Below are 144,179 nucleotides of genomic sequence, written 5' to 3' on the forward strand. Positions count from 1 at the left end.
TCAAATCCGTAACTTCAAAGTTACATGATAGTAATTTTACAGAACAAACTCATTAAGTAATTTAATTAAAGTTTATTAGGGGTTGTATTTTAGATGTGAGTTTATATACGTAGAATCCCGTTAACTTGATCCGTTATTAATGATAAGTTGATAACGGATTCGGTTCCATTGTTATATATATATGGATGTGGATTCCGTAGTTTGAGATCTCCCTGCTACCCATCACCAAAATCCCTACGGAAGATTACCACCTATTGCTTCTCCGCGGGATCACTGGATCAAGAGGATACACAAAGAACAATAACAATTCCGCTGCATTTATAAGTTTATATAATTTCCTTTTCTATTACTAGATCCTGTGCATGTTTTCTTTGCGGATTCATTATGTATAAAATCTTGATTTAGAACTCATGATTCGGCTAGAATCTATCAGAGATCATCAAAACCATTTGAAAGTTTACTAGTTTGCAGTGTACAGATATGATCTCCTGTGTCCACAAAACATGCACACACATATTGCACAACAAGCTGATGAAAATATAACTCTTCAAGGTCTTGACTGCCTCTTGGTGGTCTTCCTCCTTATTAGGCTCCTGATTACCCACCCTCTCCTCCCCTTGGACCCTTCCACCTTGCTGCCGAAGCCTAAATGCGAGCGGATCTTGTCGTTCGCCTTCTTCGGTTGCGTCAGCTGTAGGAGTTGCCTGAGTCTCTTCTTCCACTTGAAAGTGTTGCTCTTCTTAGCTTTTGCCACCACCATGTGCTTGTTTCTGTTTGTTTCACTTCTGATGTTGGTGATAGTAGAAGTTCCAGTTGAATGGGATTCCTTGGTGTCCCACCGAGCACACCCGTTATCGTCAAATTTTACAGAGATAAAGGAGTCTATCAAAGCAAGGGCTAATTTTATCAGAATTTTTAAAGAACTTGATCTCAAAGCATATACATCATGATCATTAAAAGCTAAACATTATCTACTTTTGTCTGACTAATGAAATAGCAAATCATTCAAGTCCTTGTTTTCATTGAAATAAGCAACAGAGTGGCAGATTACCTTCATTACCATCATCTGAACCTTCCTCATCATTCTCAGAATCATCCTTGCTTCTCCGGTACCGCGAATCGAGCCGATACAGGAAGGGTCCGGCCAGAGCGAGGACTTTAGGAATTCTAATGATGTGCTTCCTCCTCATGGCTCTGGAAGAGAATTTGATGGCCTTCTTGGGCACACTAGCAAGTTGGCCTTGCTTTGAGGCCAGCACAAGAAGCCTCTTCTTCAAACAATGAGCACACACCCCTATAACTATTTCCTCCGGATGGAAATCACAGCACACTTTTCCTTCTCCGTGATCATTCATGGCTGCTGAGGAGGAGGTGAGCGAGTTGCCGATAAAATTGGATTCTTATTATGGAAATAAAAAAGCTCGACAGGCTTCTGAAGAGAAGTGAAGCCACACACGACAAGAGGAAGACAGGAGAGGCTTAGAATGCACACAAAGGAAGGACCACCAGGGTGTGCAGTGCAACTGATGTAGCAAAAATGCTGCGCAATCTTGTATTCATCAACAGGGCCCAATTCTCCCCACGGATTGTCCAGTTGTTACTCGTGTGGTAGATTATCATATGAAAGTAGGAGTCGAATTCTCGAGAAAATAATCTTTTGGGAAATAAAATTCCTTCCAATTTCCTTAGGACGGACATAGAGGGACGTTTAGGATGAGCGAATCTATCTTATGCCACAACGACAGGGTCCAATAAAAAAAGGAAAAATACTGATTCTTGTTGGTCATGGTGCCTTAAAGAACTTTTGCTTCTTCTGGTGGTGACATGTGAGTCAAGTTGGTGGAGAAAGGATGTTAAAATACTCGAATCACCAAAGAGAAGTTCTAGCTTGATGCTAACATGTGTGGAGACAGACTGAAGACAGTAGTGCAACACCATGCATAGGAATGATACATGGGTTTCTGAATATAATATTTTACTGTAAAACAACCAAACTAGAATGATAGATCTTAGATGGAAGAAAAAAAGACCCGAGCAAGAGAAAGTAATTTTCAGATTTTTAAAGAAGACATTTTCTATTTTAATTTACTCCTTCTGAGAGAGAACCTCTCTTCATGTATTTATTCACATTATTAATACATATGAATCAATATAAACCAACCAATATATCTTGAAACTTTTAATATGGAATTAAAATCTCATTCACAAAAAAAAAAATTTTATGTGTCTTCCACCTCTTCTCCATTCATTCACATGTATCCAACACTATTTTCCAGACTGTTTTGATTATAGTAGAGATCTCATTGCCACATAACAGCACAATGAGAGGAAAGTTTGTAAAGTTTTAATCAAACCTAATTATGTTGGGCCCATGTATGTTGGGTTGGACCACTGATTTTCACTGTCCATTTCAATTTTGGAAGGTCGAACTTGAGATTCTACGGTGGAGTCAATGCAAAGTTGTCTTCAGCGTGCCAAGAGGTTCACGTGAATCTTTTCTCATATTGCTTTCAATCACTAAATCTTACCATTAGGATCTTTTTTACTTCTTAATAATTCTCAAACTTCCCCTTTCTTGTAAGGGGCAGATAAGCTGAGCTAGAAACTCGCTAGATGACTTAAGCTTTCTAGTTGCCCATCTAATTTGAGATTACTGATATGATGATGATGATAATTTTTTTTCTATAAAAGTATTACCATGCTCATATGTATTTTTTTAATTGGTATTAGATATTCAGCTTACATCAACTAATCTTAGAGTGACTGGTCCAGTTTCATAGAAGTTTCTTAATATATCGAAAATCATAAGTGTACAGTTATCGTCAAGTAATAAAAAAAATCAATTATAAGAACAATAAAATCAAATACCAACTGAATTTACGAAGCATATTATCTGGAAAATCAAAAATTACATGCAAGAGTTGAGTAAAAATGAAATTGAGTCGAGAGCACATATAAGAAGTTGTTGAAGAAATCCAAATTGGGGGAAAACAATTCTAAGACTTTGATTTTGTCATGATGATTGTTAATACCCTAGTTCTATTTATTCTCTTACCTCTATGTTTATTTATATGCAGGTGATTTATCTCGAGGTATCGATATAGACTTTTATAATTAGACCGATGTGTCTATCTAAATTCAACGCCTACTTTCAAAGTGACCTTACTAAAGTGACTGTTTTCTCAGGGAGACTCCTATCACAATGTCTCACGGTCCTTTAGATGTCATCCTTTATTTCATGACGATAAATCGGGATAACCCCATTAAACTCTGTGATAGCTAATAGTATCTTCATGAGGTTTTAGACTACTTTTGTGATCAACTCCTCATATCTTGGTTCTTTATGGATCAGAGATTTGAGTTCACTTTTCAGTCCTTCCCTGTGTCTTGTGAGATACGAAAGTGCATAGTTAGTGTCACAAACGTTTATGCACAATAAAGTCAGATCAAGAAATAAATATATCATGCAGTAGAAAAATGATAAATAGACTTATAAAAAGCATTGTTAACAATACATTAGGCTATTCCCTTGTCCTAGAATCTAGAAAACTACTCTATAGAGATGGAGTTACAATCGAAAGATATGGAATTAAGCATTCTACAACTCCAAATAGAGAAACGGGAGAAGAGAAAAGCTTAGTGAGATGGTGACGGTGTCTTCAGAAGGATCTCCAAGCTCCTAGGGTAGACGGATGACTTTGACGGCTCCTTGGACGACGCTCCTATAGTTCCTTGTCATAGGGAAAACCCTCCTCCTCAATTTAGTGGCCTTCTAGAGCTTTTTATTGCCCTTGGAACCGACCAAAATAGTTGAAAATTTCATAATCGTCAGGGCTAAATTACCATGCCACGACCTTGCTTGAGAGGCACGGCTAGGTCATGCCCCGCCAAAGGTTGCAGTCGAGGGCTAGACACGGTCGTGCAATGGGTCACAACCAGATCGTGTTTAGCCCTATGATGAAGGACACGGTCGTGCCAAGGGAGCACAATCGAACCATGTCAGCCATGGAGCTAAGAGACACGACCATGATAGGGGGTACAACTAGACCATGTCTCTTATTGTGGAGAAAAACACGGCCTTGCCAAAGGGCATGAGCAGACCATGTCAATCAGGTTGTAGTTGTATGGGCACAACTAGCCTTTGTCAAGTGTTGAAAGCCTCGTTTTCACTCGTTCCTAGTCTAACTTCAGTCGGAGGAATATGTTCGTGTCATGGGAGACGACCAAAGCCTATTCCTTGCTTTGAGTCCATGTTCCAAGGTTTTTATGCTCAAATTTTGCTCAAATTGTGTTCTTTGGTCTTTTACAAATATTGCATCACTTTCTTCATAGCTTTCTAGTGCGACGATCCTAGGTTAATTAAGTACTTGCTTAATGTTTCATTATGTATGTTATATAAGAGTGGGTACAAACTTATGCATACATAAAACTTCCTACAACTGAATTGATCTATCTCCTTTATTCCAAGTTCATGTCATAGACACTGCTGCAAACTGAATATGTCACCTCTAGACACAAGTGTGTTATTAAGTGGACAAAATTTGTATTTCATATCGAACAAGCACTTTTTTAATATAGGCCTTCTGTGAAAGTCCAAGAAAGTCTCTTAAATATTCATAACATATTTGTATGTCTAAAACAAAGGATGCTTACCAAGATCTTTCATTTCAAAATTACCAGATAAAATTAACTTGGTTTTATGCAACAAACCTTTATTATTACTTGTAAGTAATTTGTCTTCCATATATAGGATAAATATAACAAATTTGCTCCTACTTGATATATATGCATTTATAAATAAGGTTCTCTTTAAACCCGAATGAGATAACCAAAGGCCATCTTAAGGTTTTGTGAGGTTGTTGGCAAAACATTGTTTTTAGGCCTTTAATATATTTTTTAAAAAAATAAATTTTCTCTCATCATTTTCATTTGGATTTGGGACCCACAATGGCGGGTTTAATTGTTTAAAAAAATTATTAAAATATTAATTTTAAAAAAGGTTTTTTTATAAAATTTAGTTTTCTAGATTTTTGAGATGTAAACTTATTAATTAAATTTTTATAACAAGTATAAGATGGACTTTGAAATAAAAAAGTGATTGTAGGCATGTAAGAAAATAAGAAAAGACAGAAAAATGAAACAAAAAAGTACTAAAAATAGCACAATCAAAGCTAACAATGTGATTAAGACTTCACGAAAATAAAAAAAATAGCATTTTACTTTGCATTGCATGGATAAAAAACCCCTAATTCATGTTCTTATCAACAAATGAGAAGAAAGAACAAGGAAGGAGAAGGGAGACCTCTGAGAGTATTACCAGTAAGGGAGGAGAAAGAAATAAAATCACTGATGAGGAAGAAAAAGAGTATAGAGTATCAACGAAAGACGAAAAAGTTACCTGATCATCGACAGCTTGGAATTTTGAGAGATATTCAAAAAGAAAATTAATTAGGTCTTATAGCATATAATTAAAAATAATAATTATAAAAAATCTATGAAATAATTTAATATTATAAATTAATAGATACCAATAATTGAATAAAAGTGAATGACACCAATATCTTTTTATTAAAAATTTAGATGGTTGTTCTTTTTAAAAATTTAAACAAAACTAAAATTAAAATATTAAAAATATTGGGCCCCCAATAAATTTGGGGCCTTAGGCATAGACCTTAATGACATATGCCTTAAATCGTTCCTAAGATAACCATCTGATCAAATTTTTAGAACTATTGACGAGATTCTTATTTCAAATCGTAAATGAACTTTTTTAATTTACATACTAAGTACTTTGAATTCTCAGACTAAAATTTTTTTATTTGCACCATGTATATTATTTCCTCAATATCTACATTGAAGAATGCAATTTCAATGTCCATTTAATGTAACTCTAAATTAGAATAAACTATAATTGTCATGATTGCCCTAAGGGAGTCTTTCGTTGACAAATGCGAGAAAGTTTCCTTGTAATTCATGTATTCCTTTTGAATGATTTCCTTGCCAAAAAGACAAACTTTATACTTTTCAACATTGCCCCTTAAGTCTCGTTTAATTTTAAATATTCATTTACAACCAACGGGATTTGTATCTTCAAGCAATTTGACATGTTTCCAAATGTTATTTTCTACCATAAACTTCAACTCTTGTTGCACGACGTTAATCCACGTTTAGGGAAAAAGCATTGTTTGACTTCTAGGAAAGAGGTAGGATCACTTTCCAACCCAATGTTAAATTCATGCTTTTGGAAAAAAAATATAATCATGAGAAACCGTGGATCTCCTATCCCTAATGGAAGACACTTATGCTTGAGGTGGTTGAATTACTTGATCATCAATATAAGATAATATCTCAATTTAAGTGGAAGAATCTGTTGGATCAAAATATGCGATAGAGGGGGAGGGTGAAGATTACTCACTTAAACCTTTTCTTTTTGTCTTTGTAAAACTGAGTTAAAGTATAGTAGCAGCAGAATAAAAGAGAAGACAAAAACACGATTGGTTTTACTTTGTTCTAGTCCAACAACTACTACTCTAAGGCTCACGATCTTTTATCGCTTTCGATGAACAATCTAATATAGTTTTTCTCTACGAAAACTATCAGAGAAGAAGTAGATTTGTATAATTATGAATATAATGAAATGTGCAAGTACAATAAAAATACCGATAATAAATATGTGAAGTAAAGCGTAAGTTGTTGGAGGCCTTTTAACATCATACTAGTTGTAGCTTGCACGAGTAGTAGCAGAGACATGGATGAGCTCAGTAAAAGATCAAATGAATTAATGAATGGATACTCGGCTTGGACCTCGAGGTCTTCTTTTATAAACACTATTAGTCGATTAATCTACCGTTTCATTGACTGAACCCCGTGCCTTTCCTTCTTTGCTCTGATATATTCCGTCTGATCCCATAAATCACATTGTTTGGTCGACTGATCCCGCTTATCCGTCGACAAAACTTGAAACTTCCTTTCTTGTGTGATTTGATCTAATCGCCTGCCATTATCATATTTGGATCGGTTGACCGATGAAAGTTATCCGTTGACTGGTAAAACTTTAATACCATGTTTATAAACTCAGATCGGATCTGTACCACACTAGAGGATTGGTCAACTGAACCGCACATTTGGTTAAATGAACCCTCGGTCAATACGAAACTTTATTTATCTATAAAACAAAGTTAGAACATCAATAATATAATAGTAGTCCTGTAAATAGAGTTAGATAGATATTAAATACATAAGTATAACAGTTAGTATTATCTTGATCTCAACTTAGAGACTTCCGTTGATTTCTTCAGTTGGATCAACGCCTAAGGTTTGTGTCTATCAAGATACGATCTCATCACACTCCCTCCAGGAGCTTACCTTAACTCACTTGCCAAATATCGGGTCATTCAGATTTGTTTGAATTTTCTCTGCTCAGTGTCTGATTGACCTGATCCACTAAGACTTTCTTGTACAACTAAGTTAGCACAATAACAATAATAGTCATGCAAAAAGTGTTACCAACATTATACTTAAATTTATCAAAATTTGTCGTTCTGCGCGATCGACGTGAAACCTTTCGGTCACACTTGCTTGGAGTTAACTCCTCCAATATTTATCATTACCTAGAGTTACCTTCCCCTAAGATTTTCCCTTGTCTAACCTTAGCTAAAAACTTTCCACTTGCCTAACTTTAGTTAGGACTTCCTATTTGCTTAACCTTAACTAGGATTTTTCACTTACCTAATCTCAGCTAAAACTTTATATTTGACTAACCTTAGATAGAACTAATCACTCGGTACTCACCCCTACCAAGCCACCAGTCACTTTGACCACTTGGACTTTTCTCTTTGTTAGTCTTCCAGACAACCTTGACCTAACTAGACTTCATTAAATATATTTTTAAATAAACATTAAAACCCTAGAGATCGATTACAACAACAGAACTCTTCAATTATATTAGATATGACATAAGAATGTCTTGATTCACTACTTCTACTGGATGTACAATATCCATAATATAGGGTATGGTAACCATACCGCTACTAAATATATTAGTAGTGATCATAGAAGGATTGTTAATGCTTTTCTCAAAAATACTTTCCTTCCCTTAATGTTATCACTGTCCTCAATGAATTCAATATTTTTCATTTCAAAAAAGGATCGATCATTAAATTTATAGCCTTCAGACTTCTCAGAGTATCTCATAAAATAACAGCCACAATTCTTGAATCCAATTTTTTTTTTCATTAGGCCTATAAGACCTAGCCTCAATTTGATAACCTCATACGTGTAAATACATAATGCTAGGTTACATCTGTCCACATATCATTTGAAGTTTTATACTATCTTACCGGGTACTTTATTAAATAGATAAATTATAATCTTGAATGCTTCAACTCTACAAAGACTTCGATAAAGAGGTAAAAATCATCATATTTTTCACCATATCTTAAATATTGTGCTTCTTACTTACTTTTCATTTGTTTCTATTTATTCTGAGAAGAATCTTATATGATATTTTTTTCATCTCGGAAGAATTTAAGGAGAGAAAATTATAGTGAGAACTGAGAGCTGCTCACTGGAGAGTTATAAACGTAAGTAAGAACCACTAATTCTGAACCATATAAATTACTTTTTTATTAGTGATTCATATTTTTTTTCCCGTTGTATTTAATATGACTTAACTGGCCTTCCTAAAATATTAGTAAAAATAAGAATTATAGTTTATATTTTCAATCATAGTCGGTATTTGGAGTTAAAATCCGATCGATCGAATTGGATCCTAGAAACGTACTATCCTAAAAAAATACTTTTAAAATTAAATTTAATATTTAATAGGATCATCAAACAGATCAATAAAGACTAAATTAATTCTTTGATTAAAATTTTCTTTAAATAAATCAAATTAAATTAATAATAATATTAATCATATTAATGAGATGAAAATATATAGAATAAATAAATAAAATTAATCTATAATTTTTAAAATTTAAAATAAATTTATATATATTTAATGAGATAATTCGAATAGGGTTTGAGTATTTAGCCTCTTCATTCTCATTGCCCGTCGACGAGGATGTTGTCTACTTATTCGTTGTTCCGATCGTGCGTGAAATCATTTGTAACGTGCGTTCTACGATTTCATCGATTCTATATGATTTCAACGATTATATTCCGATTTTACTACAAAATATAATCTCAATCGATCTCAGATTGACTTACTGCTTCTGGATTGTAGGATCGTGCAATCCTGATCTTATGATCTGAATCATAATTTTGCAAACCCACGTGTTCAATGCTATTTATCCTTCTCTATCCATCTGATCAATATCCCTGGGACAATAGTGCAATAACATAATGCCTTTTTAATTTCCTAGGTATCTAAGGACCAAGTTTCAACTTCGACAAATTAATTGATGAATTTCTCTTAATAGAAAATTGACCTAAAAAAGCAGGGTGGATTTACTTTGATCGCGCGCTGCGAGAGCTTCTTGATTTACAGGGTCGTCTTTAGAAAATTGGAGGTCCTAGGCTAATTTTTAGATGACATCCTATATAATTTTTTTTAATTAAATATAAAAATATTACATATGAGCCGATAATTAAATGCACATGATTATCATCAATATTCAATATGCTACGTCAATTTATTAAATTAAAACAATGATATATAAAAACTAAATCTAATAACAAAATATTCATATTTTCCGTGCTTTTTGTCATACAAAATTGTCAACTAAATCATCATAATCAAGCTTAGCTACCATCTTTTTTTTTTCAATAGATAATATGACCAAATCATTCAATCTATCCTGTGACATAGTTGATCGAAGATAGTTCTTTATCAACTTCAACTTTGAGAGAGAATCAAAGAATTGAAAAGGAAAAGTGAATTGGCTTTTTTTTCACTCAAATTGATTTTTAATGGTCGAATATAATGAATTATGGATGCAAAAGGTTTAGTCAAGATGTGTCTCATGGTCCATGGGCAATTGCAAAATAGGTGGAATGTTATAAATAACAAAGTAAGGATAAATATAAAATACGAAGTAAAAAATAATATGTTAAAAAATAGGATAAGTTTGAACAATTTCAAATCGTGAATTGATTAAAATTAACAAAAAGAGATATTAATAATAAAAAAAGGCTTGTTTAAGTTTTTTTTTTTTTGCCAAACCGGTTAAAAATAAAATATTTTTTAGTCTGTCAAAAAAATTGATCGATTATCAAATTTAATAAAACCCTCAAATAGAAATATAAAATCTTAATAATATGGAGACTCCTAGAATAGGGAGGCCCTAGGCAGCTGCCTAGGCTGCCTCCCCCTGAAGTCGGCCCTGTCAATTTACTTTGGTGACTGGTAGAAAACTTCCATAGGACCAGATCGATCAACCTTAGAATTAGTCAACATAAGTTGGATAAGTGCAAATTAAATAAAAAAATTCCTCACCTTTGCTCCTGGGACTACGATGCAGTGGTTAGGCCTGTCAAATAATTAAGTTATTTTAGGTGTGTGCATGTGTATATATATATACACACACACACACGCACGCACACACCTAAAATAACTTACTTTCATAAAAAATCAGTCTTACTAAATATTGGAGAATATAATGATCGACAACTTTATAATACCTATTTAGAACAATGGATAGTCTCAGTGAAAAGAGATTATCAAGTCAAACATGAACTAGATATAAAAATAGGTGAAGTCATGATAAAAGTAGGAGAAAATTACCTAGGCAATGTTGTTAGGGCAACATGGGAAGCCTATAAAACCACTTATCCTAAGGAAGTAACAAGGATTGCTTCACAAGGAAATAACATACTTAATTTTTACTATACAATTCAAAGGTTATTTACTACCAGAGATGTTAATACTAGATTAGATATAAGACAAAGAGAAACTATGAGAGATTTACAACAATTATAACTTTTTAGTTGGAATTGGATTAAGCCTTTTGGTAATGACTTCTTAGCATTAACAATAGTCTCAGGAAATTATTGTAACCCGGAATTAGGAGAAAGACTCTTTAGCAAACTTCTAGGAGATTTAGGAAAAGAAATACATAAAGTCTAGACAGATATGAACGTAGCATCATAATATGATAATATTGGAATAAGAATCTAACACATTATTTACATACTTAAAGAAAAATGTACCTACATCCACATATAGAAGCAACTAAAAAATCAATAATATAGATTTTATAACCAAATATATACTCCTCAACAATATGATCTCACCCGATCTAGACCAAGAATAAATCATAGAGACAGACAGTTCATCCAGAATACCAAAACAATCAGTATCAAAACCCAAAACAATAATGTTAGGGTCGAAATGTGCTAGAGGGGGGGGGGGGGTGAATAGCTCGTTGCGCTCATCGTTGTTTGCTTCTTGGTGATGATATGCAGCGAAAAGAACAAGAAACAAAAATACAACGCTAACACAAAGGATTTACTTGGTATCCACCTCAAGAAGAGGCGACTAATCTAAGGATCCATACACACGAGCACTCTCGACTATGAAAATACTCCTTTACGGTAACTACTGAAGGCAGAGAAAGCCTTATAACACTCTTAGTACAAGAAGGAAGAAAGGGTAGCAAATACAAGTAAGATCTTACAGATTTACAACATAAAACCCTAACCCTAGATTCTTCTTCTTGTGTTGAATGCCTCTTGATCTTGGAAGGATAGCAACCCTTGCTCCAAGAATGCTTCAAGAACTGGTGTGAGTCTCTATGGAGAAATCGTTGTGATCGCGTGAAGAGAGTCCAAGAACACTGCAGAAAATCGCTCACCAACGGTTATAACCTACGCAACGGTAAGATCCCAATCGATTGAATTGCTCTCAATCAATTCAATCGATTGGGGAGGTTTTGAATCGATCGGTTGATCGATTCAGAGTGCCTCTATGCTTTCTGAAAAGAGCTTGAATCGATCGCCCGATCGATTCAAGGCTCTCGTGCAATTTCCAGCCTCTCAATCGATATCCCGATCGATTGGAGGATCCCAATCGATCGGCTGATCGATTGGGAGGACTTCTGTGCGACAGTGTCACCTTCCCAATCGATCAACCGGTCGATTGGGAGGTCTTTTTGTCGCGGCATCTCACCCAATCGATCAACCGATCGATTAGACATGAGTCAATCGATTAGTTGATCGATTTGGCCCATTAGTGACTTGCCAAATCAAGTCCAAAGTTCTTAGAACCAATATCCGGTCAACCATGACCTTTTGGAACATCATGTCTAGCATCCGGTCACTCTCGACCTGCTAGGACTTCCTCACCAAGTGTCCGGTCAATCCCTTTGACCCACTTGGACTCTTTTCTCCTCGTGCCAAGTGTCCGATCAACGTTGACCCACTTGGACTTATCGATACCAGGTGTCCGGTCAACCTTGATCCACCTGGATTTTCACGTGCTTGGCTTCATTTACTAGGACTTCCCTTCTGCCTAGCTTCACTCACTAGGATTTTCTATCTGTCTGGCTTCACTCACCAGGACTTTCACCTAACTTCACTCACTAAGATTTTCTATCTGTCTGGCTTCACTCACCAGGACTTTCACCTAGCTTCACTCACTAAGATTTCCCATCTGTCTAGCTTCATTCACCAGGACTTTCACCTAATTTCACTCACTAGGATTTCCCATCTGTCTGACTTCACTCACCAGGACTTTCACCTAGCTTCACTTACTAGGACTTTCTCAGTCAAGTATCTGATCAACCCTTTGACCTACTTGACTCTTCTTCATTTTTAATTGGTCAACCTTGACCAGAGGGGAATTGCACCAGCAATCTCCCCAAATGGACGATTACATCTGCAATCTCTATGTATTGTTAAACATCAAAACTCAAACATCAAGACTCAAACTTGAGCCAACTCAAGCTTAGTCAACCTGGTCAATCTTAACCTAGGGGATATTGCACCAACAAATAAGACCCCAAAAAACCTACTATGTTAGAAAGAGTAGAGAAAAGAAATCATACCTAAATAAGAAAAAACATGTGCAAAATTCAAACCAAAGAAAACTTATGCTAATACCATTACATATTTTGCTTGTAATGAATTAGGACATCTATCTTCTGCCTGCCCAAATAAAAAACTCTATATACAAGAGAAGCAAAGCTAGTTACCTATACTAATTTTGATTTAGTAGAAGTACAATAAAATATTTATGATACATCCTCAATATACTATATTATTTTGGTATATGATATGAAAAAGTATCTCCTTCTTCTGACTATAGCCTTGTAAACTCATTTTTGCAGCCTTCATATCTGCAGTATAACCTTCATCTTGATATATAAAAGTACATGTCATTAGATAATCTAGATAATCTTGAAGAATTATGGGAAGAGTTTTCAAATACAAATCTAATATTTAAACAACTTATCTCTAAAACTATTGAAGAACATAATTGTCTACATGATTGGATACTAAAAATAGGTACTGATAACATTCCTTATTTTTTTTTTGTAGTTATTATCCATCTCTAGATAGAAGAGGTACTTGTAAGTTATGTAAAAAATAAGCTTATAATATTTGCCTTCAACAACTATTTTCCATTACAATACCCATAAGTCAGCCATCTAAGGAAGTACTCAAAACTTTTTATTACAAACAAGAGTCTCTATATCAGAAACATATATTAATCAACTAGAAATAGAACTAGAAATCTTGGATAAAAAAATGACAGAAAGCTTTCCTTCACTTTCTTCTCAGGCTTCTTCTGATAAAGGTAAAGGCTTACAACTTACACCAACATGTATAAATAAAGATCTAGTCTTTATAAAAGTCTCTAGTATATGCAATATGGGAAAGACTCTAGACATTAGAGTCAACTGTTTAGTAGACATCCATGGTCATGAGTTTACTTTACTTGCCATTCAAGATAGTGGAGCTACTAATTCCACAATAGATGAAAATACACTTCTTTCAGTTTTGCCAAAAACCTTTATAAAAATAGCATCACAACCATTACTCGGTAAATAATTGATAGTCAACAATTAACTTATACACAATTTATCACTAATGTTCATCTCAGGTTTTATGATAATTGTAGAAAATATAGCACACCACTCTTACTCTCTAAGCTTTGGATTAAACTATTATTATATCCTAATATTCACTTAATCTTAGGTTTAAATTTCCTTTTAGCACCATATAAAATTTTCCTTCTAACTAAGGATTATGCGTTTTTTTCCCTCACCGATAGTATAACCTATAGTTTCATACTATCTATCTATTGTCTATTCTTTAACCACCAAACCATAACTAGAAATTATGTCACTTGGTACTATGGATAATAGTTTATCTTGTCAATATTCTCCTAAAAATACCTGTAATTAGGCAAGTAAGCCAACATAATCTAGTATTAGCCAAACTTGTGCCATAGCTCTTTCTGACTATCAAGATTAGGAAAACTAACCTTACTTGCCCGGTCAAGCCCTATATCTGATTTTGATGACACCGGGATTCCACCTAATTTAGTACTCTCAAAACAGTTGCTTCAAATAAGAAATACCCATAAATTAGATTTAGACTCCCTCATTTCTAGATTAGATAAACTAGAAATTATTAGAGACAATCATACTAAATATTGGGACCGAGATAAAGTTTACTGTAAACTATTAATAATTAATCTAGATCTCACAATTAAAATCCAAGACTTAAGATACATAAATTAAGAAACTGAAGAATGTAAAATGTATATCAATCAACTACTAAAGTCTTTAAGAGCCATTCAAAGATCCATATTTTAATATCGAAGTCCAATTTTCATAATTAATAAATCAAAGTCCAATTTTCATAATTAATAAAGAAGTAGAATAGAAACATCAATCAATCTAGAATGATATTTAATCCCTCACCTTTCTAATAAAAGGGGGGTGAATAGATAATGCACTCAAATAATTACAGGAAATAAAATAATTCAGCTACTTAGCATCGCTTGGGGTCAAACTAAGAAATTTTGAAGGACAAATATCGAATTAGAGTTTATATGAGGGGCAGCTCTCTTATTCCATAATAAAATTTATGATTCTTTTTTTGTTTTTCGTTTGAATTAAGATTGCTTATAACCAGGGACTCAGCCCGACTGGACTAAATTCAAATCTTCGTCTTCTGCTTCTCATTTGGGCGTCGACGCTCCTATAAATACCCCGCTAACAGCGCCTGGTGATATACTTTTGGAGGGCATGGACAAGGACGGAGGGGAGCGATCAAGCTTCGTGTTGGGGCTGATCGAGAATCGAGCAAAGGAGGTATTCCTCGACCTATCTCTTCTCGTCTTTCCTCTAGTTCCTGATCTCTCTCATTCGTAGCAGACATCATTATGTCGGTACTTCCCTTGTTGTTGCCTGCATTTTGGAATCTGTAACTGAACGTTCAGTGAGTCGCTATGTCCTCTTCTTCGTCTGTTCTTCTTCGATTATTTCGAGAGGTTTTGAGTGAAGAAAATCAAATCAGTTCGAGTTTATGCGATCTATGCGTTCTAAATTTTTTCTAGGGTTTTTGTTGTACTAAATAGAAGGTTGGCCTTAGGTTCATAGATTCCCGGAGGCAGTCTAAAACTTGGTTGCTGTCATTTTAGGTTTCTATTTTATTTTATTATTATCATTATTTTTTAAGAAACATGGTCGGGTCTTTTTCCGTGATCTGATGCGATCTGTGCTTCTGCTTTTAAGACATCTTCCACCAATGAGTACAACTGTGAGAAAGAATACCTTGGAGAGGATATCATGAATTCACATGAAGCTCATGTCAGGGTACGAAAATATATGATGCCCTCCTCTGTTTAGGAATCGGTCCTTTGTTGATCACGGTTGCCATTAGAGAATAACACATGCATGCTTTCCATTTGTGAATGATCTATCCATCCCTGGCATTTTGAGCATGTGTGCAAATTGTCATTTTGGAGAACGTGATGTTATAACTACTTTCATAAGTAATGGGCATCAGGATTAAGCCTCGCCAGGGAGCTACCACATGTTCTCATATCATACATTTTCCTATGAAGCAATCATTAAGAAAGAAACCTGAAAAATGATATGCAATTCTGTCTTGTTTATTTATGTTGAACTTAGATTGATGTCCAAAGAAAACTTCAGTCATTTTTCTTCAGCATTATTGTTTGTTCCTCCTTTAAGTAATTTAAGCACAAGATCAAATCATATTCTTCATTCACATTTATGTTTGGATACAATTAATTGCAACTTCTCTTTTGGACTCTCTTGTGTGCAGAGAAATATAATAAATAAGTATAAAAGTTGATGCTATGTTTCTCTTTCTTCTTGTTTTTTTCTTTTTCAAGCAATGTAAAGCTTAGACAGAGTTTGTGGAGATTTTCTAAGTCATTGGTTGTTTCTTAGATGTTGTAAGACTAGGATTGGCAGATTTTGGTGTATCTTGATTTCCCCCCATTTTTATTTTCTAGCATCAAGAAACAACACTTAACTAATTATATAGTACAATTGAATCTAGGTTCTTACTCTGGGACCTATGGAATTAAGAACAAAATAATGAAATATCATTTTATCTTCTGTTATCTCCAAATCAATTTGTATAATCATTCTGTTTTTCATTTGTACCCCTGATTTTGAATGTGCATCAGAGACTCGAGGGAATCCAAACACCATAATAGATCTGAGAAATGGACGAATCAATTTGTATAATCATTCTGTTTTTCATTTGTACCCCTGGTTTTGAATGTGCATCAGAGACTCGAGGGAATCCAAACACCATAACAAAGCTGAGAATTGGACGAACATTTTATGGGATACTTTGTAGTGTCTCTTAGTTTTAGAGGAATCGTAATTGAGGTATAGTGCATAGCAAAGAAAGATAGCCATACTAGGTGATCTATTCATTGATTTGCTTGGGCTGGTGAAAGTTGAACTTCTATCTAAAACCATTGATGTTTGAGAGTTGAGTGAACTTTCATGAGTTCTTCTATGGTTCCCAAATTTGAGTTGTCATTCTGTATCTGAGATTATTTTAAGATTGCATATGTCAAGATTGATGACTGAGTAATGGATCTGATATTTTATTGTCTCTGTTAGTATATTTCTTCTGGAAGTTATATTGTGGCTGCATTCACTTCTAAAATATTTAATGTATTAAAGGAAAGCTGACTCAATTATGTATCCACCATGAACCTCCCACTGTCATTTGTAGAATTATAAATATTAGCTACTTAGAGTGGGGTTTAACTATTTATTTGCCTATTATGTTTGGAAAATGATGTTAGAGTTTGGTTACTTAGGTTTATCTATTGTTGTCTACTCATTTCTGTCTCACACAAAAAATCATTAAAATCCTAACCATTTCTGTGCAATTTGTCCATCTTTATGCCATTTTTAACACATCTATTTGATTGCTGGTTTGTGCTGCTTGCTTATACAAATTGCTAATGTTTGTTTAGAAAAATATTGCTATATGTATAATACTCCATGAGTTGGTTTTTTAGTTAAAGGATATTATGACCATTTTTCTGCCACAAACTTATTCTATTTTAGTTAACACAATGTTCATGTAGAGATCAAACTAAGGCATTGGGTAGAGGTGTGAAATAGGTTTGACCACCTGGTACTTGGCCCTACCCAGCACAATCTCTGCTATGCTTGATGCCACTAACCAAAAATTGGGTTTTGCCGGGTCAGGCTTGCTTGGACTCTATGTTGGGCCGAGTAGTAGGAGCTCGACCTATGTGCCAAGTCAAAGTTGGGGTAGAGGCAATTAACATGTAAAAATAGAGAAAAAAGGCCTAAGTAACCTCTATTTTAAATACATAGGCTAGTTTGGAGTATTTTGGTCAATTTTGCCTAAAGTTACCAAATTGGCTAAAAAAATTAGAAAAATTCCAAAATTTTCCCTAAAATTTAAAAAAATCTAATTTTCTTTTCTATAATTTTTCCCTTATTTTTTTTCTTTCTATTTTTTTAAAATTTTTTTTTTTATGTTTTTGATATTTTTATCATTATTTTTATTAATTTCTGATTTAGTGGGCTTTAGCCCAAGTCGATATGGGTATGGATCAACCAAGCTCGAGTTAGGTGAGAGATTGTGACCTCACATGACCTGTGATGAAGCGTGGTGTGCTTTGTCTGAATATGACTCTTTGACATACCACTATTTACATGTCTATGTCAAATCTTAGCTTTCTTGTTTCTACTTGCTTGTGTATATTGTCAAGTTATTTAAAAAATTATGTTTTTATCTTGTTTGTTTGTTCATAATGGCTGTACATCTTATAAATAAGTTCCATCTAACTTTTTGTTAATTTCCTCATACTTCTCTTGATTTTATCCAAATGTTATGCATAAAACATTCACTTTTCTTGAACTCAAGGAAACCAAGTATTAGTTATTGATTACTTTTTCCATAAGGTTATTGTTTCCTTGATGTGGCACACTTCAAAAATTGGGAAGTAATTTTGAAATTTCTTTTAAAATTTTAGAATTAGAAGTTCTGTAAGTTTTTTTCCCAATGTTAGTGGTCATTAAGAATTTGTTATTGTTTGTTTAAAAATTAAACCTCTTTTGTAGGTTGGCGTGGCAGCTTTTGACTTGAGATCAGCCTCCTTACATCTTTCTCAGTACATTGAAACGAGTTGTTCATACCAGAATACTAATACACTTCTTCATTTTTATGATCCGATGGTCATAATTGTACCACCAACCAAACTGGCAGCAGATGGTATGGTTGGAGTCCTAGAATTTGTAGATAAACATTATACATCGAACAAAAAGGTGGTAATTTTGAATTAATTTCATCTTGAATATGCCATATTCATGACATTCTACATGCTGCAGGTCACACTGCCTCGCTGTTGTTTTGATGATACTAAGGTGATACATTGTTTTTCTTGGACATTGTAATTTGCTTGTGTGCTTATAGTATTGCTGTCTGATTTTTGAAGGGAGCTGTGCTTGTTAAAAGATTGGCAGCGAAGGAGCCATCTGCTCTGGGTTTAGGAAGCTACCATAAACAATATTATCTATGCCTAGCTGCTGCAGCTGCTACCATAAAGTGGTACGTTTTCTTGCTGTTTACTTGCTTTTATTTGATATATGCTTAGTTTCTTCTAGAAAATGATTTTAATATACTAAATTATGAAATGGGTCTTTTTCTTTCTTGTACATTTTTTTTTACTTATCCTCTTAAATAAAATATCAGTCATTTTTAAAGTGTCAAAATGTTACTAGATTGTTCTTTTTTTGCGCTATTAATTATAGTTCATTTGGTTGGATTTTAATTTTTTCATGTGAAGTTTTGCTAAGAGCCTACACAATTACCTGACTTTATTATCACAGGATTGAAGCTGAGCAAGGTGTAATAGTTGTAAACCACTCATTACTGGTACACCCTCGTTCTTTTTTGGTAACTACTTGATGACTGATGAATAGAATTTAAGAGGTTAGAATCTTACAGTATCGACTTTCTGATACATTCTGTAAAGATAAATGTGATTGATGGTCTTGTCAGTTTTATGCCTCCCTCCAGTTTGATTAATGTGCTTCCGCATGATCATTCTTTACCATGAATATTGATGCAATAAAATAGACCCTTTAAAAACAAATCAATCAATATATAATCCATATAATCGAGTATAGTCTACAATTTTATATTGGTTGTATTCAAGAATAATTTCATTGTTTCTACTTTAGCTATGTTTCATGGATACTGATACGGGTATCGTATCGAATACGATACGGATATGGCAATATGACAAATTTTGAAAATATAAGATATGATACGGCTAGGATACGATAATCATATATAGTATTGAAAATTAAAAATTATAGAGATGGAAAAGGATTATATTTAAATTTCTAAATCAAATCTTTTTAACAAAATGATTAGGGTTTAAGCACTTTAGAGGAGTAGAGCAGAAATAAGGAACAATAATTTAGGACTTACATGGCGAGAGGTGTCGGCGAAAGGCGAGCATAAAAGGATTAGCGTTTAGGGTTTAAAAACCCATAGCTCAATTAATTTTTATTAATTATTTTCCAATTAGTCCTAGAAAATTTAAAAAATTTTCAATTAACCCCTAAAAATTTTAAATATTTGCAATTTTACCCCAAACGTGTTCGGAAAAAATGTATCCGCATGGTCAAACCTCTAGAAAGTCAACCACACGTTTTTGGCCATATCCGATACGTGTATTTGTGTATCCATATCCGTGTCGTATCTGTGTCTGATACTTCAAAAAAAAAATCGGAGTATCCATGCTACATAGTACTTTAGTCTAATTTCATTGTTTCTACTTTAGTCTACTTTGTATGTGTTGATCGAGCTATTGTAAGTGCAATAATGATACCTCTCATTTTTTTATCATCAAATCTACAATAATTTTGTGTTTTAGAGATCCTCATTTCTCTTGCAAAATTGCCGATTGAGGCACTAGTGCCAAGTCTCTTTTGAGATTGTCGATTAAGGCATAAGCTCTTTCTTATTCTATGTCTAGTGGCATCAATGCTAGACTTATTTGCGAATCTTGAATCTACCTTGCATGCTTCATCGATGTCTTCCTCCACTACAATATTTCTCCTAGTACACTTATCTTTTTCGTCTTCTCTAATGTCTACCATATCCCACTACCATCACCATCATCTGTGCATACCTCCTCTACCTGCTTCTTGAGCAATCACACCATTTGCCACCCTCTCAAACAACATTGACCTTACAACTAGATTCTCATATAAATACATCAGCCCTCATGGTATAGTAAAGATTCATTCAAGAGCTCTTTTATTTTATTTCGTTTTGGCAATCTCAACGCCACACACCCACAGTTTATTGCACAAGACCTTAACTTTATTGTGGTTCCCTAAAAACAATCTACGTCGACAATGGACCAATTCTAGAGCTTGTAGAGAAAATATCAAACTGGCCCTTTATTAATGGAGGGACTTTTGGTGATTTTCAAGAAGCTAGAGGACTGCGACAGGGGATCCTCTATCACCTTACCTCTTTGGGATTTGCATAGAGATATTTGGGAGGCAATTGCAGTGAAGTATAATTCGGCTAGATTTCGGCTTCCATCCACAGTGTGACATCTCAGACTGGCCACCTAGCTTAGGTAGATGATCTCCTTCTCTTCAGCCATGGTGATACAACTTGCACATTGATCTTTACAAGAATTTGGCTCTACTATTGAAGTCCAATATTTACCTCGTCGGAGTTGATGATACGACAAAATAGGCTTCTTCCATCACAAGTTTCCGGGAAGGCACTATGCCCTTCAGGTACCTTGCATTCCATTAGCTACATAGAGTCTACGGATTTCTAACGACAACCCGCTAACAGACTCTTTGATTCGATGGATCAATGCCTGACCACAGAAGGCATTGTCCTATGCAGCCAAGGCGCAACTTATCACTTAAGTACTTTAGGGCGTCGAGTACTTCTGACTTTTCGTTATGTCGTTATCTTAGGTATTATTGATCACATCTGCATCATTTGCTGGTCTTTTATGTGGACGTCTAAGCACCCTCCGGTGCCATGGGCGGATATGTATAGATCGAAAGATAAGGGAGGCATGAGATTCAGAGACTTGCGAGCATGAAACCTAGTTCTCCTAGCTATCTTATTTAGATTCCCCATTGATCAAGCACTTGCTGCATATACAGGATCTGCTAGACATTGACTGACAGAGTGGTTTGCACATGAGGGAGGAGTAGCTTGGGCGTACTTCTTCAGACGCCCTAGTCCTAGGGTGTTATGGGCCAGGATAGTATGGAAGTTCTACATTCATAGCGGAGGCTTCTCACTAGAGATCGACGGGATTATTATGTGGATAGACAGTGGTGTTAGAGAAACATGAGCATCTTTTCTTTTAGTGCCCCCTTATTGCAAGTTATGGAGGAGGATTCGAGTCTGAATTTATATGCGTCTAAAGATGTTCATCTATCGGAGGACGATCTGTGTCTTTGGGCAGCATTACCGTGGGAGTAGGGTGGTGACAAAGGTTCGTCATTTGGCCTTGTCATCATTGATACATTATATATGGAGGGCTCGAAACCATAAATTTTTTTAGAGAGAGACAGTTAGACGTGGAGAGGATATTTTGGAGCGTGCACATACATGGACATAAATAGACCCAAAAACCTCAGTTTGTACATTTTAGATACATCATATACCACTTTTAGTTATAAAAAAAAATGAGAAAATATCAAACTACTACAATGGAAAATCCGGTTCAGTGCAGTAACAAAGTTACAACATTCAAGGATATAATGTTATGTGAGAGAATGAAGTCTACCGAGTGCAAATTTTGGCCAATTGATCAAGAGGCATATGTGTGGTCCCCTAGATGGCCCCTTCTAGCTATAGATAAATCATTGGTCTTTACAAGTTGATAATCAATTTTGTGTTTTGTCCTTATGAAATAGAGTGCCGATGCTATATGCATAGCGGTTTGATTGTCACAATGCACCTTCATTGGCTCTAAAGGAACATATTCGAGCTTAGCCATTAATATTTAACTACTTTATTCTGCTTCTGTACTTGATCTTGTTACAATTTTTTTTTATGCTCTTCTAAGAAACAAGATCACCTCCTAAGATGATAAAATAACCAAAAGTAGTTCATTTATTTGTAGGAGAATCACATTTGACTACCCTATGATTTGAAGATGACCTCGATCACAATGAGAAGAAACCCCTTCTGACAACCTTACCACTCCTTTTTGTGACAGATGTTGCTAGATTCCTTTTTCACAGTTTTATTGAGCATCTCCCTCCACCATTCGCCTCCTCGATTCTTTATCTTGTGATTAGTATGCGTTTCATTCTTGATTTTATCCCAATTTATAATCCTTCTTTCTCTCATCTTCCCTTTTGTGACTGATAAACCTATTAGATTGTTATCTCTGTCTGTGTTGACTAAAATTACGATTAGTATTGCCTAGCCTTAGATAAGATGAGTGATATTTCTATGACATGGGTGAAATAGGAGTTCCATTGGTACTTCCCTGTTCAGCATGGCTCAATATCTTAGTCCATGCTTAGACTAATGTGCAACACTAATCATTTTTCAATGTCATAAATCCTTAATAAGGACAAAGCTATCAGTAAATATAAGTTTACCAATTGGCATGCCTTTTTATGAAAAAGAACCATTGGTGACATGACATTAGTGGGTGAACTAAGTAATGTTAGAGTAGAAAAATAAGTGGATACTACTAGACATATTCAAAGGTGTTTGTGTCAAAGATCCATGCAGAAGGTCGAGTTAAATGTCTTACATACAGCAAACGTATTTTTATAAGCTAATATAATATTTGATGGACCGGAGACACCTATCTTAGCTTTTAGTCGAAGGAGATGAGTATAATCTCAATAGGATTTATGATAGTGGATATAGACTCATAAGGAATGAGAGGAACTTAACTGTCCTATGTGGTTATAGTTAATTGTTTCATATGGATATGATGTGTAGAGGATGGCCTTGTGGAAACCATAAGGAGAGTAACAGACGTTCTTGATATGTCTAAACTTTCTACAGAGGGTATATTTAGGCTTGTCTTATTCTCCAGGAAGACCTTTGTGATTCGGCCAATGATATCTTGAGTCACCACGAGATTCACTAAATTGTAAATAAGTGGCTAAATAGAATATATGTACTGAGGGGTCTGATGGTGCTATAAAACTAACAGACGCCCTTACTCTTTAGTAGGGGTTGGAATCAAGGTGCCTTCTCAAATCTTAGTCTTGATAGGCTCCAATTAGAGAGATTGTTTGAAGAATATAATGGTGGGAGTTAGTGAGCATTCTAAGCCCAAGTGTCTAGGTATTTCTACCCTTCATTCACCTGAGGTGGTCATGTCAGCCCCACAGAAGTTTCCCACCGATCATTGGATAAATCTGGGAAGCACAGATGGGCTATAGGGATGGCCTAGCACTATGAGAGGTTTGAGCGCCACATACATTTATTTGCACTGCGTGGGAATCAAACCCTTGTTGCTTGGGAAACTCATCCATCCGTTTACCATTGCACCAAGCCCCAAAGGGATCCTACATAACTTATATATTCTATGTCATCGAAAAGTTATCTCTGAGATCATTAGTATGGTATGAAATTGGCTAATATAGGTGAGTATATGAACATATATGCTCATGTGACTACAATCAAAGGGTGGGCAAGCAACTTATTTTAATCTGCTCCGCCTGTGAAGCTCTAAGTAAGTTGGGAATCTTAGCAACCTTGGCGGTGAGGTATTCTAATTAAACTAGACACATTAATACATAGTATAATTCTTCCTGTGAACCTTCCTAGTGGTGGTCATTATAGAGCTAAAATGGTCTAAAGATCAATGGTTAGAGGTACTGAAGATGTTAAGAAATCTAACATTTTTTGCATTGGGGACAAGGAGAGACGTATTCATATGTTGATCTCAACTGCAAGTGATCCTTACGATGCTTTCTTAACAAGAGAAGATTTATTGCCTGTGTGCCACAACGATGACAAGGCATAGGAAAGGAGAAAAGCGAAGAGGGGAGGTGACAAAATAGTCGGAGGATGTAATCCAATAGCCATCGATCAGGAAGACACTAGAACCTTAAGTGCTTCAGGATTTACAAGAGGCACTAGAGCCTCGTGGGATCTTGTAACCTAATGAGGATAACATGCGTTGTCTATGGGAGGCATCAAAGGCCTCTGTGTTGGTGCAACCATACAAAATCTATTTGATTTGGAGCTTGATTTGGTGTTGGAACCCTACATGCCAATTTGACTAATCGACTCGTGTGTTGGAATGTCAACCATTCCACTTCCTGAATTGGAAGTTAAAAAAGGGATTCGACAACCCATTAGGTTTAACCCTTGTAAAAATCCAATGAGTTTTTTTTTCATATATATATATATATATATATATATATATATAATTTTTATATTTTCTATATTTACTCTAAATGATATATTATACTTATACATGATATAATTATTGATATACAAATATGTTATATATTAATTTAGAATATTTTATATTTTGTATATATACTATAGTTCATGTTTTTGCATGTGTATGTTTAAATATTTAAGTAAATGTGGTTTAATGGATTAATCCATTACTTTGACCTATAAACTAGTGACATGAAGTTCGATTGAGTCTATGGTTTGAAATCGTATCGTGCTGAATGGTACAATCAAAATATACCAATTCGATAATTGTTGGATCTCGACATTGTTCGTGCCTATTGTTCCGATAAGAATTGCTGTGTTGACATTGGACACACCACAGTATTTTTTTATTTTTTAGCTTTTGTCTCCAAATTCTAATTTAATTTATTTTTGTTACAGTGCTATTTTTACAAGTTAATAAACTAAGTGGAAGAAGATTATAGGAGTAAAGTGTATATGAATTTTTATGTGAGAGAGGATTTAGAACCACTTTTCAAGTCAGAATTGTTCTACACAATGTGTGAACATCTCAATCAGTCTACTGGGAAGGAACTTCATGATTTACAATGACTCAATATAACTTTGCAAGAATCACAATGACTCTGAATTTAAGATCAGACAAATTGAAATACAACTTGAAATACAACTAGTCAGAATGACTAGAAGGTGGTGGATTTGCTACAATAGGACACAGATCAATTCTCGACGAGCACATGCCCTCGAGGAAAAACTCCTCTCACCCCTTAGTCACTTGGAGGTCGTCGGCTATAAGTTGTCCTCGTGATTTACCTTCCTTCATATAACCTGGGAACAAACTGTGAGGGGCGCTTGGGGTGAGGGTAATCATATTTTTTATACAATAAGGATTTTCTTCATACTTTAGCCTCCACGAGTGTGGTGCATTGGTAAAACACTCAACAAACAAATAACAAATAAGAGGACTAGAATTCGAAACCTAAATATGGATGAATATTTTAGAGGTCGGCCTCTGAGTGTGTACATAAGCTTTGCTCCAAATTTACCCGATAGGCAAACTAGGGGAGAAGGTCACCTATCTCCAGTTTAGTTGTGCGAAGCCTGAACACCTAGATTATTAAAAAAGGGGTATCTTCAGCTCACAAACAATCCCCTTAGGATTGCATGAGTTCATCAGATATTTTGAACTAAAAAATAGCTTTACAAGGGCTGAGTTCTCGAACATCTTTAGTTGATTGAAGAAACAACTTCCGAATAGCTATTTTAAGCACTTAGCTGCCTCTCTCCTCCTCCTCATCATCATGTGTTAGCACTTCGACACATGACTGAAATTTCTCATTCCTGCAGGCCACTAAAACTCTTTCTTGGGTCGAAATTTAAACTTGGCAGTCATTATTTGATCATGTTATCATAACTGTGTTAAATAACTAGATCAAACTTGGTCTTGTACAATTTTTTGTGTTTTGGATCTCAGATCCAAGGACACGGGGCTTTAATTACTAAATCTTGTATTTACCTAAACCATTCTTTTGATATTAATGTTGTGTCTTCACGGGTAAATATTATAGTCCTGCTTGTACCAACACAGTTTCGGTGGTGCTGACCAAGATAAAGCTTGTCTGTTTGGTACCATCCCGACTAGCTGAGATGAAAATTCCTTGTGTCTTACTCTTTGATTTCATTGGCTGATCATGAGGAGAAATACTATAAAAGCATAGTAAAGTGGAAGATGAGAATCATCAGCTAGTGGATTAGGCGATTAGCAAAAAGAAAGAGGAGAGAAATACTAACAACAAGAACTGGAGTCAAGAAACTGAGTTATATTCACGTCTTGCACTATACTTGTTCCAGCTCCAGTTTCAGCTGTGCCATTACAAGTCCTACTCTTAATGGTTAGTTGGGATATTTATGTATGATTATTATATTATTTTAAATTATTGCTTCAAAGTTCTATTTCATTGGAGTTTATAATTGCTATAGATATCAATTTGATGGTAAACTGACTAAGTAGAAGAAGATTATGGAATTGAAACTTATGTGAATCATGTGAATGGATCTTGACATGCTGTGAAGCATGCCAAGTGTCAGCATAGAACAATAAGAAACATATCATTTTTAACAAAGACCAAAACTTTAAACTTTGGTAACTTCTATGTCATGGGACTGTACTTTTTGTCATGGAATTGTCTTGCAGTCCATAGTTTTAAACTGTGTCTGTGGCAAATTTTTTAATACTTATCTTTTAAATATATGTTAGGATATATATTGTTAACAGTAATATATCTATTGATCTTACTTTTCCCAGGTTACTTTCAATGGGTCCTTTGATCACTTGAATATTGATGCTACCAGGTGCTCTTTTCTAAATGATATTTTTGTTGTTTCTAGTAACCATAAAACTAGAAATACAAACAAAATTGATTTGTTTATTATCTTTGCAACGAGAGCTATTCTTAAGCTTGCCTATGCACCATGCTTAACAGTGTTCAGAATTTGGAAATTATTGATTCATTGCATTCTGAGTCGTGGAGCACCGGCAACAAGAAGAGAAGCCTATTTCAGTTGCTGAAAACAACGAAAACCATCGGCGGGTATACAACAATCCCTTTCTTTGGCAACCAGTTAAAAATTTTCTCTGACAAGAAACATTTTAAGCATTACTTTCTTGGAATTGGTAAAGTAAATTCATGTTAAATAATCATAATTTGATAAGCTATATTCATTTTGTTTTAATCATAGTTTAATAACAATGGATTCATTGATTCTGGAATCTGAATAAGAAATCATGACTAATCCTGTTTGAAAATCGTGAAGAAGGTTGGCTGGGGATATGACTTCTTGGTTGACTGTGTAGACTCTGCTCCGCTCTGCAATACAAGTAACGTCAGTACCGGGCTAGGGAAGGGGTCCCAACGTTGACCCTCCGACGCTCAAGTCAGTCACCGGAATAGTAGAAGAAAGTAGAGCAACAACAGTGAAAGCACAAGTGTGAATAGTAGATAACACATACCTTTGCTGGTGCATGGACCCCCTTTATATATTGTTTCAGTAGGCGACGTGCACGCCCCTCAAGGCGCGGGTACGTTTTTCCAACCGTCCTATGGAAGGACATGTCAGAAAAGTATCTTTAACACCATACCTTAACAGGGCATGCAAATCCCTGATATGACCGTAGAAGCTTTCTTCGTATTATTTGTAAATCCCTGACATGACCGTAGAAGCTTTCGTTGTACGATTTGCTTGTTGACCATGCCCTTTTGTCAGTAACATTACCTCCCAAAGAGATATTGAGGGATATGGGAGGGGTCCCACTATTGGCTGAGCGGGGGAGCCACTCGGCCGGGGATCCCGCCCGATCGACCTTAGCCGTTCTTCTTCGTTGTGGTTTGGTCCGATCGACTGTCTCTAACCCGATCGGACATGAGATCCGTCATCCGGTTGGCCTGGTACTCGCTTGGTCAGTTGTGCACCATATGATGTTCCTTCTATATTACCCGTCCGGACGAGCAATCTACTTCGATGAGCTTCTTGGCCGATCGGACCTTTCAAGCCTGATCGTTGAAGTCGACCCCCTTCGAGCCACTTTTGGTGAGTCCGTTGGTTCTGGCATTGATCGTCTTGACTTTAACCTCCACGCTGGCCTTGACTTTGACTTCCATATCGGCTGCTATCCCCATCTTTGACCCGCACTTGGTGGGCTCCCCTTATCACCACATCAATGACCATCCAAATTGCAAATTATACACTTCCTTTATTGCATGACAATCCGGTAGAATATTGTTTCTAAGAAATATTACAAAGCAAAATGCATGCTATGTTTTAGTTACAATTAATCTATAAACCTATTTCAATTAAACCTAATTAATTAAATAGCTAAATTTAACTATAAAGTATGTAGATAATAGGCAATTGACTATAAAGTATATAATTTTATTATTCAAGTATATACTATAATTTTTGATATTTAATGCTAACTTAATGTTAATTAATACATATACTTAAACTTAACTATAACAATTTATTAATTGGCTATAAAGTATAAAATATTTATAAATAGCAAATTAACTAATATTAACTGTGTATTAATTGAGTACTTATTATAACTAGTAAAGTTTCATAATAATTTTTTAGTATTATAGACCAAGCTTTAAAATTTTGAGTCATGTCGAAGTTTCGATTTATGACTGGAATGATACGATTTTGGTACTTTCAAGCTGTGCCGATACAATTTTGATATTTGATTAAATATAAAAATATTAATTAAAAATATTTTTATTAATATTTGTTTTGTATAAATGCTTACTATTGAGTTATATTTGAGATGTTGAATGTTGAGTTATATATTATCTCATGAAATGCTTAATACATATTGAGTAAAAGTCAATTGAGGATTACCTAAAGTCCACCAAATAGAGATGACAATATCAAATAGGTTTAAATTAGATTTAATTTGAATTTATTTTGATCAATTTAAAATTAAACCAAATTTGTTTATGTAATAATTTGACTCATAGTAGTATCTTATAAGGTTAGAAATTATTTTTTATGTATATATTTTTAATTTTTTGTAACAAACTATTCTCTCTATCTTAAAGAGGTTTATTTTACTCTATTTGTCTCGTGGATAGATTTTGGGAAACAAAAAAAACCCATCGTTAAGAGGTAAAAAATTTCCTTCCTCTCTATTTACCTTCATGTATGGATTGGGTTTGGGAGGGGGGGGGGGGGGTTGAATTAATGATGGAGGACGAAACAAAATTAACAAATCAAGGAAGGAAAACAAATTAAGAGAGAGAAAGGAATTTGAATTAACTGTCTAAAAGAATAAAAAACATAGAGGACGTTGTGAGGTTATGGCTTCCTTGTGACACCGTGAGGTCGTGGTGGTCTTGTGCCACCGAACTTGTGTCAGTGCTCGTCGGTAGGTAGAATAGAAAATTTTACTCATGCCAATCAGCACGACATAGTATTTTATACCATGTTACATACTATTCATGAGTTATATGACTTATTCAACTTATTACTACCTGGAATACCTATAACTAATAATATACTCACCCGCCCCACTTGCACTCAAAAATGTATGCCCTGACTTGCCCTACCATCTTTCCTACAGGTTGGTAGGGTTGGTGCTTGGGTACTTTAACTCTTTAAGTTAGGATCAAGTACTTGATTCATGTACAGGTCAGGTCAAGCAAATTTATTTAACATTCTCCATGCATACTTGACTTATTTGTAGTTAGTTACACACGAGTGCATTTGTTTTCCACCTAAGTGGATACTTGATCAAGTTTAGTAAATGAGTATTTAATCAGATTTAGGCTTGGATAGTACCAAAAAGGAAGGTATCCCTACACATTTGAGTTGTCCATTTCCTGTGCACGTGAAGCTACCCTTCTACACTTGATGATTTCGTCCTCTTCTCTTCTCCAATGTCAGTTGTGACCACCTCTTCTTCCTTTTCCTTTACAAAGGTGTATCCTCCTCTTTTCTTGTTGATTTCTCTTAAGTTGTCTACCAAGATTCACTAGTTCCAACATCAATTGGAATAGTAAATTCTAGTCATGGTCATGTCGGGTGACAACATGATATTTTAATCCAGGTGTTAGCACTAAAATTTGTCTGTCTTTGTTCTGAGCTTGCATCCTATTAGTTGAAAAGGAATAAAAACTCTTTTATTTAATAGAAAATAAATGAAGATATCTAATGACTATGTGGGACCAAATCTATATATTCTATAATTTTTCCTTAAGTTGGATTACACATCATAGATATTTACCAATGTCGAACTAGTCAAAAAAATATATGATCTCATATAAATAGAAAAATAAAACTGCTAAGATGCTTGAAGGAAATGCTAAAAATGCAACACTAACACCATTTTTGTGAAACTTCTATGATACTACTTAAAATTCTAGGTGGTAACAATCATTGATATTTAGGTTGGAGTTGGTAATAATTTTTAGAAGACTTTGATTAAGGTGATCACCGTTCAAAAATTAGAATAATAAATCACAAATTAACTTTTTTATGATTAGGAAGAATGATAAAAACATTTGTAAAGATTGCTTCGTCGGAGAAAATTTAACCACCCAATATAAGTTAGTAGTGTTGGGTATATGTCTTTAGTATAGTATCAATAGAAGGAAAATATGCACAACTCTTAGACTTGAATGGTGGAAGTATAATATGAGAAACAAACATATTTAAGAATAAGGTAGGAGTAAGTATTAGGATAAATATATGGCGACTCGAATTTGACATGGGATAAGATGATATCAAAGTTAAAAAAGAATAACCGAGTGTATTCGGTGAGTCAAAGGGACATGCACCACCAAGTAAAGAATTTTGGTTGTGGAATGAGAAAGTAAAGAAAGTGAAGGAAAAACAAACAACCTATAAAGAATTATATACTTGTAAGAACGAGGAAATAAAAAAGAGGCAAGAAAGCAAAGCTTAAAATGAAACTTTTGAACGCTTATATCGAAAATTGGATACAAAAGAAGGGGAAAGAGACATTTATATAATAGCTAAAGCGAGAGAGAGGAAGATAAGATATCTTGTCCAAATAAGATGTATTAAAGATGAATGTAATAGGTACTTAGTAAATGATGAGGAAATTAAAGAGCGACGGTAGAAGTATTTTGATCAACTTTTTAATGAATGTTTAGATGACCAACTTAATTTAGGTAATTTAAGTAGTTCAAATGAGTATAGAAATTTAAATTTTTATTATAGAATTCAAACCTACTTTAAATAAGATGCAAAATGGAAAAGTAGTTCATATTTCGATAGAGGTATGGAAGTGCTCAAGAAATAAGGTATTGACTGTCTCATAAAGTTATTCAATTTGATATTGAAAACTAAAAAAATGCCTGCCCTAGTTCCCTTATATAGCAATAAAGGAGACGCATAAAATTGTGTAAACGATAGGGGTATTAAACTAATTTATAGGGTATTAAACTAATGAGTCAAACTTTAGGAAAGAGTAACAGAAAAAAGACTAGGCAAGGAGACCACGACTACAAAAATCAGGATTTATGTCTGGAAGGTTGATAATAGAAACTATACATCTTTTTAGACAACTAATTGAAAAGTATCGGGAACAAAAACAAGACTTATACATGGTATTCGTCGACGTAGAAAAAACTTTTGATAAATTCCTAAGGTAAATTATACGGAGAACTCTAGAAAAAAGAGGTGTTAGCATAATATATATTGAACTAATTAAGAATATGTACGAGGATGTAATGACAAAAGTGAAGACTTCATATGGATTAACCGAAACATTTCCCATAAAAATAAGGTTATATCAAGGATCAAGTCTAAGTCTCTATCTTTTTACACTAATCATGGATGAACTCACACGTCCAAGATAGAGTACCACGGTGTATGTTTTTTGCAAATAATATATTTTAGTAGATGAGACATGTGAAGAGTAAATTTTAAACTCGAATTTTAGCTGGAAATGATAGAAGTAAAAGATTTTAGGCTTAGTGGAGTAAAGATAGAATATATAAAATTTAAGTTTAACAATAATAGACGTAATAAGACAATTGTTAAGATAGGAGATGATGAGTTGTCTGAATCGAGAGTTGTATTTAGGATCATTTTTGCAAAAGGATTGAGGGTTTTAGAGAGATGTTTTACATATAATACAAGCGAAATGGTTGAAATAGAGGAGAACGTCAAGTGTTCTTTGTGGTACCTCTAAGACTTAAAAGAAAGTTGTATAAAATGATGATTAGATCTGCTATATTATTTGGAGCTAAATGTTGGATTATGATGCGAATACATGAGCAAGAGATGAGAGTTGCAGAGATGAGGATGTTAATGTGGGTGTGCGGACATACAAGGATGAATAAGATAAAAAATGGAAATATTAGAGAGAAAGTTGGGGTTGCACCTATTAAGGGAAAACTCTGAGAGATGTTTAAGATGGTACAAACATGCAATTAGACGACTAATAAATACTTTAGTTAGACGATATGAAATTATTACAAATGTCCATATCAAACGAGGAAGAAGAAAATAAAAAAGACTTGGTTATCAATAATAAAACAAGATAAAATTTATTTAAATATAAATGATGATATAGTAGGGGATAAAGCTCAATGGTGTAAAATGATCCATACCATCTAGTAAGATAAGGGTAGGTGGTTGTTGTTGTTATCATTGTCGTTGATTAAGGTGATCACAATATTTAAAAGCAACTTTGACTAAGTTGACTAACCTTTTTCTATAATTCTACTTAAATTAAATCCTAGGTGTCTAGAGTTTGCAAAGATGAAGTGCCAAATTTCTAAGGGTCAGAGAGAAAAAGAGATACTAAGTTGTCAATATCCACTCTCAGACATAAAAGAAGTGAAGTAAAATTCGATATTTCTCTAGGAGATAAAGAAAGGATGTCAAATGAGGTCACTAAGTAAAGTTTTATCTACTTGAGAGGAGAGGGGAGAGAGACAATGACTAACCCAATTTTGATGTAACAACCAACTTAGAAACTAATATTAGTGGCGTGGGTAAAAATAGAATTAACTTTAATATCTAATTTGACTGAGGAGATATGATGAGAGGTCTGTTTGTTTAATGGAAAGTGTTTTATTCAAAAGTATTTTTTAGGTTTTTCACTGTTTGGCTTCCATATATGCTCATGTCCAATAGAGAATTTTTCACAACCACTCCCCCTCCTCCCCATGCTGCCCTTAATCCCACCATCGACTGTTGGCAAAGCCCTTGCCAGTTGCCTACCTTGCCCATCAAGGCTGTGCCATTTGTCGCTCCTCACTTAGCAAACAATAACATTCACTCCCATTCTCCTCTATCGTTGAGTCCAATCACAGCGGCATGACTCTCAATCCTGCTGCTTGCCCAGATTGAGCCAGCCACTGCTCTCCTCCCAATGAACAAACGTGATTTAGTGGAGGATGCTTTGTTGGCATCAACAGCAGAAGTTGTAGATTGAAGAAAAGGGGTGATTGGATTTTGGTGATTTTGAGATTGGTCATGTCAGTTTTGTGGAAGACGGGTATTGGAAGGTGAAATGTTGGACATAAAGTGACAATAATGAGATTGTCACCAATCTAGGCCAAAAAGTTGTTGGTCGTGATCTAGGTGAGCTTCCATTGGTGGTTATGATTTGGACAAGATGCTACTATTGTTGGAACCCTCAACTTAGAGAGATCTCATCCTTTCTCTTGGTTGTTTTAACATTGTGACAAGGAGAGATTTTTTGATTCCGATATTAGTTTTGTCTTTTCTAATGGCAATAGGTCAAAGGAGGGAGTGGGAAGAGATAGGTGGTATTGATGACCTTGATGGTGGCTTGCAACTTGTCCTCCTTGAGATGGTGTTCAATGTAAAAGGGGTAATTGGAGGTTGTAGACATGTTGGAGATACAACCAATTAGGCCATGTCAAGATAGCAGTACTCCTTTGGGTAAAGGGGTTTGATGATGTCTATATTGTGGGAACTTAAGGTAGACTTGGTTGATGGTGCCTATACCTTAGGAGGAACAAGAGAATGGTAGAAGAAATGAGCTATGACAACTTTACTTAGTCCATGTTTCTTATAAAGGATGAAAACAATTAAGGAAAAACAAAAACTAGGGGAAAAGTTTATAGTAGAAATTGTGAGACATTCTCTATTTGAGAATGAAGGACAGAGGGAGGGGAACTTTGCATTTTTTTTTTAACATGAAAAAATATTATTAAAAATATATTTGAAAAGAAAAAATAATTTTGAATTTTTAAAGTTTTTGATTTAATCTCAATTGCATGTAAAATGAACTTCCTGCTCAAATCGGATGGAAACTATATAGAAGAAAACTAGGAAAGAATTTCTCTTGTATTTTCGTTCCCTCCCTCATTTTTGCCAAAGGAACAAAAGTGCTATTGGATTTTTGCTTTCTAAAACTTTAATTTCTTATGACTTTGCCTCCTTCCTAGGATATACACAATTGAAATATCGACATTACAAAGGGAGATACATGGTTGATGACATGAGTCATGGAGAGGGAGAGTAGCTTCATCACAGAGGACTTGGTGAATTGTGATAGAAAATCTGTCGTAGGGCTAATATGGTTGACGCTAGATTGGGATTCATGTGTAGTAGAGTTGAGAGCATGAAGGGAAATAAGAAGCATTGAAAAGGGAATCCATGAACAAGAATGGCACAACATGGCTAACATATAGTGTGGAGGGATAACAATGCTACAGAAGAGGAAGAAAGAGTCAGACATAAGGTGTGTTGTGGAAGAGGGAAGGCCATGCCATCACATAACGGGATTGATGAAGCAGAAACTAATACATATACTTATTCAAATAACCCATTCAAATATGCTATTAGATTTGTTATTAATTTAGATAAGGTAATTAGATTTATTAATATTTATCCTTTGAATCTTCTATTGGCTCATCCATCAATATTCTCTTTTGTGTACATTGATGATTTCGGTGTCACTGATTATTTCTTTATACTTCCTCACTTCTCTTTTTGCAATCGTGCAAAGGACAATGCAACTTTTACAGTTCAAGGATAGTACGTCTTCACTTCTTTTTGGATGTTAAGATGAAGTCCTTCAATAAAAGTTTTCAACAATTTGAAATAATGGAAGTAGAAAAGAATTATGAAGAAATCTGTGTATATCTCATTGAAAGATGATATAAATATATATATCTACAACTCTATGATTTCTACCTTAGGAAAAAATGCATATAATTAAGCCAAATAATTGCATCATATCTAATTTGAAAGATTATGATTTTTATCCCTTATTTTACGTAATCCTTATCATCTCTTTCCGATATTATTTTGATTCCTTATTTTCCATGATCTTTTTCCAACACTCCCCCTCAAGTTGGTGAATGGATATCAATCATTCCCAACTTGGACACATTTACTTCATCAATGGTTTAATAAGAAGGCAGCATCTTGTGATTTTGAAGGCACATAGTAAAGATGGATCTTCCTATGTTCAATCTCAGATTTCATAACGAACATACTTTATCCAATCATGTTGAATAGGATTGTGAACCACTGCTATAGCTGATTTACTATCACTATACAACTTCATTTTGTCTTCAAATTGAACATGTAGGTCTGACAATAGTCGTTCAATCCAAATTAATTCACATATCCCTTGTGTGATGGTTCAATATTTTGCCTCTCTGTACTACTTCTAACTGCTGTTTGTTTCTTGCTCTGCCATGTAACAACATTCCCCTAAACTTTAGTCCAATATCCAGTATTAGACTTATTATATTCAAGTGAACTAGCTTAATCAGCACAAATCCTGTTTTATTGTCACTCTTCTTGAGAAGTATACCTTTCCCTGGAGTCCCTTTCAAATATTGAAGAATCTGATCCATTGCAATTTGATGTCTCATAGTAGGGGCGTGCATAAATTGACTAACTATGCTAACACTATAGGCAATATCAGGCCTAGTAACTGATAGATAGATTAGTTTTCCAACAAGACGTTGATAACTCTCTTTATAAGTTGGAGCATCATCTTTTGTATTTTGTTGCCTCCAATTTTTTTCCATTGGAGTACTTGCTGGACGACAACTAAGTTTTTGTGTTTCCTTTAGTAGATCGATGGTATTTTCCTTCGGGAAATGCAAATCCCGGTTTTGTTTCTAGCTATTTCTATTCCAAGGAATATTGAAGTCTTCCAAGGTCTTTTACCTTGAATTCAGATTGTAGCAGCCCTTTAAGGTTTGCAATCTCATCATTGTCATCACCCATGATCACCATATCATCAACATACACAATCAAAATTGATTTCTTTCCATCCCTTGATTGTTTAACGAAGAGAGAATGATTTGCTTGACTTAGTGCTTTTAATGATAGTGCTGAATCGAGTGAACCACACCTTAGGAGATTGTTTTAATCCGTATAGGGACTTCTTCAGCTTGCAAACTCTTGATGTTTCCTTATTCTCTCGAACTTGGGGTATCTTCATATAAACTTCTTCATTAAGAGTCCCATTTAAAAATGCATTTGAAACATCTAATTGATGCAATTCTCAATCTAAGTTTGCTACAATGGATAGAAGCACCCTTATAGAATTTAACTTTGCAACGACTGCAAATGTTTCCTCGTAGTCAAGCCCATATGTTTGTGTCTCTCTATCTTGCCTTTCAACCCTATTTTGACAAAAAAAAAAATCAATTTACAACTTACTATCTTCTTTCCTCTAGGTAGATTTACTATTTTCTAAGTGCCATTATAATTCAATGCTTTCATTTCTTCAAAAACAACATCCCTCCACGTTGAATTTCTTAAGGCATCGTTTATATTTGTAGGATCTCCACCTGATCAAGTTGAGTGACAAATGCCTTGCGATTGTTAGACAACTGATCATAAGATATGTACCTTTCAATTGGATGTTGAGTACACATCCGTGTCCCTTTCTTCAGAGCAATGGGAATGTCTAGATCATCTATAGGAATATTTCCTTGTGGATCTTGTTGTGGATCCACCATCGGTTTTGATGATTGGACTGCTGAGTAACAAGAGGCCTCCTTGAATAAATAATTGGTCCATTTTGTTGTTGTAACGACTGCAAAGGTTCTAAAGGTTCTTGACTAATTTGTGTAATTACCTCATGGGAGAGTTCCAATGAGCAAGGGTGATACAGGTAAAGAAATTGAAGGATCTGAATGATTAGCTTTCCTTGAATTTTCCCCCTGAAGATAAGCATTGGAGTAGCACTCATCCTCTAAGAATGTAACATCATAGGACACAGAATTTTCTTGTGATAGGATTGTAGCACTTGTATCTTTTTTGAGTGGGTGAGTAGCCAATGAATATGCATTTGATGGCATTTGGGTCAAGTTTTCCATGTGCAGGTTGTCATGTATAAACACTGGACACCCAAATACTTTTGGTGGGAGAGAGTTAAAATGATGGATATAAGGGAATTCCTTTTTGAGACAATTGATTGGTGTTCTAAATTTAAGGACTTTTGATGGAAGCCTATTGATGAGGTAGACTGCAGTTAAGATGGAATCACCCCAAAAGTGATGAGGGACAGAATTGGTGAGCATAAGAGATCTTGCCACTTCTAATAGATGCTGATTTTTCGGTTCTGCAATTCCATTCTGTTGAGGTGTAGATGGACATGAGCTTGGATGAAAAATGTCATTTTGAAGAAGATAATCCTCAAGGTTGTGAGTATTCTCCCTCATTATCTGTGCGGAGTATTTGGATGTTATATTGGAATAAATTCCTTACATTTTATTAAATTGTGGAAACACATACTCGACATCAGATTTATGTTTGAGGAGATAGACCCAATAGGTACAAATATGGTCTTCTATGAATGTGATAAACCATCTCTTGCCTAATAAATCCCCCACCCACGTCCCCTAAATATCACTATGAGCTAGGTGAAATGGTTTTGAAGATTGATAATTGTGCATTCGGTAATTTTTTCTGGTTTTCTTTGCAAGAATGCATGACTCGAAAAAAGATGGATCATTATTAAGGAATAATTTTATATACAAGTGCTTCAAATATTGAAAACTTGGATGTTTTAAATGTTTATATGCCATATGAGTGCCTTCGAATTTATTGAACTAGACACAAAGAGAGTAATTGGTTGCTTCAGTTGCAGGGAAGATCTAGTGAGATAGTAGAGGCCTCCTCGTTCTTCAACATTGTTAATCATCTTCCCCGAAGACGAATCGTGAAATACACAATGATCATAAAGAAATGTTACTTTATAGTCTTAGTCTTGATCCTTAGTTATTTTGCTAACAGATAAGAGATTGTATTTTAAACTTGGAACATGCAAGATATATTTCAATTGAAGTCCTGGAACAAGAACATCTCCAATCCCTGCCACTATAATTGTATTTCCATTTGCCACTAAAACTTTCACTTCATCAGTGCATATTTTATAATTTGAAAAAACTAGACATTGCCCCATTATGTGATCAGATGCACCGGTGTCAACAATCCATTTATCTTTATCATTCCTTTGTGATAACAAGGTTGATGAGATATTACCTCGTTGGGCGATTGTAGCTTTAGATGTGGAGTCCAAATTTCAGGATTTTGGTTTTTGTGGAATATGGACTTCAAAATCTCCATTTGTTCATAAGTAAAAGGTGTAGGAGGAATCTTCTTTGGCTCACTGGATTCAACTATGTGGTATGATGGTTTTCCTATCCTTTGATATTGTGGCTTCCAATTTGGGGGTTTTCCATGAATGCTCCAATAAGTTTCTTTGGTGTTATTTGGCTTCCCACAATGCTCACACCATAGTTTATTGTCTCTCCATTTATGAAATTGTGATCGAGTGGTTGCCAAGGTAGATCCTTGCTGTTGCTCTTCACGTTAAGAGGAAGGCTTTATCATAACTTTCTTCTTGCTTTCTTCTTGTCGAACTTCATAAAATACTTCACGGAGTGAAGGAAGAGTTTGACTCCCAAAATGCGTCCTCGCACTTTATCCAAGTTTTTGTTGAGGCCTTGAAGAAAGTCGAATATCCGATCTTTTTCCGTTCTTTTTCAAGGGTCTTGTTATACAACACTTCATCTTCCGCACGCTTCCATGGGATTGTGTAAAAAAGATCCATTTATTGCCATTGATCAATCAACTGGTTGTAATACTCGGTCACTGACATTGATCCTTGATTCATATTCCGTAGATTTGATTGGATTTCAAAACATTGGGATGTGTTTTGAAGATCTGAGTACATCTCTTGGACTGCCTTCCAGATGTCTTGAGCATTCTTGTAGAATAGGTAAGTCCTTCCAATTTGAGGCTCCATTGAATTAATCAACCAAGCCATAACAATGGAATTTTCGACTTCCCATGCGTCACATCAGTGTTTGCTCGAAAATCAATGGAAGTAGAAAAGAATTATGAAGAAACATGTGTATATCTCATTGAAAGATGATACAAATATATATATAACTCTATAATCTCTACCTTAGGAAAATATTCCTATAATTAAGCCAAATAATTATATCATATCTAATTTGAAAGATTATGATTTTTATTCCTTATTTTATGTAGTCCTTATCATCTCTTTCCGATATTATTTTGATTCCTTATTCTCATGATCTCTTTCCAACACTATTTGTGTTCTGATCAATCATGAGTTAGGTTAAAGAGTTGAAGAAAGCGACTACGATATTTTGCTACCATTGTGATCCATTGAATTTTAGATAATTCCTTATCTGCATTATCATACTCTTGAGGTGTGAAATGAGTGAGAATACCATCTACAAACTCCTCCCATATTGTTGATCCATGAGATGATATAAAATAATTGATTCTAGAGAGCCTCTCCATCTAGATGCATAGAAGCTATTTCCACCTTTGAATCATTTGATGTATTGTGTAGGAGAAAATATCTTTCTACTTTAGAAATAAATGTGGTAGGATCTCTACTTCGCCAACAAGGAAATTCATCTTCATAGAATCTCCAATTTGTCATAATATGAAATTAACCTTGCTTTGATACCAAGTTGATAGGGACCCACATTCTATCTTGTGGGGAAATAGAGAAAAGGGGTGAAAGAAAGGGGATGGGATGATCACTTTGAGGGGATCGACCTCTAATAATGATCACTTCGAGGGGATTTACCTCCAATAAACAAAGTGGTTGATTATTTAATTAAATCACTTTATTGTTTGTCCTAAAAGATTACATAATTACTCTATATATAAAACCATACAATAATACCAAATTAATATAAAAATTATTAATAAGTCTAATAACCTATTCAAAGAATAAATATTAATAAGTCTAATTACCTTATCTAAATTAATAACAAATCTAATAGCATATTCTCATGGATAATATTTTGAAGGGGTTATTTGAATAAAATCTATCTCAGGATCGTATCAGAAATCCTAATCCTAAAATTTGGCCCCCTTTGATGTTCATGGAAATAGATAAGCTCTCTTTTTCATACCATAAGAGATTATGTAGCACTCCAATGTAATACCCAATGACTTGATACATCAGATTAGATTAAACCTATTCTTTAAAATGATACCATCATGAAATCTGTTTTGGGGGTTAATAACAATCATCAGCTGCACTTTATTCCAACTATAACTGCCATTGGGCCATTTCCCATTATTCTTTGCCTTTAGAAGCAGAGAACAAGGATGGCTTTCCATGAGCTATGGTGGCTAGCATGCTGACACATGAAGAATATCACGATTTGAAGGGGTTCAACATGCCTATGATTTTAAAATAAGAATTAAGAACATGAGTAAGCCATAAGTGGTGAAAGGTGATAATGGTAATTCATCCTACTACTTTGATAGCTATTACCAAGACATTTATTAGCAAATCACCTAGGCGGATCAGAATTATTGGGTTAAATGTGTTAGGGTTCCAGGCTTCAGGTTCTAGCTATAGCTATTAGCCACCCTGTCCCTTCTGAACATAATTGTGCTGACATGTTCCTGACTTGTCCTTTGCAACCCCTCATTCTCTAGGCAGGGACCCCCTATTGCTTCAATAATATGGATAATCCAATTATCTGCCAACATCTTGAGTATCATATCCTCCATCATAATTGTCAAGCATCTAATTTTTTTTGTTCTGAATAGTAAATAGAAGTCGACCACACATGGTATATAACTTTTGTATTCTTATTAATTTTCTGATGCTGGATGATTGCAGTTGACCACACGGTATATAATTTTTGTATTCTTATCAATGTTCTGACGGTGGCCAAAATGTTTGTTGCTTGGTTTTCTTTAAACTATATCATTGACATGCACAATATATCACCATAATGTATTCATGCACATATCTGCCAAACTATGTTTGCACAATGCCAACACCTGAAATTATTCATGTTACTTCATTCTATTCCTCCATCATTCTTTTTGTGCATGTACCACCTCAACATTTAGCAGTATAATACGTTTTCAGTCATATGTCTTCTTAATTGTAAAGATTAAAAAAAAGTTCAACTTATATTATATGGTTAACATGTAATATTAATGCTTAGAAATTGGTGTTAATTTTTCAGCTTTTAAAGTTTGTTTGGTAATCTGTTTAGTGTTTTCTAAAATGAAATATGAGCAATCGTGCATACTTCTGCCATGCTTCATATTTTCCTTTTCTTCCTCCCATCTTAAATTTAGGTTATGCTTGTGCATTCCAGGACTAGACTACTTCGTGCAAACTTGTTGCAGCCTCTGAAAGATGTTGAAACTATAAATGCTCGATTAGATTGCTTGGTAAGTGTTGCATGGTTTATTTAGAAGCTAAATACACTTATTTCTTGCATATAAGTTTAAAATTTTGATGCTTTATTAACCCTCTGATTCCTTCCTATAACTTTGTTATGATTGTCATGTGGCTATCATGTTTGAAATTAGTGTAAGAAAAAATCCTGAAATGATTTATATTTTTGTGATGTGTTTTTCTAAGTTTTTAAATTAAGCTGGGTAAGTTGACTAACTTCTACATGGCTGGGATAATAACACATCAAGTTGACTAACTTCTAACAGTAGTCTAATAAAAAAAATTCTAAATACCAGACTTCTTACAATGTAAACAATCTGGCATCCTGATAAACCATTTGTCTGTCACAAGAGAACACATGTGAGATGAGATATGGGGAAATGATGGGAAGGTATTAGAGAAAACAGAATTTCAGGAGATCTCAAATCAGCAGGTACATGATTCTAACAAATTTAGTTACTAGAGGTATCACTTCCTTGACTTTGTTAGCCGTTTTTAATTTTTGTTCTTCTGATTGCTCCAATTTCCAACTTTCAAATACTATAAATCTTCAATGTCGAAGAAGATTAATTAATTAAGGTGTGTGGGCTAGGAGAGTGGGTTATGTAGCTAATATGGTTTATGATATCGTTAGGTGTTGATTGGGACGCATGAAACATCTGGGACGCACGAAACATCCCGTTTTACTTGCCGACCTGTGGAACTCTCAAAGATAAATGAAATTGACGTTCATGCTTGAGCGAATATGTCGCTGCGTTGTGGACATCTCGTTCCTCCTTCGCCAAGTATCGACCCTTGGCCTAAGCTACAACTATCACGGCTAGAAAATTTCCACATTCTCGATGTTAATAAATAACACAAGATAAACAAATACCACAGCAAAATATGCATTTTATTAATAGAGCAAATTTTACAAAACATAGACAAAACCATTCTGTATAAGAAACCAAAGTGTTAAACAAAGTATTCTTTTCCATAAAAAGTACAACAAGATTTACAATAACAAAATGGCAAGCAAGAAGAATGATAAGTAAAACACGTCAGATGAAACCTACTTTTCAGCTCGTTAGAAAATCTCTAGGTAACTCTTATAGTTAAAAGGCTATAAATTCTTTCCTTGCCTATAAAACTGGAGGCCAAGGGAAATTTGGAGGAAACACAAATTGCTATGTGGCTAAATAGAAAAAATTGTGCATAAATTGTAATTTAAATAAGAATCCAAGAATTTCAATGAGTTGTAGGTTCTCATTTCAATGTTAGGATTCCAACTTAGTTAAGGTTCAAATTGTATATCATTTATGAATAAATACATATATCTATATCCAACTTTAGTTATTTCACATTTTATTTTAAAAAAATTTGCTATGAAGTAAAATACTAGAGTTAGGTCCTCTAGAGTATAAGTAGTGTCATATGCCACGTGGGTTGAAGCTCTAAACAACAACGATGCATTACACACAAAATAAACACTAAACATACGTGTCACACATAAACAGGTCTCTATGGGTGGCTAGGAATTCTATAAAAGCTAGGCTGAGTATTTACTTTTTAGTATTTATTTCACCATTTATGCTAGTCATTTATTCTCTTTAGATTATATATATATATATATATATGCAAATTATCAATTAGCCTAATTATGGTTTCCTAAGATAGAGTCCTAGTTTATATATAAATGATTCACTCTTCAATAAAGGTTATGAATTCTTTTTATCCCAATTAACATGGTATTTGAGTTGGGTTTAGACAAAATAGGACAAGGACCCCAAATATCAGAATGAACTAATTCAAAAGGAATAATAGCACATTTTTTTTTACCCTACGACTTAAACTAAGATGGTGATGTTTTGTAAACTGACACAACTCAATCTAATGAAGACATCTTACCATATTATGGACAAAGCTTTTTGAGCAAAGGAAGAGATGGATGTCCCAACCTACAATGAGTCTCGAAAGAAGAAGTAACACTCGCGGTGTGTCAAGGATGTAGAGGCCTCTAGACTCGTGTCCTTTACCAATAATCTTCTTCGTCAAAAGATCCTACAATAAATAATGATCAGGAAAAATGAGAAGCAATAGTTAAGATTACAATTTATTTGACTGATAGAGAGGAAATTAAAGGATAAATTCGGCAAATATAAGATAAAGGACTAAGCAAGCAAAGCGGTAGGATTGATTGTGCCAGACCCACAATACAAGATAGAAACCTATCTGCTAAAGTAATGGTAGGAGTATTAGCTTTAGATCGAAAAGTAGAAAAGTTACTAGAATTACCTGTTATATGATCCGTGGCATCGGAATCAATGACCCATTTAGAGGATGAAAAAACAAGACATGCGCTGTGTTTACCTAAATCAGCAATAGTAGTGACAGAGGAAGATGAAGAGTTGAGTGATTCCTGATATTGTGAGAACTTGGCAAATTCTTCTAGAGATAAGGATTGATTTATCGGAAACATCATTAGTGGATGCAATATGGGCCAAGTGTTTTTATTGATTTTTGTACTTAATCTTTCGACACTCAAATTTTGTATGGCTTGGTTAACGATAGTAATTGCACACAATACCACTAGAATTCGACGTTCAAGTTTGAAAGTCCTAGGAACCTCCTCCTTTATTTCCATTGTGACTAGTTGACCTTCCAAGCACATAATTAGTATTGCAACTTATTAAAGCACCACTTGGCGGAACAGGTCTAGTAATTTCTATACGGGAATGCTACTAAATACTTCTTGTAGAGAGGAAACCTTATAACCAGAGAGAACTTGTGATTTAGCTGACTCAAAGTTAAGAGATAGGCTAACGAGGAAGCCCATGATAGCCATCTATTCTCATTGGCGTTGTTGAACCTTCACATCAGAGCTAAAGGGCAATAACATATTAGGTTCCTCATATGTCTTTTTGAATGCTATAAAATAATTGATCAGAGGTAAATCTTGTTTTTCCACACGTTAAAATGCTTTGCAAACCTCATACATGTGGGAGTGATTCCCTTTTCTAGAGTATAGAAATTCCAAGTAATCCATTAGTTCTTTAACAAAGTCAAAGTGATTGATCAAGCCAATTCACTATCAATACAATTCTGAATCTGAATGAACAAGCGAGCATCCTCTCTAAGTCATGTCTGCTTCAAATCATCCTAATGAGGGTCATCAGTCAAATGATCATTTTTATCAATACTTCGTAGATAAAGACGAATAGGCTTATTCCAATCCAAATAGTTTGAACTGTTTAACTCATACTTCGTGATTTTAGACATCACAGGCATCACATTCGTCACAATAGAAGATTTATTTTCAACCATAAGGTTTTATCCTAAGGAAGTCGAATAAGGGACGAAGGAAGGAAGAACTCTCTGTTTTCTGTCGACGGAAGACCCAGACGCAGTGGTTGCGACTACTCGGAGAGGAGAATGATAGAGGACTTCTTTGTTATCTCTTTGATGCGTTAGGGCGGGAGGTGGCGGTGTGAGGCAGCAGTAAAGGAAGACTTTGAAGAGCAAGCGAGAGGAGAACAACGACACAAGACTTCTCTGTTTTTCTCTCTGCTACGTTAGGGCTTGAGACGGCGGTGTGAGGCAGCTGCAAAGGAAGAAATAGAAAGTCGTGGAGTTGTTAACACGATCGCTTTTGCAACCAAAACTCGTTGCCGAGATTAAGGCCGTTGACGAGACGGCTTTCGGAGGCTCACACTCTTCACAACTATATCACCACACGCCTATCGCCGTCAACAACGATAGGATGACACTCGTTGTCGGAACGCAAGAAGGTTGTCGAGCCACACATGAGAAGGGAAGTGAGGAAACATAATTTGGGCGGCGAGCGTAAGGAGGTTCGTGTGATGTGTTGATGAAGAAGGGGCGGCGAGAGGCTTGCTTTGTTGTACGCGGGCAGGGAAATAAAAATAGATAGTAGTTATCACGGCCCAAGGGTAAGGTTTGTCCGATGACAATCAGACAGTACCTCCCCTGTAGCAATGACAAATGAATCATAGATACAAGGCCACAAAGCCGCACAAGTAATAAACAACAACCCACACGCGGGAACATATACAACCACGCAGTTGTATAATAAATAGCCCACACGACTGTACTAAAAACACAACGGAAAACGAAAGGAAAGTCCATAAACCAAAAAAATACAATGCGTACCGGCACGATTTAAACACAACCGAATACTAAACGATAAAGTAGCCACACGGCTAAACACCAATACAATGCCAATACCATAAAGAAAATATATACGAAAACCATAGCGAAATAAAGACCATCTTCTGATGTGACGTGGGACCGACAGAGATATTATCTGAGCGACACGATATATCTATGCGCTAACCTGAAAACAAAAGGAAAAGCAAGGGGTAGTGAGTATAACATACTCAGCGAGTATAGGAAGATAGTACATGATACTGTATACATGTAAGGAGATCAAATGAGCAATCTTAATAGAAATGCTTACCATAAATGTAAGAGTACTTATATAATCATTTGCTAAGCAAAAACGCAACTCATAATATAACATCTGCTAACCTGCTCAACTAGGCATAACCGATAAATCAAGAGTACCAACATTACGTCTAAACCCTGTACAAACAAATGCATGTCCAGCAAATAACAAGTCCTTACTAGCTCAACAATATGCTACCACGAATGAGTCTTGTGAACTATCAAGGTATGTAAATAATTACTGTTTGCAGGAGAATGCTTTACCACAGATGGTCCCATGGGCGGACAGGATGAGGTAGCTATCTAGCACCTCAACTACTGACTACGGGAGGACACTCTACCACAGATAGTCTCGTGGGCAGTTAGGGTATGTAAACAGTCACTGTTTGCGGGAGAACGGTCTACCATGGATAGTCCTGTGGGCAGTCAGGGTATGTAAATAATCACTGTTTGCGGGAGAACGGTCTACCATGGATAGTCCTGTGGGCAGTCAGGGTATGTAAACAGTCACTTCTGTGGGAGAACGCTTTACTACAGATCGTCTCGTGGGCAGACAGATGCATAAGTGGCCACTGTCTGTTGTAGAACACTCTACCATGGATGGTCCCGTGGGCAGACATGGTATATACAGATACCAAGCCATAATGACAAATAAGTAGTAACCATCCATCCGAGGATAATGCTCTTTCATCTACCCTACGATCTAAAATCAACTGCAGATGGGCAGGAGCCTAAATAATAACCAAGGGTCTAGTAGGATAGTTGATATCCTACATTACGGTCTAATCTTACCAATGTATAGGCTTGAGCCTACATAACAAGCAAAGAGTCTAGTAGGATATTCAATTATTCGCTATGGTTTACATGCGATAGCTCAAGATCACTATCTGATCTAATGGGCAGTTTAAATGCATAGACATGCATTAAATAACAAGTCTAATAACCTATGTCTAGCTACCACAACAGCAAGTACAATAATAACAATTTCAACCAAGGGAATTCTAGTCATCTAATAAGGTCTCATCTAATATAATACTATATAACTGCACCTTAGTGTAACTGCACTAGCGTATAGGCATGAGCCTAAGTAACAAGCAAAGTCTAGTAGGATGCTCGATATCCTACACTACATTATCATCATCCTAACAATAAGCACGAATTCAAATCAGCGACCAAGGTCTAGTAGGCTATCCAGTATGATAATATCATACATATGAAACAAAATCAAGCATGAAGAATAATGAGGATCATCTCTAAGGTCCAACAACATAGTTATAAAGCTCAAGCAATGACATAAATAGAGACAAGGTAATAAAATTATCAATCAAATCATAACTCATCCACTAAGATAAAAAATCTAAAGAAAACAAAGCAAGAAATACCCGCCTTAATGTGGATCGCGCTAAAACTATCCTCACGTTATAATAGTCATCTCGTATCAGTGTCCTACATCACACGATACATATTATAACTAAGTTATACATAGACTCATTAGCTAACCCTAATCCTAACCCGAGTAGCACTGGATCACTTATCCAATTAAGCTCAATTAACCAATTCATTAATCCAAAGAAACATGAATCAATAGTCCACAAACTCTCAACAGATAGATCATCCAAAATGGAAATCAAGGACGGGAAAAACACCGAAAGCAACTTATAGATGGATAGAACAAGATAGAACAATGATTGGGTGCCTATAAGACTTTTATCCGTGGATACCTCCAACCTATCAATCAATCAATTACATCCAAAGGTTAATCCAGATTCTATTATGCTAATAAAAGCAACCATATTTACAGAACCCTAGAAGTCGAGGTTAAGATTTACCCCTTTCTGACCACTCCTCCGGCATTGGATCCCTGGCAGCAGGTGTCGGTGTAAGGAGGGGAAGCTCTGCATTCACCACTAATGACTCCTTAGATGACAACGACTATCGCTCTGGTCCTCAAGCAAGAGGGAGGGTAGCTCTAGACCCCCTAGCGTAGTTTGCCCCTTGCGATGATAGCAGCACCAAGCGATCGACCTATGATGGTAGCGATCGAGTGAAGGTGGAGGCACTGAGATGAACAAGGGAGTCAGGACTATGAAGAGGAGGAAACGCCGTTTGGAGAGCAGCAAGGAAACATGACCGACGGTGGACCGTAGAACCAGGCGACGTGCACGATGATGCCGAACGACCGTGGCTGGCAATCTAGGCACCGGTAGAGGGAGGAGGGTGCATGATGTCAGCTATTAGTTAGTGGCAGTCGGCGGCAGGCAACGACGGTGGTGCTCGTGAGAGGAAGAAAGGGGCTCGGGAGAGTGTGATTAGGGCACGAGCAGTCGACGCGTCAAACGACCTCTGGTTGGGACCATCGTCTAAGGAGGAGACGTCTTGCTTGTGGCTGGAGAGGAGCTGGCGATGATGGGCCGCGTGGTGTCAGGCGGCGATGCAAGGAGGCCGGGAGAAGGACTGGCGACGACTGGATTTGCGCGGGCGAGGAAGAGGATGAGGAGGGGTCGATGATTGGAAATCGGGAGGGGAGATAAGGGAGTCGGCCAAATAAACTTAAACCTAGGTTTTTCACTTATATGCCTAGGTTAAGTTAATCAAATTAATTAACTCCCACCTAAGTGATAATTCAAATAGACTTTTCTTAAGCCTAATAGGTCTATCCCCTTAAATCCGAAAAAATTTCTAAAAATTCCTCAAAAATCCAATAATATTATTTCTCTAATAATACTCACTTTTAATTTGTCATATCTTACGGTAGTAGTGACGAAGAACCTTAATTTTGATTCTAATGCTCTGATACCATATTAATTGGGATAAAAAGAATTTATAACCTTTATTCAAGAGTGAACCATATTTATATACAAACTAGGAATCTATCTTAGGAAACCATAATTAGGTATAATTAGGCTAATTGACAATTTGCCTAATTGACCGATATAGGTGTTATTAAATTAACACTAGTTTTGTTCGGGATGTTCGTCCGCATGTTACTATATTGGATCCTAAGTCTTTGAAGTGTATCTTTCTTGGTTATTCTCTTTTTTAAAAAGGTTACAAGTATTATTGTCCTAGTATTTTTATCTCAATTGATATTACTTTCATAGAAGATACACTTTATTTCCCATCCTCACCTATTCTGACTCGTCAAAGGGAGGATGATGATTTGTTAATGTATTCTATTACATCCTCCATATCCATCACGGAACCTGCTCCTATCAAGCCTCTTATTATTCAAGTCTACTCCAGACGTCAACCTCTTCATTGATGTCCTACACCTACTACTTCGTCATCAGATCCAGTCCCGTGCAATGATCTTCCTATTGCATTAAGCAAAGGTAAACACTAGTGTACTTATCCTACTTCTTTTGTTTCTTATAATGGCTTGTCATTTTCCTCTTGTTCTTTTATTGCTTTACTTGACTCTAGCTCTATTCCTAAAATTGTCTATGAAGTCATATCTCATCCTAGTTAAAAAGATACAATGATAAAAGAGATGAATGCTTCAAATGACAATGATACTTGGGACTTGGTCAATCTACCTTTAGGAAAACGGGCTATTGGATGCAAATGAATGTTCGCAGTTAAAATCAATCCAGATGGATCAATTGCAAGATTAAAAGCCTGTCTTGTTGCTAAAGGCTATGCTCAAGACTTATGATGTGGATTATTATGACACTTTCTCCTGTTGTAAAGTTGACATCTGCTCGATTGTTTATTTCAATGACCGCTACTCATAATTGACCTTTACATGAACTTGATATCAAAAATGTTTTTTTTTCATGGTGATCTTCAGGAGGAGGTGTATATGGAGCAATCGCTTGGTTTTGTTGCTTAGGGCGAGTTTGTCATCTCCGAAAAGCTTTGTATGGTTTGGAACAGAGTCCTTGTGCTTGATTTGGAAAATTTAGTCAAGTTGTTGAAAAATTTGGTATGATGAAAAGCAAGTCTGACCATTCTGTATTCTACAAGCACTAGCGGGTATCATTTTATTAGTTGTGTATGTGGATGATATTGTTATCATTGTAAGTGATACTATAGGAATCTCATCTCTTAAATCTTTCATTCATACTCAGTTTCATACGAAAGACTTATGGGTGCTAAATTATTTCTTGGGTGTTGAGGTTACGAAGAGTAAAAAAGGCATATTTTTATCTCAGAGAAAATATGCCCTCGACTTAGGAAATTGGGTGCAAAGCCTTGTAGTGTTTCAATGACTCATAACATGAGAGATGAGAACTATGTGAACATCCTAAAAGATATCGAAAGTTGGTTGAGAAGTTGAATTACCTTACCGTAACTCGTCCAGATATTGCATATTTGGGTAGTGTTATTTCATGTGATCTCCACTTGTTCATCATTGAGTAGCGGTAGAGCAGATTTTGTGTTACTTGAAGAGAGCACTCGGTCAAGGTATCGTATATAAAAATCATGGGCATGATCATACTGAATGTTTTTCAGATGCAGTAGGGATGACAATTGGTCGGGTTCGGGTCGGATCGGGTATAGGATATCCATCCCCATACTCATTAAAGGATCGAATATCTTATATACTAATAATTCTTCTTCTTTCTATCTAACTATCATCTTTCAATAAAAGTATACTAGAATTAATATCATATTAAAAAATATATATAATTTAAAAAATAAATTAAACATCAATATAGCCTACTTCTAATGTCAACAAAAATAGTTAGTGGGCTTTGGGAAAATAAAATTTTCTATATATATATATTAGTTACCATATTATCTGTATAATTCACTCTTTATGAATTCTTTTTATCCCAATTAATAATATTCAATTATTATTCCATTTTGAGTTTACACTTTTTATAGCAAATATCACACACATAACACATACACACACATTCATTATGGTTAGTTTTAGGGACTAATGTATTTGACATTCGTTGCACTGATTTTAATAATATCTAAAAGAGGGCTTCAAGGGCTAAGTTGTAACTGATATAAATATGGATATAAAACTAAACAAAAACATGAAATATGGATGGTGTAATATTTTAAAGAATATTAGATGTGCAATGAAATCATTCAACTATATTTAAAATTTTTTCTCTCAAATGTGTAATCCCATATAAAAGCCCACATGTTGAAAGATGAAAGTTAACATTTTTTACAGCAACAATTAAACCCAGCAATTTAATTGATTTAAAACTCATCACTATTAAAGAGATTTTTTAAAATTTTCTACCATGTACCCACTTGCCTCTAAAGTCGTAAGTGGCTAACTTCACTTTCTTGACATTCAAGCAGACATGTACCCAAAAGTCAATCAATATCTTCTAACCATGCACATGCCTCCTAGGGATCAATACCTCCATTGGAAAAATGTAAAATGATTCTTTGTCAATTTGGCAAGCAAAGGAATGCATGCCTTATCGATCTGCACATTAGCTCAAACTGTAGCCAGGCTAACCATTGACACTCTCAATGGATTACCCTTGGAGTCCATTGCAGGTGGCACATCTGATTTATAGTTCCTTGCTGGGATCAATCCAAGCATCATCTGGATGGCGAGTTCAGAATAAGACTAGGTAATGCACCAACAAGTCAGCTGCAACAGTAGCTATGTTAACCATGGGCACTCTCAAAGCTCAGAAGGATCAATCTTGAAGCCCATTACAGGTGACACATCTGACTGACCTGCAATCCCCTCTTCAGTATCGATACAAGTTTTTGATGATGAGTCTGGAATAGAACTGGGTAAGTCCTCTGGGCTCTAATCAACCCTTTGCAATAAATGCACTACTACAAGCTTGACCTTGGCCCCAACATGGATCTCAAATAGCACCGTCTCGAGGCATAACCTGACATCATGAAATAAAATAAACTTAGCAAAAAAATCACAGCTGAAATTGCAAACCAACGAGCAAAAGTCTCCTAGGTCAAAGATACACATTGACTTGTGCAAAAACATGTTAAGTTCAATAGTTCACAAATACAAGTCAAAAAGCAAGAAATCCACAAAGTTAATTTATGAACCTCACTTTGATACTAATAAAAATTGTCATGACCCAAGTTAATCTTCCATGTGCCAGGAGGTACTCCTCCTAGTTATAATTAGCTAGAATATATCCATGCCCATGATGACAATAAATAACACAACATTAACAAGTACACAACAAAACATGGTTTTATTCCTTTCTCAAAGTAACAGAGAAAATTTTACAAAACATCAACGAAACCATTTTGTATAAGAAAGGAAGGTGCTAAACAAAGTATTATTTTCAATAAATGAAAGTCAACAAGATGTACACTAATAAAATGTTAAACGAGAATAACCATAGGTAAAATATATAAAGTAAAATCTTGTTTTAAATCATACATGGATTTGTATCCAATTTTAGTTATTTCTGATTTGTTTACAACTAGAATGTTTATTAAGAAGCAAATTGTTAGTAGTGTCATCTAACACATGGGTTAAAGTCCTCACATGATAAACAACAATATAGTGTCATACACAAAATATATACTCCCTGCACATGTCTCACGATATGTCCTTAGGAGCGGCTAGGAGTTCTAATAAAAGGCTAGACTTAGAGTTTCATTTTATACTATTTAATTCTCCATTTATTATAGCTATTTATTCCTTTTAGGGTTTCCATATTCAAATATTATTCCACTTTTAGTTTATACATTACATAGCAAATATCACATTTAGAATACAGTGAGCTTGAGGGACTAATCTATGTCAATATTTGTTCAATACCTTCATAGATTTAACAATGTAATAAAGGAAGGTTTTAAGAACTAAGTCGTGATAGGTAAACATATAAGTATGAAATAAACCCAATCTCAAACATGGAAGGTTAAACATCAATCGATGAGCAATTAAAGCATCCAGTTAGAGTTTTAAAACTCCCCCCCAAATGTGATCCTATATAAAAGCCTATATGTTCAAACAACATTTATTAGCAAAATAAATCCAATAACATAATTCACCGAATATAAGATGGTTTGGAGAGTTTGCTCTACCATATACCTATTACACGTTCGATGTATTACCTTTGAATCGATTCCATTATTACCATCCCTTCACAAGTAGTAATATGGTAAACCTCTACAAACAAATATGGCACCTTGATGTTACAAGCTATCATAATCATGACCCTCCCTTAACAAGGATTTCACTCATAATAAACCAAAGCACAACTTAGAAGTTTACCAACAATTGAAAACTTCACAATCATCAAACTCTAGGTAGCTCACTTACTACACCAAACTATTACACTATTACAATAATGTTACATGTCCAAAGAAACTTAAATTTCTACCCTTATAGTCACGACCCTCACATATTTAGGACTTTATCTCTTTGACTTCACCAAGTTCCTCCCTGAGCTCCAATGCAACAACTTGATCTAAGAACTGTCTCGATCCATGCTTCCAGCTCTCGAATCCACTAAGCTTGCCCTTGAGCTTCAACGCAACAACTTGATTCAAGCTAAGCTCTTGAGCATATAAGCTATACAATCACCAAGTCCACAATTTGATCCCATTGAATCTATCAAACTCCTTACTCTATTCAGTCCAAGCTTCCATCCCTTAAACACATGATCTCTACAATCGCCATGTGTATTATCCAAGTACCTACGTATTTGATGCACATATCAAATCATAACACTAAATTATATTGCCAACATATCAAGACAACATGGTCAAACCCAACCACAAGGGCAAAGTTGTTTCCATTACTATGAATAATAAACATAGTAAAAACATTAAATTTAGTGATCAACCAATAATACCATTGGATATAGTCTTAATCTAATTACTATACCACTCAATAACAAAACAATACAAAGACCTCTCCCACACTAAGCTAACAATGATACAACACCATATAAATTATCAAACAATAATAGATCAAGAGAGAGCTCGTACCTAACCATTCCCTTAATCAAGGGGATAATATAAGAGGATACGATAAGGAGCAGAGCTCATATCACCAAGAGAAGGGGATATAAACCAAGATTTAAATGTTCAAATAAGATCATGAATAGGCGAATGACATCAAGCAACCCCTAACCTAAATTCAGTTGTCTTCTGATAGAAAGATTTGATGGTATGAATTGAAGAAATCTACTCAACAACCAACACTCCTAATCAGAATCAAAGAGGGAAATCACAGGATTAAAACTTATAAAGAGAAAAAAAAAATGCAACACGTGATAGTCAATGGCTTGGAAGTTGCTATCGACGTGAGTACAGAAGGGAGAGATCAGATTATAAAAGAAAGAGGAGAAAAAGGTGGCATCTTGAGTTCCAGAGGTAGAAAAAAAACACAATTGCTTGCTGGAGGTTGTTTGGCAGAAGTGATTGACTTTGGGACTGTACAAGTGAGTGGGTGGGAGCACAAAGAGGATCAAGAAGGGGAGTGAGAGGGAGAGGGTATTGGAGATCTTAGGGTTGTTAGAGGAGAGAGAGGAGCCACGGTGATTGTCGAGAAGGAATCATGAAGAGACGAAGGGTTTGGAGGTTTCGGGAAGAATGATATGTGGGGAGAGAATAAGAGAAGATTTAAATAATACTAACCAGGATTTAAAATCTTGTATTGTGTTGTGCGACACAATCGAAATGTATCAGTCCAATGAATCACCAAAACTTGATATTTTCCTATGTTGTTGTTATCATGTCAATGAGTATTGTGCCATGCCAACACTCGATACCCCTTGACTTGCTACAAGACAGGCTTAGATGAATTGAGATAATGTTATTTATTTTGTTGGTGTTCATAATAAGATAATGTCAAAGTTATACCATTTCGGATGGAATACAAAGTTCAAACTTAAGTGTATAGTTGTTTTGTCTTGTTCTTTTTCTGCTTCATATATATCTTCCTTCCACCACCAATTTGCATCTAGTACTATACATCAAAATGTTGGCACGATAGTGCACCACTATCATTCCATTTAAAAATTGAAACTCTGACATGAATCAAGATTTTAAACCTTGATTCTAACATCCAAAAAAACTTCACTAAATCCAACCAAGCATGACTAAATGAGTCTATCTCAAGTTAAAACTTGGTTTAAACCCTACAGTGACCAAAATAAATCCAAATTGTGACCAATCTAAATTTATCCAACCCTAATCACGACGCCTATGGTTTGAAATCTTGTATCATACTTGGTGAAATGGTCAAAACTTCTCGTGCTGACAATTTATCGAAATTTGATTATACTTTGTAGCAAGATGTATCAATCACGTTCATTTTATCAACATTTGACACCCGTTCACTTGCTAAAATTTATTCTAATGTTGTTTTGTTTTTGTAGTTTGTTTCTATACAAGATAACGTCAAAATCGTAGCATTACAATGGAAAAATAGATGTCACGCCACAGGTGTAATTCCTGCACATCAGGAGCTACCCCATTCGACAATAATATAATAAAAGAGACTTAGGGGCAATCTAAACAAGATAACTAAGAAAATCATCGAATTTATTTATTTATATCATTTTCTTTATATACAACAAAAACTGTATGGATAAAACAATAAATGAAACAAAACATAAATAACACGAATAAAAATCAAACCAAACTAGAAATTGGTCGAGATCTTTGAATGTACAAGATTTCGATATTTTTTAAATATAAAATATATTAATTAAAAACTAAAATATTTAACATAAATATTTAAAAAATAAACAAGATAAAAAATAATCTTTTTAAAAAAGGAAAAGCTATGAAAATAGATAAATAAATAAATAAAAATTTTATTATAATTTTTAAATTAAAATAAATGAAATATAAAATTAATTAGATAATTTTATTAGGGTTTAATAAAGTCTCTTTAGATTATCTCTATCATAGCTAGGAGTTGATTAAAATAGTTAACCTAAGTTTAATTAAAAAAAATCTAAAATCCGACACCACTCGCGAGCCCGCACGACTTCGGCGGTGTCGCGGGGTTGCGCGACCAGTCATGGCCGCGGGGATTGTGTGTCTCCTTCGGTGCGACCACGTTGGTCGTGCGACCCCTCTGCAGTGACCACAGGGTTGCACAATGCCTCCGCACAACAACGGAAGGGTTATGCGACCCCTCCACTATTGTTGCAGGGTCGAGCGACCCCTCCGTTGTGATCACGGGGTCGCGCAACACGTCACACCTGTCGTGGGTCTGGTGTCGGAGTCGTGCCGGTGCCGGTTGCCCAGCGGAACGAGACGTTTTGCTCGTTTCGACCGTTTCGGCACGACACTTTAAACCAAACTACAAGCTGAAATCGACTACAATATCAAAATGGTGTCTGCGCCTGCAAAACTGGAGGCCAAAGAAAAGAAGATAGTAAGTACAAATTGTTAAGTGGGTAATTAGAAGAGGTGCATGAATTTAATCTTTTTTAAGAGGTCAGGGAAGTAGAGTAGATCACAATCTCTTATTACAACTTTAAGTTCTTTTTCAAGTTCTCAATTTATACGTAAATGTATATCTATAATCATCTAACATTTTTTTATGTTAGAATTTATAAATCATCAATTCTTATTATTAAAATCAGTAGTATACATGTCGTCAACGATATAATATCAACATGCTAAATTATCACAAATCATGAGTATCAACATATATAATTATCATCAATGGTCTAAAGCTGATAAATCAACTAAGAAGTGAATGCCCTCATAATGTAATAACGTCATAGGTTAAGAGCCTCCTCATTGGTGGAATACACAATAAACATTGACCGTGGGCGACCATGCTGCCTCAACAACATATGGGTGGTTAGGGTTCTGGACCGTGGGTGACCGCACTACCACAACAACATGTCCAGTATTATTCTATTATAAGATTAGGCTTAGAGTTTTCACTTTTAGTATTTCATTTTCCCCATTTAATATCCTTATGATGTTTAATTCATTTTCGTTCATATCTTATCAGTCAGTTTGAACAACCAACCCAAGTCAACTTTATATGGTCGTTCATTTAGATATCGTCATAGGGTTCAAAGGTAAACATTATAAAACATGAAGCTATAAGTTTCAACAATAAGAAGTATCAACAATATGAAAGATCAAACAAATCTGAAGACATATATCAATGGAAGAGTAATTTAGACCATCCATTTGAATTTTTAAAACAACCCTTCCTATCATAATTCCCATATAAAACGCACATGTGAACATGAAATAACCAATTATTCACCCTCCATAGATTTTATTTTTAAATATGATTTTAATCTCAATTTTGAAAACAGTTATACAAGCATACCTAATTCATGTATCTAGTTATTCATGCACAAGGAAATGTATAATGTCCTCTTTTATATACAACAAAAGTTTTGAGTGTTGGTAGGTCATCGTGCTCCACTCGAACTCGTACCTTCAAGTACAATATGAAAATAATTCAAATACTCAAAATGATATTTAATAAGAAGATAATATAAAATCGAAACATTATCTAAGACATAAAGTCGATAGATCATTTTTGATCTTGCTACCTCGTAATATTCCTCATTCCTAAATGAGATCTCCACTACGATCTAATAACAACGTTATTTAACCAACTTAAATAGAATTGATTGAAATAGAATATACCTTGCAACTTTCTTTTGATCGACGAAATAGTAAAGGTATTTCATTGATATGAAACCCCTGGCCAATCAACCCGTTAATTGGTGGTTGTACAAGTTGTAATAAGAGATGGAGGGCAACTTACTCCTGTTGGGTGTGTAATGCTGCCCCTGTTGCTGGAAAATTAGGAAGAAGCAAGAAGAGGAGCAGTTTTTGGCTGAAAAAGGAAGCAACGATGATGCTCTTCCTGTTAGGAAGAAAAGAAGAGCTACTGCTCGATGAACAAAGGATAAGAGGCTACCTTATTGATTGTCTTGGTGTTATTATTGGACAAAAAGGGGGAAGGATGCCGCGGTTGAAAGAAGACAACAAGGTGCTGCTCTTGTTGCTGGGAGAGGGCAGCAATTAAGGCTCCTCTTCCCTTCTTCTTTAGTGGTCTCAGCTAGCTCCGGCGGCTGCTGGTGAGATGCAAGGACAGCAAGGGAGAAGAGAAAGAAAGGGTGATGGAGAGGTTGTTGGCGTCTATTGGCTGGAAAAGAGCAGCAACTAGGGCTGTTGCTGTTGGTGCTGTTGGAGAAGAAGAAAGGCAGCAAAGATACTGCTCTATGTAGCACGGATACTCCAAATTTTTTTTTGAAGTATTGGACACGGATACGGATACGATATGCAAATACGCGTATCAGATATGGCCAAAAATGTGTCGTGGACTTTTTTGAGGTTTGACCAGGTGGATATGTCTTGGACACAGCAAAGGATACGGCTAGGATACGTTTTTCCTGATATATTTGGACAAATTGCAGATATTTAAATTTTTAGGGGTTAATTGAAAAACTTGAAATTTTCTAGGACTAATTGGAAAATAATTAATAAAAAGGAATTGGGTTGTGGGCTTTTAAACCCTAAATCATAATCTTTTTCTGCTCGCTTCTCATCCTACTCGCCTCTCATCGCCTCTTTGACGTCGCCTGCCTCCCTTTATGCCCCCGCCACCGCCGCTTGCCATGTAAGCCCTAAATTATTGTTTTTAATTCTGCTCCACTCCTCTAAAGTGCTTAAACCCCTAATCATTTTATTAAAAAGATTTGATTTTGAAATTTGAATATAAGCCCTAATTTTTCAGTCTCTTTTTCCTTCTTTTTAGCTTTCAATTTTTTTGATGAACAGTATGTAAAAGTCTCGGTTTTGATCATCTTTCATGATCTTTCAATATATATATATATTGTAATGATTGTCGAATTATAGCTTTATCGTATCTTATATTTTCAAAATTTGTCGTATCGCTGTATCCGTATCGTATTTGATACGATACCCATACATGTATCCATGCAACATAGCTTTTTGGTCAATAAAACCTTTATGTGATGTGACATGAGACTTTGATTGGTCTATGAGGGTTCCACAAGTACACAATTCCTCCTCTTCTCCTCTGGTTCATCCTCCCTCCTTTGCCTAAGGTTAATGTCGCCCGGCACGCTTGGCATGTCTCATTCTGATCAGGGAACAAAACCCTAGTTCGGAACACGATTTCAGCCCTTGTTTGTGACCTATTATCCTATGATCACTCAATACAGGTAAATGCACAAGATACCTTTAGAAGTCAGTGCATTAAGATTAGTGCTTTTGGTGTCTCCAGAACATCGAAGTCATGCCAACCATTGAGGACAAGGTAGGAAAACTATTCTTCCAATAATGATGTATAGCAGTTGGATACTTGTATTTCTTTATGGATATGCCTTGTCCTCAGGCTCACAATATATGACAACAAAACAACTTCTATATCAGTTGCAGGCTCATTTTCACATTCTCTCACTCTTGACTTTTTTTTTTTTCTTTTATCAGGACGAGCTAATGAGCAATGAGGAACTATTCTTCAGTTTATCACAAGTTCTGCGAAAATTTCCAAAAGAAACGGGTAAGCTTCCATTATATGTTAAGTGACTATTGATTGGTTGTCATGTGACTGTGCATCTATACAATCTTTGCTCAGATAAAGTACTCTGTCACTTCTGCTTCAAACCTAAAAAGGTTACAGAAGAAGCTTTGAGGCCTACAATAAAAACTAGGAAGGTCCAAATGCTGATATCAGATATCATAGTTCTTAAAACTGCTTTGGATGCCTTACCTTTCCTCTCTAAGGTATGCATGAATTCTCGTGATAATTGATGCTATTGGGGTTTTTATATCTAAGCTACAGGAAAACAATGCAAGATAAGCCATCTACTTTAGCACTGGCAACTATTTCATTCTTTAGCTGATCTTTCAAAATTTTCCTTCTGAAGACATTAGGACTGGATGATATGCATGTAGGAAATGTTATCATTTAGTGCATGATTATTCTATTTGAAACAATGGTCAACATTTGCTTTAAACACATCTATGTTTTCCTCATATTTGAGTAAAAGTCTCTGTAATTACTTTTCAGGTGCTTAAAGATGCAAAAAGTTTGCTTCTTTGCAATATCTACAAGACTGTTGGTGAAAATAAAAAATATGGGGCAATGAGAAAAAGGTTGGTATCACAATCTGCCTCTTTGTTTTAACATTCATCTTTTTTCTTGAAAAAGAATTTTGAGTGAACCAATGTGTTCACACAATTCTTTATTTTGAGTCAAGCTGAAGTTTCGTTAACATATATTAGGGATCAGATGATAAAAAATACTCGCTTGAAGATTACTTTGGTTAGTTTAACAAATGCAACAAAAATAAAGTAAATAAAACAAATCAAATACTAGATTTAATGTGATTCACAGCCCCCCACGAACTACTATGTCCATGACCTAAGTCTCCAAACAATCACCAAGCTTTTCTCCTTCTCAGTCATCACCAGAGATTGAGAAACCTCTGACAATTTCTTTTATTTACAATTAAGCACAAGGAAACTGAAATAAAAATTACAAAGAGCTTTGGAATGTCTTTTAAGTATGCCGAGAATGTTAGCCTTCAATACTGCTCCATCTTCTCTTTTCATAGATGTAGATTTCAGCTGCTACCATTGCTGCCTGACGCCCACCAATTGACTACTAAGTTACTACTAGCTGCCTATTCACATTAGTCGTTAGCAAATTAGACTGTGGTTGCTCCATCAAAGGATTCTGACAATTCAAATTATGTAACAACAGTCGATTGGACATTTTCTAGTATTCAATTGATCCATGATCAGTTGATTCACCCGTCGATTAAGCCACGAAAAAAAAATTTGACTGATAATCACTATGAGTCAATTGGAAATACCACAACTCATCCTTAACCTCAATATCTCCCTATTTGGGTTTGAGATTTTATGAGTCAATTAATCAAGTCTCATCAATCGACTAGACTGGATCACCACGAACATACTGGATCACCACGAACATAAACTTATTTTATTCGACCGCTGAGTACCTAACTCAGCTTTCAGTTGATTGGTATCATATACCAGTTGACTGCCAGTTGATTGGTGCGCTTGACACGACCATTCTAAGGTCGAATTCGCCTATATTGAGGTATTACCCTCAACCTGGGATAGAGTCTCTCAACGCTTAATTCCCTCAAAGTTTACCTTAGCCTCAAAGCCATCTTCCTTCAACCCTATATCCTTCGGATGCACCTGAGCCCACGACTCTCCTGACTCTCCGTGCCATCGTTCACACCTTTTCCTTTTAAGTCTGCTTCCCTCGGCTATATTTTGATGTTCCTCGTCCTACAGTCCTTTACCAATCTCCATGGACGTCAAGCTACCGGATATCCAACCAAGTTAGCTGCACTAAGTCATCTTCATGTGTATTCTACCAAGTCCTGCAAACTTAAACACACACAACAAAATATTAGACAAACTTAATTTAAACCCTTTGCCTACACATTAAGATGTCTGATTGCACCAACAACATAGGGAGTTTAAGATTAGCGACCAACAAAAAAAAGGGTCACAGAAGCCTTTAATCTAGGTTTAACATGAAATGCAGCTGGAGTAGGAACCATCAAAAAATAATCGGTCCACAACAGGTACCCTTATTTTCCACAAGTGGAATCTTTCCCCATAACTTTAAGGCATCAGATGGAATAGTTTCAAAGGTTAATTGCAGCACATCAAATTCTCCACACAGAATATTGGACATTCGTCTTTTCCTCTGAGATGATTGCTGGGCCAGCAAAAGCTATCTGCCAGCAGTGGAGTTGGCTGACCAGTGAATAGAAACTACGACAAAAGGTCCGGTTCTAACCCAACATAACCATTGGACAGGAAAACAAAAGATGCTGAGCTAATTCTGGAATAGGAATTTGCCTGTGAGAGTGAGTACATGGGCACGTGCATCCCATCTAGCATTGTCAAACGTCCTATCATAATCCAATTTGATAATGATTCCTCTTCATTTTCAGATTTACACTGATTAATCAGCTTTGATTCTGGAGTAGGCTTTGTGCTTTTGCTTTTGGTGAAGGAAAGCTGTAAGTTGACAATCAGATCCTCAATAATGCATTGCAATCCAACAACAAACATTTTGAATATCAACTTGACCAGAAGGTACTCTACTGCCATTCAACAGTTATCAAATAGCCTGCATACTTCTACTTTTGTCATAAATGTTAGATAGAAATAGTTGATGCATTTGGAGGTGGCGTCCTTGCATGAAAATCCTCAAATAAGTCATGTCAAAGCATGTCTTAGGAGGACAAGAGGAACTCCACATTGAACCCATCTGGCTTCAGACTTTACAATTTTCCTAGTCTTCAAGAGGCACTAAGAATCTCTTCTTTCAAAAATGTGCTGCTAATAGATCCATGAACCTGTCATGATCAGCAAAAAATGTAAAGACATAATTGCAGAAAAGAGCTAGTAGTACCCATATGTTCTGAGTAGTGATCAGAAAAAACTTCAAGAATAGCTGGGCTCTAGTGTTAGAATTTCTCTGCTGCTTTTCATTTGCTGCAATGTGATAGAATTTAGAATTCTTGTCCTCATCCTTGGCTCATCTAAACTTTGGTCTATGCTGCCCAACTTTGGTCTTGCCCAATTTCAATGAGTTGAGCTCAACTTTGGTCTTGCTTTCTAAATTGGAAGTTTCAAGTGTTTTTGCTCTCCGAAAATATTAGTTTGACAAGTTCTCCTAGCAGAAAGTTTTGCTTACTCCCAACTCGAGCCTTAACAAAGCTCTCCCACCCTGTAAGCCCAGATCCTAGGGGGCAAACTCAAGTGCACACACCAGTTTCTTTGACCGACCATTTTGCACCTTCTCTGGGAATTCATACTGGAAAAACTAGTTAATTCTGAAGACAAAAGATGCTAGGGGTGAGGAAATTAACCTTGCAAGATCAAAAAAGGATGAGGGAATGATTAGACAACCACAGAGATAGAGCAATGGCCAAGCATCCTTGCAACATCTCTGCAGCACTAGAATTGATACAGATGCTGTCCAATTTGGCATGACATGGATTTCCCCCTTGTGAACTGGCAACCCTGCAGTGGTACATCCTATATTTCCTGATCAGAAAGCCAATCCTTAAGCATATCTGAAGTTGCTTGACTCGTGATGCAATTTGCCCTTTCTGTCACCTCATCCAAACGTTCAAAAGAGGAGAAAAAAAGCATTTCTTTCCTATAAATCAAGATTTCCCACCCTTCTCTTTCCTTTCCCTTCTCGGAATTGATGACCGCTTTTTTTTGTTTCAGTCTTTTTTTTTCATTTTTTCCCAATGATAAAATAAAAAAAAACACACGGTTAATCGGCAGTTGTTGGCTCATAACTACTTGTTCAAACTGCCGATTCACAATTATTTTTAGGCTTGAATCGAAACCTTCCCGGCTGTTGACCTAGTTATGCCAGTTCGGACCTGGCCCGGGGTCGGGTATTCTCCTATTGTGCATCACCCATCTATAGATACTAGTAAGTAATACAAGTTAGTTATTCTTCAATGACAATGATACTCTCTTCTAGGAAAAGGTCCATATATGTCTTATGGGAACATGCAATCAACATTTGTAAACCCTCCATCAAAAAGACTTAAAGTTGAATATAGGGAAGATCTACTGCCATACCCCTATGTACCTCTTTGTGCAAGCATCCCATCCAGATTTTCCTCTGATCAAGTGTTTACTGCAAATATGAGATCTCATCCTAGAGGTTGCGGGGTCACTAGAGACTGCTAGGCAAAGACTGACAGATTGGTTTGCATAGGATGGAGAGGTAACCCGGGCGTATGACTTCTTCAAATGGCCTAGTCCTAGGATGTCGTGGGCTTGGATAGTGTGGATGACTTATCTGCAACCGAGTCATGTAGTCAATTTCTGGATGCTGGCACTGTGGAGGCTTCCCACTAGAGATAGACAAGATTATCGGGAGGACCGACAATGCATGTTTTGTAGGTAGATGCTTGACCATTTGTTCTTCTAATGCCCTCATATTGCAGAGCTATGGCGGAGGATCTGAGGTTGGCTCCACATGCCTCCGGGGATGTCCACATATCACCGGATGCTTAGAGTTTTTGGCCAGCCTATTGTGGTAGCAAGACGTCGATAAAGGTTCGTCACTTGGATGGCACAAATTCGTAGTTTTTTTTTTTTGTGAGGGATAGTTAGATATAGAAAGGCTTCAAGTATACAGGTCTTTAAGTGTCTACTTAGATCTGACTTCATCAAACATCTGTAACCCCTAAAGCCTCATTTTCTATATTTTGGCACATGCTCTACAACTTTTACTTATCCAAAAAAAAAAGATAGATAGGGGAGCATCAAACAAAGGAATGCGAAAATACTCGAGGTGATTGATTGATTGTTCTAATGATAGAGATTTAAGGAACATAACAACTCGCAAGCCCACTGGGGTTTGTCAGACTTCCTAATTAGATTGACATAGGTGACTACCCTATTGAAGACACTATAGAAGATAGTTGGATTGACACAAGTCGTTGTTGTATTCTTTTCGTAGATAATAGAAGCAATGCTCCAAGTCATGGTCGATGATCCTCCTTTTGATTATGATTGGAGAGCCACCTTGAATCCTTTAAGTTAACACGACTTCAATCCATGAGCAAAGGAACTTAATGGGCCACCCCAGTTATTTTGGTTTTCCACATTACCCATTGATCTCACTTGTGGGCGAGAACGACCCAATAAGTGCTTGAACATTTGCAATTGCCAACTATCCAGGGAGTGATTTTACTTCAAAACTTTTTTGGCTACTTAAGTTGAAACTACATGAACGCCTTGCTACTTGATCCATTATGATATATGCGTCAATGACTTGCCTAACGGACCCAAAGAATTACTTGAGATTGGAAGTTGTAGTTCTTCAAGCAAGGTTTCTTCCCATCTTTGTTGGGTCGGAGGCTCTCCGACGTTTCTCTCAATAGCAACCTCTCTCATTCTTTCTGTATCTATGGTGCAAAATTCTTCAAGTAATTTACAAGTTTCTTGCATGCAACTTCTCAATGACTTCTTTAACAAGTGGCTATAATTCTATACCAAAAATCTTTTTATACAAACTTCTCTCGAGGATTATTTATTATGAGAATTTTAGGGTTATTAGTAATGTTTGTATGCATCTTCCATGAGGAACATACTAAGATCTGACCTGAGACCATTGATCTTATACCTATATTGTTCTTTACATGTTCCTCACTTGGGATAATTAGGTGTTTTAGGTAATAATAGAGTCTCTTTTTTAGGGAAATGGAAGGCCAATAACAAACCATCATGAAATTGATGTACTTGTAGAGGCGATAAAATATGATTATTTCTCTCTATATTTCCTTTTGGAGGACGTGAAAGGAACAAGGTTATCAATGCTTCATTTGAGTTACAATCAAGTCGAGTAGGGTGAAGAGTCTCATGATTAAGTGTAGGTTGTCAGTTGCTTGTCATCATTCAAATCTAGAAATTCAGTTTAGAATACTAATCGATTAGAGGTTTCTTCTGTTTGCCACTTGATGTTGGACTAATTTAGTTTCAAGTTCAAATTGTAAATAATGGTGGCAGTCATTTTTGTCTTGGACTTGCGAGAACAATTATTTAAGGAGCATGTTTTTTCTATATTTGCTACAAATTTAATTAGAGCATCAACTCTCTAAAGGCCTCTAATTTTAGTTAAGGCCCTGCCAAGACTCTTTTTCTCAAAAAGCTCTGTTGAGACCCCCTCTTGACCAAAATATGCTTTCTTGGTTATGCGAGTTCAAGAATCACATACCATGTTTTGTCCAAGGCATGCTTGAGTGCCAAAATAGAGATAACGATGTTGAAATTTCCAATTGGTAGCCACAAATAGTCATAAACATTAACAATACTAAATGGACTTCTAGCATATCATGGGAAGCAATACAGAATCATATTTTGATCAAAATTTAGTACCAAAAAATCTAAAAGTAATATTTGAGTGCTAAAATAAATTATTTTAGGATCCATTATGTGATTCTTGAAAAATAATTTTAAGTGTCAGTGTCTTAAACAATCATTAGATACCTAAATAGACATTAGATGCCTCATTTTTTTTCTTTTGACACTCAATTTTTTTTTCTATTTATAAAGAATTTCATCTCTTTTTTATTTTTTATTGGTGGTGCTGAAGGTATTTTTTGGTTAAGATATCTCAGAAAGGCTTTGACTTTGGGCAAGAAAGACTTTGGTGGGGCTTTAACTGAAAATAGGGGCCTTTTGGGGCAATAGTCCATTCAATAATGTCCAATCTTTTGTTGAAGAGCAGAAAAAAAAAGTTGTTGATGCTCCTACCTCCAATGCTCATATGACAATTTTAGTGGCCATGCTAGTTGGTTATTATTCTTAACACATGCAATTCGATAATTGTGGATGAATTGTTAGAATTTCTGTTGGTGATTGAATGCCCTAGCTAACAATTTGGATAAAAGTTTTAAAGGGCTTCTGTGTACTGTTTAGGATTGGGGATGTCATTGATGAGGATGTTATACATGCAAGGGCTCCTTTTATTGCCTGCACTCAACAATGTTTTGCTATTAAGGCTGGAATTGATGGATTTCTTGATGTTGCAAGGCGATCTTTCTGCGATACTAGTGAAGGTTTAATTCATGTTTTTTATTTATTTGAATAGTTAATCTTCTAATTATATGGTCACAACAGCTGTGCATAATCTCACAAATAAGTACCGTGACGAGTTTAAGCTACCAAATCTGAAGATTCCTTATAACAATAGACAAGGATTTTACTTTAGTATTCCACAAAAAGATGTCAGCGGAAAGCTTCCTGACAGGTTTATTCAGGTTTGTATCAGTTTATATTGTTTGAAATGTTGTCTTTATTTTTGGTATTACCCTTAGTAAAAGTTCTTAAACATCAATATTAGGTTATGAAACATGGAAAAAACATACACTGCTCAAGTTTTGAACTTGCATCTGTGAGTACACTTCTCTTGTTTTCTTCTATATTTGTAAGATTATGCATTTCATGGACTGCTTGGTTATTGCTTATCATAATGAAGGGTTTGGATAAATTTATTAAGTTACCAAGAACCTAATTGTAATTTTCAACATAAAACTTAAAGTGACAATTTAAGGTTGTGAGAATGGAGATGAACAAGATCCTTCTCCTTCCTTCTTCCTCTCAATCTCCCTAGTCACCTTGTAGCAATTTGATATTTTCTCTGTTGTACTTTGGTAGCACATCTATATTCATCACCAACACTGTTGGTGTTATAGATTAACACTGCTTGGACGATCAGCAGGAAGGACATTCTTTCATTGCCTTGCTGTATCGTAAGTGTTTGATTCTTCATCCGCCATTGAATTACTACATCAAATGCTAGTTTGGCCTTGACTATTTCAGATGGACGAGCAAAAAGAATTCAGACTATCATGTGAGCCAATGTTCAACCTTGCAAGTATTGGAGCTTTTGTTACATCCATCATCTCAATCTGAAGTAATTCTAACGATTGAGTTGACTTGATATTGTTATCAGTATGGATAGATTTTCTCACATCATGAAATAGTGGGGAAAATTCCTACAGGTCTTAACATGACAAATTCAGGGAAGAGGTAAAATGATCTGGCCATTTGAGATCTAGCAATTTGGTTGAAGAGAACAAGCTAGTTTTTAATACTTTTCGTGGAAAAATATTATTATTTGTGCTTTCTGAAAATGGAAAATTCCTCCTTTCCTACAGCAACTTCTTATATGACTTAAGCTATTCAATCTTTTCTTTGTTTGTCTTAGTCTCATTTGCACAATCAGACATTTTATATAGCGCATTCACTTGTAGGAATTCTTCAATGTCTTCTTGGATCATAGACTCGTGTGCATCTACAAGTTCATCAAATTCTTGTCTCATATTTTTCCTTGTTCAGATATATAAAGTTCATATTGCTGATGGTTCTTTTACATCTATCTCTAGTAAAGGTGATATTAGTCCAACTTTACCTTTAAAACCTTCTTCTGTCTTGTATGTTTCTAGCTTTCCAAATAACATTTTGTCCATTCGTTCTATTACTAAAACACTTAATTGTAAAGTAACCCTTCTTGTTGGTGCAGGTAGGTCGGCTAGAGGGGGGTGAATAGTCCCTGCACAAATCAAAACAAAAAAAAACAACCTTTCTCGAACTTTAACTTAGATTAGTAGGAACAGCATAAAAATAAATAATACAAAAACTGAAAGAAAGAGACTCGGAAATTTACTTGGTTACAACCAGGGTGGTTATTAATCCAAGACAATGACAGCACTAGAAAAATCTCCTTCGTGTAGGCGGAGAAGCCTCTTACAATCTTTGAACGCTCAAACTATTGCTAGGAAGTGAATGCTTGAGTTGATTGACTATTTCCTAGCTCTAGGGCCTTTTTATAGCTCTTGGAAATTCTATCTATAGTTTGAGGGTGCCTCCCAAGGGTATGGAGGGCGCCTCCAGCGAGGCGGCAGTGGATAAAATTTTTTTTTATCCATTGCCAATGGCTAATTTGGCCAAGTCGAGGGGGTCCTGATAGATCGTTTGAAGCGATAGAGGGGGGGGTGAATATCGCGCCTTTTAAAAACTATTTCTTTTTCGTATTTTGAAACTAAAGTCGTGCAGCGGAAATAAGAAAACAAGACAAGGTATTTTACTTCGTTCGGAGCCTAGTTCGACTCCTACTCGAAGGCTCGCGGTCCTTGACCGCACCGATGGGCAAAGCACTATAACCCTTCTTTCTGAAGTCCTTCGGAAAGAAGCAGATCGTACAAATGAGTAAGATAGTAACACCCTACTATCTTACTAAATAATAAGTACAATGCAATATGAAAATATACTGACAGTAATAGCTTGTTGAGCTAATGAAGACGTGTAGCACGATCCGTACGTAAGAAGAGCTTCGAGATGATCGAAGAGTTATCCCTCGGACTTGAACCTCATTTTATAGGTGTCCTGGACACTCATTCAATCTTGTTAGATAACAAGAACCTAACTTTGAACCCTTTGACATAATCAAAACACAGGTTCGATCGTCAGATGCTTCCCGCACCAACACCGATCGCCTGGCTGATTGCGGCCAACCGAAATAGGACTCACCCGAACCCAATTTCCGGCCTTCTTCTCGAGCAGGCTTCCGCTCCGGCTTCTCGTCCCTCAAACGTCGCGTACGTTCTTCTCATCCACCGGTGTATTCTTCCGCAACCCTCTCGTCCCTCGAACGCATCGAGCCCGTCGGCTCCCTTCCTGTACCGTCCTTCTCGCTAGCTGCGTCTTTCGCTCGACTTCCTGTGCTCCTAAGCTCCTGTACACTTAGACACAGGGATCAAAACCAAACAGGACCTAACCTAACTTGGTTAATCACATCAAAACAACCACGGGGTCCAACACTCTCCCCCTTTTTGATGTGCATTAACCCAAGTTCAAATTAGGGAGAAAAACAAACAAGTAGTAATTGTAAAATAAACATTTTAAGCATAAATTTGCAATAAAAGAAATTGCAACATTAAATGTAATTCAAATTAATTTAAAAAAATTGAGTTATCAAAAAAAATCTTAACTTCCCCTAAACTCCCTAAACTTGTACCTATTCCTCTCCCTTTGATCACATAAAAAAAACAGGGTAGAAATTTTCAAGTAAAAAAAAAATCTAAGTTAGGAATTTTAAATAAAAACATTGAGAATAAAGATTTATGAAATTTTCAAATAATTGACAAGGATTTAAAAGCATTATTTAATTTACATGTTTATCAGTTTGTCATTTAAATACTCAATTCGTTAATCGGCTTCCAGGCTGTGGCGAGCACTAGACCTTCTTGGTTATTTGATCATCAACCACTTCTAGACAAAGTCTTTTTAAAGAATTTAAATATTTAATTTGTCTGAAAGTCGTAAATCCAAAAAATATTTTAATCTAAGTAAAACTTTGGAACCCAATATAGGTTTCTTCCTACTGGGTTAACTAAGAATTTGGGGGGTACATATCTGTTATGAAAGAAATCCGTGTTTTAGACACCATGGAGTTATTGACTTATATAGAGAAGGATATACAGTATAATTACAATAATACCCCTAGTTATGTTATAATATTCTAACACTCCCCCTCAAATTGGAGAATATAGATCATATGCACCAAGCTTGTTACATATGCAAGTCAATTCGGGGACCTCTCGATGACTTAGTGAATATATCTGCTAGTTGATCATGTTAGTTGACAAAACTAGTAGATATTTCTCCCGATATGACTCTCTCTAACAAAGTGACAGTCAACTTCAATATGTTTTGTCCTCTCATGAAAAATTGGGTTCGAGGCAATATGCATGGCGGCCTGGTTATCACATATAAGTGACATTTGTATAACCTCCCTAAACTTGAGTTCCTGAAGCAACCGTTTTAGCCATATAAGCTCTTGACTAGTTATGGTCATAGCTCGATACTCTGCTTCTGCACTGGATCTTGCCACAACATTCTGCTTTTTGCTTTTCCAAGAAACAAAGTTACCTCCGACAAATATACAAAACCCAGAAGTGGATCTTCTATCAGTGGAAGATCCTGCCCAATTTGCAATAAAGTATCCTACGACTCGAGTATGTCCTTTGTTCGCATACAAAAGACTCTTTCCTGGTGTGCCTCTGATATATCGAATAATGCGAGTCACAGCATCCCAATGTTCTTTGCATGGAGAATTGAGAAACTGACTTACTACACTTACCGCAAATGAGATATCTGGACGAGTAACAGTAAGGTAGCTTAGTTTTCCTACTAATCGCCTATACCGTTCAGGGTCTGGAATAGGCTCCCTTGATTTGACATGAGCTTGACATTAGGATCCATAGGGTTGTCGACTGTCTTTGAGTTTAACATTCTTGTTTCTTCCAAAATATCCATTGCATACTTTCTTTGGGATATGACGATTCCCTGTTTAGACTGTTCTACTTCTATCCCCAAGAAATATTTGAGTTTGCCGAGATCCTTTGTCTGGAAATGTTTGAAAAGATGTTATTTCACTTGTGAAATCCCAAGATAATCACTACCTGTGATGACAATATCATCAACATAAACCACTACATAGATGCAACCAGTAGATGAGTGGCGATAAAAGACAGAATGGTCAGCCTCGCTCCGAGTCATGCTAAACTATTGAATAACAGTACTAAATCTACCAAACCATGCTCTGGGTGATTGCTTAAGGCCATATAAAGATTTCCGCAGGCGACATACAAGACCAGAAGACTCCCCCTGAGCAACAAAACACGGAGGTTGCTCCATGTAGACTTCCTCGAGTAGATCGTCATGTAAGAATGCATTTTTGATGTCCAATTGATAAAGAGGCCAATGGCGAATCGCAACAATTGACAGGAATAAGCGTACAAAAGACATCTTGGCAACAGGAGAAAAAGTATCCCCATAATCCAATCCGAAGATATGAGTATAGCCTTTAGCGATGAGATACGCCTTAAGTCTGTCAACCATACCGTCTGGACCAACCTTTACTGTATACACCCATCGACAACCAACTACTGACTTCCCAAGTGGTAGAGGAACGAGGTCCCAAGTCTCACTACTCTGTAAAACACACATTTCATCGAGCATAGCCTGTTTCCATCCTGGATGGGCAAAGGCATCATCTGCAGTCTTAGGAAGAGAAATAGACGACAAGGATGAATGACAAGAATAATAGGAAGGAGAAAGACGATGATAACTCAAAGAAACATAGTGAGGAGAAGGATTATGAGTGGAACGCATACTCTTTCGAAGTGCAATAGGAATATCCGAGTCAGGAGACGGGACCGGAGGAAACGGCGAAGGACTTGGCTCCAAAGATGTATCCACGACAGTATCAATGCTGGTCGGCGGAAAAACAGGACGAGGACGACGCTGATAAACCTGCAAAGGAGGAGACGAGGCCGGGGATGATAGAGGCGCCTCTGGAGGACAAAAGATAGTCACTGGTGCATGTAGAGAGGGAGAAACCTCGGACTGGGAAGCGGGAGGCCCAAAAAATGAAACCGAATCAAAGAATGTGACATCAACAGAGATGAAGTACCAACGAAGAGTAGGGGAATAACACTTGTACCCTTTCTGAGACCGTGGGGACCCAAGGAAAACACACTTCCTTGGGAGGATGATGAGGGTATCAATGCTAGGATCAAGATTATGAGCAAAACATATAAAACCAAAAACCTGAGGTGGTAAAGGATAAAGAGGATGATGAGGGAAGAGGATATGATGAGGTATTTTACCCTGGAGAGTGGAGGAAGACATGCGATTGATGAGATAACATACAGTAAGTACGACATCATCTCAAAACTGATTAGGAACATAAGAATGGAGAAGAGTCCGAGTGGTCTCAAGGAGATGATGATTCTTGCGTTCTACAATCCCATTCTGTTGCGGAGTATGAGGGCAAGACGTGCGATGCAGCACACCATGAGATGCCAAGAAGGAACGAAACTGAGTAGAAAGATATTCACGTGCATTATCACTTTACAAAGTTCGAAGAGAAATACCAAACTGAGTTTTGATTTTATGAAAAAAAGATTGAAAAATAGAAAATAATTCTGAACGTTCCTTCATCAGATATAACCATGTACAACGGGAAAAATCGTCTATAAAAGTAACAAAATATCGTGATCCCAATATAGAAGAAACACGACTCGGACCCCAAACATCAGAGTCAACCAAAGCAAAGGGGGGCATAGCCCGACTCAGTGCGAGGAGAGAAAGAACTTCGAACATGCTTATCTAACTGACACGACTCACAAGATAAAGACTTTAAGTGAGAAAGACTAGGATGTAATTTTTTTAACTTATCAAGACCTGGATGCCCCAACTGAGCATGAATAAGAAGTGGAGATGCTGTCGCCGAACCAACAAGAGAGGGTTGTTGAAGCCGATAAAGGTCATGAGATTCACATCCGAAGCCAATCATCCTCCCCGTACTCTGGTTCTGTAAGGAAACAGATGTTTTAGTAAAAGAAATGACACAATCAAGAGACCGAGTAAGTTGACTAATTGGCAATAAATTAAAGGGAGCTCCGGGAACATAAAGAACATTATGAATGGGAAGAGACGGAGAAGGATGAACAATACCAATACCCTTGGATTCAGTTTGGGAACCTTTGGCTATGGTGACAATTGGTAAATAACTAGAAGTAGTGGGAGAAGAAAATAAAGATTTATTACCAGTGATTTGATCGGTAGCCCCAGAATCAAGAACCCAAGGATCTGAAGAGCGAGATATGCCAGCAAAGGAATTACTAGTGTGTGCAACAGTAGCAGTGGAATCAGAAGCTTGACGATCCTCAAACCATTTCAGAAAGTCATTATAGGAAGGTTGTGGGTTTGGATATGGTGTTAACTGTGAAGTGGAAGCTGAAGAAGCAACAGAACTCTAAACGATCTGATCAGTGCGAGGAGGTCGACCATGCAGACCCCATCACTTATCAATCGTGTGGCTCGGGCGGTGGCAATGATCACACTAAGGATGACCTTTGTCACCCTTGCGAGGCGGAGGTCTATTGTTGTGTTGAGAGACCAAAGCTAACAAGTCAATAGGAACGGAAGGAGACATCGTCAAGACTTTGGCCGGGACATGAAGGAGAGTCGCCCAGGTATTGTCCATGGTAGCTTCTGTGCGACTACCTAGGATATGATCACGAACATGAGAATAATCTGTGGGCAGGTCATATAAAGCCATAGAAAAAAAAATTTCTTTCGATTTTCAAGCTCTTCAACAGGACTGGCCGCAGGTGGTAGCAGTTCATTGAAGTCACAAAGAAGGCTAGAGACAGAACCCAGATAAGTTGACATTGAATCCTTGATCTGATGGGCGCTGAGAATGGTCATGAGATCTTCACACTTAATAGAGTCGCCGAGAGGTGTTTGTAAAGAATTGTTGAGCCTGTGACCAAACAGCTTTGCAGGTTTTGTGAGTACGGAAGACATTCCTAAGAGATGGATGGATGGTGGCTCGGATAATACAACACAACTGAGCGTCAACCTTCTTCTAGAAAGGACGATCGACGACTTGAACATCTTCAGTTTGAGTGAGATGCGTCTCATAACCCTGTCCAACAAGCGAAAGCTCAATGTGAGATGCCCATGAGATATAATTTTTACCATCCAACTGCTCGGAAGAGAGGGGTGCAGTGATATGGTTGGTAAAGATTGAGGTATCTGGTTTTAGGGTGCCAGATGTAGCCATTGATTAGACTCCGGACTGTTGGAGAAAGAACCCTCTGCCCTTGCAACCACGTCACAGGGGATTCTATGAGGAAGAGATGCAGAAGGGATACCTTGCCGGAGCAAAATCACTCAAACAAGGAAACCCTAGATTGAGTCGCCTGTTCCTTGAATCGAGAGATGTGCGAACTCACTGCCACGCCGGAGTAGAACCACCCCTCCGGTAAAGAACCTTAAAAAGAGGTCGTTATCACTGTTGTCGCTAGGTTCTGGGGATATACTAAAACAGCGAGGAGGTCACGTCTTCAAGCCACTTCGCGAGAGAGATCGTGGCGTCCTGCCTAACGGAGGAGGCGAGGCGAGGCGAGGGCGCGACAAAGAGGCAGATGCGGAGGCGGAGCAGAAATAGCGGTCGTCCGTTGAGAACGATACGTCGGAGATGCCCTCGAGGTGAATAACTCACTAGAGAACCAACTTCGATGAGATGAAGATCAAAGCTCGCCACTGTCGCCGCTCACTGTGGAAACCCTAGCCCTTGCAACCCGTCGTCCGTCACCACTGGAGAAATCGCGAAGGAGAGGGGCGTCGGGAGGAAGAACGTGCACAGTGCAAGGAGAAAAGAAAAACAAGCCTTGTGCGTGTGCGAGAGAGAGAGAGGAACGACGGCGAAAAGAAATTAGGGTTTCTTAAAAAATTGGCTCTGATACCATGTTATGAAGAAATTCGTGTTTTAGACACCACGGAGTTATTGACTTATATAGAGAAGGATATACAACATAATTACAATAATACCCCTAGTTATGTTACAATATTCTAATAATATCCTTTGGGAATTCTTCTAATTTGTCCTGGTGATGTCTAATATACCAATTTAGTCTACCATAAATTCTTAGTTTTGATTTTGGTTTCAAGCATGCATGGTCATTTTTCAATTTTTCAATTTCTATTTTCAATTTTTCATTTTCTAATTTTAGATTATCATACAATTCTAGAGGACATGTCTTTGCTAAGTTCAATTTTAACTCAGTATTTTTTTTCTTCTAATTTTACTAGATCTTTAGTAAGAATTTTAATGAAATTAAAGGACTGCTTGGGAGATAGAGCACGTACCTCACTTACCTCAATTTCTGATGCTCCCCCTTCATCGCTGCTCTCTTCTGATGATCCTCCTCCTTTATCAATGCTCATCTTTGAGCTGGTTTCATCTTCCACTTGATGATTGGCTATTAGGGTTAGTCCTGAGAAGGCTGCAACCTCGGACAGGATGATGAATCATCCCATGTGACTTTCAGGGTCTTGTCCCTCTTCTTCAATTTTGGGCAGTCATCCTTGATGTGCCCTTCTTCGTTGCAGTTGTAACATCGGACTTTCCTTTTTCGGTAATCCCTCTTTGTCTGCGATTTAAACTTATTAGATCGAATAAATTTATTAAACTTTCTTATCATAAGGGCTGCTTCGTTTTCATCAATTGATTCATCTGAGTCTGAATCTGTAAAATATCGTAACAAAAAAATAATAATAATAATAATAATAATAATAAGGATTAATGGACGAATAGCCTTAATGGAATTTTTAAGAATTTTTTGGGAATTTTTCGAAGCTTGTATGACGAGTTTAAGGGGATAAAAATTTATAAGCTTGGGAAAAGCCTGTTTGGAATATCCATTTAGTGGGAGTTAATTGAGGAGTCAACTTAGGGTTTAATTAATTAAACCTAAGTTAGGATTATAAAAGTTATATATATATATATATATTTATTTATTTATATTTATTTATTTATTTCTTCTCCCTCACGCCGAATTCCTCTTCCTCTCTTCCCGATCCCTCTTCCTCTCCTTCTCCCCTCTCGCGACGCTGAGCCGCCACCGCCTCTCCCGAGCTCTTCGCCTCCCCAACCCGACATGCCGCCTCGCGACGCCTCGTCTCCCACGAGTACAAAACCCCTCGGCCAAGGAAAGTCTCGAGCCTTCTCTTCCTCGTGCCGATCCCCTCTTCTCTCCCGTCTCTGTCCGTGCGCCGTCAACCTCGACGCCGAAGTCCACAACTGGCTAGTCACCGCCAATGACGTCACCAGCGATAGCAACGACAGCCGGCTCCCTTCCCTCTTCACCTGAGCTCTCTTCATCGCCAGCGGGAATCCATCGCCGCCCATTGCTAGGAGCCACCATCGACTGCTGTGGGCCAACATCGGAGCATAGGCGTCGCCGTTTACCCCTCCGAGTCGTGCCCTAGCTTCCATCGCAACGCCAACTCCCGATCCGCCGGTTCCCTTTCTTCCTCTGCCATCTCCGCACGGACGCACTCAGATCCGCCACCATCATCGTCGAGCTTACCTTCGGCCATGCCCTAGCCTTCGGTCCATCATCTTTCATCTAGTTGACTCGTCGTCACAGCAGCATTTAGATTTTGTCCGAGGGGAATCTGTGGATCTAGTTCCGAGGGTTGGTGTTAGACTTGTAAAGGTTTGATTTCATTATGGAATGTTGTGCTAACCAGGAGTGATTGTTCCTGGCAATAGCTTCGTAGTAGCTCAGGCCACAGATCTCCGGCAGCAGACACCTTCAGTTAGCATTTTCCAACAGTGGAGGGCAATGAAATCGGGTAAGTTTTAGTGTTGATTTTGATGGTTATTTAATAGTTGATCTATGGATTAGATTAGTGGGGTAATCAATATTTAGGGTTAATGATCATATCGATTAGGGTTTTGCCTAACTAGTTTAGGGGATTTTATTTAGCTATTTATTTCAAAGGAACTTGGTTAAGTAAAATACTTTGGTACAGAATCTGTTTAAGACGGCATCACGGCGTGGACTTTATCTGATACTATCTTCTTTTTGAGGCGGGTACCTTTGGCTTATCTCTTTTAATATTGTCATTCTGATATGCGTAATAGGTTATATCTAGTAGTAATGGTTATGTTTTGTATTTGCTTGGTTTGTCACTACTTGATACCCGTAGTATGCCCATATTGTTATCTGTTATGCATTTATGTTTGTGCCTCTTGATTATTGCCATGTGTATTTATATTCATAGAAGTAGTGACATACAATGCATTACCAGGTATAGGCCTAGCTACTAGATTTTTTATCTGGCATGTGTACCTAGTTTTATTATCTGGCATGTATGCCTAGATCCTTGTTATGAACTTGGTTTTCCTTTTGGTACATATTATATGGAGGTTGATATTTTCAGGAGTTACATGCTTTAGTGTCATGCACCATTTTGCATGATTGTATGTTGAGCGATTGTCCGCTCCTTTATAGTTGAGCACATCGCCAGTTACATAATTTACACACACAATCACTTATGGATTAGTGGTATATCAGCAGGGTGTGTGCAGTTTGCTCTGTCAGGACTCCGCTGGTCCGCTCATGGGTGGTGTGACTGCAGCGTGGTAGCGGGCAGAGATCCTTCCTCTTGACTGACACAGGGAGATGAGAGCTTAGGCTCCCCCACTATGTTTGGGATAGGAGGATAGGTGTACTTTGACAGCATTCTGTCCACTCGGTCACTCAGGAGTAGTGATGGCAGAGTGCACAATTGTCATAGCTTTACCCACTCGACCTCACCATTGCGTGTGAGGTGGCTAACTGGCGTCAGGGGTGACCATGTCATTTGCATCATATGCATGGATTGCATTTATTACTTGTGATTGTTGCATTTTGGATGCTGTATTTTGGTGGTTGCATATGATTGACATGCATACAGGAGACATGAGATATTTGGTCTAACGACCCTTGTATCCGGATAGGAGGGCCTGGTGAGTACAACTTCTTCTGTTGTTCAGTTTTGCATTTCCTGTTATTATTCAGAAGACTTGTACTGCATGATTATTGTTGATAGCTATATCTTACTATGCATGTCTGCTCGATACCCGATGAGTTCTTGAACTCATTCCATTGATTATTTTCTATTTCAAGTTGAAGACATTAGGAGGTTCCAGTTGCTAGTCCCCACTCCGTGTCGCAACTGTTTTCCATTTTTGGTCGTTGTTTCTTGTTATGTGATATACATACTTGTGATGTGTGTTTCTGGCACTCGTGGATCTTATATCGAGTTTTTGGTATGCTGCCCATGTTTTCCGCTGTGATGGTTTTCCGTTGTTGGTTGTATTTTCCTCGCTGTAGTGGAGTATGATTGATGTATATATATATATATATATATAACTGCGTGGAATATTTATTTAAATTATTGCTTATGTTCCGGCCGTGTTGGCCGAGGATTGAGTTGTGTATTTATGGATTCAGATTGTCACCGGTACAGGGGAGATGCTATCGTATTTTTCTCTGACAAGGACTCCTCTAGGGCGTGACATAATCGTTTGTTTTTGCCTTCAGGGCAACATTCTGACTTGGTCCTTTTCTTTGTCCTGCATCCTGAGATTCGTGTAATTCAAAAGTAGAGAAAAGACTTTCTAAAGTACTTACCTCGAGATCCTTGGATATATAGTAGGAGTGGAGTCTACTATAGATACCCATTCAGGTGTTCTTGGGAACGCATTTAAAGCATACCTTTGTGCGTCCCGATTCGTTACCGTTTCTCCGAAGTTTGTTAGCCCGGTGATCAACTCCTTGATTCTTTCGTGTAGTTGTGCTACTGATTCTCCTTCCATCCAGAGGTTCGTCAGTTGATTCCGGAGCACGTCCCGTTTCGCGAGCTTTGTTTCAGAAGTTCCTTCGTGCAACTCCAAGAACTTTTCCCAGAGCTCCTTCGCTGAGTCATAATCTCCAATCCGATTTACTTCCTGGGGTGGAAGCACGCTAAGTAGGTGGAACTCGGCTCGTCCGTTCGCTACGAAATTTGCTTGTTCCTTCTTGGTCATATTCTCCTTTTTCTTCTCCTTAGGGGGTTTTTGGCGCTACAAAACCGTATTTAATTATTAAAAGAATTTTGAAGTCGGTTTTGAAAAATACCTCCATTCTTTTCTTCCATGATGCAAATTCTCCTTCGAATTTTGGTGGATAGATCGTTGATCCGACCATCATCTTGATCTTGATGCTTCAGTCCTTCTGAGGCGGTTGGGCTCTGATACCATTTGTTGGTGTGGGTAGGCCGGCTAGAGGGGGGTGAATAACCCCTGCACAAATTAAAACAAAAAAAAACAACCTTTCTCGAACTTCAACTTAGATTAGTAGCAATAGCATAAAAATAAACAATACAAAAACTGAAAAAAAAGATACTCGGAATTTTACTTGGTTACAACCTGGATGGTTGTTAATCCAAGACAATGACAACACTAGAAAAATCTCCTTCATGTAGGCGGAGAAGCCTCTTATAATCTTTGAACGCTCAGACTATTGTTAGGAAATGAATGCTTGAGTTGATTGACTATTTCGTAGTTCCAGGGGTCTTTTTATAGCTCCTGGAAATTCTATCCATAGCTTGAGGGTGCCTCCAAGGGTATGGAGGGCGCCTCCAGTGAGGCGGCAACGGATAAAATTTGATCCACTGCCAACGGCTATTTTGGTCAAGTCGAGGGCACCCTCCATAGGCATGGAGGGCGCCCTCCACCTGAAGATGGCGGAGGTGCTGATTCGCTTCGGAGGCGCCTTCAACACCTTGTTGAGGGCGCCTCCAGTAGTGTTCTCCAGCTCCTTTCGCTCTTTTGCTGCTCCGATCGCCTGGGTGATTGCAGCTAACCGAAATAAGGCTCACCCGAACCCATTTTCCGGCCTTCTCCTCGAGCAGGCTTCCACTCTGGCTTCTCGTCCCTCAAACGTCGCGTACGTTCTTCTCGTCCACCGGTGTACTCTTCCGCAACCCTCTCGCCCCTCAGATCCACCGAGCTTGTCGGCTCCCTTCTCATGCCGTTCTTCTCGCTAGTTGCGTCTTCCGCTTGATTTCCTGTGTTCCTAAGCTCCTGCACACTTAGACACAGGGATCAAAATCAAACAGGACCTAACCTAACTTGGTTGATCACATCAAAACAACTACGGGTTCCAACACTTTTTGCCTCTTGTTTCATTTTTCAGAAGCTACATGCAACTTCATCTTTAAAGCTTTCTTCTGTCTTGATTTTCATAGCTTTCCAAATAATCTTCAGTCCATTAGCTCTATTACTAAGACAATTGTAATTGTAAAGTAATCTTTTTTCCCTCTCATACAAAGGAGACAATTGGATATGATAGAATGTACAATGGTCTTTATCAGTGTAAAATCTCAAGCCATGTCGGTCGACACAACTGAGACTTTTCATTTGCTCTGGTACTGAGACGCAGAACAACATCAATACTTAACGGAAACGCTAACGTGAACAGAGGAGTTGTTTTTCTCCTTTTACTCAAAGTTGTTTTGCTCATGAGTGTCAAGTCACTCACACAATGGTCACAATCACAACTTCGGCAAGCAAAAGGCCTACAAGCAGGGTCGCGCCATTGAGGCCGTCTTTGTTGTTCAGCTGTCACTAAGGTCGAAGATGCTATTATTAACCATTGATTCCTCACGTTGCTGCAAAGGGTAGTGAGGTTACGCTAGGGCAAGCAATGGGAGGAGAGAAGTTTGGTAAAAGAAGAGGAACTTGCCCATTATTGCCCATCGCCAATCCAATTTGTCCCAATAGCAGCACAGCAAGTTGTGAGGGATGCAAGGGAGGGAGAGAGAGTGAAATCAGGGGTAGGAGAGAGAGGCTGACCGCTGACCTACTGAAAAAGGAGGAAGAAGTGACACTCACTTCAGCAATTGGATTAACAACGACGATACTGATTGAGATCCACATGAGAGGTAGTATCACAAGAGAGATTCAGTAAGAGAGAGGAACTTCGAGATAGGAGAGTATAGTGAGGAGAGAAAGAAAAGAAATAAATAAAATCTTATCCCAAAACTCCTAATTAATTCAGGAAAACATGATTAAATCTAGTCCGAACTAAAATAAGTTTGGTTCAACCCTTATCTGATTAAATCAATTCTGAATTGGTCTCAATTCAAACTCATTTCACCATACTGCAAACCCTACCCAATGATTCCACTAAACCCAAATTACACTCTGATTTAGTTCCCTAAAACCTAACAATTGATTTGGTTCACCTTAAATAACCAATAAAATTTAAAATTAAATAGTAGTAAAAATTTTAATCAAAAGCCAAGCTAGTGTATTTGGACTTTCGTGTACATTTAAGTAATAATTTTGTTTACTGAAGGAAAAATTTAGTGTAATTAATAGTTCAACATGATTTTATATTTTGGAAGAAATAAGATATAAATGCAGTTACATATTTTTTTTTCTAGAAGATGCTCACTTTTGGTGGTTTATCCAACTCATATTGGAATCAAATTTTCTCTTGTATCTTTATTGGTGTCCCTGACCATAAGTATGCTAAATAAAATGAAACATGTGTTATGTTTCTAACATAGAGATTAGGGCATCTCTTTTATGCTCTAGAGTGGAATTGGAGTTCTTCTAATTGTTGCATATTTGATAAACCACATGCCATTTTGACCATTAAAGTTTAGGAGTCCATTTGTGTGTATTATGGAACCAATTTTGTTGTACCTAATTAGGTGTTTGGTTGGCTATATGAATCTTATTCTAGATCGTCGACATTCTCCAAGTAAGAGTAATTGTTGCTCAATTAAATGTGTATTTATTGTATATTAATATTTAGAAGGATGTGATCTTTAGAGAAATTGAGTCATACTTTACAGAGATATTTGATCCATCAAGAAGTAATGAGCATGTTCTGCCTTTGAGATTTAATGGTTTTCTCTCCTCTCCTAGTTACTCCATCAGAGTATCACATCAAGAGGGAGAGTTGGTACAAGAGAGTGTAATCCAAAGTCAAGGAGGGCAAGTTCAAGAGCAGTTATAATTTCCATGTTTGGAATAGAAAGTCTAAACATGAGTTACAAGTGAACAATGATCATAGTACTAAAGAAACTCATAGTCCTCTTCATGGAGATTGTGATGTTTAAACCATTGCGCATTCTCCTGTGGTCCAAGATTCTCCTCCTGTTATGCTTTTGGATTGTTCTCATGGTTATAATATTCCTGTATCTCGTTGATTTAGATATTCCTATTACTCGTCAAATTCACTCTCATCCTTCACTACTTTCTTCTTGTTATCGTTATGACATTTTTAATTATGTTTTCTACAAGTCTTTGTTTCCATATAAACGTTTTATTGCATCATTATCATATGTTTCTATTCCTCAATATTGGAAGATTTCTATAGCTAATCCAAAATATAAAGAAGCTAGGTTAGAGGCATGTTTTGAAATATTATACAGTGCTGAGTAACACAATCCCAATATATTATTTTGATAAATTATTGAAACTCTAAAACTGCTCAGTGCAAATAATGCTGCTTGTGTTGTTGTGTCAACCATGTCGAACAATCAACACTCCTTATCATACTATAAAATTGATTAAGATGAATTGAGATAATATTGTTATTTATTTATTTATTATAGCTTGTATCCATGTAAGATAATGTCAGAATTATACTATTCTAGATGGAATACGAAGTTCAAGCTTACGGATATAGATGTTATATCTTCTTTTTCTTCATCTTCTTCCTTTTGACCTTCAATTCTCTACTAGCACCATATATTGGAATATTGACATGATACCACAATAATATAGTTCTAATTAAAGACCCAAACTCTGGCATGATTCAAGATTTTGAATTTTGGTTAAAGGAGATGAGAGCTTTGAAAAAGAATCAAACATTAGAGTTGGTATCTTTACTAAAAGGAAAATGACCTCCTAGTTGTAAATTAATGTACATTGTTAAGCAAACACTTGAGCAAGCTTGGGCAGATTTAAAGTTTTTTAGTCGCTAAGGGATACACCCAGACATATGGTATTGATTATGATGAGACTTTTTCTCTAGTTGCCAAGATAAATTCTATTCAACTCATGGTTTGAAATCTTGCACTGTATCAAGCAGCACGATTGAAAAGGATCGTTCTGATAAATTTACAAGACTTGATACTACCCGTATAAACAATGTCTTTTGTGTTGAAATGTTAATCATATCAATGAGTATCATGTTATACCAACACTTGATACCCCTTACTAGCATGCTAAACTACAGAAAAATGAATTGAGATAACGTTATTCTTTATTTTTATAGTTTGTGTTCATTCAAGATATTCTCAAAACTATACCATTCTAAATTTTAAGTCCAAATTTAAGTATATAGGTGTCTTATCTTCTTCTCCTTCCCCCTTTCACCTCTAATCTTCCACTAGTATCATACATCAAATGTTGGCACGATATTGAAATACCAATACGACTCGAAATGTTGAATCCACTATCATCTTTTTTGTTGCAAACCTTTTTTGGAAATTAGATCAATTAAATGTGAAATATGACTTGCATGGTGACTTACAAGAGGAAGTTTACATGAAGTTCCTCTTAGATGTACTGTTATTGATAGAATTGGTAAGGCGTGTTGTCTATGGTGTTCTTTATAGAGGCTGAAAAAGTCACTATTTGATAGGTTTCATCAAGCAGTTGTTGCTATGGACTATAAGCAGTGCGATGTTGATCATATAATATTTTACTGGCACAATCATTACAAGGTAGCTATTGTAATTGTATGTGTGGATGATATCATTATCATTAGTGATGATATAGATGAGATTGGTGATTTGAAAACTCAAACATATGTGTTTGAGGTGAAAGATTTGAGTAAATTGAGTTATCTTTTGGGTATACTTCTCTCACAAATAATGTGCTTGATTTATTTATTGAATTGAGAATGTTGGGTTGTATGCATGCTGGGACTCAAATTTATTAAAGTCATCAGCTTATTACAAATTCAGTCACACCTGCTAGTTAGGATGGCCTCCAGATTAATTTGTCTCTTGAAGATTATCCAGGTCATGGTGTATTTTTCTCACAACATGGAAATCTTAAGGTGGGGTGCTTTACAGATGCAGATTGGTCAGTTGTTTAAATGATGGTCAATCCACCACTAGTTATTTGTACATTTGGTGGTGGAAATCTAGTTACTTGGTGGAGTAAGAAACAAATTGTTGTTGCTAGTGTAGAAGCAACATATAGACATAGTGCATCAGAGTATTAAGGTGATTGTACGCTATTATGGTTGAAGTAGTTCTGATTAGAGTTACGCCTCTATCCATAAACACTTTTCTTTTATGACAATAAAGTAGCCAGTGACATACCAGGAGGGGCGATTTTTGAAAATTGCAAATATTAGTGTAGATCAATTTTCACCATCAACAACAACAATAATCAAGCCTTATCCCACTAGGTGGGATTGGCTATATGTATTCTTTTATGTCATTGAGCTGTATCTTCTACTATATCATTATCTATACTTAAATAAATTTTATCTTATTTTATTGTTGCTAACCAAGTCTTTTTCGGTCTTCCTCTTCCTCATTTAATATGCATGTTTGTCATAATTTCACATCGCACTAGAGCATTTATTGGTCGTTACATGTCCGTATCATCTTAAACGTGTCTCTCGGAGTTTTTCCTCAATAGATGCAACTTCGACTTTCTCTCCAATACTCTTATTTCTTATTATGTTCATCCTGGTATGCACATCAACTTTAACATTCTCATCTCTACAACTTTCATCTTCTGTTTATAGCCCAACATTCAGCTTTATATATAACATAGCAGTTTAATTGTGATTTTATAGAACTTTCTATTAAGTTTTAGAAGTATTTTATGACCACATAAAACACCCGACACTCTCCTCTATTTCAATCATCTTGCTCGTATTCTATGTAAGACAGCTTACTCAATCCCTCCATCATTTTGCAAAAATGATCATAAATATTTAAACCTCTCAGTTTCAAGCAACTCGTCATCTCCTATCTTAACAATTATTTATTACGTCTAATATTCCTATACTTAAATTTCATATATTCTGTCTTTATTATACTAAGCTTCTAGTGTTTTCTTTCAAGATTCTAGTTTAGCATTTACTCCACATGTTTCATCTACCAAAACAATATCATCTGCAAACAACATGCATCACGGTACTGTGTCTTGAATGTGTATAGTGAGTTTGTTCATAATTAGTTTAAAAAGATATAAACTTAGAGTCCTTGATATATCCCTATCTTTATTGGAAATATTTCAGTTACTCTACCTGAAATCTTTACTCTGGTCGTTACATCCTCGTACATATCTTTAATTAGTTCAATATATGTTACGCTAACACTTTTCTTTTCTAGAATTCTTCATATAATTTCTCTTGGGACTCTATCATAAGTTTTTTCTAACTCAATGAATATCATATGTAGATCTTGTTTTTGTAAGAAAATGTATAACTTCTATTGTTGACCTTTCCAAATTAATTTTCGGTCACCATGATCTCCTTGATCTTATTTCTATTATTTTTTCCCAAAGTTTCATGGTATGACTCATTAGTTTAATACCCCTATAGTTTATATAATTTTGTGCATCTCCCTTGTTCTTATATAAGGAAACTAGAGTACTTACTCTAACAGACATTTTTTTCGTCTTCAATATCATGTTAAATAATTTTATAAGTCATTTAATACATTGTTTTCCTTAGGCGCTTTCATACCTCTATCGAAATATCATCTTGTCCAATCACTTTTTCATTGTGTATTCCATTTAAAGTTTGTTTTACTTCTAAAATTTAAATTTTACGATAAAAATTTAAATTTCTATATTCATTCTTAAATTACCCAAGTTAAGTTGGCCACATAAACCTTCATTAAAAAGTTGATAAAAATACATTTTCCACTGCTCTTTTATTTCTCCATCGTTTATTAGTACCCTATTACATTCATCTTTAATACATTTTATTTGGATAAGATCTCTTGCCTTCCTTTCTTACTTTAACTATTCTATAAATGTCTCTTTCTCCTTCTTTTGTATCCAATTTTTGATATAATCGTTCAAAAGTTTCATTCTTTGCTTCATTCACTACTTTCTTAGCCTCTTTCTTAAATATTGTATATTTTTTTAAGTTTTCTTCGTTCTTACAAATATATAATTTATTATAAGCTGTTTGTTTTTCCTTCACTTTCTCTTTACTTTTTCATTCAACTACTAGGATTCCTTATTTAGTGGTGCATATCCCTTTGACTCACCGAGTATACTCTTAGCTACTATTTTCAACTTTGATACCATCTTATCCCATGTCGTATTAGAGTCACCATATGTTTCACTTAATGCTTGTACTTCTATCTTCTCCTTAAATATATTTTGCTTCACATCTTTTAACTTCTACCACTTAATTCTAGAAGTCGTATATATTTTCATTTTATTGATATCATCTTTCTATCGATTTTCACCATCCAAAAGCCTAAATTTCAAATTTAAGGAGCTAGCTTGGTTCTAGTTGAAATAACGATCCGTCAATCCCTAAAGCTTATTATGACTCAAAGTCGAATAATCATTTGTGATCTCACTTTCTCGTTATATTTAGCATTTCTACATGTGAGACCTTCATTTCAATCTAAATAATAAAATAAAGTTTATACTTTACAACTCTCCTTCAAGTAAGGAAACATGAAAGAAGAAAGGAATAATTTACTCCTCTTGGAAGACTATTGCTTTTGAGAAAAATAGAGGAGAAGATAGGGAGGAAGAAGCAAAAACGGAGAGTTCTACCTTCTTTGTTAGTAATCTCGACTAGTTTTGGTGAGTTTGGTATTGACGCAAAGAGTGAAAGTCAAGACAAAACAAGGCTAATCTTGCGGTGCAGCTTATGTTGTATTTCTTGCTTGTTGGAGAAAAGAAAGGAGAAGAAAAGACAACTCTTGTGCTTGAGAAGAGCAGAAAAAATTACAGGTTTATTACTGTTGGAGAAGAGGAGAAGAAGGGAATGAGAAAGAAGAGAGAGAGAGAAATAAAAGAGAGGGATAGGCGAAGGGGTGGCATACGGCGCAGTCGGGCTCTAACATGCATGGAGGAAAAAGGGAGAGAAAAAATAAAATAGAAGGTTTCCTCAAAAATGTCCTAATTCAACTTGTTTAATCCTTAAACTTGGTTCGGCCATAACTTGACCAAATCAACTCCAAATCAATCGCGGTTTGAACTAACGTAATGCTTATATCCGCATCTATCTGTTGAATTTAGTTCGAACCCTATTCAATTTTAACTTAGTACCTTCACTTTGTGTTTTATGATTTAGTTCATCTGTTTATTATTGTATATTTTATTTTAAAATTTAATACTTAATATTCCATGTCACGATATTTCCTCGTAAAAGTGGTACCAATACATAGCCTAAGTCGTGGGCTTTCCAAATATATGATCAATTTTAGTCTTCGGCAACGAACGGTGGTGAATTGATCAATCAAAGTGACGGTGAGGGCTTCCAAATATATACTATTATTTAAAAAAAAATGTTAGAGGGGCGGTCACACCCCCTCATCCTCACGTGGCTACGCCACTGAAAGCAGCCATTGAGATTGCTAATAATCCAGCTCAATATGATAGAATGAAGCATGTAGAGCTTGATTCACATTTTATTAAAGAAAAGTATAAAAGAAGGAAGCATTTGTATTCTTTACGTGCAATCTTCTCAGTAATTAGAAGATATTTTTACCAAGGGATTGACTTCTATTATGTATAAGATGGGTTTAAAAGATATTTTTACACCATCTTAAGGAGAGTATTGTAATGAAGGGCTTGAATTAAATTTATTGAGTTACCAAGTACCTCATTGTAATTTTTAATGTCAATCTTAAAGTGGCAATTTAGGGTTGTGAGCAGGGGGATGAAGGAGGGCATTCTCCTTCTTTCTTGCTCTCAATCTTGAACTGGCTTTTAGTAGAAGTGCTTCACAAGAGATCTATAGAGTTGTGGGTGTTGCTTGTTTTCACATTAGAAGTTTGTTTTTTCTGAAGACACTGACTACTATTTGAATTTTACATGACATATTTGGTATGCACAGTTACTTGTCTATGCTTCTTAATAACTAAACTTTTTAAAATGCTGCAGCTCAATGCTAGAAACAAGTCTGCTGCTGCTGAATGTTTCATGCGTACAGAGCTCTTCTTAGAAGGTTATTATAATCTTTCTTTTCCAATAAAGAAGATGGTTGTCACTTTACCTGTATTTGTTATCGTATATGTATATATGGATTCTTCTATACTTTGTGGAACTTTTGCTGATTATTTTTTCTCTGAATGCTATTTTGATTTAGAAACCTTAATGATTCTGACAAAATATGGTTGTGCTATCAGCTCTCAAGTTAAGGTGTGGCTTTGAACCAATTAATTTTTATCTACATTAAGTCTTAGGATGTCGACTCCATCTAATGGGATAAGGCTTGGTCGTCGTTGTAGTTGTTGCAAGTCTTAGGATGCTATTTAGGGCATCCGTATTGGTTTGAACGTTAATATATGCTACCTCTTCATATAGCATGTCACATATCCATTATATTAAGAGCTTCCATATTAGTGGAATTTGTTGGGTGTTGTGACATTCAATTGGTGTTAAAATCAATATGAATGGGTGTTATAACACCCATAGAACACGTCACTGAACGCATTCAAAAAAAATTTATAAAAAAAAATCTCACTTTGGTGCATGCATGCACACGCTAGAGAGAGAAACTCATCACGTGGTTTACACGCTCGATGGGAGGGCGTGAGGGTGGATGCAGGTGGCCCACCCCACATGGGTTCAAAGCACGAGATGGGAGGGCTTCATGGGTGCTCTCACATGTTTTTTATATTAAATAAAATTAAAATAAAAAATTTTAAAATTAAAAACCAACCAAACAAAATTGAATTGATGATATTTTATTGCCAAACTATTTTTGATGAGGTTAAAATAAAAAAAATTAAACTGCTAGTTAATAGCTATTTTAATAAAATAAAATTTCATCTATAAATACTCATCATCTTACACAACTTATGTCAATCATTCAAACACCTAAATCTCTCTAAAAATCTTCTCTCTACTATTTTCATCATCTCAATTTTATTCTGAATATTTATTTCTATAATCCTACTTTCCTCTTAAATGGATGAAAATAACCGAGAATTTTTTAGAAATTTCGTGAATTACTAAAAATTATCGGAAGAAAATGCTCCTTTTCACAAATTCCACCAAATTATTCATAGTTTTCATATCCACCCATTATCCACATAATCCATACCCACAAAATAATTCATACGGTCCATATCCACTAAATTATCCATATAATTCATATCCACAAAATTATCCATCTAATCCACATGCAACCGGTATGCTTTTTACATTTCTGACGGAAAATGAACCGTTTACTCTGACTTAACTGTCTGACCGCAATTGAATTCACAAATTTGGAGAAGGCAAATTCTGGCGCTACGGGTAGAAGAAAGCAATCAACATGGAGTAAGGTTGAAGACGAGATTTTAGCGAGATCGTTTGTCACTTTCAGCGATGATCTAATCATCAGCAATGATCAGAAGGTAGATGCTTCAGGGACGCGTTGCAAGCTACTACAATGAGAATCGTCCTCCAGGTACACCCAGCAGTATTGCAAGTGTCATACGATCACAATGACATAATTCCATACAAAAAAAAGTATATCGCTTCAACACAAATTACAATAATGTTTATCGTGCGTATCGTAGTGGTCATAGTGATGAGGATACATTGTAGCTTGCGTATGAAAAATATTGCGAGTAAAATAACAACATTGCATTTAATCTCGAGCATGTATAGAGAATCGTAAAAGATCGTCCAATGTTTACTCTATAGTCCGTTGATCACCTTGTTGGCACGAAGAAGGCAAGGACCTCGGAGTCGGGGGCAAGCAGCACCTCATCTAACCAAGATGCAAGTCTACATGTAGACCTAAACAAAGAAACAACTCGTTCAATGGGTCACAAGACAACAAAAAGAAAGGGAAAAGACAAAATGAAATCGGATATTGAAGGTATGACAACAAATTTGAATAATATGTTTGCAAAGTTTATTGAGTATACAAGCATAAAAATGACTGAAGTTGAAATGAAACAAACAACTTGAAGTTGAGGAGATGAAAGCAAAAGCTACCTTATCCAAAGTTCAACTAAAGGAATACACAATCCTTTATTAGGACACTTCACAAATGACAGAGGAGCAACTATCATCCACGACTATCTATGTCAATAGATTAGGGGGAGATGAAATATGTAATTTTCATTTATTATAATTTTCTATTATTGTAACTTTTCAATTAACGTACAATTCTTGATCAATTAATATAGTCATTGCAAAGTAGTCATTGGAATATAGCAGTTGGAATATAGTTGTTGACAAGAAAAAAATAAATAGACACCTTGTGCTAATACAATTCTTCATTCTAAGAACATACCATTTGTCAAACACATAGACTTGAATTCGTTTCCTCCAAAATGTTTCAATATTCAAGTAGCACCAGCTTGAAAATGAAGTCCAAGTTGAAGTTGTTGACGAAGGTTATGATCTGGGGAATGAGTTAATGTCATTGATACTTCAACAAAGCCAACAAATAATTGAAGCATATCAAAATAATAACGAGATGCGGCGAAGAAGGTTCATCCAAAGAAATCGTGAAGTCAGGCATGCGAGACTCTTCGATGATTATTTCTCCACAAACCCGGTGAATTCGGATCAAATATTTCGCAGACTTTTCACATGTGAAAAGATGTATTTTGTCAATTAGTGAATGCACTTGAGAGTCATTCATCGTATTTTCAGCAGAGAGATGATGCTGCGAGAAGAAAAAGCTTGTCACCACTACAAAAATGTATGGATGTGATTCGCCAATTTGACTTATGGAGTCCCAGTCGACCATCTTGATGAGTACCTACCCATAGGTGATTCACTCGCCATCAAGTGTCTTTTCAAGTTCTGCAGTTATGTGGTTGAACTATTTGGTGATCGATACTTGAGAAGGTCGAATGTTGATGATGGTCAACATCTTCAAATGCATGATGAAAGGCACGACTTCCCTGGAATGTTGGGCGGCCTTCATTGCATTCATTGGGAATGAAAAAATTGTCAGTTGTTGGAAATGCCAGCTTACTAGAGGTCATGGATCACTAACAATCGTGTTTGAAGCGATTGCATCACTTGTGGATATGGCGTGCATTTTTTGATATCGCAGGTTCACGTAATGATACTAATGTGTTATACGAATCTCCCATATTCAATAACATCTTACAAGGAAATGCCTCAGAGATTAATTTCACGATCAACGAGACTCAATATACGAAGGGGTATTATCTAACAAATGGAATATATCCAAAATGGACTACTTTCATGAAGGTTTTTCCTTGCCTGGAAGATTCCAAGAGGAGGTTGTTTAAGGAAAGACAAGAGGCTGTAAGAAAAGATGTTGAACAAGCATTTGAGTTCAAGCTCGATGGGCAATTATAGAGGTCCAGCTCGTTATTGGTACACGAAAAAGTTAAAACATATTATGATAGTATGTATTATTTTGCACAACATGATTGTTGAAAAAGAGGGGGGTTAGGTGACAAATTGGTAGAACGATGAAGGTGACGAACCCACACAACCCGTCCAGGGCTCAAATCGAGGATTTCATGATTATTTCCAAACAAATTTCGAACTATGTGACACTCATGTGCATCACCAACTTTGTGCCGCCTTAGTTGAACATATTTGGTCACAACACATCAATCTTTGAATTAATATTGTATAGTTTCTTTTTACATTTAATTTATGTTGTTTTTTAATTTTATGCGAGTGTTATTTTTTTATATGTTGTACTCCTTCATTTCAAATTTATAATAATATTTTAATTTTAAATAAATGGCACTCATAAAATACAACAACAACAACAACCAAGCCTTTTCCCACTAGGTGGGGTCGGCTGTATGAATCCTTTTACGCTATTGAGCTCTATCTCCTATTATATCATCATCTATATTTAAATAAATTTTATCTTGTTTTATTGTTGCTAACCAAGTCTTTTTTGATCTTCCTCTTCCTCGTTTGATATGCATGTTTATCATAGTTTCACATCGCCTAACTGGAGCATTTATTAGTCGTCTAAGTACATGTCCGTACCATCTTCAACGTGTCTCTCGGAGTTTGTTCTCAATAGATGCAACTCCGACTTTCTCTCTAATGCTCTCATTCCTTATTTTGTCCATCTTCGTATGTCCACACATCCACCTTAACATCCTCATCTCTGCAACTCTCATCTTATTCTCATGTGCTCGAGTCATAGCCCAACATTCAGTTCCATATAACATAGCAGGTCTAACAGCGATTTTATAGAACTTACCTTTAAATTTAAGAGGTATTTTACGGTCACATAAAACACCTGACGCTCCCCTCTATTTCATCCATCCTGCTTGTATTCTATGTAAGACGTATCTCTCAATCCCTCCATCATTTTGTAAAAATGATCCTAAATATTTAAATCTCTCGGTTCCGAGCAACTCGTTCTCTCATATCTATATATTCTGTCTTTAATCTACTAAGCTTAAAACCTTTTCCTTCTAGTGTTTTCCTCCAAGATTCTAGCTTAGCATTTACTCCTTCACGTGTCTCATCTACCAAAATAATATCATCTGCAAACAACATGCACCACGGTACTATGTCTTGAGTTCGTCCATAATTAGTGTAAAAAGATAGGGACTTAGGGCTGATCCCGATGTAATCCTATCTTTATTGGAAATGCTTCAATTATCAAGTCTTTACTCTCGTCGTTACATCCTCATACATATCCTTAATTAGTTCAATATACGTTACGCTAACACCTCTCTTTCTAAAATTCTCCATATAATTTCTCTCGGGACTCTATCATCTTTTTCTAAGTCGAATATCATGGATAGATCTTGCCTTTTTTCGTCATACTTTTCAATTAATTGTCTAAGGAGATGTATAGCTCTTATCATCGATTCTGTCGACACGAACCCAAATTGATTTACGATCCGTTTAATCTTTCTATTACTTTTTCCCAAAGTTTCATAGTATAACTCATTAGTTTAATACCCCTATAGTTTGCACAATTTTGTATATCTCCCTTGTTCTTATATAAGGGAACTAGAGTACTTATCCTCCAATGATAAGCCTTTTTTTTTGTTTTCAATATCATGTTAAATAATTTTGTAAGTCATTCAATACCTTGTTTCCCTAAGCACTTCCATACCTCTATCGGAATATCATCTGGTCCAACGGCTTTTCCATTGTGCATCTCATTTAAAGTTTGTTTTACTTCTGAAGTTTGAATTCTACGATAAAAATTAAAATTTCTATGCTCATTTAACCTAATTAAATTACCTAAGTTAAGTTGGTCACCTAAACCTTCATTAAAAAGTTGATGAAAATACCTCTTCCACCGCTCTTTTATTTCTCCATCATTTACTAATACCCTATTACATTCATCTTTAATACATTTTATTTGACTAAGATCTCTTGTTTTCCTTTCTCTCACTTTAGCTATTCTATAAATATCTTTTTCTCCTTCTTTTGTATCCAATTTTTGATATAACTGTTCAAAAGTTTCATTTTTTGCTTCACTCACTACTTTCTTAGCTTCTTTCTTGGCTATTGTATATTTTTTTAAGTTTTCCTCGTTCTTACAAATATATAATTCCTTATAAGCTATTCGTTTTTCCTTCACTTTCTCTTGTACTTTCTCATTCCACCACCAAGATTCTTTACTTAGTGATGCATGTCCCTTTGACTCACCAAGTACACTCTTAGCTACTATTTTCAACTTTGATACCATCTTATCCCATGTTGTATTAGAGTCATCGTATATTTCACCTAAAATATATATATAATTATTTTACATAAAATAAGAAAAAATTATTTTAAATAATAAATATATATATAAATTATATTATTATTTATTTTAAATAATAATCATTTAAATTGTGTAAATAAAATTGGAATTGTATTTATTTAATGTAAAATAAGAATAAAGATGAATGAATGGATAGCATGTGTTAATGTTAAAATGAATGTGAGAGAATGAATGTGTTAATATAATGCGTATGCAACATGTGGACCCTACACTTTTTGACGGGATAGTGGGTGTTATATCACCACCAATGTGGATGCCCTAGCACCTCATTTTTATTAACACACCCTCACATTCATTTTAGCATTAATATTGATTATTTGTAGGTTCCACTATCCATTTATTCATCTTTATTCTTTATATCCAAAATTTATTTTTTTACTCTTTGAATTTTTTTATATAAAATCCGTTCATTAACAACGTTCAATTCTTTGATCGCGGTTAATGTGTGGGTGTTATAACACCCATCCACATTGGTTTGTAACACCATTTGAGTGATATAACACCCATGTATTAACACCAATGTGGATGCTCTTAATGAGAAGTGACAACAGTAAAGGACAAATCAGCAAAAAAGATGCACAATCTTCAGATCTTTTCTCGAAAGCATCTATTTTTTGAGGGAAAAAACATTTACTGTTTTCTTTTAAATAAGATTCAGTGGATTATATTAAAATGTGATGCTTTCACTAGAGAAATTAGTGGGTTCATTGTTGGTGTGAGATTTTAAGGAAAAAATTTGTATATCTAGCAACAATCTATACTCGTTATTTATAATATCTAACATGCTAGCACTGCTACTAATACTTAAACATGATAATATATTATCATAATGTAGTTTTTAACCATCCTGATCAATTCCAGATTCTGTCAGTTACAACATGCTAAATTGTGATTGTGATGAAGATTTCTAAATCTCATTCTCCAGAGATGATTTATTAGTTCTCAAACATTTTGTTTTATTTATTATTCAGCAGAAAACTGTTTCCCATTAGATAACAGAGAGAGATGTGTTCCCAAGGAAAATAGCAATTCATTATATCTCATTCTCAGAGAACACAAATTTGCTAGGTTATTACTTTAATCAATGTTATCTATACATAAGTTTGTTTCAACAATAGATTTTTTGTTTTGTTGTAATAGAATAAATAGACAAAGGATGGCCAATGTGTTCATATTAGGAAAATGGACTAGAGTGACTTCTGTTGAGGGAGACCAATAATAAATTTCTTTCTATTATGAGTTAATTTAGAGTTGCTGTTTGGCACATGATTATCTACTAAATAATCAAATAATTCTTTTTTGCTGTAATTTTCAGATTCCCCAGAAAAATCTATATAATTTCCTTGACATCCGCCTATTTTAAGAATGACGCTTAATGAGAATGGTTAACCATGCTGACCAGCACATACCATGTCAATGCTTTGCTAGCTTCAGATTCCATTAAATTAAAAATCTTGTCTCTGATTGTTTCTGATAGAGATTGAATTTGGCAGACTGCTGATTTGGAAGTCTTTACAAGATTGATTTTCTTTCAACAGGATGAGGTTTTCATTAAACCATTAAAAATTGTATTATGTCTATGTATCTTTCTTGGGTTAATGATGCAACAAGCATGCAACTGAACCTCAATTTTACTCTTTCCTTTTTTTTGTTAAGAAAAAATTGTGTACTGTTGTAGGTCAAACAGATGATGAAATCAGCAGTTGAATTTCCTTGAACACATTAATTTTGTTTCCTTGAATACATTACTTATCTGTGTGGTTTTGAATTTTGTATTTTTGCTAACCACCACACTGAATTTCAGGCTTAATTGATGTCATAAGGGAAGATGTTAGCATACTGACGTTACTTGCAGAGGTTTTATGCCTTCTAGATATGATTGTGAATTCATTTGCCCATACAATATCCACCAAACCTGTTGATCGTTATACTAGACCAGAATTCACTGGTAGCTCCTAATTTTCTTTCGACTCAATTTGTGTATCAAGTTGTATTAGGAAATTCCTAACCAACTAAATTGTTCAGATAACGGTCCTGTGGCTATTGATGCTGGAAGGCATCCTATTCTTGAGAGCGTACACAATAATTTTGTTGTATGGTTCAAATATGATCAAATGAATTCAATTTTATGTCTTCATATGCTTTGTTCATGTGACTCCTACCTTATGTTCTCTAATTCTGACACTAATGCAGCCTAACAATCTTTTCCTCTCTGAAGCATCTAATATGGTGATTGTCATGGGACCAAATATGTATGGAGCCTTCTGAACCAGTGTGTCATGCTTATATTATGTCCTAAACAAACTGTTATTTGTTGTCTTCAGAATGTCGTTAATTAGCAGCAGTTGTACTTTTTTTCTATCTTAACTATAGATTTCTTGTCTGTGCCAGGAGTGGTAAAAGCACTTATCTTCAACAAGTTTGTCTTATCATCATCCTGGCTCAAATTGGTTGCTACATCCCTGCTCGTTTTGCATCACTAAGGACAGTTGATCGCATTTTCACACGGATAGGGACGGGAGACAATGTCGAGTACAACTCAAGCACAGTACGGGACTTGAAAACTTATATTTACTTTATGAAACTATACAATAATATTTTGAACATTTTTGTCACCATATAGACTCATTTTATAGAAAGGAATCTACTTTGGATTCATGATACAAAGGCATGCCTTAAAACCACCCATATGCATAACACAAGCCAAAATTTTGCCTAACCACATATCAGTACCTTTTACATTTACTGCCATGTCACGTTCTCTTGAAGTGACTCACCTTTAGTCCCTAGAGGAAGGCAAGGTGTGCTATTTATCCACTCATTAGTAAGAGGGGGATTGCTGATTCATTAATTTACAAGGCAGAGGGACAACTAAAATAAAAATGAGTAACCATCTTGATTTATGCATCATCTTCCAATGACAAGTGGTATTAGCATTAATCTAAGAGTCTAGGGTCTGACTGGTTGAGTGGGTCAAACATGGGTGATGAGTCTAGGCTCACAAGCTATAGGTTGTGTGGGATGTCACAGCCCAAAGACTTCTATCCTTATATAGTCTCCCTACTCGTGACAATATCCCTCACTACATCATAACCATAAATAATATAGAAAAATATTAACACGATATCCAATTGAAGATGATGAATAACAACAATAATCAAGCTTTTATCCTGCTAAGTGAAGTCGGTTATATAGATCCTCCTACACCATTGTAGTAGATTCCCTAGTATATCCTCATCTATATTTAAATGAATTATATACTCAAAAGTCAAAACAATGTCCTAAAACCTTTATTCTCTTTTATTGTTGCTAACTAAGTTTTCTTTGGTTTCCCTCTTCCTTGATTAATGTTTGTAATTGTCATGGTTTTGCATCGCCTAACTAGGGCATTTATTGGTCACCTAAATGCATGTCCAAACCATGTTAAATGTGTTGCAACCCCGACTCTCTAATGCCTTGTATGTCCTCATCTCTGAGGCTCTCATCGTCTACTTGTGTGTTCACTTTAGAGCCTAGCATTTAGCTTTAAATAACATAATAGATTTAACCGTTGCTTTGTAAGCTTCTCTTAAAGTTTTAGAAGTATCTTATGATACAAAGAACACCCGTCACTTGCCAACTATTCAACTTTTCACTAGGGCTGCTACTGTATAAAAAAATAGCAAGATTTATTTCGCTGGTATGGCATAATTTGCCAAACATTATTAAACTCGAAAATCTCTACATCTAATCAACTGCCTTAGGACAGACTCATAGTCGGTGTAAGAAACTGATGGAAAGTATCATAGTATGTTAAAAATTTCTATCTTTCTTCCTTTGGCCATATTTATTCCAGATGCATAAGAGAGAAAAGTTGAGATGCAGATGATGACTAAATTTTCTCTGGAACCACCTTATTTAAGGAATTGTTTTCTCCCTTGTTCAAATTTGATTACTTTTTTTAGATTCCTTGCTCCTTTCTTATTGTCTTTGTTGTCTTCTTTATGATTACCACTTTCTTCACCGACACTTACTGTTTCTTTTAATAGTAAAGTTGTTTTGTTGCATTAAATATATATATGCATGTGTAGCTTCGCGTGGGAAGGATTAGCTTGGTAATACGACAATTCTTCAACTCACACATACGTTGGGGAGATATTTGGCAACACTTGCAACATATCCAATTTCAACCATATGGGAAACAAAAGCAATGATTTATGCATGTAGAATAACAACAATGCCATAGTAATATGTCAAGATTTCATGCAAGTAGAAATGGAACGCTAATCACATGTTAAAACCCTAAAAATGCAAAATGTCCATAATACAACATGCTTCATGGAAATAAAAAAAAATAAAGAAATTAAGCTTGTACTAAGCTGGCGAAAAGCTCAACATATCTTGCAAATCTCCAATTATAATAGCAGGGATGTCTTAGAGCAATATAATAGTATGTACACTTAATGACTCGTCTCAATACTTCTACCACTCACCTTAGACTGATCTAGAGATAGGTATAACAAGTACAAAGCATTAGTAGGAAAATGTCACACCCTAAGTTAGCGCCTTCCCATGGCTAGGAATGTTCTCGTCAACCATACAATTACATCGACACATCCCTCTTGTGAGGCAAGGGTTATGCCCCTCATTGCTAGATAACTCTCGTAACACAATTGTACACCACACTCATAAAGTATATTAGAGCATCACACTAATAGTGAATAAGAATCAATCTCATAAAGGGCAGTCTAGTACACGAAGCTCCCACCAATGTGGGGTCCCCGGGATAGGTCTATTGTATGTAACCTTACCACGTAATGCAAGAGGCTATTTGCGTGACTCGAACCCGTGACCTAGTGGTCACACGGCAACAACTTTACCGTTGCGCCCGCCAAGGCTCCCCTCCAAGAATATATCCCATAGAAATAAGCAAATGCATGGTAGCCGTAGTTATAAGATTTCAAATTAGTAACATAGAACATGCAAATATGTCATAAGAGTGTAACAACTTAAAAAAAGGCATAAAATACATGGGTCAAACTAGTGGTGGTTTCATATTAAAATCCAGTAGCGTGTCTAATAAATTGACTCAATGCCTCTAGTAACCTTTGACTCATCTAAATGTAAAATGTAAAATGTAAAACTACATGTCCTTATAAACTAGTAGGTGAGCCTTCCAAGAGATTAAACAAAATATAGGCAAGTCAATGCAAGAGAAGCTATATAAATGCTACAATCTCTAGCAAGAGTTGTAATAGGAACCTCAATCACAATCAAGTAAGGAATGATGCTCATATCTATCTCTCATCCCAAGAGTGTCCCCTTAGTGACAAAGTTCAATAATCTCTCTCGATCATAATGGTCACTTTGGTTATCAAACCTAGAAAAATCTATATGTTCTGTGCTTCTCTAATTGTGCTTCTAAGTAGAAGAATCACCATCTTATTCTGTGTTCTGTGCTTCTTCTCTGATCATGCAAAAAATTTCTCTTCAATTGTATCTGGATACTTCTAAATAATTATATTATATGAATTTATGTTATATATCAGATACTGTTTGTCAATTGATGGCTTATCATTTTGCAGTTTATGACAGAAATGAAGGAGACAGCTTTTCTCATGCAAAATGTTTCTTCAAAGTATCTTTGGTGCAATACCTACTGTCAATCAACGTGATTCGATGTAATTTTTCTCATGATGTTTCTTCTTTCTAGGAGCTTGATTGTCATGGATGAACTTGGAAGAGCTACATCTTCCTCTGATGGATTTGCCATTGCATGGAGCTGTTGCGAGCATCTTCTTTCTCTTAAAGCGTAATTTTTTGTTCTGACAAATTGGCTTATGCTGTTGATTGATAACAAGTGGACCTTTACTCTGGATATTTGATATTATTCTTGTCTCTTATTGTTCATTTGATTTGTTCCATATTCTCAAAGCTACCTCTTTTATAATTTTTTGTATCGAATATTCCAACTACTAATGTCTTCGATACTGCATGTTCGCATGTATATGCTCTTGGGTTTGGTTGGACTTACACTTGTTACTTAGAAGTTTTCTCAATTATATTAAGTTCTACTTCTTTTGCAGTTATACCGTATTTGCTACCCATATGGAAGGCATCTCTGAAATGGCAACCATCTATCCCAATGTAAAGATACTCCACTTTGACGTGGAATTGAAGAACAATCGCTTAGATTTTAAGGTGGGTTCTGTGAAAGTTGAAAATTTTCTTATACTTGCTTTCTGATAGTTGTATCTCTTATGGATTACCAGTTCCACCTTAAGGATGGTCCACACCATGTGCCACATTATGGTCTTCTTTTGGCTGGAATTGCTGGTCTGCCAAGCTCTGTGGTTGAGACAGCAAGGGGCATCACAGCAAAGATATCTGAAGAGGTAATAAGATTTCTTGCAGTGTTACATCATTGAACCATTATTGTAGGAATAAGTATGTGCAGAAATGGCTATTATTCTCTTCAAGTACAAGCGGAATTGGAATAGATTTATTGGCAACATTCCTTTCATGATTTTTCTCATAAAGCAATATCTGCCTTCCAAAGAGCTCAGATTATAAACATCAGGCTTGTTCAAAATTGGTGACTTAGAATCTAACAAACTGGATTTGCCTAGATCTTCAAATTAAAATTCTTGACTTATGAATCTAACAGACTGGTTTTGCAGATCTTCAAATTAAAATTCTTGACTTATGAATCTAACAGACTGGTTTTGCAGATCTTCAAATTAAAATTCTTGACTTATGAATCTAACAGACTGGTTTTGCTTTCACTAGCGATAAATAGTCATTGAAGGTTGAAAAACTGAAGGAATTTACATGGTGAAATAGATCATGCTCCGAAATAGAGAGGAGACATATAGAGTTAGAATTGTTGGTCATCACAAGTCCAAACATTTCCGTCAAACTGAGTTGGATATCCAATATGTCTCGCTCTAAGATTGAGCCTGTTGTTTTTACCTTGGAAATTTCAACCTTATATTCTAACTCTGAGAGAGCACTTGTAGGAAAAGAATGATAACTCTTTACTGTCACATGTTCACTTCATTCTTATGACGTATGATCTCTTGGGCATTCCTAGGCGTGGAGCATCTTCCTGATTTGTTCTCACGTACCATTCTTTCAGCATAAGAGGTCTTGGCCAAGGTTCAAAATTTCAAGTTGTGCCAAAGTTTCGGTCTTTGACTGGCATGATACTGCTTCAGTATCATGCCAATGTTTCGATGCATGGTGTCGGTGATGGATTAGAGGTTGAAAGAGGAAGGAGATGAAACATAGGAAGGAAGGAGCATTGTTTGTACCAAGTCGTATGGAGTTTTGATAATTTACTGGAACGATACGTTTTTGATTGTTTCGTTTGGTACAGTGTGAGATTTCAAACTTATGGTCTTGGCTATTGATCATGACCCATCCCTCTGGTGAGTCTCAACTACACGACCAACTACTTCCTCTCAGTCTTGAAAGCTGTCTTCCCATTATCACTAGGCCGTGTTGGAATCTGGGGATAGCAATTTTAATAGAGATTGGAGGGAAGTTCATATACCAGGTCTAGCTAGTAAGCAATTCAGAGAAACAACATGGCTCTAGGAAGGGTACGACATGTTCCACCTAGATCTCCTCTTCTATGTAATGTGATGCATTTGACCTAGATTTATACTTCTATTAGATATGCTGGAATCTGATAATATCGGTTTTGGGGTGTTTCCAATGCTATTGAATCTTACTGCCTCTCAATCAAAGTTATTGTTTCGGACCTGTCTTACATCAGATGATCCATCATATGCTTTGAAGTCTCAAGCCCACATGAACTTTTCTTTGTAACTAAGCTACAATTTCTTTGTATAAACTGCTATCAGTTTCAACTTTCAACAAATTGCCAAACTCGCTGCACATTTATGAAATTTATGCTGGTTTGTGCATGTATTACTAAACATTATGGCTCGTGCATTCTTGTATTTTTTTTTTTCCTTTTAGGATGCGAAGAGGATGCACGTAAACTGTGAAAAATATCGTTCAGTTCAAATGGCGTACCAAGTTGCCCAGAAACTAATCTGCTTAAAATATTCCAACCAAAGTGAGGATTACATTCGACAAACCCTACAGAATCTTCAGGAGAGCTACAAAATGGACAAGTTAAATTGATCCCTTTCGTATACAAAAGCTCTGATCCTATCAGTACATTGTTACTAGGAGAATTCTTTGTAATGCCTTCATATTAGTCATGGCATTTGAACCTCTATATGCTGAAAAGGTTAGTAGCCTGCCTTGTTATGTTCCAAGAATTTTCCAAGATCTGCTTTCTATGATCATGTGTTAAAGACTACGAGAGTCTAAAATCCAATTCAAAATGTCAAATCTCTTAGCATTGTAAGAATTCTTTTTTAGATGTAGAACTAAAGGGTTGAGCATATTTCTCCTCAGGATATGAAATTTCTAAAGAGAGCATATTTAAGTAGGTAGTTTTTTGATATTTAAACATATTTAAAACACTTGCAATGCTTGCTTTTAGGATGCGGAACTACAAGGATGAAGTTTCTTATCTCACTTTTATTTTTTGTAATATGCCCCTTAAAACCCAATATCTTTTTTAGAAGGATTTAGACTGCGTTTGGTAGCTTGTAATCTACCTTGTAATGTAATCCAGATTATATTACAAAGTCGATTATTTTGTTTGGTTTGATTTAAAACTTGTAATGTAATGTAATCTGGATTACAAAGCAAATGCTATGTAATCCGATTACATTACGAGGTCATTGTTTCACCAAAGTTTAAATGCCGAATACCGTAAATTCCGGTAGAGGTGTGGCGACCGTCGATAGAGGTCACAGGATATTTTTGTCATTTTATAATAATATGAATTATATTCCTTATAAAAAATAATGTACACCAAACAAAAGAATGTAATCACCTTTGTAATCAAAGATTACATACATTATATTACCAAACGTAGTAATGTAATCAAGATTACATTACATTACATTACAAATTTGATTACATTACAAGCAAAATTACATTACACACAACCAAACCTAACCTTAGGTGTTTTGACACTATATATAAAGCTTGAGTTTAATTTAACACAAAGTATCGAAATACATGGATGTGAGACTAAGGACACTAACCATTTTTGGTTGGGTTTGACCATCCATTTAGATAAATTTTTGACTATATATTTAAAAATATTCACCCTTAAATTTAGATCAATTTAAAAAATATCAAATTTTAATTATAAATTATTCTAATTTTATTTATTTATATTTTTTTTTTCAATTGTATATCTTATTTTTTTAAACTTTTTCCTTTTCCATATTGATGTATAAAAAACATACATCATAATTTTGTATCCTTTTATTTTTTCCATTGGCATTTTCATGTTTTTTTTCTCTCACTCATACTTTCAAAGGACGTTAATTTCCTTTCTCACTGATTCTTTCTTTCCCTTTTAGATAAGAACATAAAATAAGGGATAAGAACATAAAGTAAGGTTTTTATGCATTCAATTTGATGTAAAATAGTATATTAATTTTTTAAAACATCAAATTGATTCTGGATATTAAAACACATTATTTAATAAAAATGTGAACTATATAAATTTATTATTAATATTAAAAATAAAAACTCATAAGAATCAATTAAAAATTTAAATGACACATCACTTAAATTTTTCTTAGAAGATTATACTTTAGAAAAAACTAGAAATAATAAATCCAAATTAAAAGTAATATTTGAGATATTAAAAAAAAATTAATGCATGAATACTATTAATAGCATTTGTTAATATATTGTCATCCGAAGCAAAAAATTAAAATTAATAAAATTTTATTTATGTTCAATAATATCTCATAAAAATTAAAAATTTTAATAATTTTATCGATTGAAAAAAAATATTATCAAGTTTAAATATATAATTTTAATTAATTTTTTCATCTGAAAATTTTAAAAAAAAACTAAATTAATAATATATTTTTTAAAAAATAAAAATAAAAAATTGCCTAGGGCCTCGGAACCGTTGAGACGGCCCTGCATGTGAGAAGTTTCGAAGGTCAAATTCTTACATGTGAGTTGTGATGGACTATCAGTCAGCTAGGAAGTTAACTAAAGGTAGAACACTGACAAATTCAAAGGTTATATTTTAGGTTAGGTTGATTAGATAATAGTTTAGCCAATTGATGTCTAATTGGTTGACCAAGCAGTGGATTAGAGTTGAAATTTTGTAAATAGAAAGGTTTTATTCCAACTAATGGATAATCGATTGTGGTTTTGTTCCAAGCAAACAAAATATTTTTGTTTGCAATAGAGTTAATTAGGTAGCCAAATAAAGCTAAGTCAATTAACACCAGCACTCTCTCCTTGGGTCCCTTTTTTTTCCTTCTCCTCCTGAGGTTCTTCCCTCACTCCAATTTGATTACCTTTTGAACTTGTTTTCTCGTGTGCTATTCACCGTCCTCTTCCCAAATAGAGGAGCAATGCCAACGAGCAGTGATGTTGCATTTACTCCCTTGCTTGTCGACTGCAATTGGAAGACTTCTTGAGAGCCAAGCCTTCTTTCTAAGCCTCCTATAGCTGTTGCCCTTAGAAGAAGGTTTCGCTTGTGAGAGTCTTAGACATTTTTTTTTGTTCCCAAAGGTTATTGGAGGTGTTTGTCAACTGCAAGCATTGACTTTGGATTCCTTTTTGATATACCGAAATTATAAAATTATATTAAAATTTTTAGTATATTAAAGTTTTCGATATAAATGGTATATATTAATATGGTACATTACTTCCAATTTCCTATTCACTACTTCAAAAATGATATTCAGGGAAAAGACATACAAATACCTTTACAAAGTATACCACTGCTGCACCTCAACAATTACGGGTATTATTAGTAGTGGCTTGCAGTGGCTACTTAGTAAGATTTGTCCGATTTGTCATCTAAAGGAGATCCTAGGAAGAAAAAGTAAAAGTATATTCCTTCCTTGTGAAAAAACATCAATTCACTCATCACAAATGTCTTTTACCGTCGGCAACAATGAGATGAAGAAAATAAATTAGATGACCGAACGACCTATCTAAATGAGATGAATTTTATTTCTCAAAAATTGTTGTAAACTTAAGAATGATGGTCATTATTAAAAATAATGACATGGATGTCTTATATCCTTTGACAAACTTAAAATGGTTTTAAAAAAATTAAATAGTAACTATTTATTATATATTCTATCTTGTGGAATCCATCCCAATGTCAACTCCATTAATAATTAACCAAGTGGGAACTTTTCACCTTTTAAAATATAATAAGCAACCTAAGGGGAGCAAAACAAACTTTTCTCCGAAGTTCACTAATTCCATGCTCAGTATTTATGTGCATATCAAAATTACTTCTAGAATCAATAATAAAATCCACTCAACCCTTCATATATCGCATTGACTCTATACTATCAACATTTGACTCTTATGTGTTAGTCACTATTCCAAAGATTAATAATCGTCCGTGATTTACCTCCTCCGTGTTGACATAGGACGGATTGACAGGGACGTTAAGAACGAGCACATTCATCTTTTACCACCATATATCGCATTGACTCTAGACAATCTTACTAACAGTAGCAAAAAACGAATATGTTCGCCCCCAACATTCCCGCTAACCCGTCTCAAGACCAACACGAAAAAGATAAATCACTGACAACTATTAGCCTTTGAAATAATAACTAATACATAAGGAAAATATTTATCTTAATTTTATTAAGATTCGAATCTCATATCTCATAATAACAATACCTCATACACTAACCATTTAATCATTCCGAAAGGACAACACGAGGATAGACAATATTACTAATGAAAAACATGGATAGAGGTTTTGCATCAAGCTCAAACTGAAGCAAAAACTATCTCTTACAACTAAAAAAGTAAACTAAGCAAGTCACTGGGAAAGCAGCATATATTCCACAGAAAAACTCCAGTAATAAACAATAGCATTTTTTCAGTTCATTAAGCTATTGATGCACATACATTTATAATTAGTATATAAAAGGGTAAACGGTTTTCGAATCAGGACAGAATAAGTTAAATGCAAATAATTAGAAAGGGAATCTACGTGGGTAATACGGTTCATAGGTTCACTGTCCAAGTGCATCGAAAAAAAAAATCACAAAGCTGCACGTTACAACCTGATCACTAGACACTAGCAACCGATGATAATCGACAAAGCACATTCTTTTTACCTTTTGAAAAAAAAATTATTCTTTGGTTGTTTTCACTACCAAACAATCAACAATGTTTTATTCACAAGCCAACTTGGTGTCGAAGCTGCTCAAACATATGGCAAAAGCCTGGAAGGCAGAGAGTGGATACTTGTAATCCATGGTGAACATATCCTTCCCCACCTTGCCAAACTGGAGGATTACCTTATCATGCTCAGATTGCACTGCTGGTGGCTCTGATGGTGTCGGAGCACCCGCTGATGGCTGCACAGCAGATATCAGCTGGAAGTTCTTCACCGAAGCAATTGTAACCCTGCCACGGAAGTTCAGGCACCAACATTGCAGCTGCTCATGCCACCTTGGGTGTTTGTTTCGCAATACCAATGGCCTTTCCTTTATGTTATCCTCCTCTTCTCCTTCGCGAGTTCCTCCAGTTATGTCAGAGAAGCGAGAGCTGTTGAAGTCCAATGAACGGTCCATGATCGAGGACTTGGAGAATGACATGCTGCGGAAAGAGTCATCAAGGGAATGGGAAACAAGGTTCTCAGGTTGACCAGGAACTGTGCCCCCAGGCTCAAGTGCTGATGCAGGAATCGAGTACATGATACAGTGCATACGCCGTGGTCCTCGTGTGCCAAGAACATTCAACTCATACGTAACCTGGGCTATGCTATAGCTGCCTGAAGGGACTTTGGGAGAGACTTTCTTGGAGAACCTACGACTTGTTCGACCAGGTGGGCAAACGGTAGAAATGTTGTGTGGAGGCTGGGTGTCGTATACCACAAATTTGGTGCCAAGAAAGTTTGACCTGTAATCGTAGAAGGAAATGCTTAGATTGGCATAATTATAACACTTGAATATGTGCTGCTATCTAGCAAAACATGTACCTTAGCTTTCCAATGTATGAATTGCTTGTCTTTGATATGCTTCCAGCATCCATTGAGATAATATATTCTGTATAAGTGGTTCGGCGATTTCTTTTAGCTGATAGGAGAAGCTTACCAGTCTCAACGAGAACAGCTACATATACATATGCATTCATTAGTGAGTGAAAGACATCAAATAATGCATTCCTACACGGCTATTGCCTAAGCACAATATGGATGCAAAAAACATTTTACAGAATAAATGTGAAGGCAAGCGAAAGAAGTGAATATATTAGTACAACTTTTAAGAGAATTCTCTATGTAGGAGTGAGTGTAAATTGTTTCCAAACTTTCTGCAGAGCCACAAACAGATGTGAGGAAATACAAAATTTCATGGGACATCTAGCAGGTGAAAAATCAAAATGAAAATGGCAAATACTTCGAAAGCTAGATAGTAAACTAAGATCGTGTCAAGAGAATTCCTGAGAAAAACTTATCACAGTTTAACTTTGCATAATCATTCATTTTACAAAAGGATGCCTATGTATATAAACACACAAGTAGTGATAAAGACAGTAGCTCCATAAACTAAGATGTACTATCAATCTTACTGAAGAACAATACACAGAAGAGGAAATACGAAGTTTCTTCCTTGAGACAGCTAACAACTGGTTACCATAAAAGGGAAATGAAAAAATCACAAGTATTTAGAAATAAAGTAACCAAAGACTGTATTAAAAGAACTCCCCAGAGGTAAAAAAAAAAAAAAGTAATCACAATTTAACTTTGCATAATTAATCATCTTATCTTTCTTAAGGACTGTAGACAGAGAAGAGGAAATACAAAATTCCTTCCTTGTGACAGATAACAGCTGATTGGCTTAAAAGGAAAACAAAAACCACAAGTACTTGGAAAGAATGTAACCTATGACTGTATCAAAATAATTCAAAGAGAAAAAAAAAATTACAATTTAAATTTGCATAAACACTAATTTTATAGAAGGATACCTATGTGTGAGAGAATTCAACAAGTGATAAAAATAGTAGCCTGATATACTAAGATGTAACCAGCTCTTGCATGGAATACTGGAAACATAGACCACACAGATGTTGTCCAACTGGAACAGCAGGACAACTGGGTGTTGGCCTTGTGGCAAGTAATTAACAAGAATAATAAGATCTCTGAAGTTCAAAATAAACAAAAAGGAAGGAAACTTACAGGTGCTAAGACACAGGTACAAATGATAAGTAAGTTTTGACTTGTCCCTCTTAATGAAGCATTGAATGGTTCCATCCCGAGGTCCAGGCTGCAAAAAGCAGGAAAAATCAAATAGAAATCATTACCCTGTAGTCAATTTCTCTGCCGCTAGATCTAAATGGTTTTTCATAGCGAGTGTTGGTAGCGTGAGCAAGCCAATGCTTTTGACAAACAGATCAGTAGCAGGAACTAAGTTTACATAATGCATGAGACACATGGCTGATATCTATTACACAATAGATGAAACAAGGAACTACCTGCTTTAGAGAGATTGGAAACGTGAGCTTCCCACTGACTTCTGGACACTTAACAATCTCTTTGCACATCTCCCTCCATGATCTACACACAGCTGCACAGGCAACAACATGCTTCCGAGATGGCCATGTGCTTTCACTTGCCTCTAACCTTCTGATCACATCACGGAGAAGCTCAGGGGGTAAGCTAGCCCAACGACTCTGCTGGATAACAGGACATGGATCATGCAACTCCAGCACAGAGCCTTGGGATTTTCCCCTGCGATGACCGATTAGACTTGAAAGCCTGACATCAAAACTCCGCCTTGATAAACTGCCAAAGCCATCTCTAACATCACGGACTATACTACGGAATGACATCTACTCCAATCCAATTGGTGAAGAAAAACAAAAACCAATCAGCAACGAGCTTGAAATAGATTCTTAACAGCCAGATATCAGAGAACCTTTGTATACTGCATGCAAAAAAAAAAACCATTTATTTTTTTTTCAAAATAAAAAAATTATAAAAGATATAAAGAAGAGTGCAGAAAAGAAGACTGACAATTAGCAGAGCCTACCCATACTATTAATTTTCAGTTATTCACGAACTCAGAAGCTTTCACATATATGCTGAAGAAAGAATGGAACTGTGAAAAATGAACACATTAAAGCTTATCTATTAAAAAAAATCATATAATGAATACATTAAAAATTATCCCCAAAAAAAAAGGATGAAAATTGATCAAAAAAAAAAAAAGACAGCCCGGTGTATGAAGCTCCCGCCATGCGGGATCCCGGGGAAGGATCCATTGTGTGCAGCCTTACTATGTTTTTTGCAAGAAAATTGATCCAAGAAGGAAAAAAAAAAACTGTCACGATTAAGCAACCTTAGTTGACCATACATGACAGCTAAGTGTGTGCATTTTTCAACTTGTTTCTTCACACGTTTTAAAGAAAGTGGTTTTCTTCAAATCTTGACTTTACTCCATATTATCTTTCTGCAGAAAAGAATACAAATAAGGCAAGGAACTTTGATTGGTAACACCAAAAACATCAGTCATGCCCACTTGAAGATATACCAAAATTGAACTGTCAAATCACACAAAATTTAGGCAAAATTGATCAAGTGATGGAGAATAGAGATAATTATTTCGCAAAAGAAAATATGCTCACGCAAAGATTAGAAAGTGGAATATGTATCATTAAGCAAGAGTTATATTCCATAGTCACGACACAAATTTTTAATCTCGACCCTAACAAACCAGGAAATAAATAATCCAAATTAAGAAAGCATTAAACCATAATTGGATTTGGAATACAATTTTTTTGATTAATTACCAAAAGAAAGTGTGACGCATTTGAATTACCAAATAATTTGACAATTTACTAAACAATAAAAATTTCAGCATAAACTAAATTTAAAATAAACTAAATTTAAAATGTGCCAATCTTTAAATATTGTCCAATCTTTATTTATTTCCTTCTTTGCATTATTTTCCTCCAGAGAAGAAATTGACTGCCGAGTTATTGGATTTTCTTCTTGGGTTTTTTTTCTAAGCAGAGAATAATTACTTTACTAAATTTGTTTAGAAATATTCATTATTCGTTTTCTTTTGATGCTCCTTCCAATAAGCAAAAAATCCATGCATTTTGCTCTTCTTTTTAGACTTTGACACAAACAGAAGAAATCATGACAAGTGATTTGCAAATTTTAAAATATTCTCCAATTGTTTCCTTTAATTAAAGATGCGTCAATCATCATTCGTTTCTTTTCTACATCAATACTTTTTCTTGATTCCAGAAAAGCTCAAACCAACTAAACCTCACAAAGACGCATGAACTTGGATAAGCCTATAAAAGAAGTAAAGAAACGTTTAGTGTAAAAAGTTGAATATAAAAGCTAAAATCAACTAAACCTCGCAAAGAGGCATGAACTTGGATAAGCCTATAAACAAAGTAAAGAAATGTTTCGAGTATAAAAAGTTGAATACTGTGCATGGCTTACTTCACAACGAAGTTAAGAAGTGAAGTTCGCGGCTAAGTATGAGCACATAATGTAGGCAGAGAAGCGTATCATGCTCAATCAGAAACACTAAGAAAGAAAAAAGAACAAGCTATGGAGTTACATTACGTAAACCATCCTTATTCAGCCTCAAAAAAAATAAAAGGAGGGCATCCAACACATAATGCCGAATAGGATCAGAATAGAACAAAAAAAATCCCCAAAGGTTATGGAACTTATTCAAACTACGCAGTAGCTAAGTTTCCTAGCCGTCGGTTTATGATGTCTAGAGGTTTTAGAACTAAAATCGTCATTTCTCCCTGGTATAGAGCATGTTGCCCATTAGCTAAATCATACCCCATAATATCAGAAGTAAAAAAAGAAAAACACAATTTTTTAGACAGATCCCTGAAGAAAATTAAGGAAAGCACAGATCGACGAACCAATCAAATAAATATAAACTCCAAGATGGAAGCTTGAGCTCCGAACAAAAGGCTCCCATCGGAGATCACTAAAGAGAAGTTGGAACCGACAACATGGGAGGACTTTGACCTAGACATTTTAACAACAGCAAATCGCCCAAAAAAACACAGAAGCCCTACCCTGAAATTCGTCGGACCCATGCAAAAGCTCCAGGAAGAACCTCGGAGCGCCGTTCTTTAAACCACCAGCCTCCGATCCGGTTGACACAACTGATCGGCCTCCGCCCCGATGGATCCTTTGCTTCGCCTCTCTCTCTCTCTCTCTCTCTCTGAGAAGTAGACGGAACTCTAAGCTTCGTCCAATCCAGTTGAGAATGAGATTGGGAAGAATAGAGGAAATGGTGCTTCTTTATTTATTTTTATGGGCGTCGCTCGCCGTCGTCAGGGAGTTGACTTACGGCGCCGTTTGTTGTCATGTAACGGTGCCGTTAATCTCCCTCTGCTTACGTTGGGGAGAATCGTTCGTATTTGATCTGCCACGTCATCTGTGCGTGGCCAAATCGTTGCGTTGCATCACATAAAAATAAAAATCCCTCGTATATCTCTGTATTATTAAAAAAAAAAACTCACAACAATTCTTTTATACTCTTCGATGGACTTCATATTTTCTCACAAATTATTATTATTTATTATTTTATTATTTTTAAAAAAACTAAACTTACAAAAAAAAAAAAAAAAAAAAAAACTCCCTTCCTTCCTGGGATGGAGCTTCTTCTCTTAAGCCACTAGTAAAGAGTTCCCATCATCAATACTCTAATAAGGACCTTTGAATGAAAAGATATATCAACTTAACAATTTAGGAGGATGTTTATTTTCGAAGAATTATCAAGAAAATTGACTGAACCGTAAGTCTGTGTTACCGAGTGGGTAGGTTGTGCTTCGAGGTTTATTCGAATGTCTGTTTCCCATAATATAACGATTTGACCGTGAATCCCACCAAGTACTGGTGGTCACGGCGAATCAAGTGGGCACCCAATCGCTACCACGGACACACTCTGCCGTAGCCTCCTTATATAGGAGCTCAGATAGCGTCGAATTTTGCCCCAACCGGTCCGGCATTCGGCGTGCGCAGGTCATGTCCACAGACGAGGCAACATGGTTCAGTGCAATCTGGGCTCTGGATTTGCACCCCCCTACGCACCCACGCGTAAGAGAGAGTCTCTCCCTATGTATTTGTTCACATCCTCAATATTTATGAATCAATATAAATCAACCAACAAACCTTGAAGATTTCAATGTGAAACTAAAATCTCATTCATAATGGAACTTCTTTCTTCTTCCACCTCTTTTTCATTCGTATATTTAACATTTATAAGACCCCCGTGGGTCATCCGAGATGGCATGGGGCGGAAGTTGCTACAATGAGGCCACCGGGTCGAAACTCAGTGGCAACGGGGGAATAAATCTCCTATCCCTGTATCCCACCCGGTCCATCCCATGTTAGCTCGGGTGCTATGATTTACCTCATTCACAATGACCATGGGTCCGATCGGTGGGGGCCCGGGGGTGAGGATTTTACCTTTTTGCTGTAATATATTTAACATTTATAAACTCTATACAGATAGATATTATTGTTCAATAAAATAACTCTGTCATTCGGTATGACAGATGATCATCCTCATTTAATTCCTTCAAAATCATCTCAAACACATTAGAAGAGATAAAATAATGGAAGTCATTCGATCACTCGAGCACCTTTTAGATGAGCAGGTTAATTTTATTTATTATTAATAATAATAATAATAATAAGAAGAAGAAGAATAAGAGAAGAAATTAAGGGTAAGTTGAAAGTCTAAAAGAAGAAGAGAAAAAAATAAAGAAGATTTTTTATTAATTATTTTTGAGTAAATAAAACATCATTATTTTTATTATCAAAGGGTGTTTTATCTAAAAAAGATTATTAAAAGGATGACACGTTTTTTTTTCTTATTTTAAAAATACTCTTATTTAGTGCTATTATATGTTGGTGCAACCTTAGGTCAAGGTTGACCTGGTTGACCCGACTCGAAGTGACTTGACTCGAGAAGACTGTCGGTGCAACCTTAGGTCAAGGTTGACCTAGTTGAGTTGCATGTTGATGTTTGACACTCGTGAGAGAGTTCTATTCTTGATATGGGACAAGAATAGATGTTTGGGAGATTATTGGTGCAACCGTAAGTCAAGGTTGACTTGGTTGACCTGATTCAGGAAAAAGTCCAAGTATGGAGACTTGGCAACGGGAAAAGTCCAAGTATGGAGACTTGGCACTGGAAAAGTCCAAACAGGGAGTTTGGCACGGGGAAAAGTCCTGGTGAGTAAAGCCAGGCAGTTGGAAAGTCTTGGTGAGTGAAGCCAGGCAGTGAGAAAGTCCTAACTGGGATGTTAGGCAGTATGGAAAGTCCTGGTGAGTGAAGTCAGGCAGTCGGGAAATCCTGGTGAGTGAAGCCAGGTGAAAATCCTAGTGAGTGAAGCTAGGTGAAAGTGAAAGTCCTGGTGAGTGAAGCCAGGCAATGGTGGAAATCCTGGTGAGTGAAGCCAGGTGAAAACCCTAGTGAGTGAAGCTAGGTGAAAGTCCTGGTGAGTGAAGCCGGGCAAGGGAAAATCCAGATGGATCAAGGGTGATAGGACATCTGGTGTTGAGAAGGTCAAGTAGGTCAAGGGAGTGACCGGATACTTGACACGAAGAGAAAAGTCCAAATGGGTCAAAGGGATTGACCGGACACTTGGTGGGAAGTCTTAGCAGGTCAATGGAGTGACCGGATGCTAAGTATGATATACCAACAGGTCAAGGTTGACCGGATGTTGGTTTGAAAGGTTTGGGACTTGGTTTGGGCAAAAACCAAGCTCTGGATCGATCGTGGATCGATCAGGATATCAGGTTATCTCGATCGGCCGTGACCGATCAAGAACAAACAAGATGTTATCAGTATGCTATCGATCGGTCGCGGACCGATCGTAAAGCGAACAAAAGGCAAGAGAAAGGAGAGGATCGGTGCGTGGACCGATCCATACCTCGATCGGTCCACGGACCGATCAGAGACGAGAACTTGGGCGAGTTCTCGAAGAGTCTTGATCGATGCGGGGACCGATCAGAGCAGTCTGATCGGTCCGCGACCGATCGGAGAGATCTGGACCGATCGGCTTACCTGATCGGTCCACCTAGCCGTTGCGACACAACGACTAGATTCGTGTCTTCTTTATCTTCTTCGCAGTGCGGTATAAGGCGTCTCGTTGCTGGGACTTAATCTCTTCCTCTAGAACTTCTGTTCTTCTGCTGCTGAAGCTTCTGCTTCAACTGAGCTTTGATTGAGCTCGCCACCGAAGCTTCGCGTAAGCTTCCCGTCGTCGACAAGCTGCTGCGTTTGGGTTGTGAAGTTGCTGCTTCACCTCCAGTCGACAAGAAAGCAAGAAATTGGTAGAGTGCTATTGTATTCATATTGTATTACTTTTCTTACTGTTCTTGTACTCTTTGTTTGCTGTTGCAAACGTTTGTGGCGAGGTTTCTCCACCCACAAGGAGTATATTGTATTAGCCGGTTCTCCGGGGACTCATCCACCGACGGATTGACTGGACTCGTCCACCTTACGGACACACCGAGGAGTAGGAGCCCTAATCTCCGAACCTCGTTACATCCTTGTGTTAAGGAAGAACGCGAGAATTTGGGGCGGCTATTCACACCCCCCTCTTTAGCCGTACGAAGAGATCCTAACATTATATATATCATGGTCATAATTATTAAAATATGTAGCAACAACAGCTATATGTATTAAAAAGAAATTTGATTTAATTTTTTAAAATTCAATTTTATCAAAATTAGTACACATAAAATATTATTATATTAAAATATCTTTTTACCAACTTATTAAAATTACTCAAACTTGATTTATAATATAATGTGAAGTGAGTTGTAATATATAGTTATTATCGTAATAAAATTACTTCAAATTAACCAAACTTATAGTAAATTGAATATTATTATATTAAAATATTTTTTTACCAATTTAATTAAAATTGCTCAAACTTAATTAAAATTATTTCAACTAATTGAAATCACTTTCACACTATCGAGACAACTATGAGTATCACTGTATATAATTATATATATGCGTTATAACATGTTAAAGTATTTTTTTTTTACCAAGAGTGATTTTAATATAGTTTAAGTTTTTTTTATCAAGTTGATAAAGAGTATTTCAATATTGTATAATTTTAATTAAATTAGAATAATTTTATTTCAGGGAGGGGCTATCCGCACCCTATTTTTTTAAAAATAAAATATCCTTGGGTTAAAAAAATCTAAAAATGTCCTTTGTATATTTTCTTTTAAAATATCTCCCTTCCCCTCCCCCTTTCTATTCTCTCTCTTTTTCTCTCTCCATCTATTTTGTCTCTAGGGCTTAATACAATCTCCCAAAATATAAATATTGTAGTGACAAATCAATAATGGATCAATTCTCACAAACAATATAAGTTTTTTTTTATTATTTTTTCCACGCAATACGATTGTATATTGGTATTCTCATGATTTAAATTATAACTAGCAAAAATTGATTCAAACACATAGTGTTTGGTCATACTAGCTTATAGGCTGAACACATTAAGCAACGTTCAACTATTAGAAACTGAACATAAAGAAATATATTTGGTGTGTAAGTGTTGACACTTGCATTAATGTTCGGTTGATCTTGGCCGAACATAACTGAATAAGTTCGACATGTTAGTGCCAAACGCTTGTCCTAATGTTCGGTTGATTGTTGTCGAACATAATTAAATACGTTCGACATCTTAGTGTCGAACGTGTGGAATCATGTCCGTTCACTTGTAGTCGAACTACTAAGGCAATGTTTAGCTACGTCTGGCCGAAGACTAGGTGAACAATACATTTTAATATGTTTTTATACATAACTATTTTGAAAAGTCTATAGTTGTAATGTTATGATATTTTCTAATTTTTATTAAGAATCAAATACATGCTCTACGGAGAGTAGTGTCATTGGTCATATGAATAATAAAATAGTGATGGATTATACAATGGTGTTCACTAAGAATGAATATTTTAAATCTTATGATGCACTAGTTGCTTGGGCACATAAGGTGGCAAAAGCGAATAGGATGATTGTAACTAGTAGTGAAAAGGTCAGCTAGTGGAGATAGTAAACAGCGGGCTTGGTTGTTTTTGGCATGTGAACGAAATGGCTAATATCGTCAGAAGAAAGATGTGAGAATGTGAAAGATGAAAAGAATGTGATCCGAAAAGTGAGCAAGGAGATCAGACTTATTGGAACAAAAAAGTGTAGTTGTCTGTTTTTAATTAAAGGTACATAAATATCCATTGATGTGCCATGGGTTTTGAATCTTATTTGTGACATGCATAATCATCCTTGTGTGTTGTATTTGGAAAGTTACTCATTTATTGGACGCTTATCACATTCTGAGGAGTAGTTGGTGATTAACCTATCAAAGAGTCATAGTCAACCGAAAGATATATAAAGCGTGTTAAAGGTGAGATTTTTTGAAAATAAGTCAACAATAAAGACTATTTACAATGCACGACAAAGCATAAAACAATCGAGCATAAAGGTCGATCACAAATGCAATACCTTATAGTAAAGCTGAAGGAGTATGACTATTTCTACTATCACATGCAATGAGAGAAAGATGACACAGTGAAGAATATTTTCTTTGCTCACCCAATGAGTATTGACATGTCGCGTGTTTTTCCAAGTGTATTGTTAATGGATTGTACATATAAGTTGGTGTGATGTCAACGGACTTGACATTTTCCGTTGCTTGTGTGTATTTGGAGTCTGAGCGTGAAGATAACTACTTATAGTCATTGTGTATCTTAAAGTCATTGATAGACGACTCATCTTTATTCTACATAATAATAATCGATTGAGAGATTGTATTGATGAACACGGTCGAAAATACTTTTCCCATTTCAAAGCATTTATTATGTCAGTGACATATTAACAGAAATATATTAGCAAATTGTGAGAAGGGATTTCACACTAAGGAAAAGTGAAATTCTTTTATATCTTCGTGGAATGTGTTGATGTTTGCTGAAAATGAAATTACATTTTATGAGTTGCTTAGGAGATTCCAATAAAATTATTCAAACCATTCGGATGTTGTTCAGTATACAACAAATCAGTATATTCATCATTTCAAAGAAAGATTTGTATCTTGTTATACTATTTTATGGATTCATCACTTGTAGGTTGCAATGGAATCCCTGTCACCAGTAGACCAAGAAGACAATACACATCGTGTAAAGTGATTGTCATCTCTCCAAATGACATATGAAAGGTATTAGTCTCCGGTTTCTAACGTTCCACAAAAGCAACAATCAATTTTCTATTCATCTTCTAGTACGACATCTCCCTTAGTTGATCAAGATGGGAGTCCCCAAAGAGACTCCTCCACGTTTGGACTGCTCCTGAATTGAAGTCCCATTGTAGTAATTTGGTTGTGTGACATATACATTTGAGTACGTCTAACTCTTCACCAAACTAAATTTTTGACTCAGTGTGTTTTAAAACCCCACAATAGTCATAGATCATGTAGACCAGCTAAAATTGGTTCGCGTAATATTTCATCATCTTCATTATTCCCTCCAACGGGAGCTTGCTCCCTTTCACCTTCATTTATTCCTGAAGGAAAATTTTCTATGGAAGTCCTCTTCATGCATATTTTCTTGTTGTGGTACTTGTGATGGAACCTCTTCTTGGGGTACTTGTGATAGTACCTCTCATACAAGTCTCTCTTCTCGGCACTTTTTGTCAAAAGTCGTTTGCCTATTCTTCCATAAAAATTTCTTCTGCATTTGTATTGCACATAAGAAACAAATTAATGGATTAGATATTGAATTACATATACAACCAACACATATAAATGAAAGGAAATGGAACGGTTTGACCACTCAAAATCGAACAAACACGCAATGTATTTGGCAACACACAACCGAACAAATTCGTCGACATTCAGCTGCTAAAAATTGAACACATCGGCACATGTATTCGGCAGGCATTGGCCAAACATGTCCAATTGTTTTCAGTGGGTAGTTGCTGAAAATCGTTACATTCAGTCAACAGTGGTCGAACACGTTAAGTTACATTATTCAGTCAGCAGTGGTTGAACACGTTAAGTTACATTCAGTCAGCAACGGCTAAACACATTTGGTTACGTTCAATAGTCATTGATCGAACACATTGTGTTGCGTTCAGTAGACCATGACCGAACAAATCCTAGTGAATTCAGTTGATGATAACCAAATAGACAGTGATGTGTTTGGTGGACCAGGGTCAAATGATGCACGATTGAAATTTGGTATTTTTCATTATATCTATGTTATATATTTTACGATTTCAACAATCCAACACCATCCTAAAGCCATTTTCATATAAAAAAAATATCATATTCAAAGTAAGTTTCTACACTCATACATGAAAACTAAATATAAATCTAACAAAAATAAAATTTTACCATTGTAATGATCATGTACAACAAAATAAAAGGTCAAACTAGCACTAACCTATATAATTCGAGTATCATTATTTGATGATGTTGTTAGAAATCTAGTTGTTCAAGTCTGATTGATGTTCATCTAATGTGTGCTGACGTGATGAGAGAGACAGAGAGGAGGGAGAGAAAGTTAGAGGTGGAGATTTTTCCTTTTTGTTTTTTTAAGTAAATTGGAATTTTTTTATTAAAAGAGTAAAATAGAAATATTACGAGGTGTGTATAGAATATTTGTGATAAAAAAAAGTATGAAAAGATGTATTTTAAAAATGGAATGTGTTCTGTGAAAGTGGACGGCAGATAGTCTGACCCTTTATTTTATATTGTAGCAATTATAACCATACTGCTATAATAATTTTGAAATAAGGGTATAAAGTGTTCTTTTAATATTTTCTTTAAATGAGATATGGTTCTACTGTAAATAAAAATAAAGAACATATTTTTTTTATTTTATCCATTATTTGAAAATTGAGAAAACAAATTAATGAGTTTAGGAATATAACAAACGGAGAATGAATAAGTTAATATTTTTGTCTTCCATTAGTCTATTAATTTTAAAATGTCCGTTTCAATCTCATAGAGACTTTTAATTGTACTCTCCTCAAAGTTGAAGATTAAATTGTAAATATCTGAATAATAATTTAGATGTCTTACTTATTATATCATAGTTCGGGGTATCTTGATTCTTATTTATTGTGGTAAAAAGTGAATACGCTCACCTCCAGCGTCCTCCGTCAATCCGTCCCAAGGCCAACACGGAGGAAGTAAATCACGGACGGTTATTAGCCTTTGGAATAATGACTAACACATAAGGTATTTACCTGATTCAAACTCCAAACCTCATTATTACAACACCTCATGTACTAATCACGGACCCATCCGAAAGGACATCTTGATTCCTATTTATGCACAATTAGTAATAGCATCATTTCACTGTTATTATAATAACATTTGAAATAAGAATATTTTTAAAATAAAATTATACTAATTCTGATAATAAGAATGCATCTTTGATTTTTTTTTTCCTTATTATTTTGATAGTTTGACAATATAATGAATGGGGGAGCTCTGAATTTGAGTCTGTCGGACTTGGATAATAAAACAAACCAATCTATCTTGAACCAAATTTAAGAATTTGCACAGTAAATAATGATTTTATTAAATAAGATTAACTATATAGATTATTTTATAGTATTGAGCTCTATCTCTTATTATATTATCATCTATAATTAAATAAATTTTATCTTATTTTATTATTATTCATCAAGTCTTTTTTTATCTTTCCCTTTTTCATTTGATATACGTGTTTGTCATGATTTCGTATCGTCTAACTGGAATATTCATAGATTGTTTAAGTACATGTCAGGACTAAAGCCTAGGTACCATTTGTACCTGGCTCTGCTCTTGATTGTGTCCAATGTTTGGAATTGGAAAAGTGCTCAAGTCAATTGGACTACAACTAGATCAAAATATGAATATTAGGGCCTTGTATACGCTTAGAACTCACCATTTACAAGCATTCTCTCTTATGCTCATCATAATTAAGTTATCAAAGGATTTCAAGAGTTTAGAGCAAAGTTGAAGGTATCAACATCTCAAGCTCTTGGTAATTTACCTTCTCCTTTGCTTTCATTTCATCTCTTAGGTAGAGGTGACGATTTGCTATGATTGAAATCCCAATTAGGTCAAGCTCAACGAGATATTGGGAAATTTCATCAGTTAGGACATAGTGTTATCCTCCGAGGTTATAAACTTCGATTCGTAGAAGCTTACCCATTGTTTGTTGTGAAAGAGTGGTGGATGGGGGTGATGCATTAAATACATTCTAGATTATGGAGCATGAACAACGTCTTCGAATCACATTATATCTTTGTGTTAGCACATATTTGTCTATATTTTTCATTGTATATATTTGACACTCTTGGTTGCACACATGCATCTTACTACTCATCATTGTCGTCAAGTTTGTGTTTATACAAACACGTGATTATCATCAATATAATCACAAAGGATGAGTTAAACTCCGTGTTGACCTTGGGATGGGTTGATGGGAATGTTGAGGGTGAGCGTATTCACTTTTTGCCACCACAAAAGATGAGTTAAAGATTTTTCAACAAGTAAATGTAAGAGTTGGTCTACAAAATTGTTTTTCTTGATTTCCCCCCCCCCCCCCCCCCAATATATGGCACGCTAAAAAGCATGGTCGACCCTTCATTCTTCCTCTCCGCCCTATGTTTATCGATCGGGTTGATCATTAACCATAAATAGTCTCCGAGAAGGATGAAAATATTTTTCCTTTGTGTACCTAACAATAAAATATTTATTTTCATATTGTTCTGTGTGTATTTAGAAAGAAAAAAAAAACAGAGAAATATAACAAATAAAAACTGATCCAGACAAATGATTGAAGAGGTGGCAGACAAAACTTGAAATTAAGGGCAAAGACAAAGAAAGTGATTGGAGCTGATTAAGTTTTGAGAGAGAAGTCAAAAGCTTCCTTCTGCTTATTTTTATACACAACTTTCACTCAAAAAGATAACTATTTTCTCTTTTCAGCATAAAAGTATCAACCTAATTATTAAATGATTAGTCCTAAGCTCTATCTATCGACAATGTAGCTTATTAAGAATGACTATAATTCAGCCATCCTTGTCGTTTATTTTAGCTATATTTATCAACGTTGATAGAGAGTGTTTAACTAATTGGAAAGAAAATTGCTGTCGTTGTTCTTCTTTAATTTTCTTTATCATCATTGTAAAAAAGCATAGAATAAAGACGTTTGGAATCTTTGTCATCAATTATTGTGTTTACAAGTGAAGTAAAGGAGGTAAATCATGGGTGACTATTAGTCTTTGGAATAATGACTAACACATAAGGGAGACATTTACCTCGACTTTGCCGAAATTCGAACCCAGACCTCATAATGATAACACATCATGTGCTAGCTACTAGATCGTCCCGAGGGGACTATTCTCATGGCAATTTCACATCTTAGTGAGGTGGGTAATGATCTCCTCCTTAGTCGATCAATTATATCGCAACTATAATATTTTGTCCTTTCAATCCTAAATTGTCTCATTTCGAAGGTTTTTTGTTCTTACCCCGAGCATTGCAAATCTTAATTTTCTTCTTAGTCCCAAGCTCTACCATATCTCTTATTCATATCACAAACACTTTGTTTTAAAGGTTGTCAACCGTGCTCTAAGGACAAGCACGAAAGTGTTATATAATATAATGTGCATAGATTATATATATTTTTACAATGTTTGATGTATATCTACTTGCATTTATGAGTATAATTTATGTTTATTGCATTCTATTTTATTATGTAGTCATACTTCTACTCCTTTTGTTTGTAGATCTTCTCTTTATTTGTTTTGATTGATAAGACGCATTTTGGGACAAAATAGAGCAAAAATGGAGTGAATTGGGCGCCAGAGCAAATCAACAACCCAGACCGTACCCCTGGCACAACTATGTGCCTCCACCAGAGCCACCCTCAGAAGTCCACATAGGCAGGCCTTGCCTCGAGGTACGATTATGCCTCTCTCCAACCAAGACACGTGGCCCGGTTGTGCCCTAAGGCACAGTCGTGCCTATTTTCCCTGCATTCCCTATGGCCCGACCATGCCATGAGGTACAAATGTACCTCATCTTCCAAAGAACCCCATGGCAGGTCATGCCTGCACTGGGCTGCAACACACACGCCACGGGTGTGCCTTGAGGCATGGTCGTGTGGCAATGAAAATAGTGCCACTGCTATAAAAGGAAATTTTCTTTTCTTTTCACTTATCTTTAGTTTGAGGCACCACTCCTCTCCTTGGGGGAGGGTTTTCCCCTCTAGGGGAAACCCTAGATGTTTCATCTTGCCGATCCACCAAATCTGTCCTCCTCCAGTGCAAGGAAACATTCTGAAGACATCGACAACACATCATTGAGCATCTCTTCTCCTTTATTCTTGGATTTTAGTTGTAAGAATGCTTATTTGTGTCTTTGGTTTGTACTTTCTTTGCTATGGATTTAATATTAGGAAGTAACTTATGTAATATAGCGATTGTATGACTGGGAGATCATCTGGTATCTCTTTAACCAGACTTTCTATGTTACCTCTTATACTTAGTAACATTGAGTCAAAATAGTGTAAACAATCTAGTGTAGCCTTTAATCCTCGCTGCGAAGTAACTGAGACAACTCTAGTGATTATATGACCAGGAGTCCTTAGTGACAGAGAATATCCCTTTAACCGGACTTTCTAGAGTTACTTTTTTATCAAATGATGTTAGAATTATTGTAGCTTACCGGTAATTAAGTTAAAATCCCTATATGATTATAAACATGGAGGGTAAGAAAGTCAACATGTATTAGAGACATTAATTAACATCATAGTAAAACCGAAATCCTAGAATCATTCCCTCAACCAACTCTTCTCCTTCTCTCTTGCTCTCTCTCTCTCTCACTCTCCTTCTATCCCTCTCTTTCTCTTGCATTCGTGACCAACTCAACCTCTGATCGTCTAGATAATTCGTTTTGTGAAGTTGACTAATACTTAATCAACAATACTCGTGGTTCGATATCTTTTTATTACTAACGTGTGATCATGCACTTGCAGCTTCGTAACATCATATATACCAATGCAAAATGGGTTGTGAACATAGGCAAGGTCTCTTATCCATATTAAACTTGCTTGTTAGCTTTGTTTTTCATTTACTTTATTCTCAACTTCTAGCTAATTGCTTAATTAATTCTCTAATTGTTTAAGTTTATCTGACATGTTCAATTTCATTTTCAACTATGTTTTCACATCTCGATTACATATCTAAAATTCACACTAACACCTAACGTTTTAATTTGGGTTTTGTGATTGCGAGAAGATTTTTGTTAAACACCTATTCACCCCTCTAATCGGTCCTTCATGATCTACAAATCACAAACATTAAAAATGCAAATTGACTATCCAAAAGGTTTTTAGTCAACGAGTCATCTCCTAATCGACTATTAATAAAATGATTTAATATTATATTTTTGACTAGAATAACCTTCAAGTTGGTGGGCAAAAATTAGTCTAAGTAGCTCTCATAATTAACTTATGAGCCTGGTAATTAACCTGCCCTAATCTACACACGAGTCGTTGATAAAATAAACTAATATTAATTGGTTGATAGATCACGTGCTTTCATAAATTAATTAATATATTAAGGGCTAGATTAATTAACATTTAAGTGTCACATGTAATTGTCTTCCAAAATTTAATTAATCTTTCCCTCTACCAACTACTAATTAATTAGACATAAACTAACAAAGTTGGATTCCTATAGGCAAAAGTTGCTATGTGTCCCCACAAGAAAGACCCTAAATTGCGTAGTAGAAATGTATTTAAATTATATCTATATCAATACAATGGTCTTCCAAAATTTAATTAATCTTCCCCTCTACCAACTACTAATCAATTAGACATAAACTAACAAGGTTGGATTCCTATAGGTAAAAGTTGCTATGTGCCCCACAAGAAAGATCTTAAATTGCGTAGAAAATATATTCAAATTGCCACCACACACACACATATATATATATATATATATATATATATATATACTCTAAAGGTAAAATCTTAAATGATATACCCGCCAAAAAAATTTTAAAATAGATATTTTAATAGATTAGATAAATAGTTTAAGTTATAATTATCATTATATTTAATGCATATAGTTGAGTTGTGCAAAACTTAAAAATAATATTGGGACTGATGATGTCACTAGAGGAGATGAATAGTGATTTACTTCCATTTTTGATAGTAGAACGTGTGCTCATCTTAACATGCAGCGAAAAAAATACAAATAACAAACACAAATCGGAAGAAGCACAACACCTTGATTTTTAGGTGGTTTGGAACCTATTTTCTGGCCTAGAGTCCTAGTGATATCACTACTATACTTTATCATTCTTGTTCTTACAAAGCAATAACAACAAATACAAAGATACAATAGAGAGTAAGAATAATTCAAATAATACACTTTACAACAATTAATCTTTGCTTTGAGTACTTTTGGTTGCTTTGGGTTATCTCTTGAAGGTATGGATTGCAGCCATACTTCATCTCAAAACTTTTAAGAGCTGATGTCAAAATCCTCCACGAAACTTTTCTTTTATAGGATTGTTGTCGTGATTGAAAATTGTCTAACAATCAATCACTTATCACCATCAGTCGATTGTTCTTCCAGAATTTGAATGTTACATTTGTAGAACGACTATTCCAGCTCAACATTGTCCACAACAATCGACTATTATATTATATCAATCGATTGTTTATGTAATAGTTGAGTTTTTGAATTGACTAAGAAACTCTCTGTTCACTGTAATAGTGTCATCAGACGATTGCTCATACCTATCAATTAATTGATATATTACAAACCCCCTCAAATTTTGTACTCAAAGTTTTATGGTTATCAATCGATTGCTATTCCCATAACAATTGACTACTACTCTCATGACAATTTACTGATCTAAATCTACTAAAACTTCTTCCATCTAGTATCCAATCAATCTAAACTTGTCAGGACTTCCTTTGTCTAGCATCCGATCAAAATACTATGGGTTCAAAGATCAAAATACATGTCTTTAGGAACATCATATTCACATTCAGTACATCCCCATCAAAATTACATCGATTTCTTGCTTGTCAAATAAGATAAAGCATAACATATCCAAAAACCATGCCTTGGTGAGACGACTATTTCCTCTTAGTCTTCTCTCGAAGACCCACATCATTCACTTTGCCATGCTTATGCCCTGACACATGACCAACCAAGCTCACACTTTGGCCCATAGGGTCATGCTAATCGGACATCAGAAGAAAAAGTTGAGTTCGTTGCACACTTTGAGAAGTTGCTGAGGACAGAACTGCAGGGAGAAGAAATGGACAACAATCGTTTGGTCATCATGAACCAGTGCTTAGCGAGGCTCAGTAGCAGCCTAGCAGGGACTGATTGAACAGGTTAGTTTAGATGAAATTCGAAAAGCTCTCTTCGATATTGACAATGAAAGGCTCTAGGGGCAATGTGGGATATTGTTCTGGTTCCGAAGTCGATGCACGCCCCAATCCTTGCAAATTATAGGGTCTAGGCCAATATCGTTGGTTTACAAAGTGATTTCCAAGGTATTGGCATCCCGTTAATCTGCAGTAGTTACTGATAGCATACTTGACTCAACTCAGGCGGCGTTCATTCAAGAGCGCTCTATTGTTGGAAACGTCCATCTTGCACAAGAGCTTTTAAGGAAGTATTCCAGAGAACGAGTCTCCCCATGATGTATGCTTAAATGGACCTTCCAAAGACATTTGACGCGGTAAATTGGGCCTTCTTGTTGAATGCGTTGTGGGGTATTGGTTTTCCACAAATATAACATTTATTGGGAGAAAATTCTGAGATAGAGAAGAGATGACACTGAACACTCATTCCTACATACATCGCAAAGAGAACAAAGGGAATGTTAGAGCAAAAACAGTGAGAGAGTCTCTGGCATAAACACTCCGATGCTCAAATCAGTACAATAGCCGAGCGAAAAGTGGAGAAGATGAACAGTAATGTAGATACGTGTATACACGCATGTAATAACATATCTCTTTATGAAGAGGACCCTTTTTTATACCGCATTTCATAATCTTCGTAATAATAAGACAGTAGAGAATGTTTGGTGTCAGAATTTGTCAGATAATGGAGGATTACCGCAGCGTTACTCTATGTAGAGGAATGATCCATTATGTGCATATGTCAGAATAATGGAATATTATCTGGTGGACAACTATTATTTTCTGACAGGTTATTGTAATTCTATGATAATATTGTCTCCTGGAGACAGTCTAACCGGCCATATAGCTGACCGACTATATGATGGGAGATTGATATATGAGAAGTGGGGGAGCTTAGCTCTATAGGTCCGTCCGACACTTTAGGTCGATCAGCCATATACTGAGAGTTGTATTGTAAGAGTAGGAAGCTAAGTCTTGACCGATCGTATTTTGTGTATCTTGACACTGAGGAATAGAGCGCTAAGTCCCTTAAGTCCAACCGATTCTAGAAGTCCGACCGACTCTAGGACCAATCAGATGTATATTGAGAACCTTGTATGTGAAGAGAGAGGAGCTAAGCCCCTTAAGCCCAACCGGCTCTTAGATCAACCAACCATATGTGGGGAGTCTTGCCCATAAGGAATGGGGAGTTGCGCCCCTTATCTCCGACCGGCTCTTTATCCGACCGGATTTATGATGGGAGCAATGCCTAGAAGAGATGATGAATTGAATCCGCATGTCCGCTCAGCTTTGGGCCGAACGGATATTATGCTGGGAGCTATACCTAGAAGAATGGGGAACTAGATCCCGAGTGGTCCGATCGGCTATTGTCCACCCTTATGCTGGAAGCTTTATCGAGGAGAAATGGTTCACTTGGCCACGTACTCCTCGATTTTGATCATCACCTTATCTCAATTGAGATTATCACACCATCTTAACTTCGATCCTAATCATGGAGGCCCTATCTTATACGCCACATCCTGCTACACCGTACTGCTGCACCGGAGTTGTCTGCGGCGCTACTCGCTGAGTGGTATTCTGTTGGCCAACAAGGAGTCTCCAGAGCGTATAAGTTTTTTCATCTGCCCAGTCTGATCGGATGTAGGGAAGCCTTACCTCATGCCCAAGCATAGATTCACCTTGTGGCTTTTCGCCCACGGACGATTGCGAACCAAATTCCGACAGCCACATGTGGAGTGCAAGACGTGACCGTTATGTCAAGGTGCAGACTTGACTTGTGATGTACTGGTAGTGCTCTCTCCAATTGCCTCCGTAATCGCCACAACGGTGTTACGTTTGTTGTTACGCTTCACAGGGTCATCAAAGAACTTCGTACAACTACTGGTATTAAGAAACATTTATTTTAAAATATAGTTATAAATATTTTTTAAGAACACTTATTAAAAATGATTAATTTTTAAAAATAAAATATCAAATTAGACTACTTGTGGCGAATTTTATAAATTATTATGTTTATAAATTAATAGACATGTTAATTTTATACGACTTAATTTTTTACCCTAAACCCGTCTCCTTCCTCTTGGCAGCAACGTCCCTCCTTTTTTTCCACAGCGCCGTCTCCTTCCTCTCGGCAGCAGCGTCTCTCCCTCTCCACATCAAGTAAGGATTTCTTTGCTAAACTTGTTATTTCTTGTTCAGCAAAAAATATTCTGTCACTGACGAGGAGGCACCGAGTGCCGGCCGCTCGAGAGATGGGCAGCGAAGCAACGAGCATCGGTCGTTACCTTGCCAGACAATTAGGGATGTCAAAAATGAACCCGATCTGATGACCCAACCCGAATCGACCCGAAAAAAATCAAGTTCAGGTTGGGTATTTTCGGATTCGGATCGGGTTCGCGTTGGAGGGTTGAAGAGTAAAAAAATTTCGGGTTGGGTCGGGTTGGGTTCGGGTTGACCCGGGTTGACCAGGGTTGGCTTAAATATAGGATTTTGTGGGTCTTTTGTGGTTAAATCAAATTTTATTTTAAAAATTTAGATGTTTTTATGTATATTAATATCATATTTGTATGATAATAATGGAGTATTGAGATAAAAGTGAAGAATTATAGGAAAAATAGCCCAAAAAAATCATTTTGAATCGGATTTTCGGGTTATATGGTTCGGGTTCGGGTTGATCGGGTTTGTCGGGTTCGGGTTCGGGTTGAGGTGTTTTGGGTTGAACTCGGGTTCGGGTCGGGTTCGAGTTGGGTTAAAAAAAAAAAAAAAAAAACTCAACTCGACCCGACCCACCCGAATTAACATCCCTACAGGCAACAAGCCGCAGCTTCCCGTGCGGCCGATTCATGAGCGGCCTCACATGAGGTGGCCGCGACACTGGCAGACTAGCAAATGTTACGTCACTGTCTCACTAGGCACTCGTGTGCGAGCCCGTCCTTAATTATGGGATCTTAACTGTTAACTTATAATCTACCGTAAAATGATTAAAAAATAAAAATAAATATTTTTTCATCTGTCAAAAATTGATCTTTTAGTCTATTACAATAAAATTATCATCCTCTAACTAACAGTGTGAGGACAGAGACGGATCCAAAGAGGGGCTGTCCTTAGTTATAGCCCAACTCTTATGGTTGAAAACTTGTGGAATTGGAGTGGGAGAACAAGAAGTTTCCGCAATATCTACACCATATCTGCTCGGCATCCACTACCATCCAGGAATTAGCCAAAGCCAAGAAAAAAAAAATTCAATTTTCCAAACATCAACCAAATAAAAAATCTATGTTTTCCTTTCCAGTTCCACCAGCTGATGCCGCGTAAACCTTGGCAGCATCCTCGCGCCCGGCGATGGTTCATCGAAGGGAAGAAGCACAATCCGAACAAACCAACTCGACCAAGAGACTTTGAATGACCACCGACAAATAAATCCGATGTTCTTCCTCCCAAACTCTATAAAATGAGGAGGAATCGGCCAGCCCTAGATTTACCTACCGTTTCCGCTCCTTTTCCTTCACCGTGATGCATTGCTCTTGATAAAGCCGAGGGATGCAAAGGAAGCTGCTTTAATCTAATCTTTAATCTGTCCCCATGTCCCATTATCGATCGGACGGTCTAGATTACATCTCAAGGCATCATGGCATCTTTAAGATGTGTGCATTATCCTTATGATGTGCAAGACATCCTTGAGATGTAATTTGAACCGTCCGATCGGCAGTGGGACATGGGGACAGAGAAAATTCGGGACAGAGGATCCGAACTATTAGAAAAAGAGTTTGGATCCTCTGTCCTGAATCTTCTCTGTCCCCATGTCCCACTGCCGATCGGACGGTTCAAATTACATCTCAAGGATGTCTTGCACATCACAAGGATACTGCACACATCTTAAAGATGTCATGATGCCTTGAGATGTAATCTGGACCGTCCGATCGGCAATGGAACATGGGGACAGAGAAGATTCGGGATAGAGGATCCGAACTCTTTTTCTAATAGTTCGGATCCTCTGTCCCGAACTTTCTCTGTCCCCATGTCCCACTACCGATCGGACGGTTCAAATTACATCTCAAGGATATCTTGCACATCACAAGGATACTGCACACATCTTAAAGATGTCATGATGCCTTAAGATGTAATCTGGACCGTCCGATCGATAATGGGACATGGGGACAGAGAAGATTCAGGACAGAGGATCCGACCTCCTATTCTAAACCAAATTAATGTGAGTGTGGCTATTAATGCCAATAAATTATTATTGTGGAGTACATTTTTATATTTGAAATGCAGTGTATTATAGTCAATATGGGAGAATTTTTTTTGAAAAAAAAATGTAAGTGTATATGGGAGAAGTTTTTTTTTTTCCAAAAGTATAAAAAAGGTAGATTGATCTGTTTTAACATTATCTGATTTTACCATCAATGAGTTTTTTCAAGCAATAAAAAAAGGGTAAAGATGACCCTTCTTATTAAAATAGGATGATTTTCTTAAAAAATTATATGATATTCTATATTGAATAAATTTTAGTTAAAGATATAGAATAGATTCTATTATATATTAATTTTACATTTTAAAATTTAGTAAAGCATAACTTTATTATTTTATTAAATTTAAGCCTCCTTTAATTTTAATTTCTGGATCCATCCCTAGAGATGCTGGCACATCATGATTCCTAAATTTCTAATGTTAACATATTAGATATAATTATCAATAAATTAATTTAACAATTTCATAAATAATCAAAAATATATATTCAATAAAAATTTAAAATTAGGTGAAATATTGGAAACGATGAGATGGTAATCTACTCATGCTAAGTGAACTCAACCTCTTCTACGACATCTTTGACGAACTTGACCAATTCAAAATCAACTCAATCCACTTCTAATTTTTGGATACGTCCCTGCGTGAGGACATTTATTTGATCATCAGATACATAATGTCTGCACGTGATTTAACTTTTTGATCTTATCATTAGCCAACGGGGGACATCATATGAAGACATGTAATGTTAATGTTTAAGTCATTAATGGCTATTAGTGATTTTGATATATCATATTAAGATCTTGTTGAATTTATGACTTGACTGCAGGGGGGGCGGCATCGACGGTCCCCCCTCCCCCTCGGTAATGGAACCCCTAGTAGTATGGGGTTTCACCGATGGAGATAGAAGATATTGTCCCTTGTTCCACATAAAAATCGTCCCTCCATACTTGATTTCTTGGATCCTTCACTACTTGACTGAATATATAAGAGAAAATATTTAATTGGGTTTGGTGCTAAACTAAAAAAAAAAATAGCATTCTTTAACTAAAGCTCTCATAATTTTATAATGATACTTGCGATGTAATTTTTTCCTTCAAATTTAACTAGTTATACAACTCTATTATACAACTAAGCATAAGTCTTATCTAATACTAGATAGTTGTGAGTGTATGAGTTATAGTCATTAATATCTATACATTTGTGTTGCGCATTGTCCTTCAAATCATAAGTATCGAATTATCATTGTTAATTTTAAATTTAACATTTGTTTAGATTTTTAAAACTTCAAATTTGCAGTTAAAAGTTTTAAACTCTATGCAATGTTAGTATTTAGTAGATTTTTTTAATACCCCCCCCCCCCCCCCCCCCAATGTATTTTTTATATTTGTATGTGTAAGTCCAAGTAGGCCGGTTAAAGGGGATGAATAGCCCTGAAAAGAAAGTGAACATTTTTTCACTATTGAAATAGCAAGGATAACTACACGTTAATTGAAATAAAAAATACATAAAATTAAAGTGAAGAGGTAGAATTTACTTGATTTGTAATCGGAAAGGTTACTAATCTAAGCAATATAAAGCGCACTACTAAAGACTCCTTCGAGTAAAACATCAGAGGCAAAGTAGCATCTTATAAAAGTTAAAGCACAAATAAACTAAAAATATAATTACGAAATGAAAAACAAAGCGTGTTGTATTGAACTTTGAGCACCAAGACTCTATTTATAGCCTACTAGTTGAAGTTAGCAGTTGACTGACGTGACACCTACCAGGCACCAAGCACCAGGACCTAGTCTAGGCAGCTAGACGTGGTCGACCTGATCCACTTCACAATAGCTTCTTTCCAAATGGATCTTTGCTTCTTGGGTGCTTGGACCCGCTTCGGGTGCCTAGAGTCGACTAACGTGGAATCTAGCGTTGATGTTCTTCGCAATGGCTTGCTGACATGGCTGAAATAATTTGAGCGCCTAGACTTGGCCTGAGCGCTTGGACACGGTTAACTCCGAAGTTGACCGTTTTCTCGTCTAGTCATTTGGGTGATTCTCCGGTCGTCTAGAGTTGAGCTCACCCGAACCTCACTTCGGCCTTTCCCTCAAGCAATGTTCCTCCTTGTCTTCTCATCCTTGGTAGTGCCGCACACGCCTTTCTTGTCTGCCGGTGTACTCTTCCGCAACTTCTCATCCCTCGGATGCACCGAGCACGTCGACTTACTTATCCTGTCATTCTTTTCGCTCACTGTGTCTTTTACTCAACTTCTTATGTTCCTAAGTCCCTACATACTTAGACACAAGGAATCAAAATTATAGAGGTTAACTTAACTCAGTTGATCACATCAAAAACCAACACAGGATACTTACAATCTCTCCCTTTTTATGTGTATCATCCCAAATTAAGTTAGGGTAAAACAAATAATAAAATAATTTATTCTAAAATAAATAAATTTGTAATTTAGTACAAATAATAAGTTTTCAATAAATAAATAAAATGTTATACCTACCCCTTAACTTAATCTTTTCTTCCCTTCTGATTACATCAAAAAATATGTTAGGGAAAATGCGAAAAAATTTAAAAAAATATTGAAATTTTTTCAAGGGGTTTTAAATATAATATTAAATAATAATTATTTTTACTGAAATTATTTTTCAAAGGCAATTATTTTTACCAAGTAATTCTTAGTTTTTTCAAAAATAATTTAAAAATTATTTAAAATTTTGAAAAATACTAAAAAAAATTGTCATGGTCAAAAAAAAATATTCAAATTAGAATAAATTTTTTTACAAAAGATATATTTTTAATTTGACCATAATAAATATTTTTAAGTAAAAAATAATTATTTTTAAAATTAAATGGTTAAAAATAGAGTTTCTGTTGGTGCATGGAGCACCAAATAATTGAACCCAGTTTTAATGATTGACAAAAGTTCAAAGTTAAGATTAATTGTGATCAAACAAGTTTAACTGAATGTGTAAGAAAGTCTTAAGTGATCTTAAGCAAGGTGAAAGTCCTAGTTGAGGCTTAGTAAAAAAATCCTAGTGAACACTAGACAGGTGAAAAGTTCTAGTTGTAACTAGGCAATGAAGTCTTGGTTTGTGGGATTGGCAAAGTCTTGGTAGGTCGAGGACGTCAGGTGAAATCCTAAGATCGAGGACACTAGGTGAAAGTCCTGGGAGTCGCGGACACCAGGCGGAATATCTTAGAGTCGAGGACACTAGGTGAAAGTCGTGAAGTTTTGGATGTTGAGCAAAAGTTTATATGGTATGGAGGACCGGTTTGGCAAAAGATAATCTCTCCTCAAGGGAGTAGGAGAGGACGTGTTCCCCGAAGAGGGAACAGTAGGCGTCTGTCCGATCTAGAGTTTCAACAAAACTCAAAGTCAGAATCGGATAGTCTGGAGACTGTTAAAATCACTATACTTTATATATTGTTTTTGCTTGTGCTAACCTTATATTGCAAAAAGTTGATTGCTGGAAAAAGAGGAGTTCAGGTGCCCGGATCATGTCCAGGCGCCCAGATGTTCGAGCGCCTGAAGTTGCTCTAGGTGCCCAAGTCAACAGCGAAGAGGGAGCACCCGGGTGGCTGCCGAGGGTGATAACCATGATTATACTACAAAATTTTGATCCATAAATGCATGTTTTATGATTTTCTTATAGGTTAAACTCATATTTACATCACATTTCATAAATTACATTTATTCTTGGAATTAATTACAAACTATCTCATTATTATGATATTTGATGCTAATATTCAAATATGATCTTTATAGGCATCAAGGGATCATGGATCCGAGTCGGGATCCAAATTGAGCTCAATTCTGAGATTGATCGAGGAGATCCATCCTAGATCCAAGGAGATATGAGTCATCCATCAAGTATTTATTCTATCCAAGTCAAAGAGAGGGTAGATCAAGGCCATTGATTAAGATCTGGAGCTTTTGATCTAGATCTGATCTGTTCCAGCCATTAGATGAGATCTGAGTTGATTAGAGCCGTTGATCCAGATTTGATGAGATTTAAAAGGGAATTGAGAAGATACAGTGGGGAGCTTCGTCAAATTACAGCAGTGTTCGTGTCAAAAGCAGAGAGGGATCGCATGATTCTCTTCGGCGATCCTGATCCATTTCCACCGCCGACAAGCTACTGAGGTCAAGGGTGCTTCCCTTCCTCCAGTCATCATCCATCTTCAAGCCAGCAACACCACTTCATCCATCTGATCCAGATTCGACTGCTAACTCTGCCACGATTTTGTACGAAGAAGAAGACGCGAAGAAGAGGAGAAGCAAACGGATTTGACCTAGTTTCTTCGTCTTCCAATTGACGTTCTTCTTCATGTGAAGCTCCGACCACAATCAAATGGTGAGAGGCAATTCATCCTGTTTCCTCTTCTAAATTATGGTTTCTATTTCATTCACTGTATTTGCATATTTGAGTTGATCGGTTCTTCACCGATTGCAAGATCTTGACATCTTTGTCAAGATCAGTGAGTGCTTGGGGATTCCCAAGCTCACCTTGATTCATCATTTTCCTCCTCTGATTTCTGCATCTCTGTTCTTACAATTTCCGACCAAGTTTTTGTTTCCTTTACTATTCAGTTTCATAGGCTTGAATTGGTAGGGTTAGATGAAGTTTAGATATATTTTCTGTCTTCAATTCATTTGAATGCTTACTAATTCCTTGAGTGGAGATCTTAATCTAATCTATTCTTAAGTTCATGTTTAGTTCACAAGTTGCTTAAATTTGAATCTGAATCTGTTTTGATGCTATCTGGTTGCTTGAATCTAAATTGATTGATTTGATTTTGTTTTGTTCTTGTTTAGTCCTTATTGAGTTTTCAATCTGTTTGGATTTGTTAATGGTGTAATTCATGACATAAAGTGACAATATGTTGTGGATTTATGATTAATAGATAGATATGATTTCTTTTATTACATTAGATTTAGTTTCATAATTGTCTTGCTATTTCATTCATTAGTTTAAGAACTCAACAAAATCCAAAACCTCAATTTTTTTTATCAAAAATCCAAAAAGTAATAACAAAACAATCCTAAGATACCATCATTGTTACATTCGTTGGGAGACGACCCGAGTCATCTCTATGCTATATTAGTGTGAAATAAATTCGATCATTTAATTCTTTTGATACCCATTTCACGACAAAATTAGGTTTATCAAAGGGCACCCGGACGGGTCCAGTGCCCGGATTAGCAAAAGTTTATCTTCATTATGTGGCGGCATGGTTCGACTGGCAGACCAACGTCAGCGGTCCAGACACCCGGAGGTGGTTCAAGTGCCCGAACATGGATAAGCTTCCAAGATGAAGTTTCGATGAGGTTCAGTCATGTCAGCTCAGTGGGGGCGCTCGGGGTGTATCAAGGCTCCCAGAGTGGGCTGTAAAAGGAGGGCTTGACCAACACAACAATCCGAATGACTTTCGCTCTTGCTCGTTGCTCCAATGCTGCTCCAACAAGCGAAATCAAGACTCTTCATATCTGTAGTTATTGGTAACTTTTAAATATTTGCATCTATTTTGTAATCGAGATATACTTTGTAATAATTTGAACTGATAGTGGATTGTCCAAGGAAAGTACTCTCAAATGTGGGTCATGGAGTAGGAGTCGTCACAGGCTCTGAACCAAGTAAAACTTGACTTTGTTAACATTGCTTGTTTTCCTTTGCTTTTAATTTCGCGATGTTTTCTCTATTGGGTGTTTTACGAAAACATGAAAAGCCATGAGCATTATTCACCCCTCCTTCTAGCGCATCGATCCTACCGTTTCACTTCTAAAAATCTTACTAATTTTTTTAAACTTTTAAAATATAATGGCCAACTTTTTAAAAATCAAGTTTTTCAAAATTTATCTCTGAAAAATTTTAAATTTTAAAATTATAAATTTTGATAAAAAATCATAAAAAATTAATTACTTGTCAAAAATTTTTAAAAATATTTATGATAACAGATAATCCATTTGTGTATCATAAAAAATTTGAACACAATAAAAATCAAATAAAGAGTTCTCAAAAAAATTATTTGTTTAATCCTTTTACAAATTTAACTAAATTCAATTTAATCATACACATGAAATTAACTTAATATGGTAAGCATGATTTAGTAACCCAAAATAAATTTGACCTACTGGATTTATCATAAATTTTCTTGGAATATTATTTCTAGTAATTTTTACAATTTAGCCCCTATGGTTTCTTAAATACTAGTTAAGCTCTCCATTATATCTAACGTGTGAAATTCTTAAACTATTTGAATTTGAGAATGCATAATTATTTTCTAATAATTTTATTTTATCTTTTAATTTTACATTTATTGGTACAATATCCCTAGGTCAAGGTTGACCTGGTTGACTAAACTTGAGTTGGCTCAAACTTGAGTCTTGATGTTTAGGTTTCGATATTTAACAATACATAGAGATTGCAAATGTAATCGTCTGATTGGGGAGATTGTTGATACAATTCTCCTCTGGTCAAGGGATGACCATTTTAATGTGAAGAAGAGTCAAGTAGGTCAAGGTTGACCAGATACTTGATTGGGAAAGTCCTAACTGGAAGTTAGGCAATGAAAAATCCTGGTGAGTGAAGCCAAGTGAATGTCCTGGTGAGTGAAACTAGGCAGTTGGAAAATCTCGGTGAGTGAAGCTAGATGAAAGACCTAGTGAGTGAAGCTAGGCAGGTGGAAGTCCCGGTGAGTGAAGTCGGGCAGTGGGAAAATCCTAGTGAGTGAAGCTAGGTGAAAGTCCTAGTGAGTGAAGCCAGGCAGAGGGAAAGTCCTGGTGAGTGACAGAGGGAAAGTATTGGTGAGTGAAGTCAGGCAGATGAAAATCATAGTGAGTGAAAATAGATGAAAGTCCTAGTAAGTGAAGTCAGGCAGATGGAAAGTCATGTTGAGTGAAGTTAGGTAGATGGAAAATCCTGGTGAGTGAAGCCAAGCACGTGGAGATCTAGGTGGGTCAAGGTTGACCGAACACTTAGTGTTGGGAAGCCCAAATATGTCAAAGGATTGATCGGATACTTGGCACAAGGAAATCCAGATAGGTCAAGGTTGACCGAACATCTGGTGGAAGTCCAAGTGGGTCATAGAGGACCAGACACTTGGCACAAGACGGTAAGTCCAAGTGGGTCAAGGTTGATCGGACACTTGGCACGAGGAGAAAAGTCCAAGTGGGTCAAAGGATTAACTGGACACTTGGTCAAGAAGTCCCAGTAGATTAAGGTTGACCAGATGCTAGGCAGAAGGAGTCCCTACAGGTCACGGTTGACCGGATGTTGGGTTTGGAAATCTTGGACTTGAGTTTAGGCAAGTCAAGGTCGGGGCAATCGATCAGCTGATCGATTGACCTAAGCTCAATCGATCAGCTAATCGATTGGGAGAGTGTTGCAGTAAGCAGCGGCCCAATCAATCAACCGATCGATTGGGAACAATTATCATGAGCACCGAGAGCTGCTCAATTGATTGGCCAATCGATTAAAGCTGGTTTTCTCATGCGACCGCAAGGAAGCTTGAATCGATCAGCTAATTGATTCATGTCTTATTCTAGATAGCACAGAGGCGCTCTGAATCAATCAGTCGATTGATTCAAGCCTCCCCAATCAATTGGTCAATCAATTGGGTTGTGACCGTTGCGAAGGAAGCATCAAGTTTAAAGCTGTCTTCCTCACAGCGATTCCACATCTCTTCCTCTTCACTTCTTGCGATCACTCTCACAGGTTCACGCTAGTTTCTTGAAGCTTCTTGGAGCAAAGTGTTGTTGCTCTTGCAAGGTCAAGAGGCGTTCCACACAAGAAGAAGAAGCTAAGGTTTCGGGTGTATGTTGTAAATCTTGTAAGATTTTATTTGTATTTGTTTCCCTTTTCTTCTTGTTGTATTGTGAGCATTGTACAAGGCTTCTCTACCTTCGGTAGTTACCCAGAATAAGTGTTTTCATAGTGGATGAGTGAGTGAGGGTTAGATCCTTGGATTAGTCACCTCTTCTTGAGGTGGATACTAAGTAAATCCTAGCATTAGCGTTGCTTGAGTATTTTCCGATACATATCATCATCACGTAGCAAGACAACGAAGTGCAATGAGCTATTCACCCCCTCCCCCTCTAGCACAAATCAACCCTAACAAGTGGTATCAGAACCAGGTCGCTCTTCATCGAAAACACCGCCGGAAAGGGCTATGAGCTAGAGGGAGAAGAAGTTGGCAAAGTTCAACAAATTCAAAGACTTCATCAAAGGCTCAACTTCAAATGGAATTCCAAGATGGACTTGGATTCGATACAAGGGTGCCTCCACCATACACATCAACAAGTTTCGATCTTTAGAAATCAAGGATCAAAAATTTCTTCATGGTGGACATAGAGCAATGGTTTTCTCTAATGGAAGGTTTCCAAACTCTAATAAATTCAAAAGGAAAAATTCTCAAGAAGAGCAAGAGAGAAAATTCAAAGAAGCGAGGCCAATGACAAAGTGACCAAGCTATTGGTTAATTTATTACCGCGCAATATTTTAAAGCAAATTGGAGAATTTGAAGACGCTAAGGAGCTTTGGAGCAAATTGGTGAAGATTCATGAGGTTCCCTCCACTTTACCAAATCAAGATAAATCCAAAGAGGGCAACTCATTGGATCAAGACCAAGAGAAAGAGGACTCCGAAGTTGAGAGATACTCAACATCGGAAGAAGAAGAACAAGAAGCTTCATCCTCCACAAAGTGCAAAGAAAAAAAGCAATGAGGGAGCATACTCCTTGTTTCATGTACATGAGGATGATGATGGTGAAGCCTCCACCTCTAGGATTGAGGGGGAGTGTAGATCATTGACACCGGAGCAAGAAGAGGCTTCTACTTCTGGGTCAAGTGAAGAAGAAGAGGATGAGGCTACCTCCACAAGTCAAGCGAAATCAATTGGAGGATCAAGTGTCATCTCTACATGTGAAGGTATAATTAGTTCAATTAAAAATAAAAATCATATTATATGCTTTGAGTGTAGGGAACATGGACACTACAAGAGTAAGTGTTGGATCGAGACGCACTAGAGAGGGGGGTGAATAGCGCTCATGGCTTTCACTTATCGAATTCGAAAACGTTCGAGTAATGCAGTGGAATAACAAATAAAACACACACAAGAAGACCCAAGTATTTTTTTACTTGGTTCGAGCCTTGGGCAACTCCTACTCCAAGGCTCAGGCTCGTTGAGTGCTTACTTTGGGCAATTACTATAAGTTCATAAATATACAACGATGAAATACAAGTAATGTAATAAATAAGTTATACCTACAACAGAAATACTAAGTTTGAAGCTCCTGGTCGTCGGGGTCGTAAAGCGTAGTTGGAGCGTTCAAAGCAACGTACAAGAGCATAGGTTGTTCAATTCTCATTTTTTTTTAAGCTACTTCCTGAGGCTCCTTTTATAGCCTCTGTAGGACTGATCCAGATCCTCAAAACTCGGGATTAGGTTTGATCCGAAGTGGATCGGTCGACCGATTCCCACGTTCGATCGACCGATCAAATGATCTCCTCCTCATCCGATCCGCTCGCTCCGCTTCGATCTGGTCAAGTCCTATCCTTGGTTCGGTCGACCGATCCCAAGATTCAATTGACTGATCAGAGGACCTCCTCATCCGATCTGATCTCCACAGATTCGATCTGGTCTACTCCCATCCTTGGTTCGGTCGACTGATCCCCAAGTTCGGTTGACCAATCCCTCGGCTGAACCCGGTTTGCAATCTGGAAATCTGGTCCTTTTGTGCTGCGGTTCGGTCGACTAATCAGGCCGTTCGATCGACCGATCATGGCTAAGTCTGACCCTGTAGAAATGTTAGTTTCCTGCAAAACAAAGTTAGACAAATAGCAAATAAAACAAATAAGTTGACAGCTTTCGGGTTGTCCGGTTCTGACTTCGGATTTACTATCGAAAATCCTAGGTCGAACCGACGCCTACTGTTCCCTTCGCGGGGAATGCATCCTCACCTACACCACTCAGGAGAGCATATTTGTTGCCAGTCCGGTCCTCCAGACCGACTGGACTTTCTATTGGTGCGGGAAGCATCCGACGATCGAACTCGTGTTTTGATAACGGCAAAGAATTCTAAGTTAAGAATGTTTTTGTGTCTAACAAGTCTACTTGAGGATTTCAGGAAAGTTCTAGCTGCAGTTAGGCAAAGGGAAAAACCTAGGGAGCGGTAACCCTAGGTCATAGGGGGTGGTAACCCTATGCGGAAAGTCTTGGCAGGTCGAGGGTTTCAGGCAAAAGTCCTAGGGGGTGGTAACCCTAGGTGAAAAGTCCTGGTGTCGCGAACCAGGTGAAAGACTGGACTAGCCGGGGAAGCGGATGTCCAGCAGAAAGTCCGGAAGCATCGAGTGCTGAGCGAAAGTCCAGTCGATCTGGAGGATCGACTGGCAACAAGTAAATCTCCTGAGTGGAGTAGGTGAGGACGCGTTCCCCGCAGAGGGAACAGTAGGCGTCGGGTCGACCTAGGGTTTCCGGTTGGAATTCCAAAGTCAGACTCGGACAGTCCGAATACTGTCAAATATTACTCATTATGTTTTATCAGATTCTAACACTGTCTTGCAGGGTATTTGCTCGGACTAACCTTTGTTTGCAGGTGAGGAGCCTGCTGGAAAAAGGCTGTCCGGGCGCCCGGGATGGATCCGGGCGCCCGGGATGGATCCGGGCGCCCGGAGGTCCGGGCGCCCGGGACCAAACTTTATCCCTGCCGCGACTTCGCCACGTGGATCATCCCGGTTGGTTGGCCACGTCACACTCCAGGCGCCCGGAAGGGATCCAGGTGCCCGGAACTGCATATAAAAGGAGGGTTGAGGTGCAGCTTCAAAAAATAACAATCATCTAAGCAATCTCCTTGCGACAAGCTGCTAACAACTCAATCCAGAAGTGCTGCAACGACACCCCGACAACCCGGAGCTTCGGATTTAATCTTTTTGTTGTCGGTATAATCCTTTTACAGCTTTGAATTGTAATTAGTTTGTAATACTCTTAACAAACTTATAGTTGTTGCCCACCGAAAGCGATCAAGGATCGCGGGCCTTCGAGTAGGAGTCGTCACAGGCTCCGAACGAAGTAAATCCACTGTGTTCATCTGCTTGTGTTTCTTTCATTTCCGCTGCGTCTTTTTTTTACTCGAGTGTTTTACGATTTCGATAATCTAACGAAATAGCCACGAGCGATATTCACCCCCCCTCTAGCGCTTCTCGATCCAACAATTGGTATCAGAGCGGGGTAGTCTTGAATCAGTGCAACCACTATTCAAGACAAGTTTTTTCGTGGTTTTGTTCGGAGTCGATCAGAACTTAGCCTCATAGCTATATTCTAATCTCTTTTTACGAATCGATTTTTTTTGCTCAAAGCTGGTCAATACCACTTGAGCCTGTTATTTTTTCCTTCCTCCCGCACTACTAATCCAAGACTTAGTCTTGGAATAGATCTTGTTGTTTCTGTTTTTTTAGATCTAAATGGCCCAACAAGAAGGATTTAGCACCGTTCGTCCCCCATTATTTTCCGGAGAAGACTTCGGATATTGGAAGGGGCGAATGGAAATTTATCTAAAGATCCAGTTCGACACCTGGATGATCGTGAAAACAGGATTGCAACTACCAACTGGTACAGATGGCAAGCCTACATCCTGTGAAAACTGGGAGCCAGCATTTATCAAAAAGGTGGAAGCCGACGCCAAAGCCACCTGCACAATCCAGTGCGGCCTTACCAAAGAAGAGCTCAACAGAGTCGGTCCATTCTCCTCCGCAAAGGAACTATGGGAGAAACTGATCGAACTACACGAGGGCACCTTAGAAACCAAGGTGAGTAAACGTGATTTGTTACTAAATAAACTATATAATTTGAAAATGCAGGAAGGCGAGACGGCAAGTTCTTTGCACGCCCGAATTCAAGATATTCTGAATTCTCTACATAGAATCGGACAGAAGGTAGAAAACAGAGATATAATAAGGTATGCCCTTAACTCATTCCCTAGGAGTACACTATGGGCATCAATGGTAGATGCCTATAAAGTCTCTAAGGATTTGTCCTCCTTGAAATTAGATGAATTATTTAGCGAATTCGAACTCCATGAACAAACTAATGCACAGCCATCCGAGAAAGGGATTGCTTTGGTTGCAGGAACGAATCGGACACGGGAATCAAGAGGACGGCGAAAAATTGAATCAAAATCAGAAGATGAACCTGACTCAGAAGATTCAGAAGATGAACTGACCAGCGAACTTGTGAATCTGGTAAAGAAGCTCTACAAGAATAAGAAGGGCTTCAACAAGAAAGATCTAGAGAAGGCAGTCCAATCCAGGGAGGCCCAACAAAACTCAAAGGTGAAGTTCGAAGTCACATGTTACGGGTGCAACCAGAAAGGGCATATCAAGGCCAACTGTCCCAACTAAAAGGAGGCCAAAAAGCAAAGAAGAAAGAAGAACCTAAAGGCAACCTGGGACGAATCTTCTTCGGAGGACGAAGACGACGAACTCGACCAAACGAGTTTACTCGCATTGATGGCCCGGGACCAGATCATCGAACCTGAAAGCGAGTCAGAAGCCGACTCCGAGCAAAGCCACGGATCCGCATCCGTTTCCGAAGGGCCAGACTCCGCTGTAAGTATTCCTAGGCTTAATAATTTAGTCAATTATTTACTTCGCAAATTAGTCCAGTCAAATTTGAAAATTAAGTCACTTTTAAAAGAAGTAACCATTCTTAAAGGAGCAACTAACTCAAAATCTTTAACTGAAGATTCAACTCAAGTAAAACAACTTGAGAAAGAAAATTCAAATATGAAAAATCAGTTAAATGATTTAAAAATTACCTTAGAAAAGTTCTCTCTGGGTTCTAAGAATTTGGATCTAATTCTTAGGACACAAAGAGCCGTCTACAATAAGACTGGGCTAGGATATAAAAATAAAAAGAAATATAAATCGTATTTATCCTTAATAAACAAACAAAGTAGTAAATCAGTCCAAGCATGGGTCCCCAAGTCCAAATTGATAAATCAAAGTGGACTTGGCCAATACTGGATTCCGAAGGATCAAATATATTTCCTCGACAGACCATATCGAGGTCGTGATCCAGGGAAAGCTAAAATGAAAACATTTAAAATTCGAAATTAGATTAAAAATCTAAAATCAATTTAAAATTCGAAATTAAATTAAAAATTAAAATTTAAAATTCGAAATTAAATTAAAAATCAAGAATTAAAATTCAAAATTTGAAATTAAATTAAAAAACTAAAATCAAATTCAAAATTCAAAATTCAAAATTAAACAAATCAAAATTATAAATGAAAAATAGAAGGAGGGTCCAAACTAGCTGGCACCTCCAACTGAACTACCCGACAGGGTAATTGAACCTAATTTACCCGGAATGGGTAAAACAAGAATGGATTACCTGGCAGGGTATTTAAGGTTAGATTAAAAAGGGATAAGTTTAACTTGAATCATAGTACTGGTGAAGTTTTTGGATGATAGTACGTTAGGGAAACTTGGGCATCGCATGTCTAGGAAGATATGGCTTCGACCTGGTGCATTTGACCAAGTGGAACTGACCGAAGCTACCCTTAAATGGATCCTAACTAGTTAGACCAAGTTTTAGTATTAAGTTCAATGGGTAGGACTATTTGGAAGACCTCGAAGGAATGGTTACTTTAATGAGCTCCTTGTGACTCACCATAGCCCAGAAGTTTATCCAAAGAATGCTTACTTGTTGAATCCAAAGCTAAACCTGAATCTAACACAAGACTAAACAAAACCCTTAAAATGAACCTCAATTCATCTCACAAAAACTATAGGATTCCCTGATTAAGAAATTAGATCGGGTGAGATGACTAATTATTTAAAAAACTTTTCACAAATCAATTTCAAAATTATTTAAAAATCTTTTCAAAAATCAATTTCAAAATTATTTAAAAATCTTTTCAAAATTATTTAAAAAATCTTTTTAAAAATCAATTTCAAAATTATTTAAAAATCTTTTCAAAAATCAATTTCAAAATTATTTATCAATCTTTTCAAAAATCAATTTCAAAATTATTTAAAAAATCCTTTCAA

General features: G+C 36.3%; 3 protein-coding genes across 5 annotated transcripts; 1 reads left to right on the plus strand and 2 right to left on the minus strand.

The window, feature by feature from the left end:
• Window positions 1-424: 424 nt before the first annotated feature.
• On the minus strand, window positions 425-1,589 carry LOC122021077. Its single transcript, XM_042579153.1, has 2 exons — window positions 1,052-1,589; window positions 425-882 (listed from the first exon to the last, which is right to left on the minus strand). Exons 1-2 carry the CDS (start codon window positions 1,353-1,355, stop codon window positions 548-550), a joined length of 639 nt encoding a protein of 212 aa, XP_042435087.1. The 5' UTR covers window positions 1,356-1,589; the 3' UTR covers window positions 425-547.
• A 13,533-nt stretch (window positions 1,590-15,122) lies between these two features.
• On the plus strand, window positions 15,123-102,752 carry LOC122021480 (DNA mismatch repair protein MSH4). Its single transcript, XM_042579602.1, has 24 exons — window positions 15,123-15,263; window positions 18,546-18,749; window positions 18,813-18,848; window positions 18,920-19,032; window positions 19,314-19,359; window positions 27,188-27,234; window positions 27,366-27,473; window positions 42,030-42,105; window positions 59,921-59,993; window positions 60,069-60,217; window positions 60,504-60,589; window positions 66,944-67,083; window positions 67,145-67,284; window positions 67,368-67,418; window positions 88,542-88,605; window positions 96,146-96,289; window positions 96,367-96,434; window positions 96,535-96,593; window positions 96,733-96,889; window positions 99,906-99,958; window positions 100,034-100,132; window positions 100,407-100,521; window positions 100,593-100,715; window positions 102,307-102,752. Exons 1-24 carry the CDS (start codon window positions 15,198-15,200, stop codon window positions 102,472-102,474), a joined length of 2,385 nt encoding a protein of 794 aa, XP_042435536.1. The 5' UTR covers window positions 15,123-15,197; the 3' UTR covers window positions 102,475-102,752.
• Window positions 102,753-106,379: 3,627 nt separating this feature from the next.
• Window positions 106,380-111,688, minus strand: LOC122020012 (tubby-like F-box protein 8). 3 transcript variants are annotated; one of them, XM_042577705.1, is made up of 6 exons: window positions 111,484-111,688; window positions 109,458-109,526; window positions 108,901-109,352; window positions 108,605-108,692; window positions 107,408-107,540; window positions 106,380-107,328 (listed from the first exon to the last, which is right to left on the minus strand). In XM_042577705.1, exons 3-6 carry the CDS (start codon window positions 109,255-109,257, stop codon window positions 106,599-106,601), a joined length of 1,308 nt encoding a protein of 435 aa, XP_042433639.1. In that variant the 5' UTR covers window positions 109,258-109,352; window positions 109,458-109,526; window positions 111,484-111,688; the 3' UTR covers window positions 106,380-106,598. The 3 variants fall into 3 exon arrangements, with proteins under 3 accessions (XP_042433639.1, XP_042433637.1, XP_042433638.1); XM_042577703.1 differs by lacking the exon at window positions 109,458-109,526 and having other exon boundaries at window positions 108,901-109,257; XM_042577704.1 differs by lacking the exon at window positions 109,458-109,526.
• Window positions 111,689-144,179: the final 32,491 nt, after the last annotated feature.

The sequence above is a fragment of the Zingiber officinale genome, chromosome 9A (assembly GCF_018446385.1).
Source record: "Zingiber officinale cultivar Zhangliang chromosome 9A, Zo_v1.1, whole genome shotgun sequence".
NCBI classification, from domain to species: domain Eukaryota; kingdom Viridiplantae; phylum Streptophyta; class Magnoliopsida; order Zingiberales; family Zingiberaceae; genus Zingiber; species Zingiber officinale.

Coding starts and splice junctions, on each gene's coding strand:
- LOC122021480 (XM_042579602.1), top strand. CDS start 15,198: ATGGACAAGGACGGAGGGGAGCGATCAAGCTTCGTGTTGGGGCTGATC. Junction 42,106..59,920: donor ATGCTCGATTAGATTGCTTG/GTAAGTGTTGCA, acceptor TTCTTTTATCAG/GACGAGCTAATGAGCAATGA. Junction 67,084..67,144: donor TTTCTGCGATACTAGTGAAG/GTTTAATTCATG, acceptor TGGTCACAACAG/CTGTGCATAATCTCACAAAT.
- LOC122020012 (XM_042577703.1), bottom strand. CDS start 111,504: ATGGGTCCGACGAATTTCAGG. Junction 109,258..111,483: donor TGGGTCCGACGAATTTCAGG/GTAGGGCTTCTG, acceptor GGATTGGAGTAG/ATGTCATTCCGTAGTATAGT. Junction 107,329..107,407: donor TCATACATTGGAAAGCTAAG/GTACATGTTTTG, acceptor CTACGATTACAG/GTCAAACTTTCTTGGCACCA.
- LOC122021077 (XM_042579153.1), bottom strand. CDS start 1,355: ATGAATGATCACGGAGAAGGAAAAGTGTGCTGTGATTTCCATCCGGAG. Junction 883..1,051: donor TTCAGATGATGGTAATGAAG/GTAATCTGCCAC, acceptor TTGCTTTGATAG/ACTCCTTTATCTCTGTAAAA.